Source organism: Colius striatus, chromosome 3, assembly GCF_028858725.1.
Source record: "Colius striatus isolate bColStr4 chromosome 3, bColStr4.1.hap1, whole genome shotgun sequence".
Lineage (NCBI taxonomy): Eukaryota > Metazoa > Chordata > Aves > Coliiformes > Coliidae > Colius > Colius striatus.
This window is the reverse complement of record NC_084761.1, coordinates 33021083-33138596: the sequence shown is the minus strand read 5'-3', so window position 1 is coordinate 33138596 and position 117514 is coordinate 33021083. Positions and strand designations below refer to the sequence as shown.

Genomic DNA, 117514 nt, shown 5'->3' with positions numbered 1-117514 from the left:
GCATCAAGGCAGTCTTTTTTATGACTGATAAGTGTCGTGTCTCTGGATTTCATATCCAAAGATTAGAAGACCTTTTAGAGGTTGACAACAAGACCTAATATAAACAGAGAGTACTTGGTTGTTTAAATAAGTTAAATGCCGTTCCACAGGAACTTTTGATCCAAACTGGATTAGTTTCCACCTTGGATTAAAAAAAACAAAAACACAAACCAAACCAAAAAAACATGACACACCACTAAGGAGCATGAAACAGCACTTTTAATGTCTACCTTTTAATTTCCTATACACCACTTCCATGCTTTGTTGCAACAGAGGGTTTTACTTTTTTAATGTTGATATGGGAAAAAGAAGTGAGCATTTCATATGAGTGGAAAGTAGCAGCTGTTGGCACATTTTTTGTCTGAATTCAGTTGGTTTACTTAGCTATAAAATGCTGATAAGAGTTAGTTAAAAAAAGTGAAGCACCCAGTTTATATTTATGTATTCATGGGCATAGTTAATGGAGATCAGCAGGGAAGATGTGCTCCCACACTTTTTAAAAATCAACAGGAAAGCAGCACACACAATACAATTCCCTTTTGCATTAAACTTATTAAGTCAAATCAGTTCTTACGAGCACATAGTCCAGAGCTCTGGCACTTAATTCCTTTTGATCTTCCACTTACTAAATTCCGTTTCCCACTGCGCTACCACGCAGTTTATTTTTAATGGATAACTTCTTTAGACGTCATTACAAAGAAAATACTGCAGTTTCTAGCAGTATGAAAGCACTAAAATACCTGTCCAGTTATTAACTGCCTGCATACACACACAGAGAAATAATCATGTGCACAAAGGGGAATTTTAGGGTTCTGTCCAAGAGCATAAAGTAGAGCCCATACCTGATAGCTACTTGTGGAAAGCCATCAACACAGGCAACTCTCACTGATTTCTGTACTTGAAGAAAAGCTTTTGTGACTGAGTCGATAGATTTGTACTGAAATTACAATGATGCTAACTCAAAACTATCCTTTACTATGATTAGTGATCTGAGAGGCACATTTCCTAATTATGGTTTCTTTTTCCAATTGGCTACTACTTAGCATTGGAATGGAGTGTCTTCTGTTTGAACAATGCACAGCTTTGGGACTAGGGTTTTCATGCTGCTTACGTATTTGTGTGATGAGAATTGTGAGGTGTTTTAAAGATTTCACTTATTGAGCATGTTGTGATTATAGATATTTTTTATAGAAAACTAGTAGCTGGATGCTGTTTAGTGCTGGACCTATGAACAGATCTTGGTTCTCATAGGTGTGTTCCACTTGCAGAAGCCAGATCCACATTGGGATCCTTGCATCGGTTTGAGCACCATGGGTTTAAATACCCGCCGAGGCTGATGGGTTGCATAAGGCCCTTGAGCTACTGTTGTCATGGAACTTCAGTAATTGCAATAAACAAGATCATGTGCTCAAACACAGATTAAATAATTGCCCTGCATTCCTCATTTAGAGAGATGTGTCTGTGAGAAGGCTGGGCCTGAAATTGTGCGGATCCAACATTCTTTGAGTATTTTCACAGTTCCGGATTGCGTCTCCATGGATTATAAAAGCTGTCATAATCCTTTGGTCTGCTAAATATCCTGACCTTTTTGTCTTACTCTCTTGGCTTCTTTTCATTAATGATAAATGATCTACTTAAGCAGATATGAGTCCATGTTCTCAGAAAGCATGGTACAAAACATAACCAGATACATGAGAAGTGTCACCTTTGAATAGATGGTGAGTCTGAATCATCTATCTTTCAATAAAACCCAGAACTCTCAGAACTATGGAGATAAGATGCCACCTAAATCTTCTTGTACCTAATCTTCCACTGCCGAAAATTTTATCCTTAGCCTCCTGCTTTTTTTTTTGCTTCTTTGTGTAATAATGCAGGAACCTGAATGGAGAACTGGGTTAGGAGAACTGTTGCAGAAGCTTTGCCCTTGCAAAAGCACTTGCAGAACGGCTCAATAGAGCTCTCTTTAAAAATTAAGTCAGCATGGACTCAGTAAATGTTATGTACACATCATGCTACAAGATGACACCTCCAAAGCAGGGATCAGGTTCACCAGGAGAAAATACTGTGTGACAGCTTTGCTTTTGATATGCCAAAGACAATTACAAATATATGGGAATTCAGTAAACTGCAGGGTCTTTGAATCAGTTCAGTTTATTGCACAGAAGTGATAATATGGCAGATTAGCCTTTTCAAATATAGCCTATGTTAAGTAGAACACCTGCTTCTCCAAAGGCCTGAAAAATGTACGTTTTAAAATGAGTTTTCATGAAATTTTGTTAAGAAGGCAAAGTTATGATGTGAATTCCAGCAAAATAACCAAAGCCAGGAACCTGTAACAAAATTATTCTAAACATGAGCCAAAAAGATGAGATACTACCCACCTAATCTTCTGCAGGATAATCAAATGCAGCTCAGGAAGTATCAGGTATGATTGCCACTTACCTTCTTCAAAATGCGCATTTGTTTTCTCTGTCTGGTATAGAGCACGTTTTGTTCTGACTTCTGTTCCGTTTCTTTAACTCGAGCTTATGTCTTGCATCCAAGGCAGGATGGACGTAGATAAACCACACATTTGTGGATGCACACTTCAGTTACCCCTTAGTGGAAGGTTGTGCTTATGGAACATAAATGGAACAGTACATATGACAACAGGAAAACAAAATACTTTGTAAATAACATTCTTACAATGTTATTTGTAATGCAACACAGCGCGGGATTTTGGTGGAATATTTATGTAAATTTTAAAACCAGTTAATCAGGCAAATAATTGATTACTTGGAACACAAGGTATGTCAGTCTTCAGGATCCTGTTTTGGTCCTAGATTTCATTTTGGGAGGTATGGTTTGGGGTTTGTTTTTTTGGGGGAATGGGTGTTTCTGGTGGGGGATGACTGTTACAGTTTTTCTGGTAGACTTCTTATTTTCAATTTGTGATACAGCCATAGGTCGGTGGAGAATTTCTAGCTAATGTACTTCTTATTTGGAGAAAATACAAAACAAAACACTTCTCATTCCATTTGAAGTGAGATAGTACAAAATGTTAAAAAGTTAGGAAAATTGACCAAATCTATCAGAAAAACTTTAAGTATCCTGGGTGTCGGCATTTTTGATCAGCATGCTTAAAACTTAAAAACTAGAATAGCAAGCTCAGCCCTCTTGCATAATAGTAAAGACTTTTTTTTTCCACTTCAACAGTTTCCTCAATCATTTTCTTCCAGTGCACTGCTCAATACATGACTATGTCTGACAATGAGATGTGTCATAATATCTGCCATTAATGTAATATATTATTGGAACACCAAAGTGAAGATGAATAGCAATTAAGGCAACTTAAATTCTAGTTCAGCGGGCAAGACAGATGGAAGTATGTTCTATCTGTTCCTTTTTTAAGCAGCTAGATGTTGGAACTTACACACCTTTGCTTTCCTAAAGCAATCTATGTCACAGGAACTTGGCCTTGGAATGGCAGTGGTATGTTAAACTTCTCTATTACTTTGTCTGGTATTAGCTTCAGTTTTTATTGTCTGATAATTTTCATCCTCTTTCACTATCTAAAGGACATAAAGAAAAAGGGCAAAAAGTATAAGTGGATCAGTGTAGTGCACAGTAATACATCTTTTTCTTCATAATTATGTGTATATATATATATTGTGCACCAGTGGAAATACAGAGACATGACACATTTTTCTGTGTGCCTTATTCTGCAGCAAATTACTGTCATTGCAATGATACATTCTTGAGGTTGAGACATAGACTTCTGCAGTGAAAATACTACTGATCAGAGTTTTCCAGGGTGCTATCTGTATTGAAATTTTGCAAATTATGCAAGATCTGATATATTGCAATCACAGTTCTGAGACAGCAATCTAAATCTAATGTTACTTTTGATTTGATTAGATGACTGAATTATGATTAATTCCACACATCAATATACATTTTCCAAAAGAATATTAGATGTTTGCTTTTCTTTCAATGATAAATTAGTTATCAAATTTTTTAATTATGTGGTTTCTTTCAGATGGATCTTTTCTTTATTGTACTTTCAAATTTTGTTAGGTTTTTTTTTAGATAGTTGTTAGCTCATTGTCTTTTCCATGCAGACAGTTTTATAACAGGTTATTTATCTCTGTACTTATCACAACAAGGAGAACAAGACAAACAAGTCTTAAGTTGTGCATTTGTTCTATGTCATGGCAGATCCTCTCACAACTCATAGAAGAACATAAATTGAAAGCAAAGGATGTAATTTTACGTGTGTATCTAGATACCTTAGACAAAACTAACAGTTTCCTATTGTGTCTGTAAGTGCGGAAAGTCAAAGTAAGTACTTATATTCCAACTATACCTGTCTGGAAGGAGACGATTGTTATAAAGCAATGGTAAAATCAAGAAAGCATATTTGGTAAGGTATTCTACTGTTATAATTACACTAAATTGAAAACAGTACCAAACCACTTGCTGGATGGAAGTGAAATCATAAAATTATTTGAATCATTGACTTAATGATAATCTCCCTAAATGCTAAAGAATTGGATTCCTTTGAGTACAAAATCCCACTCAAGAGAATCAGCTTTATTGTATATAGTTTCCTAGAGACTGAGGCCAGAAAAGATGATTAACTCCTCTGTGTTTTATACTATAAGAGGTACTCGTACTTTAAGCCTAAATATTTTAGTTGGACTAAAGGATTTTTCATAAATATAAAAATAATTGCTTGTAAAACCCAGTGGTTATAATAACTGCCTTGGTCTCTTCTTGTGGTATGCAGTGGATCAGGTAAAATATGCCCAGAGAATCCCACATAGCTGAGAGGAACTAAAATCCCAAGGCTATTTTCCCAGATGGAAATTTCCGTCTGATTATAAATAAGATCACACACACGTGTAAAGCCTCATTAGCGTGATATGTAAGAAGCACCTATGAGCTTTTTCAGAGCACTGTTTTTCAGCAGCCACGGTTATTTTATTCAGTGTTGACTGCTGAATCCAAACCATTTAGGATGAGAAACACAAGTTGAAGCTTGACCATCTGTGGGTAAAGGAAAGAGCACTGTGCAACTTAGCTCAGATCAGGTTCATGTGAGGTAATCCTTAGTTTTAAGACAGGCAATTCAAAACCAGAAAGTTGAACAGCACAGTCAGAGTTTTTTCATTGGAGACTAAGGCATGGATTTATGTCACCTAACTTTTGTTGATAATTCTAGCCTAGTTGTCATTCACATTCCAAGGAGAGAAATGGCCACAGCCAGAAACATCTTAAATACAACGATTTGAGGAATGTGTGAATTGTCCTCTAGAGACACTGATCTCTCTCTAATTAGTAAGGAACTAGATATCGAGTTCTGAAAAATAGTTTAGACTAGACACCTACAAAATGAGGGTTTCTGAATCATAGTCACAGCAGCTGCCAGCTGTCAGTACTGTTAAGCTATGGGAAAAAAAAAAAACCACCTAACTTGTTAAAAAAAGCAAGGAGGAGCCTAAGACATATTAGAATAGGTATTTTCAAGAATCCTCAAGGTATGGAAAAGCAAGATAAAGAACAAGGGGTTGTCTGGGTAACTCTGCATTATGTGGCCAGTGTGCAAAAATTCAGTACCAAGAATCCTTTTTAATAATCATGAAACACTTCTTGTGTTCAGCCAGCAACAACATTCACTCTGGAGTGACATTAAAAAAGAAGTAATTTATGACTGTAGTCTTTAATCCATTTGCAGACAAGACAGTAATATTGAAACTTGGCTATTGGTCAAACGGCTTATCTACTTTAAATTTTTACATGGTGAAAGGAAGTTTCAAAATGAAAGGTAAATGAAATATGCACTTTTCAATTTCATGTTGGCTCCTTTTCCACGTGCTAATTCAATAGTAAAGTGTGTGCCGAGATGTAATGCCAAGCTTTTTAAACTTGTAAATATTAAAAATCATTGTTATTGAAAGCTACCTGTACAGCACAGTAGGTGTGGCCATCAGTGAGACGCTTGCCAACCCCATGACCCCAAGCAGCAGTGGGAGGGAGAGCAACACCACCATTTTAAAAGAACAAACAGCCACATTGCTTTAAACACCCAGATTGTGAGATTAAACTGTCAAATAAAGCAGTAGCGTGAATACATATAACTGAATTCCTGTCCTCAAGGACCAGCTTTTCTTGAGTCTCAGGGAAGTGTAAGAAGTTGCCTAGGCTTGCATTGAACTTAAAGAATATTTACAGCAGTGCTGATGAATTTGCTGGCAGTTTTCACACCTGCATGCCCATAAATGCAATGGCATTGAAATATACAGCAGTAGGTTGACTACCCCAATTCTCCCCTGGCCTGCACCCTGCCAAAATGTCTTCCTTTTGTGTTGAAGGAAGAAAGATAAATGAGGAGATTCACTCTTCAGAGGTTGTAGCCTGTCAGTGAAATAGTGAATATTCAGCACTTCTGAGAAGCCTCTTTTAATGACCTCTACTTCTCAGTCATTTAAATGCCAAGAACTGGAACAGCAATGGAACAGCTATTTAAACAGAGGGTTTTAGCAACCATCCCAAACAAAACCACTTCCCCCTAGGAATATTAAACATCTTGGGATTGAATACATAAGGGTTGTTTTCTGTGGGGGTGGATTTTGGTTTTTCTTAGTTTCTCAGCCCTTCAAGATGTATTTCAAATACAATCACCCATGAAAGCAGCCTTGAGTTCAATCCCTCTGACGGCAAGTGGAGCAGAGCACGTTGGATCCAGTGCCAGAGGAAGCAGCGCAGCAGAGGAAAACCATCAGTCCAGGTGCTTTCCTGAGTGCCTCAGAGATCTGTTTCATCATAGTATCTAGGCAGGAAGGAACATTGTTGTTCTCTAGAGATGATGTCTTTTGGGTATATATTGATTAATTAATAAATTAATTAATCTGTAACTTGAGAGGTATTCAGTTACACAGAAACAAAAAGCTCCCAGTGAGAGCAAACACGTCACCTTCCTCTGTGCTGCCACCACCCAGCACGTAGCTGCCATCACATAGGGAGCTCTATGACCCACCTTCCTCAGAGACATACTCTCTGTGGGACTGACTGCGAGGGTTTTCCAGAGCTCAGGCTTACTATGCTAAGGCTGAAATGGAGGGGAGGGCACAGATATCTGTAACCCTCTTGCCAAAGCTCCTCAGCACTGTTTCACTGCAGGGGTGGGATAATGTTCTAGAAGGTGTGGTGGGACAAGCAGAAGCTTTGAGAAGCTCTGTGGTGCCTGTGTGTGTGGCAGCTCCTCCAACTGAGGTCAGAGACAGGGTGGCTGCGGGAGGCTCTGAGGTCATGACAGAACCAAGGCCTCTCCCTTGGGTTGAGGAGGCCTGTGTGGATTCCCACCCAGGAAACCGCTGCCTGTAGTGAGTTGAGAACAGCCCTGAGGGAAGAAAGGCTCCATCTGTCTTGTCAGGATGGGCTCCAGAGGAAGAGAAGATCCATTTTTAACATTGTTTTCTTCTTTTGCCTTAAGAATCAGAGCTCCAGATACTCTCTGCTTGAAAAAAATAACCAAAAAAACCCCAAAAAACCCTCAAAACCATATTTTTCTAGCGATACTTACAGCACAAAGTCTTTCTGCTACCCCTGTGGTGTGTTTGTTTTGAGGGAAGGTGGAGGAGGCCCCCTTCAGAGCCATTGTGGGGTTGCTGTACCCCATGGAGTAGCTGCTCTCCCTGAGGGAATCACATCTTCCTCATGAGGGCAGAGGATGGGCTACCTGAGCGGGGAGTTAACATTGCCAAGGGGGACTGCATCAAACCTGCGTCATGGATGGCAACACTGCAAGGAAAACTGAGGAACTTCACAACTTCACAGCCCTGCATTTTGTAACCTAACGGCACAAAGTGAGAAGTGAGTACCTTTAATTCCATTTTCTTTTTTTTAAAAAATCCTCTTATAGAATGAAAAAGAACAATTGAGAACAATCTGCTTGTGATAGACTCAAGGAGATATATATGGAGATAAATATATATATATATATGGATTGTGGTTTTGGCTGCAAGCTCAGCAGCATTTAACTTCCTTGAGTTGCTGAAATACTACCCTTGCAGTCACAGGCTTTGCTGGCTCTTGCAGCATAACCTGTCACCTTGTTCTTCCAGGGTCAAATACGCTGCATCAGGAAGTAAAAACTGAAAATTATGTGTCCTTGGCATTGTCTGCATGCTTTTTTCCAAACATTTGTATTACACAAAATGGCAAGGGAAATTTGTTAAGAATTCATGAGTGCTTGAAAATCTATAAATTTATAACTTTTTTTCCACCCTGATTTCTTACTCCTATTCACAGAAGCACTTGAGGGTGAATCATTTTTTGTATGAGTGTGATGGTGGGGATTCACTTAGCATTTACACATCAAGGCAACAAAAAGTTAACATCATGCAAAGACTTTTTTGGATCAGACTGTTGTGTATTTTCTTGTTATTTTTAGCAAGGGTTCTGTAGCTTCATACTTCAGCAAGCACTGTAGAGGACATGTTACCTTATTGTCACTTTCCTGATACCTCTTCATCAGAAACCAAATCAAGGCTCTTTGGTGTGTGGGATATAAATAGCTCTGTCTGTCTCTTCAGGCAATGGTAGTCCTCAGATTTCAGTTCCTTCTAAGTCTGGTTATGGAATTAATGATGCCTGACAAGGTATGTGGATTTTGAACATTATTATGCTGATTTTTTCACATTTACTGGACATACTGCCTCAGATGAATACACGTGACATATCAAATGTAAACCTTATACAAAATGTTTGTTCAGGCACTAGAATTCGGTAAATGTTTACCTTCCTTGTAGCAATGTCTTTTCTTTTGTATGTACAATTTATTAAATAACTATATGACATACAAGCTGTAACGACCTGACATATACGGGATCTAAAACAAATGCTTAAGGCTTAATTTTTGATTTCTTGAAAGAAGATGAACTTTCACCAGGGCTGAAGGCCAGAGTTTGCATTCTAGTACACAATATAGCAATGCATTGATAGTTTCTTATACTGGTTATTGATTCTTGTTATTCACAAACCATGAGTCATGACTGCATAAGAGCAAATAATTCCCTGCTGTTAGACAGCAGTTACCATATGAGTTAGGCACCCTCACAAGTTAAGGTTCTTGTTCTTTCAAGTCACTGTTGGGCTATGTGATAAAAATAATTTTGCAATGTGATAGTATATTCAACAGAATGATGCTATTTTTCTGTATGTGCTAATAGCTGTAAACCCAGGCTGATCTGGATGCAATCTTGTCTTAATTTTGTTCCAAGGACTTTGATGTAATGAAGACTTTAGGTGTTCCTTTGTGGTAGCAGCTGAGTAATTTGAGGTCACAGAAAAGGACAAAAGTGCTTGAAAATCTTCTATTCTGCAGTTAGCTAGGATCAGTTGATCTGTGGCATTTCATTTGGGCCAGGATTCGAAGATGGCTTTTAGTTGTATGGACTACTGAGGCTCTGGCAGTATCACCGGAGAATGAGACGATTCTTTCAGTGTTCTGGGCATGATGATTCTGTATAACACCGTGATTTTTCATGGGAAAGAAATAGTTCCATGATGCCACCAGACTTAAAATGCTGAAGTTAAGGCGTTTTAGAGTTAACATTTATCAATGGTTTTCTCTGTCTGACCATGCTGGGACATGTTTAGCCTGCCTGCCAGATAAAGCAATACTCTTACATAGGTGGCATGAACACGGTATGTGCTGAAAGCATGTGACTTGCCACGTGTGCCTGTGCTTACATGGTGAAGGTGAGCTGTAGGCATGCTGAGCTGTACACATGCTGTTGTCTAAAGCTCTTGATCCAACATTAATAGACAAATGCATAGTCACTGTACAGCACTGACACTGTAGCATCAGGATGTTTGATTGAGGATAGTCTCAGGTTCAGAGATGCAAACCAAACACAAAAATTTACGAAGGAAAATATTTTCAAATGGAAATACAGTCATGTTTTTGGAAAAGGGGAAGTGCATAGTAACATTGTGCACTGAATTCCGGAAGTGGCCTCTGTAACATTGCTTCCACCAAATGAAGTGTACATGTTGCTGCAACCTGGTTTTTCTGCACTCCCCACGCTCCACATGCAGGATAACTCGGAACTACACAGCTAGAGATTCATGGAGCCTGTGCAGAGATCTGTTAAAACATTCTATTGAGTCTAGCAGTGTAAGAATATTTTCTAAAGCTACAATGTGTCCCAAGGGGCCACTTTGACTGTTTTTCTCATTGCCTTTAAATGTCTTTTCTGCTTTTCTCCAAAGACTTCTCACTTCTACTTATCTGTACATACAAAGCAAAATTTACTCTCATTTAATTCAATTATGGATCAATACGTGTTGCTGTGCTTAACAGATAATAGTGTGGAGATGTTTGTTTCAATTATCAAGGATAAGTAATGAAGAATTTGCTCTTAGCCATGGAGGAGAGAGAAATTAAGAAGCATTCACCTGAGCTTTGAAAATTAACTATTATGTTGTATAAAAAGGCAGTGAAAACCAAGGAAAAATGCAGTGTAAGCACAGACAGGTCTGTTTGCTGAGGAAAACAACTGGAAAAAAAATTGTTTACAACTCTTTAAAAGCTGTATATAGTGATACATATGGGAAAAATTAAGGAAATAATTGACATACAGTTGTAGTCTGGTATTGACTGTTCCTCCTTAGAGTGAACTATTATTAAGGCAGTGATTTCCATACCTTCAGGTTCACTTACAGAGGTGGACATGTTGTTTGCCAGTTAGGATCATTATAATTTTTGCTCCCACTAGCTTGAAGTTTTCTACCATGTGGTGCTATGGAGCTTACATCGTTGATCACTGTGTATGAGAGACAATTAGTTTTGGCTAGAACTTCCACTTTCTCCTTTGTTCCATGGTTGCAGTCTAGCAGCTAATTTCACACCAAGGACCTAATTACTTTTCCTGGCATTTCTCCTCTGCTTGGAGCATTCATTACAGTGTAAATGTTTGTGAAATCCTCATTAAAGTTCAGAAAAACTTGCCTGGCAATGAAATACGGTAAGAAATAAATGTGAATGCGTGTGTATTTTGAATGCTGTTGAGCTCTTAGCCTAGCAAAATTGTACAGTGCTATTTTAAAACAGAAAGAAACTGTTGCCAGGGCTCTGTCATACACTTCTCTACTGCTGAAGCAGAAGCAGGCATAAATAATGACAGACAAATAGCAAGCTCCACAGACCTGTCTCTCTCTTAGCTGAAATTTCTTTATATTGGAAAAAAAAATATGGAATTTTTAACTTATTTCTATCTTTTGTATATTCCAGTGCCTTTCCAACTGCGTCACAGAATGGTTTTGGTTGGAAGGGACCTTAAAGATCATCTCTATCCATCCCCCATGCCATGGGCAGGGACACCTTCCAGTAGACCAGGTCACTCAAAGCCCCATCCAACCTGACTTTGAAAGCTTTCAGGAATGGCATAGCCACAACCTCTCCGAACAACTTGTTCCAGTGCCTCACCAATCTCACAGGGAAGAACTTCTTCCTAATATCTAATGTAAATCTACCCTTTTTCAGTTTGAAGCCAGTACTTCTTTTCCTGTCACTACATACCCTTGTAAAAAGTTGCTTTCCAACTTCTTGGTAGGCTTCCTTTAGCTACTGGAAGGCTGCAATAAGGTCTTGCTGGAGCTTTCTCCAGGCTGAGCAACCCAACTCTCTCACCCTGTCTTCCTACCAGAGGTGCTCCAGCCTTTAATCACCTTCACGACTCTCCTCTGGACTTGTTCCAATAGGTTCATGTCCTTCTTATGCTGGAGGCCCCAGAGCTGAAACTGTACTTTGGGCAAGATCCGTGAGAATGGAAGAAAGGGATAGAATCATCTCCCCCAAACCTGCTGGCCACAGTTGTTTTGACACAACCCAGGATGTTGTTAGCTTTCTGTGCATGTTGCCAGGTTATGTTGAGCTTCTTGTCAACCAGCACCCTGAAGTCCCTCTCAGCAGGGCTACTCTCAGTCCATTCTACATCTAGCCTGTGTTTGTGCTTGGGATTGTCTGGACCCATGTGCAGGACCATGCACTTGGCCTTGTTGAACTTGGTAATGTGAACATGGGTCTGTCAAGGTGCTGTTCTGCTGACCTGTGACCCTTCTCCAGGCTGTGGACATCTACTGCTTGCCCTGGCATCAGACTGGTAGGAGTGGCATGGATTGAAGTTCCCTCAGGAACTTGAAAGCCCTCTTCAACAGCAAGCCCATAACCAAAGATGTTCTTCACCTTCTCTAACAGATGGATTCTATCAACTCATCAATTTCAGCCATGAACAAAAGTCTGGAGTCCCCTGAAGTCTGAATTTGGCATCCTTAACTTCAGTAGAGTCAGGATTTTCATGTCTATTGCCTGTCTTCCCTGTGTTGATAAACATTCCAGTGTTATATAAACTAAGAAAATTCCTTCTAGAAAGCTATTGGAGTATGGCAACATTTATATTCTGCCACTACATAAAGTGCTGCAGGTCTAAATTTCTCAGCAATATGCAGTGGCACTCACTACCAGGACATGCATGTCTTGTCCCTACTGTTCACTGCTTTTCTCTTCTCTGCCTCTTCTTTGACTGCTTCGTTCTCAGAGGAGGGCAATGCTGCTTGTGTGTCTTCTCTACTTCAACACAGGATTCATAAGGGGAATTCTGTTAGATTGTGGTCTGTCTTCACACTTCTGCCATCTGAAAGTCTGTGCTAGATGATCTTTTGAGGTTCCTTCCAACCTTTAAGATTCCGTGATTCTCTGAAGTTTCAAATGGAACTGCTCAGCACAGGACTGCAAATGTGCATTCAAGTGTAATACAAACTCGGTAAAGTTTAATTTAAGTGTTAAAATATTATTTAAAGCTTCCAAAAAATGGAAGAGAATGCATTCCTATATAATTTTTCCCCCTTCTATTCATAATCAGATCTCAGCTAGTGTGGCATACCCATAATGAGTCAAAATCTTCCATCTTTCAGTTCCAAATGATTCCATAGCAAAAGGTAAATAAGAATCTGTTTCGAGTAAACCCACAATCTAAAACTTGTCAAAGTATCTCACTTTGTCACACTTTTATAATTTTGTCACCTGAAAAAATTACACCACTTCTTGATAGATTTTTGCAGGTACAGTGGCTAAATTAAGCAGGTTCCTATGCTTCTCTGTCTTTTACAGTTGCACATAATGTGAAGAAAAAAAATCTTTTCACTCAGATTTTAGATGCACTCCCTCCCTTCAAAACCAAGTTTCAGTTACCAATCTGACTATGTCATAGTGGAATATTTCTTCATCCAACATAAAAGGAAGACAGGAGTGAGAAGAGAAATCAGATCATCTCCAACAAGAGATGTCTGTTAATGCCAAAATACACTGACAGTGAATTTTCAGAACAGTTCCAGCCTTACTCACTTACTGTTAATAGGAACCCGACTTGCTGGTTTTGTTTTGGCATTAAAGTGATGATTTCTGTACAACTCAAAATTCAGCACTGAATGCTGGGTTGATATCATCTGAGACATGGCTGATTTGGAATGTCAGATGCTTTCTGATGAGGATGGATTTTACCTGAAACCGTGATCTGATCTGTCTCCAAATATTATAAAGTTAAAATCCCGAAACTTTGACTCTCTCTCAAAACAGGTGCTGCAAAAGTACATTCATTATTTATCTTTCACTTACCAACTTTAGGTTGCTAATGGAAAATACACAAAGTAGACTCATGATTAACGTACTTGCAGTTAGACTATGTTGCCTCATAGGTGCCTTTATTTTTACTTAAAGAAAATTCAGCTTATGGATATTCAGGATATTCTGAACCTATACTTTTGTTTAAAAATCTGCTTTCCCTTGCAGTCAGTTTTTACATTTAGTGTTCTAACATCAGCACTGAAATATTTGGAACCTGCTGTTTTGCTGATTGCCAATAATTCTTTGTTAAAAACTATAACAGTGAGATAATTAAAGTTAATTCTTCTCTTAGTGATAGCACTTAGAATTAGTTTTGTCCTCCTCAACAGTTTTCCTTACAGTGAAGGCTGACTTTAAAGAAGCTTATTTTGCACTGGTTTTCTGCATTCTGGTGTATGCTAACCAGCTGATTTTCCAAGTATAGTGGCTGAGATATAAAAAGATTTTTTGTTTAATTATTTCGGCTTTATGAATAAACCAGCATAAATTTTATGGCCTTGTAAGAACAACATCCTCATCATCCTTGACTGTATTTCATGGTTCACTGGAATAACTAAGCTTCGGACAGAGTTTGCAAACAGCAACTTGTTGATCTCGCACTGAATTCACCCCATGCAGATTTCCAACTCTCATGTACTTTGAGCATCTTTTCACATTGTAATGTCAGAAATCCAGAAAGAATGGATCTTGCCCAGTTCCAGATGTGAATTTTACCGTTTTTGCTGTTGCTTTAAGTTGCTTGGACTGAAGGCAACTGTGGGCCACTAGGTACAGCACAGTTTATCTACCCACCTTCAGCCACTTTGTCCAGCAATGTTCAGATGTTCTGGTTGAGGTTGCCTTGGAGCCCACCAATGTGAGTGCACAACATTATACTTCTCAAAGATGTTAGAGAAGAAGCTTCTTGAAAGACATGCCATTATACAGATTGTGTTTTCCTGCATCTAAATTACCATTTTGTGCATTTAGTGAGGAAAGAGGCAGAAGTATCATAATAAAATTTCTGCCTCTATTGGATCAGGTTTCACTTGGGGAGCCTATGACAGGCTGATTAAGACATGTCTGTACTCATTTTTTTGCCAAAGAAGGTGATTTATGGGTTTCCCCACATAGAGGAGATCTGTCCAGCATTTTCCCTGACACACAGCTCCCGTATGAAGAGATTATATAGCACATTAGGAAAAACATCTTTTGTAGTCTCTTAAAAGAATATTCCTGGAAAGGTGAGGGAGAACCCAGTACTTCTAAAGTTGTATTTAAAGCCTCTGCCAACATGATCAACTTAAAAATAAGGTATGGGTTTACTTAGTCATTCTGCATCCAGTGGTGCTGAGTTTCCTAAGCAAGAAGTTGATAATAAACCAAATCAGAAATGGGTTCATGCTTGCAGGCAAATGCCCATGGTGCAGATATACAAACAAAGTATAGCAAATCTCCTTCAACTGCATGCTGGACTCTCTGGAAAGACAAGCTACAGGATCCTGGCAAGAGGACTACTTAGAGCTAAAAAGCTTAGTTTTGGGCACAGACTTTCCTGAAGTGGACAACAGTGACGTGTCTGAGCAAGAGCCCTTAAGTGTAGAGGGGCTGATGAGAGCACAGCATCTGGCTGTCTGCCTTCTCTGTGGCCTGAGCTCCTTGTGACCAGGCTCGCTTAATTTTGGATGGTGCTGCTGAACCTCTGCAGTTAGCAGCTCAAAGTATGTAAAATTGCAGTAATATTAGGCTACTTCAACATACTTAATTAAACTTGGCCATACCATAGACACAGTAGTCTTGTAGAAAAAAAAGCACAAAGGAAAGGGTGAGCCAGGGTTTAATACTCCTTTGCTGTGAGTCAACATTTCTCACGTCAGCAGTATTTGAGATTTCCTTTTAACTTCAACAGAGATCAGATGCTTTTTTTTTTTTTTCTGCTTCATCTTTTTCTTAATCCCAAGTTGCCAGCAGCTGTTGTAGAAATAAAAAATTCCGTCTGGTTCTGCAGATGAATGCCTGACTTTTAATTAACCCAGTGAACACGTATAGATCAAATTTGCTGTATCCAGTCTTCTGTACTTAAATTAAGAAAAGGAATATGTTCAGTGCTGTAATGTAGGAAAGTTTATTTTTAATTAACCTGATTTGCACTTGTAAGTTAAAGCTAATTAGTACAGCTCATTCATCGTTTGTATCTAGGGCCACTGGGAACAGTTTGATTTTCTACCTACTTGGTTCTAGGCCATAAAAATATGTCCCATTACCTGCAATTTTCAGGTTTTTTCATTGAATTAATACCAGTATTTGTGGGACTTAATGTTGTGTAACAATGAAGTTTTCTTAGGGCCGAGTCCATGAATCCAGACTTCTGAATCTTTGTCCACTTTAGCTTTTGCTGTATGTAAATTATGAATCTGAGTTTTGCGGATAAGGCTTATTTTTATTCTTCCTAAGCAGCTGTGAATCGTCCTTGAATAACTTCTGCTTTTGATGAGAGAGCATATTGAATCACAGAAAACTGGGTCTTGCAAAGCCTGTCTCCTTCCCTGTTTCTCTCCTGGACAGTGATGTTTAACTTGTTGACATATCACTGAGAATCCAGAAGGAAGGAAAAGCACTACACTCTCCGTCTTCACTCCTCTCCTCCAAAAATCCAGGTTAAGTTATTCCAGTGACTTTCTATCTTTATTCTTGGAAAGATTTTCCTGATGTCGACCTGTCTTTTTCTTGGATGCAGCAGATAGTGAATCTTTCAGGAAGCAAATGAGCTGTAGCAGAAGCGGCCTGGGAAGGATATTTGGAGGAAAAAAATGTAGCACAGGTGGTTGTATTCCATGTTGCTACCTAGCTACCACAAGCTAAGTAGCTAGCTAAATGAAGTATTCTGCAAGAAAGTTCATTCTACTTTCAGAGCTGTTAAAAGAAGAGAAGACTGGGAGAAAAGGTATTCTGAGCTCACTGATCCCCATAAAGGAATAAATAATGGCAACAAAAATGTCCCCAGTATTCTGTAGCTGCCATCAACTGGAGCTGGTTAGAAAGCACTTGCTAATAGTGTATATAGGTAAGTATTTGCTTTCCTGACAGCTTTTCCTGAATAAAACATTTAAGTTGGAGTTCATTGCACTAACTGATCAACTCCAAATGTGGTCCAACTTTATTCTGTATATACTTTTATTACTCTTGTACATTCATTCCTGCACAGATTCTATTGCCTAACATTGCCAACAATACAGATAAGCTTTCATAAAAGTCTGTGTGGACTCTCTCATTTAACAAATATTTTGGTTTTGGATCAGTAGGTAAAAACAGGTAGGGGCAAAATTAGAACAATTTTCAATGAAGCAGGAGTTTCGATACAGCGATTCAGCTGGTTTATTTAGTTCTTGCATCAGATTTTCTCTTCTGTGCTAATGCATGGGTATCTTTATTGAATAGTCTGAATAAAAATTTACTAAGGACATCAGAATTTTATCTTTTAGAGCTTAGATTTAAATTCATCATGGCTTTTAATGAGTTATCTTGCAAGGACATAAAGATTAGACCAGCAGAAATAGAACCACATGATAAGCTATTAAACATTATTTTTAGTTAAGAACAAACACTATCTTTGAAGATTCTCTGTGCTTTGACAATCAAGAGGTTTAATGGTCTGTAGGAGATGGATAGCATTAGTAAAGACTTTGTGGAGAACTGTAAGCAGGCAGCCTTTAGAAATAGAATGCACTGTATTTGACAAAGTAGAACTATTGTATACTTTTGTTGCAGTGCTGCAATTATTGGAACAAAGAGAAACTTTCTTTTATATAAATATTCTCCAAGGATAAAAAAGGAAAGGTAAGAACACACAGGACTAATGTATTCTCTCAACTGTTTTATTCCTGCCTCCCCACCCCCCTGATGATTTAGCAGAGTTCTACTAAGGGGGGAGGGTCAGGGAAAGACTGAAGGAAAAAAAAAAGACTAGGAAAGAAAGCTGTCCTTATGAGATGCTGAGGTATTCTTGAGGAAGTCACGCATCAAGAGAGAAAGTTATTCACTTCAGCAACTACTGTCTCTGTGCAGTGAAGCTGCTGTGTTTTGACAGTATGTAGTGTCAGTGCTATCTTTGAATCCATTTCCTCTGCTTTGTTTCCCAGAGTCTCTAGTATTCTGTATCAACCGCTGCTTCCCTTCAGGGCAGCATTTTCTGATAGTCTATTCTTAACTGTAAAACCTGTCTGTTTTTCTGGGAGTAGGATTTTTATTTTACAGTATGGTATAATTTCTCAGGAGTCAAATATGTAAATTCATAATTCCCAGAACCTGTGGGCATAGAGGTTCTGCTAATATAATCCATAGCCATATAAAACCTCTACAGCTGCATGGATGTTAAACTGGCCACATGAGGCCCAGATAAGTCTGGCATAAGTGTCTGTTGAATCCACATGAAGGGACTATAAAAAAACACCTCTATTTGTAGCCACATCCAAGCACTATCCAGTTGAAAATTCTTTGGTTCTGAGTTTCAGATGTGCCATCATTTAATAAAACATAGCTAAATCATTAAATGACCTCCAGAAGAGTAAGTTACCATTCTTTCCCCAGGATAATTCATCTGCTTTTATTTGTATTGTGTTAGCTCCTACCGATCCTGCTTAGAAATTAAGGTGGTTGTTTGCCTACCACTTTAAACTTAAGTATAATGAAAAGAGAGCCCCTGTACCAAAGAGCTTCTAGAAATTATGCTAAAACAAACTGTATTTTAAGGCCAGGTTCTAAGTGACTTGTCTAGTCATAGTGTCCAATAATGAGATGAAATCTTCCCCTTGTTCAGTCTGTGTTGATGTTTTGTGACAGAAGGAAATATTGTGGTTCTTTCAAAGAAAAAACAGGTTCTTGCCTGTGGTTTTGTCAAAGCATTTATTTTGAAACCCATACATAACAATTTAAACCTCTAAAAACTATTTATCTAGATCTGAGTTATTGAAGGCATTGGCTTTTATAACCATAAACTTGCCAATGAATAATACAAAGACCCATCATCCAGCCTGTGTATGACTTTTTGTTTAGCCACAAACCAAACTAAGTAGCAGACATCAGACAGGCACTTGTCTGATATGATGGTCCTCTCCATATCTTTTTAAAGTATTGATGGGATAGATTTCCACATGGAAGAGATTGATGAGGTGCAATGAAATCCCAGAAGGAGTGTAAATAAAAAAATAAGATTGATTAATTCCTTGCCCCCTCTTCCCCCCTCCTTCCCCCCCCAAAAAAAGTCAGAGAAAGCTGAAGGGAACATCTTACCTAGAAGTGGTGTGACACAAGTACTGAATTCAAGACTTTTCTGTAAAGTGCTGTGATGACCTCAGAGAGAAGAATGTTTGTAGGATGACTTGGGACTGTCTTCATCAAAGAGCATGAAACTGCGTAGAACAGGTACAGTCTGTGGGCAGTTGAGCACAGCTTTGCTAATCCATATTTCCTTCTATATTTAAGATGATGCTTTTTGTTTCAGTTTTTTTTTTTTTTTCAAGACCAAGCAGAATGAGTTCTGGCAATTTAGCATGAATTATATTGTAGTTAGTGCTTTTCTGTTAAGCTCTGATTCCTTAATTCCTCAGCCCTCAAGAAATCAACTTTGTGTTCACTTCCTCTCAAATTGTATTGTGATAGTAGAAAGGAATCACCCTATGCCATGAAACAGAGTGAATACAAAGTTTTGGAATAGGGCATTCAAAGTTTACGTAGAAGAATTAACATGTAAAATATGTGCTAACATTGATATACTCATTTAAAAGTTAGGGGAATGAGGGGTGGAAAGTTCATATAGCTGTAGGCTTTTACAAAATGGCTTGTAGTATTGTCCAGAAGCTTGTATGAGAATTTATAGTTTCTATGTGGACTATTAATTAATAAATACACATTGTGCTAAATATGCAAACCTTGGAATACTTTTTCAGTACTTGAGTGTAAGGGCACATGAGAGTGATGTTTGAGTTTTATGGATAGGGAGGTTTTTTCCTCAAAGTTCTCTCTGAGTTTTAACAGGAAAGGAAGAGAATAACTTTAAATTGCATGAAATGAATCAATGTTTTATGAACTTTGGATTCATAAGCCCATTTTCTCATCTCATGCTACTTGACCATGTTTCACAGCCAGGTCCTGTTCCTAGAGGTGGAAGGAAGAAATGTGATTGCATTCCTCCAGTTCCTCTGCCAGTAAATCCATAGCTGTCAGGTATAAGTTGCACCAACTGTAGTACACAGAGAGAGAGTTGTACTTAGAAATTAGCCCTGCATTTAATGGTTTTTCTGGTGTTAATGTATATTGGAAAGTCTAGAAAAGAGTCTCAGAATTTAATTATTGTTAGTATTATACTGGTTTATATTCTGACATTGAACCAAATTTGTATCATGTGCCCCCAATAGTATATGGATTTGCTGTTATTGTACTTCTTGTTTATTGTGGTGTTCTCTGGACTTTTGAGATGGAGACTTAATAAAACTTATTAAAGGTATCTGTCCATAGCAACAACAGTAGTAAAAAAGAATCTGGCTAATCCACAAACAGAATACTGAAAAGGAACATTATCTAAGGAGTAATCACAGTATTAATACTAATACCAGATTAATCTTCTTGAAACAATAAGCTTACTCAAACCCCAGCACTGGGCCTGAAAACTCAGTGCCAGAGTGCAGCTTGAGACCTTTTTTGAGATGACAGACACATGCAGAGGTTATAGGCTTTGAGAATGTCAGAGGGCAGATTTCACGGAGCTGGACATTGCGCCATGTCTAGCTGAGAGTTACTGCTATCGGAGCTGGCCTATGCTTGAGCAACCCTGCCCTTACATGGAGGTTATGGAATAATGACTGTTTTTCCTCTGAGTGAATGATGCCACAGGTAAGAACTAAGTGGTTTATCAAAATACCATGCTTAACTTCTAGCTCAGGATATTTCTACATTTGAAACAGGTTCAAAGGTGAATGTGCACTTAAGAATCTTATAAAACAGCTGAATGCTTGCATAGGACTTCTCAATTGACCCCTCTCAATTGCTTTATGGAGTCAATTGTACTTTAAAAGGTAGGAGGATTGAAAGACCTTTCCAAAGATTACCTGCAAGACATAATGTGTGAGAGACAGAGCAATGAATGAATCTATGCTAAACTGTTGCAAATTGGGAGCTGTTTCCTTGAGTTGAGCTCGTAGATTGAGCATTAACTGAAAAGAAAGAAAAAAGTCATGCCTCTGATGCTGGACCATGGAAATCTGGTGCTTTCAGAATGATAATGCTGGGGCTGCATTTTACGATTTGGAATTTTCCCCTTATTTTGTATGCTGTTCTCCCCCATTGGAAGCTGCTGCATAATGCATAGCTCTACCATTTCACCTTTTGCTTTTGTGGCATTTAAAAAATATATTCCAAAAAGCTGCTCAGGGAAATGAAGATTCCTGAGTTGAGGTGTTCCATCTTGAACAAAGTGGCACTGGCTTTAGATTAATTGCTGTAAGCAGTGGCATTTTTTTACCCAGTCATGGAGCTGTGAAAGCAACAGTTGTATCTTCTTTACAGCACTGGAAAAATGCAATAGTCAACCTTCTTTCCAGCAGAGGAAGTTATTTTTCTAATGAGTTAAATGGGCAGAAGGCTTTCAAGGACTTACTCTGCATCTTGGAAACTCTTCAGTACCATAATGCTGTGAGGGTGACAGAGCACTGGAACAGGCTGCCCAGATGAGTTGTGGAGTCTCCTTCTCTGGAGACATTCAAAACCCACCTGGACAAGTTCCTGTGTAACCTACTCTAGGTGGTCCTGCTCTGGTAGGGGGGTTGAACTAGATGATTTTTCAAGGTCCCTTCCAACCCTTGGAATTCTATGATTCTGCCTCTTAACAAGAACCATCTGAGCAGCTTTCTCCTTGAAAAGCTACATAACCAACTTGAAAGCTCACCTGTGAGACTCCTCATGTAGTTTCCTCCAATCTCTACCCAGCCTATCAAAACTGAAAGGGAAGTAGAGCTTCAAGGTGTATGAATAGAAAAAGGTGGATTTTTCCCTATGAAAAATGTAGCTCTTTGGAATTGCTAACTGGCACCTCTGCATAAAATAATAAGCCAAGGGTAATATTTTGAGCAAGTGTTTTCTCTATATGAGAGATTCAATGTTGATCAGGCTGTATTTAACTCTAGATATTTTATATTCTTTTTGACTTTCTGATGATGTCATTCCCTCAGGCAAACTGATTTTGTTGGTGGTGTCCACTCAGCAACTCATCTTTTTTACAGCTGGTAGCTGGTTCATAGGAAAGCCCTTGTTCCGTGTTGGACCCTTATTATGTGAAACAACATAACAGCAAGTACAATTATTTCTGTTTTCCTTTACTTGGTTTGATGAAAACTCTGTGGAGAGAGTTATTGGGAAGAAGGCTGTAACCTCTGAGAAGCAGATGTCCATTGCAGGTAATTAATGCATGGAACTCGCATACCCGAGAGTTTTATAAGAGATCTGACATATCAGGATACAGCTGCCTGCTTTCTCTGCAGCTTCTTTTCTGTCAAGCATATTTACCTTTTGACGTATCTGTAACTACCACTGGGTACAGAGGTCTCAAATCGGGAGTCAGAAAACTCTTTCCTTGATTTATGGAGAGAGGGATGAGAAAAGATGTAATGCTTTTCAGGTGAACAGTTTGCCTTTTCCTCCCATTTATACCTGAGAGTGGATTGATCCAAATGGCATTCCCAAAATAAGCAGGAATCTTTCAGATCTCAGTCACTATTAAATTTCTTATAGAATTCACAACAGATTAATCAGGATATTTGCAAGTATCCCAGGAGTCAGCAATAGTGTTTGTGCTTGTAGTAGACTTCCTATACAGCAACTGTTGGAGAAACTCTTATGCCATTTTCTCACTGGAATAACACTTCTGTAGCTTAAATGTAAACTGGGAAATCCCTTGCCAATTCTGCAAATTGATGTGTCATCAGAGTAGCTAATAAGTGCATTTTTCAATGGTCTGAGATTCAAGATCAGTGTTTTTCTGAGCTTTTGCGAATGCCAGTCCTTCCTTTCCACAGTGTATAGTCTAGAACTTCTTGGGAGCTGCCTGTATCACCAGCATGCGTATCTGAGTTGCTTAATGTTTGAAACTGTACTTTGAATTAAGAATTTCACAAATTCTATGAATGATTTTACCGAATGAGTTTTGAGGCCCATCTACCAGACCATCTGAACACTGGAAAAAACAGCCCTTCTCAATGCAGACTGAAGAACTTGGGCATATGACATCATTGGTCATTGCTCCTTTTTTCTTTTTTTTTTTCTTTTCCTGATCCTACTGCTTTGGTACCCATTTTTGAAAGTAATCTGCTGTCAAATTGTCTAACATAAGCTGATCTTTCTCAGTGGTTGCCTATCAATTTACAACTCTATTTAATATAGTCGACTGTAGTTTTTGATCTTGGAAATCTACCCTGGAATACAACCAGACAACTTAATGACTTTTGGATTTATTGGAATTCCTCAGGCTGACCAACTGAAAACTAGCTGTGCTTTTCCAGTCTGCAGCACAAACACATGTGGACAGAAATAACAGGATCTATTTTGTATTTTCTGTTGTGTATGCTACTTCTGCCTACTAAGTCTTTGCTCATAAATTATCAAGTTTTGTCAAGTGCTGCGTGAGAACATTTGATTTCTTAACATTACAAAATTCGAGTTGGTTTGGACTCATTTTCAGGGTTTTCTTTGGGAAACAGGTGTTCAACAGATAACCTCATACTTTTAAGACGTTTTTGCCTTTTTTAACATAATAGTTTTTAATTAAAGGAAACAATTGCTTAGTAAATATGACAGGCTAATTACTTCTCCATTTTGCATTACTGAGAGGCAAGACTTCAGTATAATTCATTTCTAGTAGAATTATCATTTCTAGTATAAACTATGTCTAATGCTTTCAGGAAGGGATTGTACTAACAGGGTGTATTCTACAAGGGTCAAAATGACTTTAAGAACCTACCTTTTCAGATGCACTTTTGTGATGTTTTTCTTGTCTGGGGATGTAGGGTATTCAGAGTGTCCTGACTCCACACCCTCTACCCTCCTTTCTCTTTTAGAGGATAGCATGCTAAGAGATCTTTCTCTGCCTCCTTGTCAGAACTTGCTAATGTGTTCACTGATGCTGATAAGGAGTGCTGTACTGGAAGATTTGGCAGCTGAGGGTAATTGGCCCATGGTTGCTTTAACTTCACACAATTTAACAATGCCATTCAGTCTCCCCTGGGTAATCCAGTATAGCTGGCAAGTGCTGTGGTTTGTCAGAGCAAGCAGGCAGCTAGCAGCCAGGAAGTTCCAAATTCTCGTTCTTCTTCTGCCATCCACTCTGTATAGGGTCTGTCTCATCACTTTGTAGCCAGAGTTCAACACCTGCATCGCCTCCCTTAACAGTGAGGGTAGTGCCTGTTTACTCATCAGCATCGCACATCCTTTCGGAGTACTAATCTGTTAAACATCTTCAATGCACACATTGTTATAAGAACATGCAGTCCAAAGTAAAATATAGCACACAAATAATGAGAAAAGAGCATTCCTAAGAAAGTGAAAATTTTCCAAACGTTATAGAAAGCTGCAAAGGAATGAAAAGATTTGCTCCACCAAAGGTAGGAAGCTGATGCTCAACAGAGTAGAGGAGACAGAAAAGAAATCAAGATCTTAAAACATTATTTAAAAAGTTGGACTGTATGCAAACATATTAGTGATGAAAATGGTTAAGAAAGACTTTCTATGAATACTAAAGGAGTTTAAATTTTTACAAAATCAAGATTTTTTTCTAAGGTAAAGGAGAATTATTGCTGTGTAGCTATATGAATAGAGCAATCTGTGCACAGAACAGCTGCTCATACTTCTCCACCATTAGAAGGAAGAATAGAGAGAGCAGAAGAGAAATTAAAAATGGGGTAAGAATACAATATCTGATTTGTTAAAAGCCAGTTAGATAAACATTAGCAATGCTCTGAATCATTGTACTTGCTTGTATATTTTCTTTTAATCCTTCTCCACAAAACCCACTGTTTTCTGTGATGAAAGCAGAAGTCCAAAATATCTCTTCCTGATGGAGATTGATTAATCTTTTCATTCAGGAATGGATCCTCACTACTAGATAACAGGGAGCATAACAATTTTGAAAAAACAGTGTAAAGGATTCAGGGTGAAAAAGGTAAAGATCAGGAAGTAGCAGTAGGTGGCTAGATAAAGGCAATATTTATACTAGCCATGTGGAAAGTTTCTACTGATACAAATTATACATTCATCTATCTTTATGGTTCAGTATTAATATTGTTTAAAAGTTATGACGGTTATTATCAAGGGGTTACAATTTGTTTTACAAAGGAGGCAGGTGTAGAAACAATGCAGCATCATGATTTGAATGGGATTACAAATGAGAATTAAGATTAAGGTGTTTGCTATCTTTACTGTTTTTCTGGGTGCACTTCAAGCCAAAAAGGGTGTGTTATAGAAATAACAAAGTATTAGAATCTTTTCTGCTTAAGATCACTACTGATATAAGAAACTATACTACAGAACTAACTGCAGGGGCACTAGAACCACCAAGAATATAATCAATTAACAGCTAAAATGTTTGGTGTGAAAAAGTGTTATCTGATGTGATATTAGGACCTGAATTTTCACTGTACTCTTGAAGTACATAGAGAGAAATGGGGACAAGATGCACCAAGAATGTGGTACATATAGATGATTGTGATAATTCTTAGAAAACTGGATCCAGCTTGGACGGTAAATCCATGTAGTTGAATTACTATATGGATTGTAAGTTTCAAGAAGATCAATTGGTTGCATCTAGGTAAAAATATAGAATATTCAAATGTGTTAGCCAAGAAAATGACAGAATAAGACAAACCCATGGAGGTATCTAAGGCACTTTATAAGATCTGGTGGTTCAGCCAACACTGAGATTAAAAAAAGATCCCTCTTGTTAGCTGCTACAGAGAAATTGACAAAATTACAGTATAATAAAACATTGCATTTGATATCAAAGTAAAACTTTATCCAGACAGTGCACTAATAATATTAGTCTGGAGTGGAAGGTGATGCATTGTAGTGGTTTCATCTGGGACAGGTTTTTATAGTGGGGAGGGCTACAGGGGTGGCTTCTTTAAACAAGGACCTGCCAGAAGCTCCCTGTAGCTGATAGGGCCATTGACAGTAAATTCTAAGATGGGCCCACTCCTGACCCAGGTCTGGCCAGTTAATGACTGAGGTAACGCTTCTGTGAGTAACGTCTTTGAGAAGGGGAAGAAGTTCCTGTGCAGTTGCTAAACTGTAGCAGCAACAGGGAGTAAGAATGTGAGAATATCTCCTTAGACACCAAGGTCAGTGGAGAAGGAGAGGGAGGAGGGAGCTTAGGCCCTGAAAGAAAGATTCCTCCATGACCTGTGGTGAAGACCATGGTGAGGCAGCTGTGCCCCTGCAGTCCATGGAGGACCATCAGGAAGCAGAGATGCACTCATAGTCCATGGAGGACCTCATGCTGGAGCGGGTGGATGCCTGAAGGAGGCTGTAACTCCTTCAGCTCACCCTGGAGCAAGTTCCTGGCAGGACCTGGTAGTCTGTAGGGAGAGAGGAGACCACACCAGAGCAGGTTTGCTGTCAAAAGTTGTGATCCTGTGAGGGACCCAGGCTGGAGCAGTCGGTACCTGAAGGGCTGTTCTCCCCATGGATGACCCATGCTGGGGCAATGTGTGAGGAGCTGCCCCTGTGGGAAGGCCCCATGCCAAAACAGTTCATGAAAAACTGTAGCACATGGGAAGGACCCACACTGCACAAGTTTGTGGATGACTGTCTCCTGTGGGAGAGACCTCATAGTGTAGCAGTGAGAAGTGAGGAGGCCTTCCCCTGAGAAGAAATAGCAGCAAAGTCCATCTGTAATTATGGACTGATCACAACCCCCATCTCCCCGTGCCACTGAGGGAGGAGGAAGGAGAATCCCAGGAAAGAAGGGTAGAGGGAGATGTTTTTAAGATTCAGTTTTGTTTCTCATTTTCCCTGCTCTGTTCTGATTGTTCATAAATAAATGAAACCATTTCTCCCCAAGTTGAGTGTTTTGCCTATGACGCTAATTGTTCAGTGATCTCTGGGTCTTTATCTTGACTTGCGAACATCTGCTTATATTTCTCTCTGCCCTGTCCAGTTTAGGAGGGGTAGTGATAGAGCAACTCGGTGGGCATCTGGCACCCAGCCAGGGCTAAACCACCATATGCATAAAATAAAACAGACATCAGAAGGCTGTAGGCAGCTCAGGTGAGAATTTTTCAGAAGATTGCAAGTGTCAAGTGGAACTTTTTAAAATCATATGTGGGTGTTAGAAAAAAATTAAAAGTCTGAAAACATGGGACAGGAATAGCTACAGAGAAATTATGAAGAGGCCTAGGAAAAGTTAAGCACAGGCCAGTCCCAGAGTAATCACTGACATGAGTAGGAGAAACATGTCCATGTAGTAAGCCCTATCCAAGCACAAATTGATACCCTCTACTGACAGACCAAGACCAAGACAAAAAATGTTGAGAGATCACCACAGTAAGCTTCCCAAGTGACAACCCTCATAGCATTAGTCAACTGAGTGCAAGAAGACATTCCTCTGACTTTGAGTCCCTTAACCTGTGCTTCACAAGTCATGGCAGTGACTCTGAGTACTTACCTGGCTCAGACTTCTTTTTGCTAGGAAGAAAGTGAAAGAAGTTGGCTTTAATGTCCTCTAAAATATAAGGCATCAGATAGAACAAGTGTATACAAAAGTTATGAATACCCATTATAACTATTCCTTTTACATTCTAGTACTTGTCATTTAATAATATGCTGTCAAACTGAGATGTCACAAAAGATATGCAACAAATAGTTTGGTATCAAACTGAATTTGCATCACTTACATCTGACAAAGAAGGGAATGAGCAATGTATTTTTGGCAGGCAAGTAATTGGTGAAAAGGGGTTTAATGAAAGGATTTTACAGCTCAGACAAACTAATGTTCAGCCCCAACTGAGCTGAAAGGAATGATATTTTCCCACATCTTGCCTCTTAAGCTATAAGAAATCTGCAGCAGAACAATATTATCCTCCATACTCAACTCCTCAGCTCACACACCTGGAGTGCTGCTGTACAGACTGTGCCTTGATTTTCTTGTTTTCTTGCTTCTGTTAATGTGTCCTGCCATTGTGCTCTTACCTTGTGTGCTAGGTTCTCATTTGCAAGCTTATGCTAGGTAGCCTTTTCTGTGCCAGTATTCCCATTAGCATGACTCTTTTGTTACTCTCAGAGGGATTTTAAGATGAAAGCTTTTTGGGTGAGGCAACTCTCAGACACTGAAATGGTGAATGGCATATAAGTAGTTGAGATAGATTCTAAATCAGAGGAATGCAAGTTAAGAAAATATTACAAACTTTTCAGGTATAAAGATGAAACAACGCATTTTCTCCTTTTAACACTAAGTACCAGCAAAAAATATTTGTCTTTTCCATTCATTTCATTTCAATACATTGTCTTCTTGAAAGCAGGCATCCTAGATATAGACAGATTTCAGAATAACACATAGCAGAATAAAGTTCAGGTGGACTTAACTTTGGTAAGTGCTGGAAAGATACTGGTATTCCATTACTAAAAATCAGGTGTGTTGGCTTGGAGGGGCACCTGGTGATAATGACCGGACTGATGCTGGCAGACATGCTTTGTGCAGGTTTCTGCTTTGCTTCAGTTTGTTATTTGTTCATTGTGATCTGTGTTGTTCTGAAGACACAGACTTGAGAGAAGGTCTTGTCTAAACAAGTATGTGCTGCGTTAATTACTTAAATAGCTTATAAACCTGCAGTGTTAAACTGTGCAAAAGGCTGCATGGAAACACTTGTTTTGGTGTTGGATTTTGCTGTGATTTTTTTCTCTAATACATTGTAGGTAATCATCTCAACACTTACTTTCAGTGCAATGCTCTGGGAACAGACCTGACTAAACACATTGCTCTCCTGGAATAAACATGTAAGAATTTTTTAGGTAGAAACAATGGAAGTGCATTGCCTACATTCACAGCATAATCTTACTGCCAAAAGATGGTTGCTCAGTTCTGGTGTTTGTGTAAAATGGAAATTAATAGAAAGGAGGGTTCAAACAATCTAGTTTTGGCCTCCAATAAGCTCAGAAGTTTTTGGCTAATTTTAGTGAAATAACAGGAAAATCCTAGTGTCAGAGATATTAAGCTTCTTTGGGTTTTGGGCAACTGACTTAACACAGTGGCAGAAGTTGCATTTGCTAGTGAGAATTTTCTCTGTGGTGGGCATTGGGGCAGACGCCAAGGAATCCATTCAAGAAATACATATCTCTCAAAATCCATAGTCATGATCCATGGAGGTACTTATCTGTGCTTGGCTTTTTAAATGATATCTTTTCTGGGATTATCTCAGTATATCTCAAGTATATTGCTAACCTCTCAGGGCTTTCAATTCTCATCTTTCCTGTTAAGGACTAACATTCTTGCTTTAACTGGAAGATTTAGACACATTACAGATCATTTCTGTAATGTGTAGTTCACTGAAATGCGAAGGGGTCAAGTCTAATAGTCCGGTATTGTCCTCAGCCTTTATTTAACTTAAAAGTTTTCTATACAGTTTACCTGGGCTCTGCACCATTGGTTATACAATGGTAATTTCCATTCAATGATCCTGAAGTATAATAAATGTTAAAATCTATTTTCTCATTTAAAAAAACAAAAAGAGGTCTGTTTTTTATAAGGATTTTTTTTTAATGGAATTTCCTCTCTCATGTCTCAAAGGTTGCATTGCTTGAAAGATGAATGTGCTATATTCTAGAAAGGTTTGGATCTATCAAGGCAAATTTCCTAATGGTAGCTAAAAACATCCCTTAATACCATGCCTGCAACTGAGAGGACAAAATAATTGTGTTTGCTGCTTTTGATAATAAAATTAAAAATAATCTGCTCAAGAGCTACGATCTTTTATGTGCAAAACCAAAGTAAAACAAAGATTCATATAAAGTCTGTCCTACTCACTGACTGTGAGCGTTTCACTATCATTTTAGTCCAGTTTTAACATTTAGTCCCTGAACCTGTTTTATTTAAAACATATAAAGTTTACTCGTTTATCATTTCTCTGCAGTAAACTGATGGCAATTTTGGTTATTTGGGTGTCTATTTTAAAAAATATGTATTGTGTTAATTGCTCTGTGAATGCTAGAATTAATTTTTCTGAACAAAATTAATCCATTTGGTTATTATGACTTATTAGACTGATAATTGTCATATCTTCTGCTAAGCTGGTAGACAACACCTAATTTTCACTGTTTAGAAAATATTCTAAATATTTTTAGAAAGTAATATGAGTGAGAAAATGTCAGTAAGTATGTTCCAGAAAGTCATCACCTAATATGCTACATCAAATCTTCTCTGGATCCTAGTAAGACTAGTAAGTAGTTCAGCTTTGATTCACTGACAAAACAAATCATTGTTTGTTCATTTACACATTATCTTCAAAATTAGTGCAGTGAAATGTCATACCAAACTTACCATATACAGTCTCAGGATGAAATCAGTATAACACATGAGCTACAAAAGCTACTAATGGAATAGAAAAAAAGCATGTGATTCTGTCACTACAGAAAACTGAGTAACATTTTTAATGACAAATATCTGAAAAACACTGTAATTTTTCTTACTAATTAATAAAGACTCAAAGCGCAATAGCATTCAGAAAAAAAAAGCGTTTTCATCTGTCCTGTGCTTGCTAGCTCTGAGACTCCATTTTTATATTAATTCTGTGCAACTAAATTTGTGTGATTCTCTGATATCTACTGATTTTTAGTAAGGATACTATGTAGTAAAAATACATCTTCATTTACCTATGGTAATACATAAAAGATTTTTAATTTTGAGGTAACCTCTTTTCCCTGCATGATTTTACAAAAGTTTTCCAAGAGTAGTTATGACTGACCAGTGCACAAAAATTTCCGCTGGTGGACCCACAGGGTAAAATGAGAACTGTCTAAACTAGGTTAATAGATTGAGTTTGGCATCAAGAAAAGAATAACAAAGAAAGCCTTCTCCTTTCAATTTATAGTATGTGTTTCAGGGTTTAGTGTGTGTTTTCAGGGTTTGAGGTTTTTCAGTTTTGTGTGACATTTTTGTGTCAAAACTAGGATTACAAAGAAAAGGAATATTTCAGTACAAACAACTTGTTGAGGGCACTGATAAATAGTTTTGGATTTTTCCCAAGTCCATTTAATATTCTAAAAATAAATACATGTTCTTGAAAAACGTTAAAACAGAAAGGGCTGCCTATATCCCACAGCCCATGCTCTCTCTATATATGGTACTGCCTCTGACACACGAGAAACCGACAACTGGAAAAGTAGCGTCACACAAATAACTACATCTGAGAAGAGTAGCCTGCACTAGCATTCCTTTCAAGTTGTGTGCCTGTCAAAAAGCGAGAAGAAAACGTTCACTGAAGATTCATTTTAGTTTTTTGTAACTGTCAACAGAGGTCTGCACTACACTATGATCTTAAGTATACCTGATTCTGAAAAGGGATGGCCAAACGAGGTCTTTCCCTGTATTCTTTCTCTGTGTAGGTGTCAGCAGGTCATCAAGCAAGGATTTTCATCTAAGGTAAGCACAGGTGAATACTTCTTCACCACAGAAATTGTTCCCAGTTCAGCATGATGTGTACACCTTTGCTCCCACAAAACACTAACTCCATGTGAAATGGTAACATCAAGAATTGCTTTACAAAAACTGACAGAAGCATCTCAAAGCATTCAGCTGTGCCATTGTGCTGGCTCTGCAGGTTTCTATGTAGGTCACCATGTAACGTTTTACTGGCTCCACAGACCTCTTTATGTCAGAAAGTGACAATGACTGCTCCAGTTAGAATTTTAAATGGGAAGATGGGAAGCTCGAAGTGGCAACCACCCAAGAGGAGAGACTTGCCCCAAAAGATAGGAAAATGGTAGTAGGCTTTTAGCTATGTGTTGGATGTAAAGTTTTTCTTAGAATAGTCCAACAGGATGGGACAAGATGTTTCAGATTGCATGTTGCAGCTCTATTAGTGTCTGCTTAATTTGTAAATAAAGTGGAAAAAAACTCATAAAGCTTGGTCCTTCCTGGAAACCTAACACAGCCAGCTGTAATATAAATTAATTAGCTGGTAATTCCTACTGAGCTGGTTTTTTAATGAAAAAAATGTCACAGTGCCAATATCTGTTCTATATGACTAGGGCTTCTGATACATGACAGATAACTGCTTTATTCATAGATCCCTCTGCCATCTAAGTAGGAAAGCAATCCCACAGTGCTTCCAGCAGGGTCTCCAGGAGAGTTGAATTACAGCTCATGGCGTTGTAATTAAGACTTGGAGTTGGGATTTTGCCTTTTACTTGATTCTGCCTTTAGCTGGCAGATTAAGCTGTTGTTAAATTTCTTCCCTAAGTTTTAGGAGAATTTTCTTCTGGATTCCTGTTAAGAACTATAACATAATTTCCTTATGATGAGAAAAAAAACCTGATCAACATAAAAAATATTTCTTTTGTCATGGCTTCATATAGGAGATTTGTGAATCACATGTTAAAGTCTAAAAGAAAAATCACGTTAGATCACATTTATAATACCTATATGTTTATTATGTTAGGAAAGGATCTGACTGGAATAGATTAAATTTGAGCTTCTTTAAAGAATGACTTGAAGCAGAACTTACGCCGTTCTGCTTGAGGGCTTCTGGGAGTGAAACTCCCAGAGTTTTCATGTCCTCAGGGTATCCTGGTTTTTACTTTTCTGAAAATAAATGAAAAGATAACTTGGAAGTCATTAGATCAGGTTTCTCAAGGGCAGTTCTTGTACGGTATCTGTCATGCTGAGATCTATATACTTGTTATCCTGATTCTATTAATTAATCTCTGAAATATGCTTATCTATTTGAAGCAAATGCTGTGACATGGAATTTAGTGGAAAATATAAAATATAGAAATATAAAATAGAATATAAAACACAGCAGGACCCTGAAACTCACAGGAAGGAGTAATCCTGAGAAGAGGGAATGGAGAGGGAAGTGTAAGAATCTCAAAACCCGCATTAAGACGGTAAAAAGATTATTAAGATTATTCCAGAACATAACACAATACCCTTTTAACTTCCTTTTTAAAGACCTCCTTCACTTTTATGACAATAGTCTTTTCTACAAGACAAATTAAACTTTCATCATTATATAACTTTTCTGTAATATACTACAGAAATAATGTTCAAAGCTAGTAGCATCAGAGGGCGTTATGTAAAACTGAAATTAAGGGAAACTGATGTTATTAAAAAAAAAATCTGTATTTCCCTCAATTATATTTGATGCGTATTAATTTTCAGAAGACAGCTCCAGGAGAATTATTTTTGTAAAAATAAAATCTGTGCCTCAAAAAAATATGTTAAACAGCGAAATAATAAAGAAAATTATAGCTAGTTTAGACCGACAATGTTGTCTAAATAGGCAGAATGAAGTGATCTTTTTAGACACGATGTTGAGCTAGATCCTTGCAGGATATAAACAAATGTAATCTTTTTCTTATTTATGAGATCAAGTCAGTAATTTTATTTTTAAAGGCAGTTAAAAGAGACAGAACTTCAGATTTTCAGAAGCGCAGAAGATCAATGTAAGCAGGATCGAGTGTCTGAGGCTGGATAGGTCACAGTCCTACTATCTTTATCTTGAAAAGTTGCAAAGGATAAAACTGATCTGCAAATAATTCTGATCATCTTAATTGTTCTAGGGCCTCTGAGGGCTTTAGTCATTCATTCAGGGACCACAAAAGTGCGTTATTTCACAAATGTCATCACTCTTCTACTTGAAAGGTAGCACAGAATCGACACAGTCATTATTAGAAGCAGGGAATATATTTACAGTCATTTTATGACCTGTGATAGTCTGCTGGACAACATCAAACTTCTCTGTGATATACTTTCCAGTCTCTGGACAAGGAAAAGGATTCACTGAGTTTGAGAGCCTTAACCTAGAACACATTATGATCTTCAAGACACAGCATAAAGAACAGCAGTTTCTGGACAGTCTAGAGTGTCTCTAGACTCTATATTCTGCTTTCCCCTTACTCAAAGAGAGCAAGCATTTCAATGAAGACTGTTAAGAGTAAGATGTTTGCATGAATATTAACCATCTGTCTGAAGACAGATTTCCTGCTGTCAGGGTAAAAAAGTAAGACTTGTTTGCTGGAAACCTTCTTGATCCTCACTTGTACAGAGTTCATATAGCTTGCACCAGGCTTTAAAGGACTGTCTTCAAGTGATTTTGTGTGGTCTGTGTAAATTTCTTTCTCTGAATACAGACTTGACTGAACTGACTGTACTTCTTCCATAGAATATATTCATGAAAACATATCACCCTTGAAAATACAGCTAGGGCAACGTGTTTACAGAGGGTAGGAACACAGAGCAGTAATATTGTTCACAGAGTGTCACTTGCCAAGATGTATCTGTACAAGATTGTGTGTCAACTCACATCATTAGTGTCAATCTGCTAGTGCTCAGGAGCAACACGATGTAGACCTTAAGTATAGTTACAGATTCATCACAAAAACTTGCAGTATTCACATCCATGAGAAGGTCCCTTCTGGATAGTTTTCAGCTGTTAGATGTTAGGAAGCTGTTTGCTACTGCTTGTCGGCTCCTAGATATTGCTTCCTGAAAGAAAACAGTTGTCTGAAGGTCTTCATACCTAAGGTTACTGTAAGAGGGACAGTATCACTCATATTCAACTAATCTCTTTGGTTTTGCTCTAAAGGGAGCTATAACATCATTGTCCATCATAATGGAAGAGTAGTTTAACTGTGCCTCAAGAGAGAGTTACTGTTTCTCCTCTCAGATTTGATACTAGATTGAAAATAGGATTGGATTTAGCTTTCACTAACCTCTCAGATGTGGGTGCAAAACTCATGTTTTTTTCAGGCACCAAGTGAATGAACTTGATCAACACCTCAGTCAGAGAGGCAGGTAGGCCCAAAGTCTAGAGACACTTCAGAGATCAGATAGCCAGTCTGTTTCCAGCAGCATTTGGCAGTATCTCAGAGAAGTAATTGCTGTATTCTATAAGAATGGATGGTAAATGAATAGTTTTTCTTACTGTTTCTTTCATTTCAATAAAAATAAGAGGAAAGGATTAATGTAGCTTACAGCTTATTTTTTCAGAGTACAGATACAGTGACACAGCTGCAGCCAGGTAAGTACCATTAATACAAGAGAAACAACAGTTAATTCGGTGCTCATATATTTGGATGGGGGGTGGGGGAGGTGCTTTTTTTTAAGCACCAGTGAAAGTGAGATTTGTTCTAGAGGCAGAGGAATTTGAATAATTCTAAACAATTAGAAAAAAAGATCAAATTTGTGTTATAAAAATATTGTGGGTTGTCTTCATAGTGTATAAATGCAATGCAAAAATTTATATTATGGTTTTATAAATATCAGTAAGAATGAATCAATGTGTAATTGTACCTACAAGGGCTCTATTTCTAAATTGTACAATGTATAAAGGATTCTATTCAATCAAAGAGCAACTGAAATTAGCCTATAGTTTGAGTTGCCTACGGCAGAAAATTGATTCATCCTTCCATTTTGAGAAAGAAAAATTTCAGATTTTTTATGTTTGAGCAAGTAAAACATCTCATAATTCTACAGTATATGAGATCTACTAGAAATTTCATTGAAAGTTTGGAACACATCCACGACTCTGTCCCATTAAAGATCTGAGTAATCAAAAAATTGTTTTGAATGGAGTTGTATGACAAAATACTAAATACCAATCTTATGTATAAATCTAATCTTATTGATCTTCATTTAATAAATTCCAGTGATGTATGGTCCTGACAAATGTGTGTTTTCTGGTTTTCACTTTGAAGTTCACTTGCATAATGTGATCCCGTGCATTGCAAGATTGTAAAAAACAACCCACAAAAACATTTTCTATGAAAGTTTGCTTGATAATTTGAGCCAGATGAAAAGTTTCAAATGTCAGCTTAAAAATTCTCTATCTGATATTGGTCTGTGAGCCTTCAGTTTGTTCTTGCTCAATTTATGAAAAAAAAAAACTAAAAGAAACCAAGGGATGCAAATATGTCTTTACACATGCTTCTTTGTGATCATGTTTTTAATATTCTAAACCATGAGCAGTGTCTATAACCTATTTGCTATTTCTGCTACAAATAGCTACAGTAGCCTCTGCTCAGAGTCATGTTCTAGGCACTGAAGAAAGAAGGAACAGCTGTACTGGAAGCAGAAACTTTGTTTATGTTGTCTCATCAGCTTGAGATCCTAAACATTTGGAAGACAGGACAAAGACAACTTCTGAACATGTGCCTTCTGCTTATGTACTATAGCTGGATTCGTTAAATTCTCTAGGAAAGTTGGAATTGATTTAAATTACTTCCTGCACGCTTAATCTCTGACTTCCCACTTGCTTACTTGATCAACTTAACAACCCAATATTTAATCCGAGTGGGTTTTTGGCATGATAAAATGTAATGGCAAAATTCCCAAGAAGATAGTCTCCTGGTCCTTCAACTTTATTCAAGGATTGCTTTTACCAATAAAATACTTTGCCTCTTACCCCAATGAACAGGGCGTGGAAGAAAAGGGCCTTTACATATATTGCTGAGTAAAAATATCCTTTTACCTCCAATATGAGCTTTTTCACTTTCACAATTAGATCCATCCCACATGAATAGTTTTTTGCTCCTGGTTTGTACCTCCACTTTAGGGGCAGGACTCCAAGAAAAGCAAAGGTAAATTTATGGTCCAGAAGAAGCTTCCAGGATAACTTCAGAGCTGACCTGACACAGACTGTCTAGTTATGTGTGAATGTGAGTCTCAAAGGGGCTTTTGCCATGGTTAAAGATGCTATTAAGACTGAGATTAGTGTTGACACTAGTAGCTACTGTTAGACACTGACTGGAGACAGAAAGAGGCTAGAAGAATCAACAGTTTCTGCCTAAACCTAGTGGTGTTAAAATACACTTGTCCAAATCTGATAAAACCCTCTACACAGATAGATTAAAGTTATGCCCTGTAAAGGTCAGTGAGCTAAATTTATGGTAATTAGAAATATTTTTTGCTAGATTAAGTGGGTTAGGGGTTGCTAAGAATAGTTTTTTCACATTGGTTCAGTGACTTAAGCTTTCCAAAAATAATAGTGGCGTGCTAACTATGCTTTTTTAGAGCACATCATTATTTTTTTTAAGTATTTTAGGTATGTTCTTAGGACTTTGAGTTTTTTGGGAACATTTGAAGAAATAGGAGTCATAATGGAATAAGTATTCTAGTTAAGCAATCCATATGCAGGTCTTTTCTTATAATTTAAACTTTTGTCTGATTTTTTGTGTTTTTAGAAGAAACATTGAGACTTGATGTCCAATACTTTAAAACACTGCATGGATTAACTTGTTCTGATCTCCACACTGTTAAATATACAGACAGACTACTATATATTACAGTGTGCATGTTTTTATGCAAATTAGAATATCTATGTAGCAATACACAGGCACATACAATTAATATACTTTATAGACCATTTTTTAAAGCTGCATTCTTTACAAACTACTAACAAGAACCCAAACAATTACATGACATAGGAATTCATTTCTCTGAAAACATACATCTGTTTTTTCTGTATTACAGAAACGATTTAAGTATGTTCTTTCACACATGCAAGAATTTAGCAGTGGGCAGATGAAAAGCAAAGCAATGCAGCCTATTTGCCATTTTGAATTTGATGTCTTTGATATAATGATGATTTGATATCAGTAAAATAGTCAAACCCTGGCTGAGGTTAAGCCATGACAGTAGGTTACGGAATCAAATAATTCAGAGGAAGAGAACATTATTCCTCTGTAAAACTTTGACCATGTGAGGTAAAACAACATCTGTAGAAAATTAAATTTGTCAGTACTTTCTTTAGGTTTCTACAGTAACTACTAAGTTTATCTGGTCATTATTCAGTTTAAGAAGTGAGAAGAGGAATAACCAAATGGGAGGATATCACCACCAGCAGAAAACTCAGAGAGTAAGTTTGTCATTATGAATGCTGACTTAGGAACTGAGGAAAATCAGTGTTTCAGGGTTGTACAGTATTTAAGGAGATACCAGCAGATCCAGTGGTGAGGAGTGAAAAGCATCAGAAATGATGTCTGCATTGGATTTATTCCTGCTGGGCTCACTAATGTCAGTGTCACATTTCCCACTGACCATAAAGTCACGCTGGTTTTTATTCATGAGGAAAACGCTGGGAGATGAAACAGGAGAGGAAGAGTTTCATTAGGATAACCGTGATCTTCAAGATGTCTAACAACATTGCAATCTGACTGCAGCTGCAGTATTAACCATTTTCCTTTACACATGAGACATTGATTAAACTCTGCACTAAAAATATCTGACATTTCTCTGTAGTTCAAACAGAACATGGCCTTTTTTGTACTAACAGGTAATACTAGGAGTAACAGAAAACTTTTTACAGGTGTAAGCGGGTTGCTGTGACTAGCAGCATTCCTTTTGGCTTGATTTTATCTCTCTTTAGGATGAGGAATGGGTTATGACCTTTTTCATGTTGGCCACTTCTACTCTGCTAAACATAGAAAGCATGAAATGTAACTGATGGCATCAACCAAGTTATTTTAGGCACAACTCATAGGTATTCACCACTGAATAGAAGCTGGAAGATACAATAATTGTTCTGAATCAGAACCAGCATTTTTCCCAATAGATGTTGACTGAGGCTTGAAGTTTAGGATTTGTAAGTTTACCAAAAATTCCTTCATTTGTATAAGTGGTTTGAAGTGTTTCTTAGTCAATTAAAATTAATAAGTTAAGGAAGACATAAAATCACTCTGTATCGACAAATCCAGAAGGAGAATCATAGTACTCAATAGCAATTATTCTATAATCTTTCCAAATTACTGAGGCTCCAATCTCTTCAGGGCAGTCACTGTTTACTAGGTTGCACTTGTACAATGTATAGCTTAATGTGCCTCTACTTTTGGTTGTCTTCCCAGTGCTATCTCAATACAAAGTAAATAATATCATTATGATTCCATCATTTTTCCTTCCTGTAATCTGTTTTGTGACAGTTAACAAAATATCACCAAGGCTCAGAATGATCATGGCCTTAGCCGTAGTATGAGAACTAACAGCAACAAGAAGCATTACTCTTTCTTCCAAAAGGGAGTCCCCTGATAAAAGTAAAATTGAAGATTTTGAAAGGCCATTTACTATTTATAATTGATATAGCTCTGTGGCAGGTAATGCAGTCTTAAAATAGAGAAGAGTAGTGTCTGACATTTATATCACTTAAGTGAGTAAAATGAGTTATGGGCATTAACAGACCAGGTAATGAACCACAAGTTCTACTGATATTGAAGTTTAGAAGATTATTGTGGAAGCTTGGATATAAATATGTTAAAAATAAGCCTGCTTGCTCAAAATAGATATACCGTCACAATAAATTGTCAATTCTAAATTCATTAACATGCCTGCATAATTATAGCAGTAAGAGCAGCAATAATAACAATAAATAATGTGTAATTATTATTAAATAGCTGTACATTTCCCTATTCAAGTTGTCTTTTTTTGTAGTGTGGTGAGGGAGCTCACAGGAGACTGAGATGAAATCTAGACGCAGACTGTGGTTTAAGGACATTCAGGATTTGGGTCCCGAGTTTTTAAGGTTAGTCTGCAAACTACTTTTCCATTATTTGTTCTTGTGCCTGTGTTTTTTTAATCAACCTCATAAATCCATAAGGTATATAAAATTTAAAATATTTGAAGTACTGTTAGTCACTACTGTTAATTAAGTTTCTTTTATTCATTCCCCCACCACCCTACACACCACTTCTGGCCAAAGAACTATTTATTCCATGCTGTCTTTTTTTCCTCTTCAGTGAAGTTTTATAAATTGAGAATTTTCAGGGACTCCCAAGTTAGATACCTGAATAACTCCTGCTTCAAATTTAATGAGATCTTTCTCTTCCTGTCCTGAAACTGTGCTTGGGCAAACTGGAGAATAACATGTTAGGAAGCAGAGCTGTGTGTCCATTTCTGGGCTCCTCAGCTCAAGAGGGACAGAGAACTTCTGGAGTGAGTCCAGCGCAGGGCCACCAAGATGATCAGGGGACTGGAAGATCTTTCATACGAGGAAAAGCTGCGGGAACTGGGGCTGTTTAGTCTAGAAAAGAGAAGACTGAGGGGGGATATTATTAACATTTATAAGTATCTAAATGGTGGGTGTCAGGAGGTTGGGGCATTCCTTTTTTCTATTGCAGCTAGCAACAGGACAAGGGGTAATGGGATGAAGTTGGAACACAAAAAGAAAAAACTATTTTATTGTGAGGATGATGGAGCAGTAGCATAGGCTGCCCAGAGGGGTGTTGGAGTCTCCTTCCTTGGATGTCTTCAAGATCTGCCTAGACATGTTCCTATGCGACCTGATCTAGGTTGACCTGCTTCTGCAGGGGGGTTGGACTAGATGATCTCTAAAGATCCCTTCCAACCCCTAACATTCTATGATTCCATGATTCTATGAAATGCTGGAGACAGGAGAGCAAGACTCACATCTGAACAGATGAGAAACAAGGTTTAAGAGAATTAAGAGCAAAAGTGATAAATCTTCACACCCTCCTGAAACACAACTTCGTCAACTTCTCTGTTAACTGTCTTGCTATGTTGCAGTAATCTTTATCCTAATTAAATAGCAAACAAAAAAAAAAAATCTTGAAATTGCCCTAATGGGAGTCATGCTTTCTTCACATCTAGCAGCCACTAGAGAGTGTTTTCAAAATACTAAGAAAGAAATTTGATTTTCTTAAGTGATTGAGAATGAGATAATAAAACATCCAAACTTGGCTTTGGAAAGCCTGTTCAGTACAATACAGAAACATCCTTGCTGAAGTGAATGATGTAGCTCCGTCTTTCAGTCACTAGAGAAAAATAAAGGGCAGTGATATGCTTTGCAGGGAAGGAACTTGATAATGAGACGTTTCATCTACTGCCATGTATACTGGTGTCTGGGCTCACAGCCTCTTTGCCATTTCTGCTACTTATATGTTAGCCCCATCTCTAGCTCTAATTTGATTCCCTAGGTAGGAAGACTTAGGAACAGGGCAAAAACTGACTCAGAGACTGGATTCACATGGAGCTCTTTGCAACTCTACTTCAAGCTCAGGCACACACCCAGCTATTAAATATACAGGAAAATCCAGGGCAGAGATTTTTGGAAACTAAGACAAAGTGACTAATATAGATTGGACTTGAAGGCTTAAGAATCTTTGTTTGCCAATGTTGTGGTTTAGGCCCATCAGGGAACAAAAGACCATGATTAGCCTCAAGTACCAAAGACCTGAGAATTTCCAAAGGGCAAGGAGGGCCTAATTGCCGCCTATGGTCCAAGACAAAACAGACCAGGCATGGTCACCTCCATCTTGTATCGCTCTTACACCTCCTCTCAAGCACTTCAAATTCCTGTCCTTAAATAGGGATCACAGAGGTGCCAGATTGGCCCAGCCGAGCTGGAGGTGGATCTGAGCCCAAGAGCTGGGGGAGAGTCCGAGAACTCTTTACCAGGTCTGCACTGCAACCCGCTCCCCCTGTTACTAAGCAAAAGCGACTCCTCGCTACACTATGACAGCCAAGGATACTTATCATGAGCATATACTATTGTCCATGATTGGTAATTGTTTTTGATGTTTGAATTGTTTTTGAAGCAAGTATGACATCTGTCGGTATCTGTCTTAGGTGAACTCTCTATGATAATACACTCTAATAATAACAGCACTTGTATCCATGCTTGCCTTCAAGGCCTGAAATGTGATCCAGCTGATATCAAGTTTCCATGCACTACTGCTTGTCAACAGTCAGCTTCTTTCAAGAAAAAATTAGAGCAGGTAACAGTATTTCAGGAAGCAAACAGCGTCTTGTATAGAAGTACAGCCTGCCCAAGCAAGGATATATCGTAATTTTTCTACAATGTGAGTCTGTCGGGTGCTGGAAACTGTGTTTATCTTGTGCCTCAGGTGGAAAAGATAAACTGCTATAGTCTGAACAGTCCATCTTTACCCCACCTGCTGTTGCTTAGAGAGGGTGAGCTTATGTGAGGATGAGGAAGAGAATGGCAGACCGTGTAAGTAGTCCCAATTGAAAGCAGACATTATCCCTGCTACCACCATATCTGCCTGAGGCCTGAGAGGAAATCTTCACTCCCTGGAATCTCCAGATCCTTTGGATTCTGCTAGTGGTCCTGTCTTGTCTTCAACCCATATCTTCAAGAGTCTGTCTTTGCCCTTCCTTTGTTAGAGAAGCTGCTGGGAAGGAAAACTAGTTCATCTGAAGTAGGGAAAGAGAGGTGGATGTTAAGATAAGAAGATGCCTTTGGAGGCCGAGTGGAGAGTGGAGCTCTGTGTCTTGGATGGGGTTGAGGTGTATGGAATGTGGCAGAGTAGAGAGAGAACGTGCGAGAAGATGAGCAGGCTGAAGAGGGGAAAAGGAAAGATACCTGTGCCTCTCTGCACCTTTTGAATTGTCTCTCAGGCACAAGACTTCAGCCTCCATTTTTCCATTTAATCTTTCCCCACATCTGACTGCTTGCTCCTAGACATACACAGTTAAGTTTGTTTTCCATCGTAATACTCATCTGACTTCTCCCAGCCTTTTCTGTCCCCTAGCTGCCCATGACACCTCTTCTATCCCTGAAACATACAACCCTTCTGCTGCTGCAGAACAGCAACATTGAATTTTGCTTTCATAGCTCTGTAGCTTTGAGTCTTCTCTGCTCTAAAGTAGTCCAATAGTGAAGAATCATCATGTTGATAATTCATATGATAATTAAATCAGCCCACCAACTTCTTTCCTGCTGTGGGAAACATTTTGATAGGAGAAAAGGAGTTACAAACTGACTTCAAGCTAGAAAGTAATCACAGTGGAAGTATCTATTTTACTTTCCTTTAAAGCTGAAATTCTAAAGAGTGATCTTAAAAAAATAATGCTGCACAGAGCTGCCCATTGCATCAACAGTCTTTAAATCAGAGTTCAAAAGAACAGGGTGCTAGCGAAGGGTAAGGACTTTTCTTGTTTGCTCAGTGATTGTTTGCTGAACAAGAAATATTTTTGTTTCTTAGGATGTGAATGGAAAATAATCTTATGATGAAATGTGCTCAAGTATTTTTAAGTACAACTTGTTTAAAGGAAATGGAGCGGTCTTCAGTGTGATCTCAACAGAAACTCTCCAGTGCCTAACTAGAAGATCATACACTAAGGTGAAATATTTCATTATCAGATATAAAGTATCAACTGTTCGTTGGTTACATTCTAGTAATAAAACATATTGATGTTATAGATTAATCTGTCTGATTCCTACAGTGTTTTAATGCACAGTGAACTATTTTCTCTGTACTGTTCCATTTTGCTTAATTGTCCATATTGTTGCTAAGTACCTAAGAGAGTCAAGGGGTTTTGGCTGAATCTGGAAAGAGCACACTAAGTTATTAGATGGGGAATTTCTAATCTACCTGTACATGTCTGTGTTGCAGTCTTCTAACAAAATATTAATCCAGGTGTGACCATTAAAATCTGAAATTCTTTATAGCAGCTTTTATTGACCATCAAGCAGATGTGCAATCTAGTGTGCATAGAATATTAAAAAAATGCATAGGGAAAAAGCTTCTCTTTAAAACCAATCCTTGAGATTGAGAACACATTTATACACAAACACACACACACACACACACACATACACACACACACACACTCAATCATGACTGCAGTCATAAGAATGTTGGCATATCATTTAGTGGGCTAATTTAAAACACTACAATTGATCAGAATGCTGTTTCCAGAATGTTCTAGGTATCAGGACAAATTTTACACAAGGTGTAACTGTGACTATTTAGTTTTCTGTCCTTCATGAATAGAATAAGTTCTTGGTCATCACTACAGAAAAATGTGCTAGCAGCTCTAATTACTTCTTAGCTGTGGTTAAAGAAAACTGATATTGAAAAGCCAATTGGACATGGTTATGGCCAGCTTCCTCTAGATGACTCTGCTTGAGCAGCAGGGCTGGACCAGATGATCTCTAGAGGTCCCTTCAACCTCAGCCATTCTGTGATTCCTAATTCAGAGTTTGTGAAGATAAAGCCTTTACCTAAATGGAATTCAAATAAAAACATTTGTTTTACTTAAAGGCTAACAGCCAAATATTTTGTGGCTTCCCTGTGCAATCCCATGACAGTTATCTGCTCCCTTTGCATACTTTATTAGGTGGATTGTTAACTGGCTGAAGGGAAGAAGTCAGAGAGTTGTGATCAATGGGGCAGGTTCTAGTTGGAGGCCTGTATCTAGTTGAATCCCTCAGGGGTTAGTGCTGGGACTGGTACTGTTCAACGTATTTATTGACCTTGATGAGGGAACAGAGGGCACTGTCAGCAAGTTTGCTCATGATGCTAAACTGAGGGGAGTGGCTGACACAGCAGAAGGCTGTGCTGCCATTCAGCGAGACCTGGACAGACTGGAGAGTTAGGCAGGGAGAAATGTAATGAAATTCAACAAGGGCAAGTGTAGTCTTGCATCTGGGAAAGAATAACCCCATGTACCAGTAAGGGCTGGAGAATGAACTGTTAGAGAGTAGCGTAGGGGAAAGGGACTTGAGGGTCCTGGTGTACAGTAGGATGAGCATGAGCCAGCAATGTGCCCTCATGGCCAAAAAGGCCAATGGCATCCTGGAATGTATTAGAAGGACTGTGGGCAGTAGGTTGAGAGAGATTCCCCTCTACTCTGCCCTCTTGAGACCACATCTGGAATATTGTGTCCAGTTCTGGGCTCCTCAGCTCAAATACAGGGAGCTGCTGGAGAGTTCAGCACAAGGCCACCAAGATGATGAAGGGAGTGGAGCATCTCCCTTATGATGAAAGGTTGATGGAATTGGGGCTCTTCAGCTTGGAGGAGACTGAGGGGTGACCTCATTAATGTTTACAAATTTGTAAAGGGTGGATGTGAGGAGGATGGAGCCAGGCTCTTCTCAATGATGGCCAAGGGGCAATGAGTATAAGCTGGAACATAAGAGGTTCCAAAGAAATAGGAGGAAGAGTTTCACGGTGAGAGTGACAGAGCACTGGAACAGACTCCCCAGATGGGTTGTTGAGTCTCCTTCTCTGGAGACATTCAAAACGCACCTGGAGGAGCCCCTGAGTGACCTACTGTAGGTAGTCCTGCTTTGGCAGGGGGATTGGACTAGATGATCTTTCGAGGTCCCTTCCAACCCTGAAGATTCTGTGATTCTGTGATGTACAATATCTTTATATGCTTCTCTACAGACAAAAAAAAAGTCTGAACACCAGGGTGTACTAAGAACTGTGTAACTATAAGGCTTGTAAGTTACTAAAGAACTATTGCTACTAAATTGCCCAATACAGCTGAAAAAAAAAAATCTGTATTTTTCTTAACTTTAATTAAACTTTGCACTAAAAAATATATGTATAAAGTTCTTTATTATCTTAATTGAATTTTCTTTAGAACTTTAATCCAGGAGAAATCCAGTCTAGTAGTTAAACTTCTTAAGTATACTTCTTCTGCTAACTACAGCACTACATACACCTTTGGGAATTCATCACCCATCACAGAGTACCTGAAGCATATGCTAAAAATGAGATAGTAGGAAAGTACAAAATGTGAAAGCATTGAAACATGGGTTATTTTCAGTTTTTGACTTATAGATGTGAGTTCAAGGAGAATTTTGATCACTTTGTTGAAATACAAAGCAAGTGCTGAGACAATTTACTCATAAGGCACATTCTGTGGGTAGATGAAGACAAAGTTCTGCTTGAGAAAGTGGCAATTCCTCCTTGGGATTCCTATCTTAGGTCTAGATGTTGAAAAAAGTTTAGTCACATAAGCTTTAAGAGACAGAGCAGATGATTTTAAGATAATTTTTTTATGCAACTTTGTGCTGGAAAAGCTCTGTCTTTTTGTTTGCTAAGTAATTGAATTATTGCTGTATGTAAGTTAAATGGGTTTTCAAGCATGTAGTTATGCAACTACCAATGCCCTCTCTGCTATGAGAGAGACCTGTTGGTGATGAATGTGCTGTTGTTTCCCACTTCTCTTTTCAAAAATTTCTTTAGAGACATACATATCTTACCTGTGGTAGTGTGATTTGCGGAACATCTGCATCATCAGAAAGTCAAACTGTGCTGTGAAAAATATAGCCTGAGGATAATTTCATTATCAAAATCTCTTATTCTAGAATTATTCACAAACTTCTGTACTAAGTCTGTAGCCAAATGCAACAGGAGAAATTAACACTCTGTTGTGTACTTCTAAATAGATGATTGGGCAATAAACAGGACTATGGTTATAAATCATGTAGATCTCATGAGGCAGCAAAGCAGAGAATTTAAAAGAAAATTAGCTATTACTGCTGACTGATAATTTATCATTTGGTCTAATTTTCTATGAGCAAATATATACCAACACCTCTGAAAATGGCTTACTACAATATTTGGTGCTTACCACTCTCACACAAATTCTAAGTATTACTTCAGCACTTAATTTCAGTTATACTGTAGTACCACTTGTACTTAATAATGTGTTCTTCTGCAGTGCCTACCCTGCAGGTTTCCCATCTGTGGGAAGCTAGAGCCCGTAAAGATCCCAATCTCATATCATTTTCCAAGAAAAACTTAATGCTGAAGAGACAGTGTCCTAACCCACAATTCAAAGCAGAAAAGCTGTTTGTGACGAAAGCACAAACACTCCTCAGCCCAAACAAGGTGTTTAGTTTGATGGGGTTTTTTTAAAAAGGTTTTTATTTGTCTTGACATGAGTCATAGGCTGAGTCAAGTTAAGGAACTGAACTGAAAAAGGAAAAAAAGGTTTTTTAGTTTTTAGTTTTATAAGAGAGTGGCAAATGCAGCAATGCTGCAATTTTCATTGAACATCTTTCACCTGTCACAGTCATGTTGATACCTGAAGCATAGGAAAACATGAAACTCTGATTTTAACCCCAAAATCTCTTTTAGAAGATAAGCAGGTAGTAGCTGCTTCTCTTTTACACACCTATTTTGCATATTTACAACAACTGAGGATTTCAGACTGAGGGAGTTGGGACAAGGAGAGTGCTTTTCATTTGGTGACTGCTGATTTCTCTGGTTGGTCTCTTTCCCAGAAGAGAAGTCTAACAAATTCCTCTGTTTAGTTTAAGCTTAGAATATGAAGTTAACCTAAACACATGGGTTGTGAGCACTTTCATCTCTATCCTATGATCTGGTAAAAATGTTTGTTTTCTCTGACTTATTAAACTCTCTCTTTTGATGAATTTGTTGATATACCATGGGTGCAGCTTTTACTAGTAGGACTATTTTTTTTATATAGTTTGCTACACATCCAGGAGACAGAAGAAAGTAGAGAAGTTTCATAATTTTGAAGTACCCTATATTTAAATGTAAATTTGAGGTGGGTCATTTGTGAAAGACACTAAGCACATTGGATAAAAATGATGCACCTTCCAGCTGTTTTTTTCCCATGTGTTAAAGTAGATCTGACATTAAACATCTATTTGTTTGATAGGCACTGGCATTGATTTTAAATTGTAAATAAATTTTCATATAATATTCTATTCAACCTAAAATGAGTCTTTACACTTGACTGATAGGTCACAGCTGAAATTTGGTCTTGGCTATGTTGGTGTAAATGCCTATACACTAATACAGAATTTGACCCTTTTACATGGGAGAGGGGACTTGGTAGATCTGCATATGAAGAGTTCTTATTGTAAAATATGGTATTCCAGAAAAGTAGTCACGGGCTAATATTGTCCCTGTTACATATGTGGTTAAAATTTATCCCTAATAATTTTTTTTTAAGACTTTCCAATCCTCAGAAATAATTTTCCAATACAAACACAGTGTTAATACAAATTTTGTGTTTGTCTTCTGTCACTGTAATTTAGATATTTTGATTGTGGATGCTTCATAGTCTTGACATGTAGAATGTCATTTTTCATTTCCCATTAGTATCTGTACTCATGCAAGAATCTATTTTCATATATAGGTGTGGCACATGCCCTGATATTCAAAAAGGATGTTTTAAGGACTAAGGACTATTATTGGAATTTTTTTTTCTATTTACTTATTTAGTTTTTTATTCCATTTATTGCTACCATTAATTTGTCCTATCCCCTTTGATATCCTAGAACTTATTTGGGAGATCCTATAGGATGTTAAGGGCCAGAATGTGGCACAGTATTTCACTGTTAGTTTTTTTTCACTGTTCTTGTAAAATATTGAACTCTAATGTGCAACTTAAGCCTCAAATACTGTTGAGAGCTAGAATAGACTAATCCTTCAGAGTAGGATTTTTTGCAATAGGGAGCATTCACAGTCATAACTCATTTGTGTTTTCTTCTGTGGTAGTACAGTGGTTCTTTAAGGAGGAATGGTCTGCACATGTTTTTTTGTTAATGCTGGTTCTCTGGCTATGGTAAGAAATTCTCTTTGTGACTGCATAGACATAGAAACAGAGGCAAGAGGGGATCCATATTCAGTTTGTTAACCTACTACTTATGGAGCTTACAGATTACCTCTGGCCATGTAGTTCGGATAGCTGTTTGAACGCATGCTTTGTCTACATGCAACTGCAGCATTGCTTAACTGGTATTTTCCCCTTCGTTACTTGGTTGAAAAGTTCAATTTGTTACAGATAGTTTTTAATCCATACCAACTCCCAAGTATTTTTAGTGCACTGAATATGCTGAGTAGTACATTGAGGATGGAATAACAAATCAAAAGGTCATTTGTTTTCAATGAAGTATGATTAGGGGTGTCTGTAATTTGCATGCCTTGTGAGCTCAGATACCTGTTGGCAACAGTTCTATACTGAAAGTGCATAGCATGGATATGAAGGGTTAACCTCAGCTAAGAGACAAACTTCTCTCGCAATCTTCTCATTCATCTTCCCTCCTCAGCAGGACAGGGATAAATGATAAGATGGGAAAGCTCATGGGTCAAGATGAAGACAGGCCGATCCCTTACCAATTATTGTGGAGAACAAAACAGACTCAAACTGAAGAAAACTAATTAATTTATTGTCAATTAAAACAGATTTGTGTATTAGAACAAAACACAAATTTTAAAACTCCTTTCCTCTCCCCTTTGCTGAGCTCAACTTCATTCCATCACTCTGGACTCCACTACATCCACACCTGAGTAACAGCAAGGAGGTGTCAAGGGGATAGGACTGTTAGTACAGTTAGTAAAAGTTGGGATTCTTACAGTGAAATTACAGGAATTCTGACCTGATATTTACAGTAATGTCCTCTGTTAGAATATTTGCTGAGAGAGATTTGAGTATTTTTAAATGAAGTTTAAAATGAGGTTAAAAACTCCCTTGATTCTAAAATCACTTGAATATGTTTCAGACAAGTCATTTCTCTAACTTTAATAAGTATAAAACCACTTCCATGTCTTTGAGGAAATATACAAGCAACCTAAGCATAAACTGGGTTTACCATTATATTTGAGTTTGTACAATTCGTTGGCAAAGGTACATATCAGATAATATTTAAGCAATCTTGGAAACAACTACACAGAAACACTACCTTGTCTTGAGAAGAGTTTGTACTTTTACCTTTACACAAAGAATGTCTTTTGGAAAATTCTTAATCACTTTAAGTATAGCCAAGATTTTTACTGGTGAGCTGATTTTGCTGGATTGACTAAGAGCCATTTCAGACTAAGTTTATGTTGGCTCTTTTTTTTAGACAATGAAAGTTGAAAATTCCAGTAATTGTTTTTTGAATACAGAATAAAAAACACTGTGAATTTCCCTCAAGCCCTGAGAAAGTTTGAGAACGTCATTTTTATGCTCATGTACTAGGATCCCACATAGTGTTATCCTAGGACATGACAAAAATATAAAATAAACTACTTCAATACAGCTTTTTTACATGCATTTGTTATCCTCTTTCCACAAGGACAGCAATAGTGTTATAATAAAGTTGTAATTTACAAAGCTATTTAAAAGACCATTTCTGAAGATGTAATAAGTTTCCCTGATAGAAAATGTTTTTCAAGTAAAAAAAAGTAGTTTGCAACTCTGCTTATAACCAGCAAATAGCCAATAATAATCTTTAGCATGAATAGTTTTCTGAGTTCTCTTGATATTCTTTTGTTGTAGCAACAGCTGTGAGTAAATATCATTTGAAGTAAATATCTTTTCCTTGAAGAAATGTGATCCAGCTGTACTGTACAAATTACAACATATGTCCCAGCATCCTAACTGTTGCACAAAACTGGTTTGCAAAACTTTCTGTCAGTATCTGAAGAGTTAAACCAACTTTTTGAGTGAGTGTTGTTTTGCCTTTTCAGGTTATAAAAGACATTTCTAAGGCTTTCTGTTTTGTTCTGCTAATTAATTCTATTTGCTCTGAGTGTAGTTGTAACTGAGCTGTTTGATATATTGTAATTTATTAACAAGAAACTTCGATACAAACTTAAGAGTTGACTGGAGATATAATCATGTTCTTCTGGAATGGTTTGTTCAATAAAATTTGCTCTGCTGACCAAGAGTGCACAGACAACCTTAAGCGCTATAATTTCATAACTGAAGGAGATTTTGCTTACTCTGAAGCTATATTCATTGTCTTAAGGAGAGCTACTGTGAATATTGGAGGACTTAATTAAAGCAGTTTGGCAGTGAGAGAATAATGCAGTCTGGAAGGACTTCACTATGATGGAGTTGAGTGAAACTTTTTTTCTTGCATAGAGATGCACATGAAAGGAAGAAAGAAGCAGATATACATCTCAAGAGATTTCCTATGTCTCTTGTTCAGTACTGCTTCAGCTGTAGAACCTAGGGTGATCTTCCTATTGACAGCAATTAAGTTAGAGATGAGTATCTCCTTAATGAGAGGAAAATAATAGTGTCACACTCTTAAGGAGAAGAGGGCTATAAAATGAAGCACATACAACATTTTTCACTGTGAAGCAAGAAAGTGTTTCAGTGTGGGAAGGTTAAGGCAGTTTTATACTGTTCATAAACAAAAGTATTCAGGGCATGAGTTGCTATTAAGAACAGTGTCAATGCAAATGCTACTTCTTATTCCTTTAGTTCTCAGAACCTTGAGTTTTGCTAGTCTTGGCATTCACAGCCGTGATATTCAGCCAAAGAAAGAACTGGTTTGCACTTGAAGTGCTCTTTGTGCTAGACTGGGAGAAAAGAGGCTCAGATTTCAACACACAGTACACAGTTGAGTTGCTCATGATTTGGAGGCTTGGAAGACATAGCTAACAGTTTAGTGGGAGAAGTCCTAGATATGGGTGTGTCTAAATTCCAAATTTTATCAGTTTTAGTATTTAATGGTTACAGTAACTTGAAGGACCAGAGTAAAAAAAAAGTGCTTTTTGTGCCTTCATCCTTTCCTTTTGACTCCTTGTAGCATATTTATCAGCAGTGCTATCATTTTTGTCCTGTCACTTTATGTCACTGCAACTTAAAAATATTCCTTGCTTTCTGGCACTAACTGCAGATTCATTCATTCTTGTGGTCACCCTTGAATAAGCTGTGCTGTGCCACTTGGCCTTGGCACCAAAGAATAATTCCTCACCCCTTCTTTTTATTTGTATAGGCACAGAGTCCTTTAATAAGTCATGAGAACAGGACTTTGGAACTGTTTTAAGGCAGCTTGATTAGAAGAAAATTAACTGTATAAACCTTATGTTCTATGACAGCCTGATAGCTATCAGCAGCATCCTACTCAGGTGCTAATAGGACTCCTAGAAGCTCTACAGCAGACAGTCAGAAATTATGACTTCCAAAGAACTACTTCAGGAGCTGTTGGCTGTTGTTGACTGTGACCTTTTCCTGTGCATTGAGGACAACAAGGTGTCATTTCCATAGCTTGGTCTTACTGTCAGTCACCAGACAATGGAGATCCTATAAAAACACATTATCTTGAAAGGCTTATGCCCCATCTGCTGACACAATTGATGCATGTTTTGTGGAAATTTATCTACTTGAGACTCCTTCACCAAAGCCGAAACAAAAAATAGACTATCCAGAGTTATCAATGCTTTCAGAAGATCCCAGAAGATCATGAGGGGTAAAAAGAGGACATTAAACTGACAAAAAAACCCCTTTAGGTCTTTAAGACAATAGTTAACATCTGCACCTTATATGTTGTAGTGGGAGAACATAAAACTCACAAACAACTTCAGAAATTCAGTTCATTCTAAATTCTTCCAGGTAGATATTCATAATTTATCAGTGATATAAAATACAAGAGGATGAGATCTTAAAAAGGAATTATGTCAAGTGATAAAAATACAGCACAGCCAAGGGATTTTGGATTTTGATTAAGTTTCCTTATTCAAATGCCTGATATTTACTGCTAGGAAGGTTTTATAGGGTAAAGTGAAGTTCACACGCAGGAGACAGTGTAAGAGAGAGAAAAGGTGTCTGAATTCATCACTAAAAAAAAATTCAAATATTGAATGATGCATGAAAGCAGAAAGCTTGTTACAGGAAAAAAAAGTTGCAGAAATTATTCATAATTCTCATTTTGTTTGAATTGGTTATGGCCATCTTGCCAAGGGAGCAACCGAAGGAAAGAGAAATTAATCTTTTATTTGTTAACTTGTGACTAAAAGAAGAAAAGAAAGATTCTTAGAAAATATGATGTAAAAAGTCACAACTAAGTTTGATGAGGAAAAGAATTCCCAGCTCTCATAATTGATGATGGTGAACGCCTGCCATTCAGTAATGCTGCCTTAGAGGACTGGGCAGTTCCATGTAATACAAACTGGATAAATATGAAGTGACTGGAATGCTTCGAGATTGGCCAAGGCATGTTTTAACTCTTCCCTACTTCACTAAAAAACAGACTCCATCAGTTCTAAGAAATATATGTAATTTTTCTGGTGGCAGAGAAAATTTTAGCTTATTGGGAAACTGATGGCTCAAAAGATCTCAAACTAGGATTACTAATAAGTCCTTGTCATGATTTATCCTCAGATGAGAACTAAGCACCACACAGCTGCTTGCTTACTCCCTCCTCAGTGGGATGGTGGAGAGAATCCAAAAAATAAAAGTGACTAAAACTTGTAGGTTGAGATAAAAATAGTTTAATAGGTAAAGTAAAAGTTATGCACACAAGCAAAGCAAAACCAAGGAATTAATTCACCTGTTTCCATGAGCAGGCACGTACTCAGCCATCCCCAGGACAGCAGGGCTCCATAATGCATAACAATCACTTGGGAAGACAAGCACCATCACTCAGAACATTTCCTGCTTCCTTCTTGCCCCAGCTCTATCAGATGAACATGATACTATACAATATGGAATATCCTTCAGGTCAGTTGAAGGCTGCCCTGGCTGTGTGCCCTCCGAACTTCTGTGCACCACCAGTCCACTCACCAGCAAAGTGGGATGAGAAGCAGAAAAGGCCCTGACTCTGAGTAAGCACTGATCAGAAATAACAGAAACATTCCCGTATTATCAAAAGTTTTCAGCACAAATCCAAAACATAGCCTCGTGCCCGCTTCTACAAAGAAGAGAAACTATCCCAGCCAAAACCAGCACAGTCCTGTATTATTGCAAGACTATAGTTTTCAAGCTAACTGCAGGAAGTATGTGAGTCTTAGAAGAATGGGGAAAGCTAACTTTTAAATAGAATAGTTCCTCAGATGGCACAGATAACACCCTGCTATATAATACCACGTAATCATTGTTTGTGCCATATTATAAATGTTCTAATGAGGTAAGTATTTTTAAAATTTCTCTTAAACTCTCTTTTATCACTTTAATGAGATCTGTCATTTGTGGTATAACAGCCATTAAGGCTATGTAGTGATTACTGACATGCAGTATTTCATTTTGAAAAGTTAGTACAGTTGCTTCCGAAAAGACATTGAATAACAAAGCTGCAAGCTGATGGCTTCAATTCATTTCACAATAGAAATACTGGTTTTGGGTCTAATGCTTGTTCCTTCGAGAAAACCGGTTGATATATTAAAAATTAGTTGCACTTCTTTGTTTTCCTCAGCTATAACTTGGGAGAAAAAAGCTGCACTAGAAATCATTCTGAGAGTACTTAAAATGTTTTTTACTTTTACTGGAGGCAGTACTTAGAACTATGGATTTTTCAGGCTTTTTTATTCTGATGACCAGTTAATATTTTCTATTGAACAGTAGGATTGCTTTTCTTCATTACTTTCTGCTTAGGTGCCCTGTGGACCACAAACTGAAAATCCCTTGATTCAGGCATATGATAGTCGACCTCCTATACACAGATAAAATAAACAATAGTGTGTGAATAATCTCGCTTATTTGATGTAGGAAAGTGGTTAAGCTCTGAGCTGTTCCGATTAGAAGTAGATAAATTCTGATTACTCCTGAAGACTCCAATGAATATAACATATATAATAATGCCCCTGCCTTGAAATACTTGGAATGAGTAGGTAAATCCAACAAATTTACAAGATGCAAATGGATATGTTTGAGCCTGTAGATGTCTACTATTAAATCTACATGTTTGAGAAGTCTAGAATGCTCTGTATATAGTTTGCAATGGTTTGAAAACCAAACCATCTTTTCATTTTCATTGTTTAACTTTTCCTGATCAGTCCTTGATCCCTAAAACAATTTTTTTTATTAAAAACAATATGGGAATGAATGCATAAAGCACTATGATTATATTGTATTACAGCAAGATTTTTTTAATAATATGTCATTAAAATATGGTTATGTATTATAAAAATTATTGTTATTGTATTTTTATATTGTACTATAACCACAGTACTCATTATTTAACATATTCTGTCAGACAGCATATCTCATACTAGAGTTCGACCAGTGTCTATTCAAAAGAAACACTATTAATGTATCATCATAAGAGGTAGCTGCACATATTTGTTCATGAATATGACTTAGATAACATTAACAACAACAAAAAATTCTTTTTACTAAAAAAAAATCAGGTTAGATAATGGTAAATTTACCATCTGGATAGAGCAAACAAAATGCAAGAAAACACAAACTCATAGGAAGATGGAATAAACAAATCATAAAATAATGTATATATATATTCTTCTAAATATATAAAAAATATATTTGTATTTAGATATAAGTGTGTTGCATGTTGATCCCTTGAGCATTAAATAATTTTCCATATTGTGTATTACAGACATTTATTTAATTTCAAAAACACAACCACTTACAGATATAGACAGTTTTGTCACTGAGCAAACTCTGGCTAGTTCTCAGTTCTGTTTCAGCAGGTTTTGTATAATCAGTGTTTTGTATAAAACAATAATCACAATGTAGAAAATCGGAATTACCGAACTTCTTTTTATGCTCAAGAAGCTAATGGCACAGGGAGAAGTAATACAAGGTAGAAGGGTTTCAGTCAGCTGCAGACTTTGTTAAAGACCGTAACTTTGACAAATACTCCTCTGCTCAACAGAAAGCACAGATAATCCTTTTTATGCTGTAAAAGTGGTTGATGTGAGACATATGAAATGCAAGAGAAGTTGCTGGAGGATACATTAAGCCACATATCAGTTAGGTTTATCTGGGTAACTAGAGAAGAGTTTCTGTAATTGTATGTGGAGATTGAACTCTGACCTGTATATAATGAAATAGAAGGGTATTGAGTCTGACTAGGAAAAGAAACAAAGGGGCAAAGTTTGTGTGGTTCAGGATTTTGTAGAATTACAGTCTGGAGGTGAAACCATGCTGCTGTTTTTATTTTCCTAGGGAATCTGAATACTATGAGAGACTGACTGTATTGTGAAATAAATCTTAAGTAAATAGCTGGCTTTAGAAGCTTGTAAGAACTGTAGAGACATCCCATTGGAATGTAAACACATTTATGTTCCCCAGGAAAGCTAGAGTTTGAAGGAATAGGATGAAAGATTCAATCATTTTCTTGGATGACAGGTTTGATTCACAGTTGATAGGATATCCGTCATGATCCATTTCTATTGGACATATGTTTTTACAAATGGACTCTAATATAAATTACTTGTGGGTGAAGGTATTTATATCAATTTGTTTCTTTTGTCCAGGAGGACACGTTCTAAAGATTATGCCTCACACCTTAGACAACTTGTGACATTTCTTTAACTGCTTCCATCACTAGTCACCATCTGGCTGATACTTTAAAGCTTTTACCTAATAGTTAAACACCATCCATTTCTGAAAAATCTGATTCAGACTCAGAAGAAAGAGAACCAGGATAAGATGTGAATTTGTATGCTTTAGTTAAAATAAGCTCCTTTAGCCTTATGTATTTCTCAAAAAATTTCCCAGAAACACCTCTGACTTCTGTTTATGTTCTAACTTGATTATTTTTCCCCTATATGTTATATATTGGTACAGATAAGTCAGTCATTGAAATAGATGTTTCGTTCTTTATTGTATTTGCCCATCTTTTCCCCCATTTTTACAAATCCATTTGACTTCTGATCAGATTGACTTAAGGAAGATAAGTATTCAGAAGAGGATGAGGTTTTGGAAGGTTTTTATTTCTTTATGTCTGTATTTATGGTGTGGATTATTGGCCTAATTAAGTGTTTTTATAGGGAGATGAGAATTCTCCAACATTTCCAGGTTTTGGAGGAAAATAATTGGAAGGAAACAGTTTAGAACTGCTGATTTGATCTTATTATGGCAAGATACATAACCTACTCATTTGTGGCTTTTGTTTTCCTCCTTAAGTGCATGTGAGTAATATTCCATAGACAGCAGAGTAGCAAAGTTTAATTGTTTCTTCTCTGCCTCTAGAAAAGGTATGGCTCTCTACACACTACAGGATAGTTCCCTTTAAAGTATGACTCAGTGTCACATTGATAGGTCTCATGATGTATGGACATTCCGATAAAAAATGTTCCTGTTGCCTGCAAGGTACACCTTAGTATGGATGGACTGCAGGTCAAGGCCATTTTGGATAAAAAATTAATACTATTTCTGTTCTCAAGAACACTGATACTGACATAAGGATGTAAGTTTATGTCTCCTGCTTTGCCTTCATCCATTTGTTCTGAGCAGCTAATTAATTCTCACATTCTTAATCCTCCTGCCAAGACATCTCATCATGACCTTGTCTCAGCGACTCAATGGGAATTTCTGAAGTCTTCCAAAAGCCCCCTTTTCTGTCTGTTAGGGGAAAGACATGAATGATTTCACTATAGGTGTGGGAAATACCCTTTGAAATTTACTGTTTAACATCAAAAGTGCAAGCATTTCCTTATTTCCATCCAGCTCCTTGCCTAACTGTGATACTCAGAAAGAACTGAGGTAGTAGATTCACAGTCAGTTGGAATAATTTTGCTTTCACTGTTATTGTTTAAGGTAGCTCTCAATTCCTTTCATTCCTCCTGTTTGCTTTTATTCCTGTAGTGGATGTTTTCATTTTTCCTGTCTTTCCAATACGAGTGCATCACTGCTACTATTGGCAACTTAGTTGCCTTTGAGTATATCTGTGAGAAAAGCAAATCTTATGATATTGGAATTATTGATAATTACAGCTAGTCTAATTTCTGATGATTTATTATGATGTCATTCCTATAGATTTCATCCATGTTTTTCCTATGAGAAATGCAACACAGTATTAATAACTCCATCCTGTTGTGGTGTTGCACACATTGAACTACGAAAGGATGGCATGCAGAGAGATTCACAAAAATGACGGGGCACTTAGTTTGAATTTAGTGGACGGTAGAATCACAATATCTGTAATGCAGCTGTCTGGACAAATGGTTTGGATAACTGTAGTACATGTAATTTATGTACTTGGAATGAGTAGTAATGTGATTACCTAGTACTATATGTTGTAAGAGAGCTGATTTGAAACATGATTCTGTCCCAGTCAGTTTACCTGGAGGCCAAAACCTAGTGAGTAGTAATTTTCTGTGTAAATGTGAAAGTCCTTTACCTTACAAAATCAATGATACTTTTAGAAATTGGTCCTCTGGTGTGGTAGGAGGTTAATATTGTTGGTACAGTGCAGCCACTGGAATCCCTATGATCTGCACCTGCATGTTTAGTATTCCCACTTAGAAGCAGAAGTACTGAAAAATGGATCCATTCTTTGGTACTCAAATATGTAACCGGCAAAAAAAATGCAGGTGATGGTAATTCAGTGATATTTTCTGTTAAAGCATGCAACAATATCACTATTTTTCAGGTACTGAACTAGACTTAGAAAAAAACAAACCTGACTATTGAAATCTCTGTTGGACCTGTTCAGAAAGCTGCAGCAGGAAAAACAAAGGGTGAGCAGGCTGTTGCTTTCAGGAGGTTAAAACAACATACACTGTATTGGCTTCTACAGTGGCTACCTTCTTTGGCTTCTATTAAACTCTGAACTCTTGGTTGAAGGGTTAAAGCAGTTGAAACACTGTTGTAGCTATAGAGAATGTCTGTTGATACATGTAGTAGGAACACTGTTTGCCCTCTTTTGTAAGTGTTACCACCAAGTATGAGGCTGACTGACTCAAGTGTTTATTGCCCCTTTGAGCTTTTGACGTACAAAGCTGGAATACATCCTAAACTACGCTTCTAACTATTATTTTCCTCACACAGCCCTATGAATAAGATGAATAATCTGAAATTGCTGCTGAGCCCCCAGCTAATTCACTGTGAGCAAAACATTCCCTTTTTAAATATTTTCACCAAAACAGTGACGCTCCCAGCAAGAGAGGTAACTGCAGTTCAGACTTTGCCTTTTTCCACTACTGTTAATGATTCTGGCTTTTTCCAAGTTCTCATTTCCAAGTGAGCTAGCACTTATATCAATCCCTTAGAAGGGAATTTAAATAGAGAAAAAGATGAAAGCACTCATACCATCACTCAAGACAAATGAGGAGTCACCTGTTTCTGCCTGGGCAAAACTATATCAGCTGTAGACCTGCAGTACTCCATTGGCCTTTGCTTGCTCTTAAGGTTCCTCTGGCTGCTCATTTCTCACTGAAGGCATCTCTAAAACAGCACCTCTTTGGTTAAAGAAGGGGCAAATGTTCCACTACCTCAGGGCAGTGATTCCTTATTACAGACTTAAGCATCTGCATAGGCAAATGCCTAAGAAGGGCCACACAGGATTGTGGCTTGGAAACATATTCAATGCATATCCCTGTTTTAAGGAAAAAAACAAGTTATAATACTAGTTTACTTAATCCAAACTATGTAATAAGCATTTCTTTTGTTGGTGTTTTGCAGTGGCAAATTATTTTCTGTGATACCTATCTGTGTGCTTATAAATTTACCAGTCAATTAGTCTACAAGTCACCTGGAAGATGACATCCACCGTGCTCACATTTGTGTTCTTTCTCTTGTAGTTTACTGGTGATTCAGCTCCTCAGAGTGGTGAAGATTAACAGTTGGGAGTAACTCAAAATTAAGTGAGTACCAGGCAGTGATAACACTTTGTTGCCATAATGAGATTGAGACTTGCTTCCTGATAAGTGGACAGCTGAATGACTCAGCCGTTTATCAAATGAAGATGGAGAAATAGAGGTACATGAAGGAAAGAATTGTTTATTATGGTTAGAGGTTGGTATGACACGGTTATGAATCATGAAGAAAACAGTTACTTTAGAAAGTACTGAAAGAAAAATATCCAAAATTTCAGATCTACCAGAGGACCAGAGATTGCACTGAGTCTTGGAAATGTAGTTTAGATTTCCAATCAGAAACATGGTCAGAAGCGATTCCTGCCTTCAAAGGTCTTACCCCAAAAGGAGACCAAATTTATAAAGTTATAAACTCTACTACATACAAAAGATTTCTACCACTTTTTTTTTTAAGTGTATGTGAGACTTTGTTGCATCTTTAGTCAGAGAATTAAATTTACACTACTTTAATTGAAAATTAACAAATCTGTAGCAACTGTAGTAATTACCATAATGAGTAAGGTAGTGTCTTTGTCAGAAGTAACAAATCAAGTAACAAAGCATGTTCTGTTGTTGGACCGTGGAACAAAGGACATCTTCTGTTGAGATGACAAGATAGTTTTTAGTACCCTTATGCAAAGGGAAAAGGGAAAAAAGGCAAGAAAGAATCTTTAAAGAAATATTCTCAGTTTTTACTTGGAATTTTTAGATTAAAAAATCATTGGATTTATCTGAAAACCATACTAGAAATAAATATATTAAGAGATAGACAATAAACTTTTAAGACAAATAGGCCTCAGCTTTTGTTTTGACACTAGTTTGTTGAAGGAATGTTAGTGAGAAAACAACAGCAAGGAAAACTGTCAGACATGACTAACAACAGAAGTGAGAGATGAACTAGGATCTTCTAGGAGCACAGATGGTAAAGGAATATATTTCAAAAGGGATAGATAACAAAAATAGCTATAGTCAAATACTTAACATGGTATGGTAATTTCATATTAATACTAATAAACTAAGAGCTTTTCTCCAAAACTTCGTTCAGTTAGCCCTGAATTTATGTTCGTGAGGAGGTTCCTGATGCAGATACCCTGAGACTATCTTAGCCAATTTTCTGGAAAGGTTGATAAATTAGGCAGGATTTCTTTTCCAGAGGACTTAGCAAGAAATAAATACACTTAAGTCAAGAAAAAGCTTTATTCCCTTCATTTATATTTCAGAAGTAATAGAATTTGTGTGCATTCGGTTATGAATACATTGTGAATTACAGGGATTTTATTATTCTTTATGTATGATGCTATGTAAGTAGGATTCTAAATTATGTTCTTTACAGTTTATTGTTGGTAATAATCTAATTCTCTGAGAATGTTCGTGGCAGAATCTTAGTTCCCAGCTTGTATATTTTGGTCAGTGTTTGCATTCCTTCTGTATAACCTTTACAAAACTCTGTATAAATTCAGTAAAATTTTTTTCTTCGTACTCTTCACATTCCTTGCATTTTGCTGTTGTGGTGGAGTTGAACTGAAAAATAAAACACAATAGTAAAGCAGGGTACTGGTCTATTTTTCCTGATAAAGAAATAACTCTTGTTTGTCTTGGTTTTATTAATAACTCCAAAGCAGTCAATGACTATAGAAATCATTGCTGAAGGCTTCCATGGTACTTACAGTCTGTGCAGCTCCTGGATAAGCTTTCAAAGATATAGACTTGAATGAGAGGTGCAAGTGACTGTCTCTTTGAAAATTAGGATACCTTACTGTATAGGTCTGAACATACTGACTTTAGATGCTGAAGATAGAAACTGTTATTGACACATACACATTCCAACACTCTGACATATGTACACATGCACAGCCAAAGCTATTTGCTTTTATGGGAATCCTGAAAGTATTTTTCTAAAAAAAACCACTAAATTCTGTTTTTCATTGTTGTATGTGTAATTTTTTCACTGTTATACATACAAATTACTGGATCCTATTTGCTTTTATCTGTACCATCCCAGCTTTTTTAATAACAAAGGGGGAATTTTTGCTAGTGAAGAAACACTTCTGATTTTTCTATTTTTTTTCCCACACTGTTGGTGTTACTTACCTTGTTCTTTTCTAAGCTTGCATTTCCCCTTTTCCATATGTTCAGTACATCCTGTCTTTTACTACAATTTGTGATAAGACATTCTTGAAGAATCACTTTTGTCTCTAAGAAAAAACATCTCATTACTGGTCCTTGGCATTCTTTCTGAAAAAAATAATTGTTATAGTTTTATGAATAAAAAGAAACAAGTGAATATAAGACATAATATACCACAAAGTGGCTGATTTTTATTTGCTGGTTACCTCTTCTTACTATTAAAATACTTTTAAATATCTACAAAGATTGGCTATGAGAGCTAACACCATAAAGGCCAGCCAGTTTGCTAAGATAAGGAGAAATGTAGTGTCTTGGTGAGGAAGATAGGAAAATAATTAATTGGGATAGGAATTTGGGATATAATTAAACACAGTTAAAGAAAAAGAAGCAGAGGTACTAATTTCTCCCTCAAGTCAACAGTAAAGCAAAGAGTAAGTCCCAGGTTGCCTGATTTTCCTATCAGACTGTTTCACTTCAGAAAATCTTTCTGACATTAAGGTATTTAAGTTATTAAATCAGCAATTACAATGAATTAACTTCTCTGTCCCTCTGTCCTTGTGTGAATGTTTATGTTGTTGGGAAAACAATGTCTCAGAAGAAGGCTGCTACCACAGAAATGAATCCAGCCAATTCTACTAGCACTATAACAAAGGTGTCTGCTGGTATTGCAGTATTGGCTGCATTCATTTTCTTAGCGAGTTGCATGTGTCCCATGGAGTGCAGACTAAGCTCCACAGCAACAGATTATTGAAAAGTCTCTTCAGAAATGAGTTTACAGAAACTTCACTTAAGATTAGCATACTTTATATAAGCTTCAGTGGTTGTATTAAGAATTCTATTGAAAAATTAACATAATTCATCCTTTGCAGGATAAATTATAATCTGCAGCTGTTAGAAATCTAAATCCTTGAGAACACCTTGGTATTTGCTGCTAAGCTAAGGAGTGGCAAAACAGAGAAATGCACAGATAGATGCTGACAGTTACTCTCCATATTCCTCTTCTTTGGTATTTTATTCCATCAAATTGTGCATGGTGCTAAATAATCATCTTTGGAAGCATTTCTCAATGACGAAGGGAAAACCCTTCCTCAAATGGAAAATGAATACCCACATTATTTTAGCAGTGTTTGTTTTGATAAGATCATTTTGGATAATTTCTTTTAATTCTTCAATTTTAAGAGCGAGTGACTCAATAAAAATAATTAATATCTCCTTACGTAATTCATCCTAAGTACTTTAACTAACAGAACTGTTCCTTCCAAGGCAAATTATTCGATATTTGGAACTTTTTTCAAAGTAGACTAAGGCTGCATTAAGAGAAAGTTGCTTGTCAAGAAAAGGCTGCCGTATTATACCAGTTCTGGTCAAATTTTAAGTTTACTTACATCTTCATCTGTATTTGCAGTATATAAACTGACATCAATGTCCTAAAAGAAAACACGGGTTAGAATTGTGAGCCTTAACTAACAGATTTAGAGATAATACAGCTGACTCTGCAGGACATGGATTAATTCCAAGTCCAAAGGCCCAATCCATCTAGATACTGGCATCCAGCAAGTCAGAGGATCTTAAAGTTACCTCATAATATGCAGGATGGGCTTCACTGAGAGAACTCATCAGAATCTAATCCCACAATATTTTCTTTGAAGGACTTAACTTCCTGGCCTGCTGCCCCTTTTCTTCAGAAAAGGAAGAAAGTAATGTTTATTTCTAGATTTTGCAGTATTTAGTCAACTCCAATTCCCTTTAGCTTTCTGTTCTTCTGCCTCCGCCCATGAAATGGTATTATATAAACACCATCCCTTTTCCTGCTTCCTGTCACTTCTTAGGTGAGTACAATGCTAAATATTTAATGATGTCTGTTCCTATGTTTGTATAAAATGCTAACTTTTTTATTAACTTACTTTGGATGTCTTTATCTGCTCCAAATCCATCAGGACTTCTGCCCACTTGCAATGACCTGCTGCTGCCTTGGGTACATAAGCACTAGAACAGAAGAAAAACGGTGACCATTTGTCTAAACAGTTAGTGTACACAACATTTATGATGAAAAAAAAAGTCAGAGATTATTAAGATATTATAGATACATTGTTTGCATATATATACATATGTTAAATGTATGGGGCAAGTATATTTGGTATATCATAAAATATAGATACAGAAAAACTATATTTCTGTCACATACTATATAAACAGTTAATGTGGGGTTTTTTTAAAAAAGTCCAGTTTTATGGAACATAATGCAACAGAAAGTTTCAATTGCTTAATGTAAAATACCTATTTTTTTATTAAAGTATACCAAAAAAATCATACATTTCAAAGTCTCTTGTACTGAAAATTTCCCCCCTACTATTATGGAATTTGTAGCTTAAGTTCTGTAGAAAAATTGTCATTTTAGATGTTTGGGGTTTTTTTTTTCCTCTACAGTAAAAGCTTCCTTCTGCTATGGATAAGATTTTGCTCAAAATGAACTACTAAAGGGTGGAAGGAAGATTTACTTCTGCTTGAAAGATTTTTGGAATATGAATTTTAGTTTTACAACATCCCCATTTGGATCCATAGTTTGGATGCCTTTCAGTACTGCTGTACTACTACATGACAATGCCAGATCAGTTGTTTTGGGAAGCTGGTTTAAAACAAGCAGTTGATTAAAATTTAGGCCTTAAAAAGGGCTCAAAATTACAAGATGTTTTGGGAAAGGAACAAAGAGGGGGGTTATAACAGGAATCACTTACCATGTTTTCCCTGGGGCAAGAGAGAAAGAAATGTCAGACCTTAGCAAAGAAATTTGACCAAAGGGGCACAAGGAGAAAACAAGGGAGGCATGTAGGCCCTAGAAGCAATGCCAGTTTTCTAAGAAAGGAAACTGGACTGAGAATAGAAGGAAGTGTCTCATACCTAATTCTGCACACATGTTTATAAATGCTCCCATATGGTGGTTTTTTAATTGCAGAGACATATGGCAATTAATGGAGATTGCCTCTGTGTCCAGCAAGATCATGGAGCAGGTCCTCCTGGAAACTGTACTAAGGCACATGGAAAATATGGACATGACTGGTGACAGTCCACATGGCTACACTAAGTTGTCAAATCATGCCTGATGAATGCCTTCTACAATAGGGCTACAGTGTTGATGGGTGAGGCAACTAATGTTGTCTACCTTGACTTGAGCAATGCATTTGACATGGTCCTATACAACATCCTTATTGCAGCACTGGAGGCACGTGGATTTGACAGACAGACTACTCAGTGGATATGGAATTGGCTGGATAGTCAAGCTCAAAGAGTTGCGGTCAATAGCTAAATGTCCAAGTGGAGAGCAGTGACCAGTAGCGTTCCCCAGGGGCTGGTATTGAGACTGGCACAGTTTAACATCTCTGTCAGTGACGACAGCGGGATGGAGTGCACCCTTGCCAAGTCTACCAACAGCATAAAACTGTGGTACAGTCAACATGCTGGAGAGAAGGGAAGCCATCCAGAGGGAGAGCCTTTACAGGCTTAAGAGGTGTGTGAATATCATCGAGTTTCACAAGGTCGAGTGCAAGGTCCTGAACATACATGGGTTGGAGGATTCCCAAGCATAAAGACAGGCTGGATGGAGAATGGACTGGGAGCAATCCTATTGAGAAGGACTTGACAAGAAGCTCAACATCACCTGGTAACATGCACTTGCAGCCCAGAAAACCAACTATATCCTGAGCTATATGAAAAGAAGTGTGGCCAGCAGATCCAGGGAGATGATTTTGCCCCTCTGCTTCATTCTTGTGAGACCCTACCTGGAGTACTGTCTTCAGCTCTGGGGTCTCAACAAAAGAAGGACATGGACCTATTGGAGCAAGTCGAAGGGAGGACCATGAAGATGATCAGAGGGCTGGAACACCTCTGATATGAAGATAGGTTGAGAGTTGGAGTTATTCAGCCTGGAGAAGGGAAAGCTCCAGGGAGACCATATTGCAGCCTTCCAATACCTAAAGACCTACCAGAAAGCTGGACAGGGAATTTTTACAAGGGTATGTAGTGATAGGACAAGGGGTACTGGCTTCAGACAGAAAGAGGGTAGATTTAGATTGGACGTTAGGAAGTTCTTCATTGTGAGGGTGTTGAGACATTGGACCAAGTTGTGACTGTCGCACCCCTGAAAGTTTCTAAGTCCAGGTTAGATGGGACTTTGAGCAACCTGGTATAGTGGAAAGTGTCTCTACCCATGGCAGGAGGGTCAAAGGTCCCTTCCAATCCAAACCATTGTATGATTTTATGATTCTATAAAATGCAACAATTCAAGCAATTTGAGGATTATGAGAAAGGTTAGAGCCAAGATGCATTTTTTACCAGACTGGTCCTAGTCAAAGAAATAATAAAGTAGGGAACTGAGGCCTATGAAGCTGTGGGGACTGCATATTGTGACAGGAGAGAGTCCACTCACTAAAATGACTGGAGGCAAGGAACAGCTTTAATAATGAAAATAAATAATTTGTATTTACTGTCTAATTGACTTTGTAGTTACCATAGGAAGATGATTACTCCCATCTCATTCTTTATAAGGCAAAAGAAATGTCTGTTCAGAAGAAGAAGATACAGCAGATATTGCAGACAAAGACTTTTCAGGTGTGTTTTCTGAAAGACACAACCAAGACGACAGCTTGTCACAATCTGATTTTGCAGAATTTTGCTTTAGTAATGACTTAATTAACCAATTTGATGAGGCATGCAATCAAGACAAGACTACCTGTTGTGTGTAGATTGAAAGACCAACTGATTTCTAGCTTGCAGAAATATATCATTTCTTTCCAATTGGTAGAAAATCACGTGCTGAGGACACACTGCAATAATTTGAACTCATCGTGGACCCCCTATTTATTTGTCTGTTCATACTGCAGACTATGCTTTAATGCAGTATTGAATGATTGAATATTGAAGAACTTTTGTTTTGCATCCTGGAGATCTTTCCCTTTGCCACCAAAATTCTGTGAATTACCTACAACAATAACATTACCTAGGATATTGTGATTGCACATACATAAAACAGTGTATCTCATGAGGTACACTCATATATATATACACACACACATACAAATCAAATGGTATAGTTATGTGCATAGATCTTAAATATATTATTTAGAGATAGTATATATTTCCTTACATTGTGTATGTACATCTAATACTGGGAAGTGATGCATTTCATAATTCTGTCAGCAAACTCTGGCAACTGGAAATAAGGAGGTGCAAGTTATGCCTTGACTGTCAGCAAACGTTTCACTGGGAATCTTTGTTCTAAAGTCACAAACTCTTTGATTTAAGCTAGTTACCTACAACTGTGCTTTTGATCCAAGGTTTTGTTTTTATTATATGTGAAACACTTTCATATTAACTGAGTCAACCAATGTTTCCTTAGCAGTAGTTAATTTGCATGCTAACTTGCAAATGATAGATACCTTATTAAAGCATCTACTGGCAAGGCCAGGAGACTAATACTTACATGTGTCACAGGAGACTTTTGAAGCATATTTGAAATAAATATTTCTTACTCTCTTAAACAGGAAAAGTTTTAAATGCACTGCAATTACTTTGTTTTCAAAACTCATGGGTGTATTGAAAATAATATAATAACCTAGTCACTACATTTCCACGCTCAATTATGGAAAGCGGTGCCAGACCCTTTCATCACCTATGTTTGTCCAAAACCTGTTAAATAAGAAGTATGTAAATTAGTTACAAATAGATAATCTAAATGACAGTAAGGACAAAGCAAGTAATAACTCATCTGTCTTCTAAACTATTTCAGTATGGAACATGCTGTGTTATTGTTACCTGAAGTATTTCTGAAAGCAAGGTTCAATCTGTTACTGTTTCCACAAGAAATAAAAATTGAAAATGTGTGAGTATTAAAACCAAAATACTAAGTATATATAACTGCATATAGATATAGATATATAAAATAAGTATAGATAAATATGTATTTTTCTAGTCATACAAGAATGTAATGACTAGGGTCAAAAGAGCTAAATCCTTTAGTTATAGTGTGACAGCATTTAATATTGTTTGATCTAATATTTGTCACGGTGTTGGTTTTGATGTTTTGGTTTTGTTTTTTTAAATCTGCATACTAACTGTTTTGATTTGATTTGCCAATCTTAAAAAATGTCCTGTTTTGAGTTTGAGCTTTTTTAAAATAAATTTAATTGAAGTTCAAAAGAAGCCTTATAGGGAAACTCACAGCACATTTTAAAAAAAATAAAAACTGATTTTTTGGATAAAGATGAAGAAAATGTGTTTTAATCCCATGTTTAAATTTTTTAAAAACGTGTTTTAACAAAATTATTTAAAATTTACTAGAAATATTTTACAATAGGTGAACACTTTGATCATTTGAAAAGCCATTTTTTATCAAATGAGATGAGCTGACTACAAATGAAAATATGGAAGATTTATGTCCATAAGTACTTATCAGCTTTGTTTTTCATAATCAGTATTATGGGGCCTTAAAAAGCTATTTTGAGAGGGTGTTCCAGTCCAAATGCACTGTCAAGTTTACGCTGTAAACGAATTGTTCAAGGAATGGAAAATAATATGTTATAGTACCTAATGGATAATGGGCCAAGATTGTGATTAGTTTGATATTTGTTTCCTTTTTTCTATAATTCTTCACTGTGATGACAATGGAACACCATGTTCTTAATGATTAATGTAGTCATCTTCATCTTTAATTTTCCTAAATATGGTAGTAACTATTTTATTGTAATGAAATAATAATTTCTAATTTGAAATAAAAGCTTAGTTTTCAGAACTAATAGAGATTTTGTGGTGATTGTAAAATATGTTAAAAATATACTACACTACTCTAAATGTTTATTGAGGAAGGTTCTTAACATCCAGTAGGTCACCTAACACATTCCTTTCAACAATTCAGGGCTATGGATTCATCGAAACTATTATTCAACAACATAAGAAATGTTACCTCACTTATATGCTTGGAGAAATTATTTTCCTGCCTTAAACATGCATTATTGTAACATTGTTGGTTTGCCGGTTTCTTTTTTTGGCTAGTATCAGTTTTCATTTCTAACTCTGTTTAATCATTAACCAATTCCTTTTTGTCTTTGTCTTCATTATATCTCTGCCATTCTTGTTTTATGGAAACTTGAACTTTGTACAAGGGAGCAGCTCATATATAAATACTTTTTTTTTTTTAATCTATAGCTTGTGTCCTGATAACTTGCAACTCTAGGTTAAAAATTAAAGCCTTTGTAAGTGAATATATGTTATTCCAAAATACAGTTGATAGTTATATATACAACGATCTGATTGGAAAAGGAATACTATTTTTTAATGATGAAGTTAAAAGGAATACCTTAAGAGCACTTACCACTGAGTGAAATCTAAGCTGCAATAGCACTGGTTTCTCTTTTAAAGAAGCAAATGTATAAGCAAATGACAAAATTTCTCTTTAAGAAGGCAGAAACAGTTGCTGATTTTGCTTTTGTGGCTGTCTCAGAAAATATAATCAAAGTTGGTCAAAATAAAATATTTATAGCTCAATCCTTAATTACATGTGAAGGAAAATACTGAAAGGTAAAATTACATATTTACCTATATACCATATATCGAAATTTCTTTGTTAAGATTTGCTTATGAATTTCTCAGTAAATCTTGAGATGTGATATTCATACCTAAGCTTATGTGTGCATATGCTTTCAATACCATTCTTCAGTCAAAACCAAATCTTTCCTTCATTGAGATCCCTCTCTGATAAGTACATAGACAGCAGTCTTTTCTCAGCCTCCATTTTTCTAGACTGTTTGTTCTATTAGGTCTGGTCAGAATGGAGTTCATTTTCTTCATAGTAGCTGGTATGATGTTATGGTTTAGACTTGTGACCAAAACAGTGTTGATAATTCACCAATGTTTTAGCTATTCCTGAATAGTGGCAAGACCTTCTCTTTTTCTCATTCTGCTCTTCCCAACCATCCCCAGTGAGTGAGATGGGGGTGCACAAGAGCCTGAGAGGCAACATGGCCAGGGCAGCTGATCCAGACTGAGCCATATAATCATATAACATCCATATAAACAAACCATAGTAACTTTATACTCAGCATTAAAAGAAGGGCGAGGTTAAAAGTTAACTGTTGCTCAGGGATGGGCAGTGCATTGGTTTGCAGGTGGGAGGTGGGAGATGATTGCTTTTACATTACTTGAAATGGTTTTTTCCATTTTTTTTCCCTTTACTTATTAAACGGTCTTAATCTCAGTTCATGAGTTTTTCTTGCTTTTACCCTTCCACTTTCCTCTTCTGTCTTGCTGGGGTGGAGAGTGAGCAAGTGACTGAGTGGCAGTTTATCTGCCAGCAGGGTCAACCCACTACAACTATACAATGAAATCTCTTGAAGACACCTTGCCTCCATTTCTATCTTCCTAGCAATCCTCATCTTCTTCTTGTTCTTGAAAATAAGAGATCAGAAGCTTATAATATGATCTCATGAATGATTTAGAGATTGGTGCTAATATTTTCACCTTTCATGGGAAATAGGGAACTGGCTAGCACCAGTGTTTTCTTCATGACTATATCACACTGGTGACTCATACTTCAATAATATGGTCCTCTGCCATAAGCTAATGTCCATTTTTTTCATAGTCCTGGAATGTCTGAAGAGTCTTTCGCTGTTTGCAAAACACTCACCTCCACCAAACAAACAAGCAAAGAAGCCCCAACCAAAATAACCCAAAGTCTAACCTGCTTAATTTTTGGCTTCTCTCAATTTTCTTCTACCCTCTTGATCTCTAGCATGATCTCTTTCTGGCTGGTCTTGATGGTACTGATGAGCATCACTAGCCCTTCCAATCCTTACTCCTGTAAGCAAATAATTCTCTGCCATGCAATGTTTTGTTTCTTCCCATATCTCCTCTTCATTCTCCAGAGCAATAGACCTCTTCTTGTACATTATTTATCCAATTTTGGTCAGTCTCTACTTCTGCTCTGTTCTACAGATATGTCTCAACACTTTAACTTCTTATGCAATTAAAGACTCTAATCATTCTCTTTTTTTTTTTTTTTTCTCTGTTACTGCTGCAAATTTCCCTCTAAAATCATACCATCATGTCTAGCTCTCTCTAGTCTTTGGACGTTTTACTGAAAACATCTCAGCCATAAAGTGTTTTTTTCAGATCCATATTCAAATACTATCTACATCGTGCAGAGTTGAGCTCTACACACGTTAATTTGCATTCTTTTCTCCAATTCTTCTCATTCAGTGTCTCCTTTGCCACAATAATTACAGCCTCTTTTAGAGAACTTTGTCTCCCTCCCAACTAAATTTAATCCTGTGGCTCTTGTTCTGCTGTTCTGTTCATTTACTCCACTAATTAATTGTTCTATCATCTTGTGCTAGGGAAAAAGCATCAAGTAGCTGCACAACTAGAGTGCTGCATCTATTTAAGGTTGTGTATTGTGCATAATATTATAGCTCCTTTTCTATACTCAGCAGCATAGGGACCATTTTTATTGTCAGAATCTGTAAGATTGGGAAGAAAATCTGATGGTTTTCCCATTTGTATCCTAGTCTTGTCAAAAAATAAAGTTGTGGTTTGTGAGGTTTTTTTCAGGAGAGAAGCCCCACAGAAAGTAAAGACAATAAACTAATGGAAGTGACTAAAAAAGGAATGGAGCCCATAAAGAAGACAATACTTCTGAACTAGATAAATGTTTCAGTATTAAGCTCTTAAATAAGTAATTTTGAAATCAAATTTTCATGGATGATGAGTAAGTTTTAGAGGAAAGACGTGTTCTTAATGCCTTGTTAAGGAGTAAAATGCTGGAAAACACTGGAAGTCAAAGGTGTAGACTCACTGAAGGTTCTCTCTGCTCTTTCGTTCCAAAGTTCCTCTAGACATTGTAAAGGGAATAACCAAAGGGAAACAAATGAAGAAAGAAAAACCTGAATATTAATTAGTGTCAGAATGCCTTTATTCTGATGGGTCAGAATTCAGACATAAAAATGGAGAATTACATTAAAGTACTCTGAAACTCTATAGGAAATGGTACCTCTAGGTGCAGCCCTCTAAACACATCTTGAGATTAATTTTGTTTGTGTGTTACCAACACTATCAGAAAGTAGCATTTTCCTATGAAGGGATCTCATACCTAGGCCTTAATTCCTTTCCCAATTTCTACAGACTGGTCTTGTCTATCAAAGAAACATCTTATACCTCTGGTAAGTTCTGTTCTGAGTACCATTTGATGTGGCAGCAATTAAAAAGTTGCTTCTTTGCTATTGTGGTGCCTGAATCCTTTATGGTTCCACAGCCATGTTAATACCTCTTCCTTCCCACCCATTTTTTGCATTGAAGCCTGGGAAATCACCCCTTAGCCTTCACCAGGTGTAACCAGCATCTCCTCTCCTCAAGGTCTGAAGGAAAAGAGTGAGCTTTCCAGGTTTCTGTCTAGCTTGTACTTACTGATCCAGAAAGGAAGTCAGTGGAATTACTGACTGTTAAACTGAATCACATGCTTGAATGCGTGTCTGGGTGAGAGCCAAAACTTGCCTTAGATGTTGCTTTTTCGAGCCGCTATTTCACAAAGCTAAAGTGCTTTCTTAGAAGCTTTGCAGTTAGCCAGGCTAAAGCATTTTTGCAGCTGCCATTTTAAAATTGGTCATTCTTTAAATATTATTCCTATTTGATTATTTCTTTTTTCACTCCCTCTTCCCCCAAGAACTATAGCTTTCCTTGTTTTTATTTTATAGCAGCAACTCTCCCGTGGAGTACTATCTGACCTTGTTTCTATGTGAGTAGTGTTGACCTTAGAAAAAAAGTATTTTCTATATTCAGGATGGCAGGAAACTCTTTTAGTTTAATCACTTATGCATTTATGTGTTCTTGGTTTGCTTAAATACATATTGATTTGCTTTTGACTGTCATTCACTAGGACTTCCTTCTCCAATATGCTCTTGTTAATTGGCATTTATTCCAGAAAGTAAAGTTTGCAATACTTGTTTAAATATTTTTCCAAAAAGTCACAGTCATTTCTATTCCACTCAATACCTTAAACATCAGAATTTGAAATGTAAGAATACGTTTTTTTACCTTTTTTTTTTACAAAACGTGCTTGAGACCTGTGGCTTATACAACATTGCCTTATCAAGATGTGTCCTGTATGTGAATATAAGCCTGAGAGGAAGTTTGTCCTTTGTGCAAAGAATGATTTTATACCTTTTGGAAGAACCTTACAGTCACAGTAGCAACAGAAACCCAACAGGAGTGCTGCAGTATCTTAGGAATAAATATTACTAGTTGAATATAAGTGCGGATTGGATGAATTTGGAGCTTTCCTTTCTGCTTTCACTAGTTTGTCAGTCAGTGTCTCAGAAAAATTCATACCACCCCATAACCACAGACCTCTTCCATTACAAGTTCTGCTTAAAATAGGAGTGTCAGGTCCCTATTTACAGGATTCAGAGACCGGAATATCAAATGTATTGCTTACCCAATAGGTTAGACTTACCCTTTGCCTGTCAATTCAGGGATTAAGCATTTTTTGCCAACTGGCAAAATCTAGCCAGCAAATGCTTCACATGCTTCTCTCTTTTTACATCCTGCCATTTAATGTCAGTTTTTTCAAGTTATCACTTATTAAATTATGAAAGATCAACTTGATGTTGTTCTGATGCAAGCATATGACTTTATCGCTAGGTTTGCTTGACAAACACTGTGACTAATAAATAGAGAGCCCCAAGTTTGGTAGTGTCAAAATTAATGAGTTAAAGGCATAGTCAGTAAAGAGGAAGTATACAGCAAAAACCTAATTTGTAGGGCACAGATGGTTAGCTTTGATCATTTCTCCCCAGACAATCCCCTCAAGATGCAATATGCAATAATTAGTGAAAAGGCCTTTCACAGTATACTCTCTTGGATTAGTAAGCAATCGAATCATGGGAGATTTGAAATGTAATGGACATGAATAGAATAGACAAAAAAAAGAACCAGTGCTGAAATTTGTTTAGCAAAATTTATCCTGATGTATATATGCTGCTAGGCACTCCCTGTAAATATTTTTTGTGATATTTTGCCGTAGCAACAAATATCCAATAGGGAATGAAAACATAATTAGGGATAAAATTTTTATGCATTTAGGGTTAAGATCTAAAACAGTTCCAAACACAGAAACCTAAACAGCAAAAATAATAAAGGATGTCATACTGATGCATTAAAGTTGGAAAGCCTGAGACCATAAAATAGTTATCTCAGGAGCTACTGCTGGACAATAATACCTCAGTCTTAGCAAAATTATTGAACAAACCTAACAATAAAGTCTTATATGCTTGCATCAGAAGAACATCAAAAGAACAGAAAAATAACCAGCTTAGAGACTGTGAATAATACTATATCTAGTAGAGGTGTGTAACACACTTGTAATAGGCTAAAAATAGCAAATGTGGCTCTCAAAATGGTGAAGGCACTATTTCAAAGCTTTTTTAAGAAAGGAAAATTATCATTTATTACTTTCTCTTACCGCAATATCATTACTAGATCCTGAAGTAAGCAGACAGGGTGTAGTTTGCAATACTCTACTTTTTTTGGGGCTTTTATTCTTCTTTAAAGAGCGGAAAAAAAATCCTAATGTATGTCAATTGCTATAGCCTTACTGAAAACAATGAAGTTGTTTCGATTTTCAGAGTTGCTAAGAATTTGACCAAAATGTTAACCTGGGAAAAAAAGATTCATCGAAGAACCAGTGAAAGCAGCACACAATCTTCCAAAAGAAATATTGTAAACAAATCAATAGACAGGGAAAAAAATAGTACCAGGATTCAAATAAAAAAGAACAAAGTATCTACTATAGATTTGTTTTCATATTTCTGCATAGGAGAGGCAAACAAATTTGGAAAGGAAATTATGTCAGCTTTATATTACTCTAAGTCACTTATAAACAACAACACAGTAAGACTTAGAGCAACTGAATAACCATCCTTAGTTTCTTGTCTTATAATATGGGAAAATTAATTATTGGAACTGCTCTAGTGTAAGCTACAGAAGCCTTCCTCTCATGTAAATTTTGAATATATTCTTGTGGACAGTAACAAATTATGAGATTGCACTTTGCCTTTATGTATGCACATGATGAGTGCAATACAGTAGTTGCCATTATTTGAGGTTGCTTCAATTTGTATAGGTGATCATTTTCCTTCATCTCTTGGCAGCCAAACCCAGAATGTATAGAGGCTATGTGTGTGCAAACAAGTGAGAGCTGAAGCAATGCTGAATTATATTAAGCTTGTTTCTGTATGGTACCTCTTAAAAAAGAATAAATGGTAGTCATTGTGCTTAACAGCATATCACAGCACTCATCCAGGAATCTTCAAACTTTCTTTCAGACAGTGTATGACTCTACCAGCAAGTATATTCAATTAGACAAAAGCATTTATAAAAGGACCAGGGAGAAGTACTTCACAGCGATGTTAAAAATAGTTACATATAAAATAACCAATAAAAGCACAAATAAATCTCTGGGTGACTTTATGTTAAAAAGCTGTGTGGAACAATATTATTGGGAAGGCATAAACTTGTGGATAAAATTACAGGTCTGCACTGTAGCATTGCATATTCCATTGATTTAACATACAAGATTTTATAGCAAAAGCAACTCATTTTGTTGATAGTAATTAAGTGATAATGTTTCCAATATGCTCCTACAAGATGCAAAATAAATTGTAGAGTTGAGATATACATTTTAAGTTTAAACTATGACCACAATGCAGAAAGTCAATCACTTCTATTAAGTTAATATATGCATGCATATATATATATTATATATGTATATATATATATACATATATATACACATATGTGTATATATATATATATATACATATGTATATGTATATATATACATATGTATATATACATATGTATACATATATATATATTATATATTATATATATATTGTGTTTAGTCTTATTAGTAAAAGAAATATTTGGGGGCATAATGTAGCCTGACAGAAAAATTAATAGTTATGAACTATAAAGTGCACATTTTCAGATCAACGTCTATTAATTAAAAAGAGAAAGTCTTATTTTCAGAATCACAGAATCTCAGAGGTTGGAAGGGACCTCAAAAGATCATCTAGTCCAACCTCCCTGCCAAAATGGACTGCTTTCAGCAGCTCCTGCTGAAATAAATGACTGATGCAGCTGTAGGTAACAGGTTTCGCAAATGTGCCACATTCAACTTGTGGAAAGACATAAGAGGAGAAGCTAGAGATAATAGTTCCTCATAGTTTTATTTTCAAGCAAGATTTTTCACCACTTTCAAATGGTGAAGCTAGAAATTAGTTCTATGTCTAACAATGAAAACAATGCTTTATCTGCCTCTCAATCATAATCTGTCTTTTAAAGAAAAAAATTTAAATGAAGAAATTAATAACCGTGTGTCATACTTTTTGCCTGAAAAATACTCAGTTTGCTGATATAGCCTGCTGTCTTATAAAGGCTTTTGTTTTCTCTCCCATCAAGACTGCTCACTGCTTACTTGCCACCAAAGGAAAGTATCTGTTTGTTTTGAATGGAACAAAACATTGCAAATTCTTTTATTTTGTTCTGTTTTTAAGAACATGTAACAGATTTGGTTTTGAAAGATATTCACTCAAAATCCATGTAAGGTCCACATGGTTGGTAAAGCTACAATCAAATTTAGAAGTCATCACAAATATGGCCAATCATATACAGCCTGGCACCTTCTGGTCTCAAAGCCAAAATAGGCATCATCCATATTGTACATAGAGATACGTGGCAGAATGCAACTGAAATTAAATCAGTATGAAAAACTCACACAGATTATCACAGATGAGGCCCAAACTGCCACCTGGCTTCTGAAATGTCCCTGAAGAAATGTTTGAAGACATTAAGACTTAGCTTTATAATTAAATGTTATAATTGACTCATGTTATTGATAATAAATCTCTAGGTATTTCAAAAATTACAGCAACTCCCAAACCAAACCCAGACTCTTCCTCATGAGAACATGCACCTAGAAGCTTTCAACATTTCTGCAAGAATAGGTGCAGCACCATTTCATTTCTTTCAAAATGTTACATTTGTTTTTCCAAGGTGAATTAGTCATTTAGGTCACTCTACAGTACTCCTACCGTATGCCCTCTCTGAAAGTCTTCCTTGCAAATTAATTAGGCTGCATTTAATACTATTATGTGTTTTACACTTGGATATCGAACCTCCAAATTGCTGTCTCCACTTTTTCTTTTGCTTTTGGACATTACTGATCCTTGAATTCGACTTGTATAGGCAGCCAATAACACTTTTGCATCAAAGTAGCCAGGCAGGAGTCACCTTGTTCAAAACCTGGTTTATATTAAAGCTTCTTTGCATGCTCAAAGGCCTGCATAAAATCCTACTATAAGAAGGGTATCACACACAAAGACTCTTCGTTAGCCCCTGGCAGGGGGCTACCTGGTACATATGGGGTAGTATGCACCTTATAGGTAAGTTGTAATAGGCAGACAAGAAAGAGTTATGGTCCTTAATAGGTTTAAAAGTTAGGTACATGTCCCTGATACAAATCAAAGCAACAAATCAAATTTAGGAATAGCAGAGCTGACTGTAAGCACAAGTCCTCTAGACCTGATGTCTCCAACTGCAACTAGTTGTGAATGCCAAGGGATAAGCGTAGTGATACCTCCTTGATATATTCTCCAATCTCCAGCAAAGAAAAATGCAGATAAAGGTTGTCAGATTTGTTTTTAAGTTTATAACACTAGCCTTTTTTTTCCTGCTGTTTATCAGCATAGATAAATATTTGCTTATTGGAGATTATTTTTTAGGATTTTATGTAGAAGTCTCTTCTATGTAGCTTACATTTAGAATTTTGACAGGCAATGTTAAATTCTAAACTTAAAATATGACGGTAAGTGACTTAAAAATGCAAAATGTGACGTTAATTAGGTCTCTGCAACATAGTGTTCTAAAGAGTACTGCTTTTACAAGTATGTGTAACCCAAAGGAACTAATCTAGAAGTTACAATGTCACTACTTGAGTAAACACACATTTTCTTTTCAGATGTTACAATGGAAGGAATGCTGGTATTTACACTTTTTCCAAAAACAAGTATTACATTTCTTTGTGGTTTCAATCTATTTAGTTTTGTTTCAGTTCACTAGGTACTATGAGTACATTTTCATCATTTGCAATTGCTATTATTTCAAAACTGAGCAACCTAGTTGAAAAAGACAAAGCAAACTTTTTTTTTTCTTAGTTGCAAACTATGAATTAAGAAAAAATGCATAGAAGGGCTGTCATTTACTAATTCTAAATACCTGGGACGATGTACTATACTTTCAAGATTACTTTTGTCACCAAGGTAGATACATATAGAATTCTTCAGAGCATATGGCAAAGTTGCATCATATACACACAAACTTCTAGTCAGGTGAAGGGATGATAAATATCAGTTTACTCCGTTGGTTTTGGCAACAGGAAGGCATTTCTGCTCCTCAAATGCCTAGCATACTTTTTCCAAAGGTGCTTGCCTGTCCTCCAGAAAATGTGATACTGAGCACAAAGAATAACCTATTACTTTGAGAATACTCCTTTTTTCTATATATCAGAAATAGCTTAGCTATTCATATTTAACTCATACAAGACAAGATTCAAATTATTTATTGAATTATGTTACTTCCATTCCCATTTCTTTGGAATGAAGACTGCAAGTAAATTACAAAACAAACTAGCAAGCAAAAAATTAACATTCACAATCTTATAGGACAAAAACTTTATAACAGCTAAGAATCTGAGTGTATAATTTGCAAAATTCCTTAAGAAATAGAGCATGCATATTTTTTTCTGGTTAGAAAACTAAGCAGTACATGTAAGTAAAGGTTTCTTTCATTTGCAAAAACATATTAGTGGTTATGTGAACTAGAGAAAATTACTCTTTGTTTAGAAAAATAATTGAAGAAATCAAAATTATGATCCATGATTTAAGTTAAGGGGTTTTTGCTTGCTGATACTTTAGTCAACACAGAATATGTCTTTTAAATTTCTCTGAGATAAATCGGTCTGTCCTAGGTCTTGGGTGCTACCATATAAGCACTGAGCTTTAGGAAAGGTACTGTAAAAAAACTTCATATCTTAGAAAGCACAGAGGATTGCTACTAGCTGTCCATCTTCTTGGATCACCCAACTGTTGAAAAGTCACTTATACTAAGCGGAAAGAGCTGTCATTCTTGACATTTATACATCAGTTCTCTTTCAGTGCTGTACCTTACTCAGAGTGGTAGTCACGTTATCTATTAGTTGCTTGTTAAAAATTGTCACATATACATAGCACAAAAATGTGCATTATTGTCAAGTCCTTTGTCTTTAGCTGGATGAAAACTACTAGAAAACTACTTTGTCCTCACTATGACCCATGTGTCTTGAAATTACACACAGTTTGAAATGAAACCTGAAATATTAATGTGTCATTTAAATTATGTAAAATCGTCTACAGACATCCATAAAATCTTATGAATCTGAGAGATATTTTCAGCTACATGAAGGCAGATGATAGGGAGTTTTGTCCTTCAAAAAAACTAAAAGAAGACAGAAAAAAAGAAGCAATTGTTTCAAAAGTCAAACATGAGACAAATTTCACAAAGATTGCTTGGGAAAAAAGTCTCATAGATACTTGAGGGGTGAGAATATCAGTAGTGTAGATGTTCTAAACATTTCTATTATATCACTGTACATTTATAGTATGTTCAGATATGACTAGATAACCCCCTACCCAAGATAATAAACATTAGTAGCATAAGTTTCTTTGAGAACAATTCACAAGTCCCATGCTTTTGAGCATGGAATAACAGGATAGAGTAAGAAAGGCAGTAAAGCGGTCCAGATTATAAGTATGCAGCTGTTGAAAATCATTTTCTCAAAGCTCAAGATAAATTTGAATACTACAAATAAGAGTGTTCTGGTTGGCTAGAGAGAATACAAATGGTAACAGCAGATACCCATAGCAGAATTTTCAATTGAGTTTATCCCCATGGAAAATTCAGAGATAGCTCTTCATTGGGGTATCCTTATATCCTCTCTAGCTCCCAGCTCCTTGCTTCCTTCCTTCCGGGTATAGTAAAGGAACGAAAGCAAACAGATTGCTTTTAAACTACTGGGTCCTACAGAGAGAAATGCTGGCGTCAGCCAAGATATGTATGTAAAATCAATGTCTGTAGTGAATCTTAGAACCATAGAATGGTAGGGGTTGGAAGGGACCTTTAGAGACCATGTAGTCCAACCCCCCTGCAGAAGCTGGTTCACCTAGGTCAGGTCGCATAGGAACATGTCCAGGCGCATCTTGAAGACCTCCAGAGAAGGAGACTCCACAATCCCTCTGGGCAGCCTGTGCCAGGGCTCCCTCACCCTCACGGTGAAATAGTTTTTTCTTATGTTTAAGTGGAACTTTTTGTGTTCCAGTTTCATCCCCATTACCCCTTTTCCTGTTGCTATCTACTATAGAAAAAAGGGATGTCCCAACCTCCTGAAACCCACCCTTTCAATATTTGTAAATGTGCTGGTGTTAATAAGATGAGGTTGTTCCTTCCCAGATGCAGGATGATAAAACTGTTTTAAATTCCCGAAACATTTTGGTTTAATCAAGGTAGGCAGCCATTCTGTTCCAGAATAGATGTGGTAGAAATCACATTAACACCAGAACACAGGGTAGGTTCAGCCTACACAGACCAACTTGGAGCTCCTCGTGCTATTTTCACATTTTCCATCAACACTGAAGTCATGGGGCTGAACAAATCCTTTAGAAGGACACCTTCATCCTCAAGCTGTTCATCAGAATTATTCTATGCTAAGTTACATCATAATAAGTTACAGAGACAAAATAGATTTCAAGAGTCCACTTGAGAGACAAAATCGTGTAAATACAGCAATTTTGCATATGGTTTCCTTCAAAAATAACAACCTTCTATCCTGATCCAAGATACCTTGTCCCACAGCTGGACTCTGAGGCATATTCTTGCACAGAGCTCACTATTCAGAATAGTCCTCAACTCTTCTCTTTGTCCCTTCTGTCTTCAACACCTTTCAACAGGTGTTGAAAATCAATGGAAAACATACCAGGAAGCTTCAGCAGTTTTACAGAAGCTGTGTTTGTTTACTTTAATTGTAATGATCTCCTAATAGTATGAATTCCTCAATTCATAGCTTATTCGTATTCTTTTTGTTTTACAATTGTAGAGGTTCAGCATTCAGAGGATGAGCTCAATCAAAGGATATTTGTTCAGTAATTTCCACTACAGTTAAAATTTCACTAACAAAATCTCACTAATACATAGACAAATCTGTGTGTCTGATTCTTATATTTTTTAAAGTGGAGAAAATAATAGGAATCCATTTCAGTAATTTTATATGCTACTTAGTTACTTGAATTTCAGCATGATTACTATCAGAAAAAGATAATAGTTTTACTGCAACTAACCGATTGTATTTGCCTTCATTTGAGATTAAAAAGCAGAGTTATCAGCATTTTCAAAAGACTGAACTCATACTTTATATTAATGCTATACAACTTTTTGTTTAATGGTGGCAACTGAAAACATCTTCTAAGATAGAACCCAGAGTGTTATGCTCTAATCTATGTAGACCTGTAATTAAGACTAATGCTTTTCAAAAGACATTATAAAGCACCTCAACAAGTCATCCAAAATGCAATAAAGAAGGAGTCGTGACGTCATTTTTACTGCTGGGCAACTGAGACACAATAATGTTGCTTTAATGGCCCCTGGTCTCATGTAGAATTTGTAGAGATCTTAGAAAATTAACTGAATGCTTTTGAATGCCAGTGTGGATTTCCAGGTGAACAAGCATCCTACTGCTTAAAAATTACATTGACTTCTCCTCTAGGCTCACACACTGGAATTGTGCTTGAGAGATTGACTACAAAACCAAACACCTTGAAGTTAAAGGCTCAGTGACACATAGGCCAAGTTACAATGGTCTTGTGACACTGCATTGGTTTGTTACGCAGTGTCACAGTACTGATTTCGCAGACTAGAAAAGGCTTCTGAGAGTCTCATTACTAGTTATTTTAGGGTGAACTTGGGAGCTCTCTGCCTAGAACATTTCTAGAGAAGATTCATAAATTCTTCTACAATCTTAGGCAGCTATTTGTCTCATAACACCTATAACAACTACATATCACAACTCAACATCTTGTAGTAACAGCATGTGGACTCTTGCTTCTTAAAATGGAAAAGGATATGAAAAAAAAGAGATGAAAATCTTTCAAGGACATCTAACTGTTGCCTGTTGCCAGCATATAGAACCTCTGAAAGGGAAGCTGCTGGGCAGAATAGGTAAGTAAAAGATACCACTGAATTTTGATTTTCCTGGCTTTGCTACTCCCTAAATCATTTGTTTTCTGCTCACTAAACAAAAATGTAGTCCTAATTTATTTGACTCTTTGAGGATATACTCTTTTTTTTTTAGATTTTTTTGAGAATATACTTTTTTCTCCTGTTTTTTTCTTTGTCTGTCATTGCTGCAGACATCTGCAATTTCCAGACCTGACTGGTTGTTTCACTTGATGTTACCAGGTGTCTGTGTGAGTGGGATTTGAAAAGCAGAGGAAAAAAGTGTTGGGGCTCACTAAATATGAGAAATATTATGTAGTATTTGCTTATATGAGATACAGGATTTGAGGCTGACAAATAGGCTGCCCTATGTGGTAGGATCATCTGTTTACTATTCTAAGGAGTGGACATAATATTGAGAATAAATCATATCTTGAGCTTTGTGAATAAAAACTGAGATAAAGAGTCAGTGGATATCTAAAATGAAAAAAACCTTGCATCCCAGATCTTTGTGTTTGAAAAAAATGATGTTACCTGGGAAGGGGAATTAGATGATATTAAATGAAGTGAAAGGTAAATTCTGCCCTAAGGCAAACAAAGACAGGAAGGACTTAAGTCTAAAATGACACAACATACCTCTCAAATTCCATTGACAAATATATCTGCAAAACAATAGCAGATGATATGGGAAGTATTGTGAATCATTAATATTGTTTAGGATTTTAATTTTGACATATTATTTAGTCACGTCTCCTTTGCATTAGTATCATGATGGAAAATGAAATTGACATCATTTATTACAGAGAACTAAAAATCTAACTGCTTTAGTAGCACACAGAGTTGTATTTTAGAAGGACTAAACCCACCAAACAAATTATGGCACAACATTTCAGCATTTCTGAATAGAAGCAAGGGAGCAGGACAATGGGGCAATTCTCTAACTTTGTAGAACAGGATAAAGAGGTAAGAAGTATGTCTTTTGTATGAAACAAAATAAGCAAAACTGCAGGCTCAAAGCTGTAGTCCATTAAATAATATTGTGTTTATCTGGACATGTTAATAAAAAATATAAAAATGTAAAAGGTTAAATAATGTAGTTATGCAGATAGCTTCTATTGAAGCTTCTGTAGAAAATTGGAAGTCACAGGAGTCATCTCACTATTTTTATGTAGCCAGCTATTTCCAGAGCACACAAAAAAATGGTTAAATAAGCAAAATTTCAGAGCAATTAAAGACATTAGAGTGTACAAAGCATACAGTAAATCAAGATTCTGTGTCTTGCCTGAAAAGTTTGCTTGAAGCAGTGAAGAGGAAACATGAAGGAAAACACACTTTGGATTTGATAGGGAAAATGATTAGTCATGTAAGAATGTAACAAAGGCATAAAAGTTACCATTTCTACTTTGGCAAAGAGTATCAAGAGATATAATTGATCTGTCGCCTATGTTGCAGTAGAAACAATTACTTTCAGAGCAGCCTGTGCTTTATGAGTTTAGTTAGAAATTGTCTGATTGCATAGAAAAGAGAACTGACTGCTAATGGCCACATGGCAAATATCTTTATAATATATATCTGTGCTTCTTCTTTTTTTATATAATTAATGAAATTAATTTTAAATAACTGTTATTTCCATAGCTGTTTTTCTTTAAGTCACTATATACAAATGGTACTGTGAGGTTCTCCCTTCTCACATCCCAAATTCATCCACACTTGGAAAACACTGGAGTTCTGTGTTTGTAGTCAATTCAATAAATGCCCTGTTCCCTCAAAAAGGACTTAATGGATCATCTGCCTTCATCTGAAGGAAAACTTCTAGATTGTATTTAGGGAGTGAGCTTTATTTTCTTCAAAAAAGCTTCTACTTGAGGCTGCTTTCATTTGAAAGTAAGTTGCCATGCTGACATTTGCTGTCTTTCCTCCAACAAAAAAAAAGCTGTGAGTAAACTTTTCTTGGAGCATCTTCATTCAAGACTGCATTATTTCTTGGCTCAGGAAACTACCAGTGAAAGTTGGGAAAGAACAGTCATTCACAGCAAGGCTGTGAATATAGTGATATAACAGTGATATAACTGATAGTGATATAACAGTGAAATGACTACATGGCATGGAACATGATGATCTGAAAGATCCTAAGGGAACCACTTCTGTGATTCTGTGATTTTCCCAGCAACCTTGGTAGGCTTTACAGTACAGCAGAATAAATATAATTTACAACTGGCTAGATGATTACAAAAGTGTAACAAAATACTGCATATGAAACTTCATTCAAACATGATAATAAAATAAATTTCGTATGCATATATGAAAAAAGCATTGAAATGGTGTTCTAGTTGGAGACCTAAAGGGGATTGTGTTTAAAAAAAAAATAAGTGCTTCATGTATTGATGAGGGAAAGAGACATAGAATAGTGGAAACTGAAAAGGCTGCACTCTCAATGGCATTGTGTTGTCCTTCACAGAACACCAGCAGTCAAGAATTGTGTGCAGTGAGATATATTCCTTCAGTGGATAAATAATCCTAACATTTACCTTTAACTGGCACAGTTTGATTGACTCAGCTGAGTAAGGAACAGATATTTTAACATCTTTCAGAGAAAAGAAATAAACAATCAAGATCGGGGCAAATTTATTTTGTTTTTATTAGTGAATGGATTAATTATATGTACTAGTGGCATTCCAGTGATCTTTTCAAAAGTAAATTTTGGAATAATTAGAACACAAAGAAAACCTGAAGTAAATGCTTGTGTAATTATGCAGCCATACCTGACAATACAATGACTAAACCACTTCCTTTTCTCTGAAAGACATAGAAAATTTTCATATATTACATTTTCTTCAGATTCCCTGATGTGAGGGACTGAAGGATCTTATATTAGAAATAATTAATCAAGTAACTTATAGTTTAATCTAAATTCATAGTTTCAGATCATATGGTAAACTGCTGTAGAACCTTTTGAGATAATAAAAAATTCTGCCTATACTAGTAGCTGTTAGAATCACTGGAACAAGACACTGAGTAAAATGTACGTCTTCCCACTGTATTTACTTTCTTTTCATTTTTATATTAATGTAACTATTTAGATTAAAGATTAATGTAAGGAATAAACTCCTGTTCAGTAATCTCCTTAACACTTGAGAGCATCACAGAGACTACAGGCTAGCACTGAACAGGAGCTAGTTCAGTGCATGCAGAAGCACCCTCGGGTACAATAAGAATAAGTAATCATTTGTGAGCCAGTAGATTAGCATCTTCTTTGATTGCTGCCCTAACAAGTTCCCAAGGACCAGCTACTCTATTATAACTCTTTGTTTATGGCATCTTTTCTTCTAGCACATAGAGCTAAGTGGCCAATACACAGAGATTTCAACAGTGGAAGGCTCATCTGATTTCTAGAAAATAGACTGGGAACCTTGGTTCCTATGTTTCTAGTAATGTAACTACCTTTCTGTTCTGTAGTGATACCCCTTTGAGATGAATCTCTGGAAACCGTTCTAAAACTTTTAATATTATCATAACATTCTTAGCATTTGTTCAAATAAGTTGTGTTAAAAATAAGCAAGAAGGTAACTCAACAACAAAAATATCATCCAGTTCAAACTTTTATTGATCACTAATGTTTTAAAGGAAAAGATCTTTACAAAACTATTACAGAGTGCACAGTAATATATTTTAATGGATGGAATCCAACTCAGCTTTTTTCCTCACAGTAATCTATTCACAGAATCACAGAATCACAGAACATAGAATGGTAGGGTTGGAAAGGAGACCTCTAGAGATCATCTAGTCCAACCCCCCTGCCACAGCAGGACCACCTAGAGTATGTCACTAGGTGCACCTAGTTCAGGTCACACAGGAACGTGTTCAGGCAGGTTTTGAAAACCTCCAGAGAAAGAGACTCCCCACCCTCCTTGGGCAGTCTGTGCCAGGGCTCCCTCACCTGAAGAGTAAAAATGTTTTTCCTTAAGTAGAACCTTTTGTGTTGCAGCTTTTGTTCATTACCCCTACTCCTGTCACTGGACACTAGAGAAAAAAGTGTTGCCCCATCCTTTTGGTATGCACCTTTCAAACACTTTAAAGTATTAATGAGGTCTCTCTCAGTCTCTTCTTCTCCAGGCTGAACAGCCCCAGATCCTACAGCCTTTCCTCATAAGAAAGATGCTCCAGTTCCTTGATCATCTTGGTAGTCCTGCACTGGACTCTCTCCAGAAGTTCTCTGTTCCTCTTGAGCTGGGGATCCCAGAACTGGAACAGTACTACAGATGAGGCCTCACCAGGGCACAGCAGAGAAGGAGGAGAACATCCCTCGACCTGCTGGCCATACTCTTCTTAATGCACCCCAGGATGCCATTGGCCTTCTTGGCCACGAGGACACATTGCTGGCTCATGGTTAGTTTATGATCAACCAGGACTCCCAGGTTGCTGCTCGCAGAGCTGCTCTCCAGCAGGTCAATCCCCAGCCTGTCCTGGTGCATGGGGTTGTTCCTTCCCAGGTGCAAGACTGCACTTGCCCTTGTTGAACCTCATGAGGTTCCTCTCTGCCCAACTCTCAAGCCCATCGAGATCCCACTGAATGGCAGCACAGCCTTCTGGGGAATCAGCCAGTCCTCCCAGTTTGGTGTCATCGGCCAACTTGCTGAGAGTACACTCTGTCCCCTCATCCAGATCATTGATGAAGATGTTGAACAAGAGCGGCCACAAAACTGATTGCTGTGGATCTCCACTGGCCACAGCCCTCCAACTCAGCTCTATTGATCACCATCCTCTGAGTTCTGTCATTCAGCCAGTTCTCGATCCACCTCACCATCTACCATCCAACCTACACTGCCTGAGCTTTCTGATGAGGATGTTATTGGAGACAATGTCAAAAGCCTTGCTGAAGTCAAGGTAGATGACATCCACCACTTTCCCTTCATCTAGCCAGCCAGTTATACTCTCATAGAAGGCTATCAGGTTGGTCACGCAGGATTTCCCCTTGGTGAATCTGTGTTGAGTCCCCTGATAATCATCTTTTCCTTTATGTGTTTAGAGATGGCATCCAGGATGAGCTGTTCCATCACCTTTCCAGGTATGGAGGTGAGTCTGACCAGCCTGTATTTTCCTGGGTCCTTCTTCCTGCCTTTAAGATCAGAGTGACGTTGGCCTTCCTCCAGTCCCCAAGCACCTCGCCTGTCCTCCACAATCTCTATTCTACCATGATTTACTTTTTTCAGCTTATCTGCACTTTTTTTTTCCCTTTTAACAGGCACAACATAGATATTAATGGCTATATGATACATCTGTTTCTAGATACTAAGCGCTATTGGGAAGGATATTGTCTTTTTGTTCATGCTTTCTTAGCTACACCATTTACTGCATATAAACATGAGAGAGAGCATAAAATTGTTAATTTAAGAGATGATAACATAACAGTCTAAATGCCAGATGACACACATAGCTTTAAAAGGGGTAGTGGTACAGTTGTATTTTAAAATGTCCGCTGGCTTTGGAAGCAAACAGAATCACATTCAGAAGACATGATATTTCTTCTGAGTTATCATGAGTGATAAAGGAGATTAAATACATAGGTTATAACAGAGGCAACATTAGTATGACCAAAGGGCAAAATAAGCTTGCTTACTGAGAATTACACAATCCTGTGTCTGCATCTTGCTACAAGAGTAATGACTTTTTATAATTCTTTAAGAGCAGCAGCAGCAATACTATAGTCAAAATACACTATCTTGATTAGTATTTGAAATGCTTAGCTGTTGCATTAATGGGTAAAGTAGTTTGGCAGAAAATAAACCCCTTACATTCCAGCTTATCCTCAAGCATCAGGGGGACTGGGGGGCAGCTACATTTAGATTCTCAGTGATACCCAATTGAGCACTATTAGTCCAATCACATTGAACCTCTATGAACTGTCATGATTACAGATGCCCTAACAGTGTCCTGTACAATCAGCTCAGTCACACTCCATGGGCTCACACAGCTAGGTTTAGATAGCATGGCAGCACCCAACGAGAAAAATTTGCACCCAACTTAACAAATAGGGCAGTTTGTTGAAGCAATAGGTTATGCCAGTCCTTCTGGATTGCCTGTGATGATCTATGGTCTGTAAAAAGCATATGCAAATATTGAGAATATGAATAATACAGCATATCAAGTTAGAAAATAAGGACTCTCTATTTCTAAGTTCTCTCACTATGCACTCAAAAACTCCAGATCTTACCCAAAGATGTCCCTGTGAGAGGGGAAAGAGGGGTTCAGCTGATCAACTGATCCCAGGACTCAGAGGTAGTCTGTGATGAAGTCTTCCCTGACTTATTTACAATGGTATCTTCCCTTATCAGGATGTCATCAATATCCTGATATACTGTGTTATCAGATTGAACAGCTAAGACTTTAGCCAAAGCATTGTGAGCAATCATGAAGGAATGTCTATATATTTGTGGAAATCTCTTAAGGGTATAATGGGTCCACTTTCATGTGAAAGTGAGCTGTGTTTTATCTTGTTTGAGGAGAGAGATCACAAAAAACATATCTTTAGCATCCAAGGCAGCCATCCAGGAATGAGCAGCTTCACATATCAATGACACTATTTCAGAACTGCGGCAGGCAGTATTGGCTTTTAACTGTGCATAATCTACTGTAAAACACCATTGTCTGATTGGTTTCTTTACTGGCCATGCTGGTGAATTATAAGGTGAATGAATCCTTCTAATAATGCCTTTTTTTTCCAGTTCTGTTACCACCCTGCCAATCCCTGTGAGTGCTGCTGCAGGCAACAGATATTGCCAAACAAAGTGACTTTCAAGGAGAGTAAAGGTATAGATGTTTCTAATAGGCTCATTCTCATTGTGTCTGATTTTGTTTCATTTCCTGAAAAATTCCATACAGTTCCATCAGGGAGTTTTCACATTTGACCACACAGTATATCAATTCCTTGAAGATTAGTATGTGCAGCACCAACCAATCCTGCAGCCCTGGTTACTTTTCATTACTCTGGTAACCAGAGGGCAACTTTAGCAGTGGGGTACTGCTTTCCAACACCATCAATCCCTGTAAAATTAAATTTGCTTTGGCCAGGTTTTATGCCTAGAGTTTGTATGGTTTCATTAGTGATTACAAACATTTGTGCCCCAGTACCAGTGAGAAATTCTACCAATATTTTTCAGTGTCCAACAGGAATATTAATGACAGGTTCAGAGGATTCATCAGAGAGCCACTGAAATGCTAATACCTGCCAGGCAGGGTGGCTCACTGCCCTCCGAAGGATAGAAGGTTTTTTGTGGAGTTTCTTCTAAGTCAAAGAGGTTGTATTCTGGTGCAGAGGACAAACTTTCTTTACGGACTGGAGACATTCTAGTGAGACCTTTTTCACCAGATGTGTTATTCCTTTCAGATAAAGACTGGATCAATGTGTGGAGATCCTCTGTAGAGGCACTCCACGGAAATTACCGAGGTAATCTCAGATCCAAGGCTTTATGCCACTGTTCACTCCATTCTGTGTTACATCTGAATCTCCTATAGGCTGACGTTTTTGGATATGGACTTGGCAAACCCACCAGGCATGATCTGGGAGTTTTCCACCAGATTAATTGACCTGGTGCTTTTGACACTCGTACTTACCTATGTCCTCTATAAATTTAGTCCAAGTGGGTATGTGGTGGTGCTAACATTGGCCACCTTTTTCTGTATTTTGATTATGATCAGCACTTTCATGAGTGGCTTTTATACAATCTTGAGCGTTTGCCACAAATATATTGAGACAGTCAGGGACAATGCAAATGAGATGAGTTAGTCATGCTGGATCAATAGGAACCAGCATCGGACACTTCCTTAGTTCATTCCTCTCATACATGGCTTGTATACAGGCAGCTTTCTGCACCATTGCATACAGATCAGAATAGCCTGAGACTTTAATCTCTAGAGGTTCCCCTCTCTCCTGAAGATCAATATCACCAGCCCAATATGCCAGCTGGGTGGTTAAGGAATGATTAAGACCTCCTGTTCCAGTGGTTAAGATTACCCTGGGGCCCCAACAGCCTTCTGCTTTTTCCTCATTTGACATAATTTGGTCTACCTCCTCAAGACATACTCGCCACACACACTCAACCTCTGACTCTCCTGGCTGCCTTGAATATTTTTCTTGTATTTTCATCAATTCTGCTGTTGACCACAGAATGTTAGGCACAACAATGTGTATCTCATCCTCATCGTTAGCAGCAGTTTCATCTTCATTTAAAGGTTGGAAACGAATCAACTGAAGCTCAATATCAGGGGTCCCTTTGACCTCATCATCATCGCCTTAGGAAAAAATTTCTGCAGTCTGAGTTTCAAAGTTCAAATTGCACATTAATCTATGGATCTGTTTGACTGGGACAGAAGGTGTTATCTAATGTTATCTAATAACCAATTCACTTTTCCCAAAAGTTGTTTAAGCTGGCTATTTTCACACACATTTACTATTTTCAAACATAACCTTCTCAGTTCAAGTTCCTAGTGGTCCTGCTCTGGCAGGGGGGTTGCACTAGATGATCTTTCGAGATCCCAACCCTTAAAATTCTGTGATTCTTCTCAAAGGCCAGTGATGACTTTAATACCTCATTTTTTGGATTTCAGAGTTGTGTATTCTACAGCAGAAATACAACTGAGCAGCAGTTTCTTTACCTTCTTGTTATGCACAGGATAAAGAGGCCCCCTAAGACCATACAAAGTGAACTTTTACCTTTTCCTGTTCTGTTCTTTTGAACAGCCAGACACTGCTCAATGTGCCCAATCACTTTCTCTTCGTCTTTCCAGAATTTTTGGGCCTACTCCTCCTCGGTCTGGGAAGGGGTACAATTATGTTTTTGCAGCAGTTTATCCATGGCAATACTGTCTGTGGCATCAATTTTCTGTTGCGTTAAAGGGTAAAGTAATTTGGCAGAAAATAAACCCCCTTTGCATTCCAACTTATCCAGAATGACTGTGGTCCCAAATGTATATTTAACACAGAACGTCAAGGAAAAATTGAGAATCTAAATTTTGGAATCAAAACTCTGAATCTAAACCTATCTGGCCCCAGGCCCTCTGATATCTGAGGATAAGCTTGAATGGAATGTGGTTTATTTTCTGCCAAATTACTTTACCTGTTAATGCAAAATCAGCATAAACAGGAACAGTGATATATTTGATTTTTTTACAGGCTTAGAAGAGTAAATCAACTTAACTTGACTCACATATGCTACAGAAGATCATTGTGGAAGAACTTGTGCAGTAACTTGTACCTGCTCAAAACAGTGGCTTATGAACTGCTGCCATTATTATATATATATCATCAGCTCCATTTGAGAAGTGCCAGATCCCTTTCTTTTTATATGAGAACATGGGCAGAGGACTGAAAATGTAGGGACAAATGCTCAGGGTGTTATAGTCAGGTGTGGAGAGATGAAATAGCAGATAGCAGAAGCGTAGAAGAAGATGTAGAAGTGAGAGCACCCTAAAAAGGAGTCTTGAAAGGCCTGTGATATATAGGTTCATGCAGTAGTCTAGATTACTGTAGCAGTGGACACCTGAAGCCAGCCAACAAGTGGAAGATACCATCCTCTCCTAATAGCGATCTTTTCCCTTTTATCCCAGTCTCCCAAGAGAATATTGTGCTGGGTTTGCATGGAGTTCTTTTTTTCTTTTGGGGGGAAGGAGTTGCAGTGCTGTCCCTATAAACAGTTCTAGAAACTTTCCCAGCTCTAAGTCAGACCCACCTCTAGCTCAGATGGACCAATCTGGTGCCTCTGCCATCACTGTTTAACAGGGGAGATCAGTAGTGGGAGGAGGTGGAAGGAATGGGACAAGATGGAGGCGACCATATGGACCCTGAAGTCAGCAAGGGAGGAGGTGTACCAGACCAGACACACCCCATGCAGCCTGTGGTGACATAGGAGCTGTTCCGTGCACTCATGGAAGGCACTGGTGAGACTGAAAGTTGCCAGCAGGTCAGGAAGGACTCCACAGTTGAGGGGTGACCATGTCCAGGGGGGCTGAGGCTGTGTGGGGAGGTGGCCATGGAGCAGTACAGGCAAGGCCAAGGGCCAGCCACAGAGGATACTCACACAGGACCAGTTGGTGAAGGGCTGCAGCCTTGGGATAGACCCATGGATGACTGCCCTTCATGGGACCTCGCATTGGAATGCTGAGGAGTCCTCCTCCCCTGAGGAGAAACGAGCGGCAGGAGCCATTGGAACAGGTCTGACTGCACCCCCGTTCCCTGCCCCCTGCACCTCTTTGGGAGGAGGAGATAAAGACACCAGGATGAGATCCCTGAGCCTGGGAAAAGCGGAGAGGTAAGGGTAAGGTGGTCTGAAAGGACTGATTGTACTCTTCGTTATTATCCAACTCTGTGTTGTTTTCTGTTCATCAAGCAGATTAGACTAATTTTGTTTTTGTTCCTTCCACGAATGGAGTAGTCTTTTTCTGGTTTGCCCATGGTGTGTGAGCCCTCCTTGTCTTTGGGGAACAACATGAGGCCCCTCAGTACCTCAGGTGGGACAGGATTGTGGAGCTATCATGAAGGCACTGTGGTGGCAGGACTGTATGCACAGTGCCTGCCTTAGAGCCCAGCTACAGCCCTCGTGTGAGTGAGAGCTCACAGGTTGGGTACTACATTTTTTTCTCCATTGCAAGGTACTATGCAGGCAGCTCTCTGCTCTGTTTCTTGCCATGGGACAATCAGATGTTTTAAAGTGGGAGAATCCCACCTCAGGCTGCCAAGTCATAGAATCATAGAATCATTTCAGCTCAAAGAGACCTTTAAGATCATCGAGTCCAGCCTTTGTCCTAGCCCTATCAACCACGAGACCACTTCCCTAAGTGCAACAAAGTCTCTCAGCAATAGGCCCCAGTGCTCAGGAAAGGTGCCTATCTGGAGGAAGGGAAGGATTATCATGCCAGAGCAGAGCTGCCTGCAAGCATTGGAGGCACTGGGTGCCATCTGCTAATGCCTTTTGTGTTATAATGAGGTCACAGGGCATACTGGAAATGCAATTGATACAGAATCATCTAGAAAGGATGTTGAGGAGTTTTGAAGGGTGCTGCAAAGGCTAGGCACTTACAAGGACTTCCTTCCTGTATTGAACACCCTTTAGAAGATATGGGGTAATGTCCTCCTGTGTTGCAAAAAGTCAGCTAGACATAGGCATTAAGTCCAAGCAGGAGGGAAATTCTACTAAAACTTGCCGTGGTACAAATAAACCTCGAGAACACAAATGTGAAAAAAAACAGACCTACTCACTATGTAATTCTGGTACAATTGAAAAACAAGAACTGGAAAAACCAACGCAGAAAATTAAAGGATGCTAGTGATTTCTACTAAAATATTGATAATGTTTGCAATCCTTAAATATGCTGTATTACCTATTTTTCTTGTTTGATGCAGAATAACATTTAAAGTTTTTCTGAGATTTCCTAAAATGTCATGTTGTTGAAGTGAAACTTACCTGACGCTCTAGACTGCTCAATGCTCCAGTGGAGTTTTGTGTTGGCCACACCTTCCCCAGCATCCTGTCTGCTGGAACATTATTCATAACCGAAACACAGAATCTCGATCAGAAAAGTACATTGTAGGACCTAGACATGAAAAAAATAAGTATATATAATGTTGCAATAGACTGCTAAGTGGCTCTCAGCCCATCTAGTAAGAGCATTTGAAGCAGGAAGTCACTGAAATTTCGCAAGTATCTTTTGCAAGTCCTCTTTACATCTTCTAAATTAAAACATACGACACAGACTTTTTAGGAGTGTTATTTTTTGTCTAGATAATAGAGATTCATCTTTGAATGCTGCAAGACAAGGCACTCCCTGGAAAACATACATTGTCATCAAAGGATAACTTTTTGTGACTTTTGATAACAATCAGAAGACAGGCTGTAGCCCAGATAGCTGATAAAGTCATTAACATCAGTATAATTCTACTTTTTATAAAGGGCTGGAAGAGTTTCCCTAATTACAACATAGCACGACAACTGCTTTTAATAGTTGGGTTTTATGTAGCACAGTCCAGTCCAGCTATGTTGTTTTACTTTTGTTCTCCACCATTTTATAAAATAAATTAGAAGAGAATAAATGAGGCAAACCACATGGAACCAAGGTCATGTCAGCAGCAATCCACTATACCACCTCAATTTAAGTAGTGTTTTCATAGTAAGGATCATGACAACTGTCTAACCGGCTCATTCCCCACTGTTTGTTACCTTTTTAGAGATGGCACAATAAAATCTAATTTGAATGTTTCCCTTCTCTTTTAGAAGCTTCTTATTTTCCTGGATTCACTTTTCAAATCTTGTAAGTGTTGGAGTTGGGGAAACAAACAAATTTTTGTTCAAACTGATTTTTTTATTCATAGCAAGACCTTGAAGAGATACAAAGAAAATTGTGAAGACATTGACAGAACAGTTTAATTGGATATTAATATTAGTATTTTTTATAGAAAAAGTCCCAACTCAACCTGCAAGAAAATAAGTGTGTGCAGAGGGCTGCCTACAGAAGTTGTGGAGTCTCCATCCTCAGAGGTATTAAAAAATCTGCAAAGCCTGGAGCAATGTGCTCTAATGTTGAAGTCAGCTATGCTTTAGGTGGAAGGCTGGGAGAGGTGATCTGTAGATGACTCTTGCAGTGTAAGTTTTTCAATGAAAGTAGATCTTGAATTAAAAAATGTGATGGAGAAGGGAGGCAGAAACACACAAACACACACAGATATGTGATTACATAAGCATTATTTACTTAGAAAGTTAAAATAAACACTGATAATGTCAAAGAAATGGGATGGAAACACATCTATACTACTTCCATATATGTAAAGGGGCTGTTGTTTAGTATTTTGTTAGGGACTTCTGCAGGTGGGTCTCAAACAATAGAACTCAGTTTCCGTTGCTTTTAGTTTGGTTAAGCTGGAATTGTTAGAGTTGAAATTTCCTACATTGAATTACTTATTCAGGCAAGTGATTTTCTTTTAAATTCCATCAGGAGTAGTTCAGTCATTTCCAAAAACAAATTAGCAGAAATATGCATTTATTTCATATAGAGACAATGTTTATAACCATTTAATTAAGGCTGTGCTATTTAGTAATGTGTTCAAGTTTGACAGCCTAGAAAACACCCATAAACTTGGCCAAGTCACTTTACATAGTAGTTTACATAATTGCAGAACTGATTTGTTGTTACTGATCTCCAACAGTCAACAGTGAATACACTCCATCTCAGATCTTCAGAGGCAAACAGAACTCTGTATATAAAAACAAGGCTTCCTGCAGGAACAGTGTGGTGAAGCTTGAAGAGCAGAAATTAGTGATCCTGCTGGTACACAATAGTGGAATTTTAGTAGGGAGCACAGCAAAGAATTCAGACAGAGTGAAGATGAAAGGAAGGAGGAAATGTTGGGTGTACCAGAAATGCAAGAATTTCTGAACACTAAAGCATATTCTTCTTGGGAATTTGAAACCCAATCCCTTGCTCACTGCCTTCCCATAAATTCATAATTTTAAAAAGATATTAAAACTTTAATCACAGTATGATGTAAAGATTTCCTTTTTCTTGACAGGATTTGTGAACAAAATGGACTTTGATCACTGAGTGGGCCAAATTTCTGGGGGAAAAAAAAAAAGTATAAATGTCCTTATGTTTCTAAAATGTCCTTGAAAACGGAATATATGTAGAAAAGAGGTAAATTACAACTTACTGAAAGAAAAGCATGGGTTCAAGGACAAAGTCAGTTGAATACAGTCCTGAGAAACGTCATCCTGTTGCTGCCTTAATCTCATCATTTTCCTGTGTTTTGGGCAAATTCCTTAACCTAGATTTTTCAAAAATGACAATAATTTTCTGAGTTTCCTCCTACAAGAAATCTTGACTTAAAATTGCCCTTAGAATGAAATGCTTCATCCTCCCCAAGCATATATTTCTAGTTGTTACAGTCAGCTAGCTGAGGTGCAGGTTTCTCCAGTGCAGATGATAGTTCGAAGAAATGACTGTCCTCTAAAGAGCTTAGTTCAAAAAAGTATTGAGTTCTCAGAGCTGTCTGTGTTCACATATAGCACCCAGAACAAACTGCATGCTATATGTGAAAACAGACAATCCTAGTGAATGCTAAACAGTCTCTTAAAATACACATCCATCTCCAGGTACATCTTCATGTTCAAGAAGAAATTGGATACTATACTGATAAGTGCCATAAAGGGAGGGAAAAAAAACCCATAAAATCAATTATTCTGCATTTACAACATGATGTGCAGCAAATCAGACATGGGGCCATACAAACAAATCTTTCATCAAATACAGAATACCTGTTTCTCCTGGTTTTTATTTTATTTTTACATATATATATATTCTAACAAGTGTAAAACCATGTTTCTTGTGCTCATGTAACCAATTACTATAAGACTGAGTGTAACTAAGGCTGTAGACCTTTTTGTAAATAGAAGAGTTTAAAATTAAATAAAATGACTGAAAGCAAGCTGTAAGCAGCAAGGCAGCATGTAAACCTGATCTGATTATTTATGTCATTGCCAGCACCTGGTCTTGATCATAGTGAGGCAGGTTGACACCTGGAATCCCCAGGCTGACAACAGGGACCAGTGGAATTCCAAGTGAGCTCCCAGTGCCACCCTCTTTCCCATTCCCTCTGCTGCTTGGCAGTGACATATACTGCATGTGGCAGCCTTGAATACAACTGATCATGTTAACTCTTGTCTCAGAACTAATCAGGATTGTGAAACGCTATTTGATCTATTTACTCTGCCAAGAAGTAGCACAAAGAAAACCTCCACCTAACAACTGTACTATTAACAATATACATTAGCAGGGAAACAAACCATACTTTTTGGGTTTCTGCCACAGGCTAAAATAAATGAGCCTGCAAGAGTGACTGTGACTCCCATTCCTGTGTTCTTAAAAGCACATTACATGCACTCAATTTTAACAGGTATGCAGACGTCTATTTAACAGCATTGAAACTGAGACTACATGACTCATGAGAGAGCCAGTATGGCTTATACAAACAGATATAACTAGTTAGTGCTTCTAGTTAGTGCTTCTGTTGATAACTTTTACAAGCAGATTGATGGCAGTAACCAGCTGCACCTTTCAGATGTCAGGCATGTAGATTTCCATGTTTCTGCAACACCTCTCCTTAGTCCTGAAAGGGCAGGATAGATTCTTACTTCCCCTTGCAGGAAGAGACAGTGACACTGTCATATACTGGAGTTACGTGCAGACACCACTGGTACAAGTACTGTAAGTCTTAAATTGGCAAATGCAGCATTGAAAGAGGCCACAGAGTTCATGCCTAATTTTTCATCACGTTGGTTACAGCATTTTTATTATGTTAATAATAGTTAACAACATATTAACAGTTAATATGGTATTTATATATGTGGAGTGAAACATTGACAGTGTTGTTATTCCTTTATATAAAGTAGGTCTTCTACTGAACGAGTTGTTCACAAGATCATTCACTTAACTGACAATAAACTTCTCCACACTGTCTTTATTTATAGCTTAAACTCTAAGAAAGACAATTACTAAATACTTGACATTCACAGCTTTCTGGTAGAGATTGCAGCCAGGGAAAAGTGCATTTGGGCTAGTAGTTTAGGATATGGCAGTGCCTCTAAAAGACAGCCAGTAAATTTACTTTGCTTGTATTTTTATTTACAAAAAATCATCAAACTTCTAGTTATAGCTAGAATGATTTAACTACTTTGGTAAACGATTTTTTTTAACTGTCACAGATTGCAACCCTTCTAGTCTACAAGTATTTTTATAAAGCAGGCTTTTAAAAACAACTCCTCAATGGGCAAAAAAAATCAGCTGGATTTTTGGTAAAGAAATTTTAAGTGTTGGCACTAAAGGTAATTGATAAGCTATTAAACTGTTAAGTTGTAATTTATAGCAGCTATAAGGACAACAAGGTCTGAGTGATCACCCTATGCTGCCACTAAAGACATACCTCATCTGTTATACCATGAAACACTGTAAGACGGTTTGTAATAATGTATATCTCTTGTTAGCTGCTGATAATAACCTGTCAGCAAGGACAACAGTTTAATTATATAGTACATCTCTCACTGGCTTCCAAATACTTCTACTGTTCTTCACTGGGTTTTTTTTAGCTAAAAAAGAATCCATCCCCTTATTTTGCACTAGTACATTAATTTATGAATAGGGAACAGGAAGTTTTTATAAGCTGCTGAGGAGCCTGAACTCTTTGTGTTGTCATCATGATATAAAAATCTAGTCCCAGCTGCCCATAAATCCTTACAGTGGAGAAAAACAGGCCCTAGAGCAACTAAAGGATGTGGAGGAAATCCCAGACTAGATCCCTCACAGAGACATGCAGAATATTATCTCAAAGGTGGCACTCAGCCCTGGCCAAGTGGGATCTGCTTGCACTGTTACAGTACAGTGCTGTCCTTCTGTTATAGTCCTTCCTTCAGGTTCCTTCTGCACGTGGGATCTCAGCACTGGTCTTGGGAATGGCACTGGCCCAGCAAGAGCAGAGGAGTCTTCAGTATGCAGGAACCTTTGAGGTGGGTACCAGTGGCTAAGATTCAGTGTTTGGCACAGAAGCAGTGAGAAGGTAAATTGATCTGGGATTAAATTATATGAAATCGGAATTCCTTTTGTCTATCAAATAATAATCTGTGTGTCTAGCTAATGGGGACTCCAACATTGTCCTACCGCTTTGAACTCCTGCTCAAAAAGGAGTTTTGAGCATACATTCCCGGGAGGACCTATTAATAGTGTTTTCTACCAGAGCTTGGTTTTTGCAGAGAAATATATCAGCTTCTTTGTTTCTATGTCAGCATTTGTTCCTGAACTCCTGTCCTATCGAAGCTTGTAAAATGGGAATCACAAATCTGGGTTGAGTGAGAAGAACATCTATAAATTTTGAAACTACTTAAAAAACCTAAGTTTTTGCTGAGTAACAAATAGCTGATAATAAATAGTAGGGATAGAAGGATAGTAGGGATTTTCACCCCTCCATTTCTAAGCAATTGCTTTTTAAATACTTTTGAAAATTAGAAATCTTTTAGCATGTATGCACAGAAAATGGACATTTTTAGGATGCTTTTGCTTTGCCAAGCTCACTATAATTTGATGTAGAGAACTGGAAATGTATTATAATAATAAAAATCAGCAGTGCATTAGAGTCCTATAGTTAAGATAACCTTTAAACTCACTATCTACCATTATGAGTTTTTAAGTTCACAGAAAGACCTCATGAAAAACTTGAATTCAAGGATATTTACTCTCCAGGTTTTTAGCACCTACTCATGGTGCAGTGAGGAAACAGAGCATATGGCAACAAGACTGTGTCATGTAAAAAAAAAAAAAACAAGAGGAATAAATTATGTACCTCTGTGCAGACTAACAAGTTTGTTCCAAACACTGAGGTTGGGCTGCTGTGCTTTACTAATCCCTGCAAGCAATAACACTCTCCTGGCCTGCAGAACAGTGGTCTATTTTCCACCACAAACCACATTATTTTGACAGAACAACATGTCTCACAGAGGGGCTGTTCCAGATTGTCCTTTTCCCTGCTGTGCTGGCAGCAGCAAGCTGAACTCACTGAGCAGAGAAGACGGAAACACTTGGTTAACAGAACCGTGCACCTGACATTGGAGGGTTTGTGTCAAACCTGGGCAGCCTGTTCCAATGCTTGACAACCCTTTGTGTGAAGAATTTTTTCCTGGTCCTCAATCTAAACGTCCTCTGGCACAACCTGAGGCTGTTTCCTCTTGCTTTATCACTTGTCACTTGGGAAAAAGAGACTGACATCCACCTGGCTACAATCCCTCTTTCAAGTCATTGCAGAGACCAATGTTATTGTAGAGAGCAATAAAGTCTCTCCTCAGCCTCCTCTTCTGCAGACTGAACAGTCCAGCAAAGAAGTTCCCCATCATCTCAGATTCATGTCTGAAAAAAGTATCTTAAATGACTGTCTGTGCCTTGTCCTTACTTACCAAACCAACTGGGATGCCCTGCTTTAGGTGAGAGGCTGGAAGAGGCGACCCATAAGTGCATCTTCTGATATAAATCATTCAGCGAAATTAGCCCTTAACTTTTAAGTGTGTGGTGGATGCAGATCTTAGAGAGGCCATGTCTTTCTGCTGGGTGGATACCAATGCTCCCTGGTCGAGTTGGCAGAGCTTCTGTTCCCTTCCTTCACGCCCTGCCACGCCAGCTGCTGTGCTGTGCCCTTGCTGACACAACACATCCTGACTATGGCACTCCTGCTCAGTAGTGCTCCCCAGGGCTTCTTCTATACGTGAAGGGGAGCTTGCCTACTGTTGCTCCTGGCCCCATCCAGATCTAGTCAGCCACTGTCCCACAAGTTGCAGGCTCCTGGAGCCCTCTCAGCTCCTCTGAGGTTTCCCCCGGTTTGGGAAACCCCCTGTGCACTACAATAGAGTGCTCCAGCACCGGAGCTGCTCCCTTCAGGATGATATTATACTTTAAAGAGCTGACAAAGCTGACCTTTACCATTTGACTTCACAGAGATAAATTTATTGTGACAAGCTATAAATTCATTCTACGTACTTTTAGAGTTTAGAACTGCCCAACAGGCTCACAAAGAATCAATTTGATGACTCTATTGATCTGTAAAGATAATTTGTTTATACTGAGTTGATCTATAATTATGTGCTTCCAAGACAAAATAACAGATCGATACCTCCCCATTAGCAAACAAGTTGGTAACAGTAAATAGATATAAACATATTCATAACATGCAAAGGGAGTGCTGTGGTTTTGACTATTTGGAAAGTTCATAATTTGATCTGGATTATTAGACTCTTTTAAAAGTAACCAGCACAAACATACCTCCTGTATGCAGAAGGAATCACAAGGTAGTGGTGGTGCGAAGTAAGAAGAATTTGCTATTACTGCCTTTTACAGAGGTAATTTTGCAGGTTTTAACAATACAGCCTTTCACAAGTTTCTATCTCACAAATCTTTTTCGTCCTACTTTTTGGTTTCATCAAATGGAAGGTGGTGTTTTTAACAACAGATTCACAAATGTATTTGCTTACAGTATCTCTATATCTCTGTTTTCAGTAGGATTTCCACTTGACTGCAGATTTTCAGTTCCCTGCACACATTTAATCCTCTTTGAAGTGTATACACTAAGATGGCAAATAAATTTTCTTCCAGCTTGTTATCTCTTTCCTTGTTATGTTAAGTAGGCTCACAGCAGTGTCTTTGTTTTCTCCTCATTTTTACTGTGTGAATTTGCTACAAAACAATGACAAACTTTCCAGCAGAAACAGAGAAATCAGTGCTAGGTACAAGGGTAAATACAAGTTAAACTATGTCTTTTGCTTCTATAACAAGTCTTATGAGGCAATTTTAAAAATCATTCAGTAATTGGAAAGTAAGCAGTATGAGTTCCCTTATCTTTTCAATATAAGAAAGAAAGAAAGAAAGAAAGAAAGACAGACAAACAAGAGGATTTTAAAAGTGGTAAAATACTCACAAGTCTTGGAAAAGCTGTGCAGCAAGTTGTTACAGAAGTTAAGATAAAGTTTACAATGGTGACAGCGGCCAATGCTCCACCCCCTCCTCCGTTCTGTTTTACTTTCAGTTGTTATATAATAATATAGGACTGTGTTTGTACCTAATACGATGTGGAAATTATTCTCACCACAAATAGCTGAAAGGGATTTCCTGCTGTCATATCTGAACAATTTTCAAACTTGGAAAAATCCACAACTTAACAAAAATCCCCCACAAAAAGAACGTGGGGAAAGACATGCGTCTGTGACTTGGAAGGCAGGCAAGTGACTGACAAATGAAAGGCAGCTGCTCTCTGACCCAAGCAGCACAGTTTGTGCCCTTGTCTCTGCACATTCCCTTCCCCCTTTGTAGATTAGTATATCCTCACAATCAGAGCTCTGAAGTTGCTTACCTTGGAAACAAACATGGTAGCTTTATGCTGTAACTCCTGCTCCTCTCTGCAGCCCGAACAGTCTTTTACTGGAGGTAGCCACAACTAGAGGGAAAGAAAAGTTGCTTATCAGGACAACACCAAGAAAGAGGAGCACAACCATGGAAGTGAGGTGCCAGAACAGAAAATGAATTCTCCAAAAGGTACAGCATCTGTTTTGCTGTGGGATGACAGGGTCCAGGTAACATCATAAGAGGATCTTTGTAAAGAAGCTGAAAAAATACTCTACAAACTGCACTGGTCTCAAAAGTTGTGGATTTTAACTGCTAAGAAAAGTGGGGGTGTGGTGCTTATAATAATCACAGGGCATGGGAGCTGTAATCCTGGAGTTCTTAGACACTTCAAAATGAGAAATCTTTCTATCTTGAGCTAAACTTTAATGTTCTGAAGAAGAGGCTTACAACACCCTAGGAGTACTCTCAGGTTTCCAGGAACAATCACTTACTTGGATCGTGCACTCCAGGGGCATCAGTGAAAGTGGTACTTCCTCTGTGCAATCTTCTTCTTGTCCTCTTCTGTATTATTCTCCATGCTGGTTGTTATTCTGTGCATGTCACACTCTCTGAGACGGTAAAAGTATTCTGCAGCTAAATGAGAGGTTTTTAGAAACGGCTCTGCCACCTTACTGAAGAAGAGATAAGTTTAAAGAATTGGGCATTTCCTTCCTGTTTCTCTGTGAAATTCCGTTTTTTTTCAGGAACACTATTTATAAAAGCTGGTGAACAATAGCAGTTAGTTCCCTGTTCTGAGATATACTAATACAGACAGATTTGGTAAATCTACTTTTAGGGACCTAAATAAGACTTGAACAGCTGTCATACAGGAGAAAACAGCTGTCATACAAGAGAGAGAAGCAAAAACTGGAACCGTTTCCGGAGAGTAGGTCTTAATGGACGCATGACAAATTCATTAGGTGAAGCAGCTTGTTGCCATTTCTCGGCACCCCTGTGCATTGTATCCTGTGATCCAACACTTGAGTCCAGCATCTCTTCTGCAGAGAAGACACCAAGGTGAAATGCAGACACACTGATTAGCTCCTGTACAGGATCTGGTTTGCAGTCACTGCCACTGCAAAGAACCTCCCAGCAATTTAACACAAGATGAAAAAGCAGAACTCACAGTTTCATGCTCTCCAGGGACTCTTGGATTTATCACATAACACTGTATTCATGTCTCCACAAAAGTACCTACTTATGCTCCTTATATCTGCCTCATATTTTAAGAAATTGTGAAGAAGTGAGATATCTGCCTCTACTGGCAGCTGTTAGAATCCCGGACGGGATTCGAAAGAGAAAGTAAGAGCACAGTGTTAGATGGAATTCTTGTTGTCACAGAGTACAAAAATGCAAATGAAAAAGAGGTATCAGCATTGCAGGAAAAAGCATGAGCCTAGATAAATATTCAAACCAAATAAATATATTCATTTATTAACTTTCTCATGATAAGGGTACTTCTTTTAAGTCAAAAGTGCTCATAAACACCTCTGTTTCTTCAGCTTACTCTAGCTCAAAGACTGAGAGTTAATGTTTTCAAGTATATACATGAGCATATGTGTTTGGACTTGGGATCCCAAAGTCTCTCATAGGTGTCACTGTTTAAAGCTGAAAGAAAACAAATTGATTTCCATTTGGTTTTTATATTTGATGCAATACACATACACAAAATCCCACAGAAAGTAGGGGTTGAAAGGGACTTCCAGAGATCATCTAGTCCAGCTCCCTGCTAAAGAAAATTCACCTCAATCAGATAGCACAGGAACTCATCCAGGCAGGTTTTGAATGTCTCCAGAGAAGGAGACTCCACATCCTCCCTGGGCAGCCTGTGCCAGGGCACCCTCATCCTCAAAGTAAAGAAGTTTTACCTCATGTTCAAGTGGAACCTCCTGTGTTTCAGCTTGTGTCTGTTACCCTTTCTTCTGTCACTGGGCACCGTAGAAAAAAAGGCTCAATTCTTCCTCTCAACATACAAAGTTTAGTTATTTATAATTGTTGATAAGATTCCCCCTTCTCCAGCCTAAACACGCGCAGGTCCTTGAGTCTTTCCTTGTAAGAGACATGCTCCAGTATCCTGATCATCTTGATAGCCCTCCACTGGACTCTGTCCAGAAGATACCTATCTCTCTTGAGCTGAGAAGCCCAGAAATGCAGAGAGTACTACAGATGAGGCCTCACCAGGGCAGAATAGAGGGGGAGGAAAACCTCTGTAGAGGGGGAAAAGAACCTGCTGTCCATACTCTTCTTAATGCATCTTAGGATGCCATTGGCCCTTTTGGCCATGAAGGCAGACTGCTGGCTCATGCTTAGTTTGTTAGCAATCATATCTCCCAGGTCTCTCTCTGCAGAGCTGCTCTCCAGCAGGTCTACCCCCAGCCTGTACTGCTGCATGGGATTGTTCCTCCCCAGATGCAGGACTCTGCACTTGCCCTTGTTGAACCTCGGGAGGTTTCTCTCTGCCCAACTCTCAAGCTGGCTGAGATCCCATTGAATGGCAGCACAGCCTTCTGGGGAATCAGCCAGTCCTCCCAGTTTGGTGTCATCCACCAACTTGCTAAGAGTACACTCTGTTCCCTCATCCAGGTCGTTGATGAGGATGTTGAACAAGAGTGGCTCCACTGGCCACAGGCCTTCAACTCGATTCCCTGCCATTGATCACCACCCTCTGGGCTCTGTCATTCAGACAGTTCTCGATCCACCTCTTCATCTACCATCCAACTCACACTGCCTGAGCTTTCTGATGAGGATATTATGGGACACAGTGTCAAAAGTCTTGCTGAAGTCAAGGTAGATGACATCCACTGCTCTCCCTTCATCTAGCCAGCCAGTTATACTCTCACAGAAGGCTACCAGATTGGTCAAGCAGAGTTTCCCCTTGGTGAATCTGTGTTGAGTCCCTTGATAACCATCTTTTCCTTTATGTGTTTAGAAATGGCATCCAGGATGAGTTGTTCCATCACCTTTCCAGGGATGAGTGTGAGACTGGTTTGTAGTTTCCAGGGTCTTTTGCTATAGTATAATTTGCCAGAATTATCTCTACTAAAAAAAAATTATTCTGTGGAAAAAGGAGAATAATCACTCAAAGTTATTTTTAATTTACTTTCCAAAGATTATCCTTTGAACACTACAAAATGGAAACACTATATATAGGGTGCTTGTTTGGTTGGTTTTTTTTAACTACCTCTCTGGGTTTGTTCTTTTTTTAAGAATTATTTTTTACTGTCATTTCTAAGTTTAAATATATCAAATTCTAGCTTAATATAAAAATTGTTCCTAAAAATTGCAGTAGTTGTATATAAAAATAATGCAGTGTCAATATGTATTATATCACAATAGGGTGGCAATGCCACCTGCATTCACTCAAAATTTAGTTCTAGTTCATTTTCTTAATTACACAAAAATGTGCTTCCTGATCTCACAAGAGGTGTTTTATAGCCATGCAAACACTAGTAGCCACAGTAAGGTGCTTATTTATAGCATAATTTATTTTCATATTCTCTTACAAGAAAAATACCTCTTTCTAATTTATGCAAGTTTCATTTATAGTGGACACAGTCTATTTGGCAAGATATTGGCAATTATTCTCTTTAATGAGCTACTAAATTGTAATTTAGTATTGTAAGTGCAGAGACAAAGAATGTGAATAAGTTCCATCACGCAAACAGGAAAGTTAAAACAGATACAGGAATGTCATTTTGAAACTAAAATATCACTGAAGACTCAAACACAATATGAAGCCTCATTTCCTAAACATTTTGTGTAGCAGCATGGCAACTCAATGGCAAGTTTGGGGCTGTTGTACTCTAAGTTTGTCCGTATTCCCACAAAATTCCTTCCTTTGGAACTGCTGCTGAACACCAGGAGAGGAAGTATTACTACAGGAGCCAGAGTGAAGAAGTGGGAGGGAAAAAGGCTTTTCCAGAGCACTGTATGATATGGGTGGTTATATGAAAATACTGTATTTTTCTGAAGGTAGTCTGGAAAAAAATGGTTCTTGCAGAGCCAGTTCCCTTCAGGATGGCCCCTCAACTGACCCTCAACTTTGCTAAATTTCTCAATGCTTAAAGATGGGACTGCACTACACTCTTCTCACCTTCACTTTCAGAAGCAGTTCTTTAAAAACAAAACAAAGTCTTGAAATGGAAGCCTTTCTGATAAAACATTATGTTCTGATAAACATAATGGGGTTTTTTAACGTATTACAAATTCTGCATAAGAAAACAAAGAAGAGGGCTTTTTTCTTCCTCTAGGTGACAGGTTGGATGTAAAGAGTTGACAAAGTAAAATTTTGGCTCCCCTCACTCTCACTGTAGCAGCCAGTGGAGCTAACTCTGGAGGAAACAGCCTTCTGCCTCTGAGGAGTAATATCGCGTTCATCCCATCAGCACTCAGCATTACTGCATGTTGTTTCAACTAAGGTGAACCCCAATTCTCCTGATAGTGGCCAGCAGCAGAATGCAGTACTCCTGAGCAGAAGAGGACAAAGGGGTATTTTTATCATGAAGGAGTGAGGTAAATCTTTGATGGATGCTAGGAAGGTGCATTTCTGGAAATTATCATTTCATACACATAATCAAATTTGCAAAACACCCCCCACCAGTGCTGTAACAACACATAAATCAATATTCAAGTCTGAAATAATTCTATGGTGGAATTATTGCCACAGTAGAACATGTACTAAACATGTTGCTAAGTGAGAACGTGTGCCTTCAGAAAATCTAGACAAATGCTGCTTCATGACTGGTATAGGACTATAGATAATCTGTCTTCTTTTTTTTTTTCAAACTAAATGATAATATATATCCTAAATTATAGACTCTGCAGATTGGTTATTAAAACTCCTGGCATCTCACAATTGCTGTTTAATTTCTAGACACATCTGGAGAGACATTATTTTCTGCCTTTCAGAAGCATGCACAATATTTCTGGCATGTTATAATTTATCAACTATGGTGACTAAGCGTGAGCTGTTCTAATTTAAAGAGATAGTGTTTCAAAGCAAAACCATATCAATTGCTAAGTTAGCAGAAACAAAACAGAGGGAAAGACATTTAATGCTTAAAATGATTAGGAATACATTTCTGAATTTCTGAAAAAAGCTAATGCAGAGAGATGTGCAGCTCTTAGTTAGCATTATATGTGGAGTCTATAATGTTGTGTTTTGTTTAGTGCTTTGTGAACAAGCACCATACTATTTAGACAGAATATTTGCAGTATTGCAGCCTAAAAGCTATCCTAAAAGAGTTGTTCCTTAAATTGCATGGTAGATACAGAGAATTCTACACAATATAAAATAAATAGGTGCATAAAAAGCTGGCTCGTATCCCAAAAGAGATGTCTTCACTATAGTGGTTCTCTGAAGTTATACTTGTGTTGTTTCTCTCTGTGTTAATCAACCCTGAGTTGATCAACTCTTGCAGTCCATGCTGTCTCTGATATATAGAGCTACATGTCATTCCACTACTCTGTTAGCGAATCTAATCCTTATTTAAGTTCCCACCTACTTCCCATGGGAATAATTCTCTAATCAAATACTTTTTTGAAATTAGGTGCACTGCCACTTGACTTTAAATGAATAGACACTTCTTGAACCGGGTAGCTGGAGCCCAGTGCAGTGCCTTAGGAGTCAGACACATTTAGCTGTCAGGTTTCACATGCTGAACAGGACACTATCTAAATAAGCCAATTAGCAGGGCTAAGAAAAGCCTTTTGAGGATTTAAGTGCCCTTGGCTGCACTGGCCATGCCACCAACCAGGACCTTTACCTCAAGATCCTCCCTTGAAAGCAGTGCCTTTTTTCAGTTTGAAGTACAACTTCCAAAACAAGCATTTTATAAGTGTTTCTCAACAGAAATTCTAGAACAATGATTCAAATAATCAAAATGTTACGTTAAAATAATGGAATTGAATCACTTGGGGTAGGGAGAGCAGATGCTTTTTCTCAGAGCTAAGTATTTGTCAAAACAATTTGTTAAGATATCTCAGTCTTAGTTCATGTACACATCTTCTCTGAGGTTAACCACCTGCTTTGTGGCTCACTGCGACTTGTAGTTGGGAGTTTTAGGAATACAGAAGAATTAAATCCTAACCCATATGACAATGTAAGTAAGTCCTACTAAAAAGAAATAACATACAAAAGAGAGGGCTGAAAGGGGAAAGAATGCAACTGAGTAATGATGTGCATTCCATCAAGGTTTTTAATACTTTTTAGTACTAAAATACAATAGCTATTATATATATGTAGCATACTTCTCAGTTAATACTGGTTTACAGTTTCATTGTACTGTAATATAGCTTGTCTCTGCTACTCAGAGCTTTTGTGACAAAGGTAGAAATCACTCAGTGTAATTTCTGTATAAATAGGGAAAATAAAATATTTTGTTACCATGTGGATGGAATGTGTTCTAAACACTTCAAATTTAAGAGACTGCACAATATACTGTATTTAGCCAAAAAGGAGGAAAGCTCTTTCTCCAAATTGTTTAACTTTAAATTAGGAGTCATTTAAAATTCAAGGTTCTCTTTAGTTTTGTCTCATTGCTCTCAGGTTACTAGGGTATATAAAGAGCCTTTTCGTATGTAATGACACACGTGTGCAATATTAAACTCCTACATCACTGCACAATATGTTGCTTATCTCTTTACATAAAAAAAAAAAAAAGAAAAATATGTGATTTTTGTAGGGGATCTTAACATGTGCCATACCATGTCCAGAAAAGGTCAGTGCATTGGGAGTTATCAAAACTTTTATTAGTTGATGAAAAGATAGTGTTTTGAAATTTGCTATCAATATTGGTCGTTTGTCATTTTAGTCTTGGGATTTTTTGATAGCTTATTATCCTCAGACCAGCATTTTTTCCCCATCTGTTATTCCTTATTTTTCCCTAAAGCACTTGTTTCTCAGAAGTGGCAGCTTCTTCTGAATGGCATGCGATTGCTTTTGCTCGCACCACATGGGACACAGAAATCTTCAGTATGCGTTAGCACAGAGATCCTCCACTTCTGACTTCCACTACTCTGAATTCTTCTGTCCTCTGTCTCATGACTGTCTAGCCTAAGTCACTAAAATTCAGTGTAGGAAATCATACAACAGCATACAGTAGCAGAAGTGTACAGAGAGTTTCCAGTCCTCTCCATTTCCCTGATTATTTGTGTGCCCTTCATATACTCTGAAAACAGCTAAAGATAAGATGTTTATCAACATGTTTGCTCATATCAGGCTACTGAATTCTATTTGCTGCAACTGCTCTCACAGAGCAATTGCCAACATCCATGTGTATAGAGGTAAAGTATTGGCTATTTTCTGTATTCAGCAGTGTCTAAAGCTAGCTGGATGGCTTTCAGCTCTGCAAACTGACTCAATTCACCCTCCTTCCTTCTGCAGCTTCTGCAACTTGTCATAGGGAAATCCAAACAGCCACCTTCCAGCTCTGATGCTTTCCCTCAATGAGACAGGACCCATCATGAACAGGACGTACTGCTTCTCATTTTTTTCCTTTCCACAGTCAAGAGTTTGATTTTTGTTGATTTTTTTTAAAGAAAGGGGAAGCAATGAGCTCTCTGAGGGGCTACTCCTCAGGGAGCATAGGGTGTTGTTAGGCATCCGACTCCTGCTCCTCCTCTTGGGCAGCATGCTGGCAGTGCCACTAACACCAGGAGCAGCTGCACTGTGTCAGCCCAATGTTCCAGAGGTGGCTAGCCAGAGTGGGCAGGCACTGCCTCAGGACCCCCATCATGGCCTTCTCCATCCAGGTGCTCTGGGCATCCTCATGCTCACTCTTCATCTGGATGCAGGTCTGGAACTGGCTGTATCTATGCTTGATGTGGGCCAGTTGCTTTGGCAGCACTCGCTTGGCAGGTTACTCATCTGCAAGAAAGCTCAGGAAGGGTTGGAGGGTGACTTTGGGGATGCTGGCGATGCCAGCCTGGATGCAGAGCTCAGGAAAGCTGGGTAGGCCCAGGCTGGCTTTAGTGAGATTAATGCACACATCCCCACAAGTCAGCACTCATTGGCATGTATAAGTTTTCATAGAATCAAAGAGTTGTTTGGGTTGGATAAGACCTTTAAGATCATCAAGTCTACCCACTAATGTAATTACTGCCAAGCCCACTGTTAAAATGTGTCATCCAGCTCCTCATCTACATAGCTTTTAAAGATCTCCAGCACCTCTCTGAGAAGACTGTTCCGGTGTCTAACAACCCTCTCAGCAAAAAAGTTCTTCCTAATGTCCAATCTAAACCTCCTCTGGTGCAACCTGAGGTCATTTCCTCTAGTCCTATCACTTGTTACCTGGGAGAAGGTATTAAGCCCACCTCCTTTCTCGTAGTTGTAGAGAGTAATCATGTCTCCCATCAGCCTGCTCTTCTCCAGACTAAACAATCCCAGTTCCTTCAGTCTCTCCTCATATGACTTGTGCTCCAGATCCACACACTCTAGTCAGATCTGTCCTTATCTGAATCCTTGGAGCCCCATGTTGGGTGCCAAAAAGGTCTGTTGTGGTTTAAGCCAAGGCAGCAACAACCAAACCATTCAGCTCCGCACTCACTCCTCCGCATCTCAGCAGGATGGGGAAGAGAATCAGAAGGTAAAAATCTGTGGGTTGAGGTAAGGACAATTTAATAGAACAATCCAAGGAGAGAAGAAACAGTCGTAACAATAAAGGAAAGTACAAAGCAATTGATGCACAACGTAATTGCTCGTACATGTAATTGGGCATACTTTTGTTAGTGTCATTGGATCTGAGTTTCTATGCATTAAAATAAAAGATGAAAGGAGCTCCAAAGATTATGGTATTTTCTTCAGAGTTGAAAATATGGGAGAAAAAAAATCCATCTTTTTGTTAAAAAAGCATTCTTGAATAGATGAGACTCAAATCACCCACTGTTGCTACCTTTGTCTAATTTTTTGTGTCTCTAGAAGCTACTTGTACAGCACTTCTCAAATATAACCAAACAGTAACATCCAAAAATATCTGAAATATAAACAATCATCATATATATTAAATTTTAATCACTATAGGTAAAGATGTTTTGTCACTGGAACAAAGGTGAGACTTTACAGCCATAAAAGGGAGTTAGATAAACTATAGAGGACATCCCAATTAAGAATGCAAGTACTAATATGTGGCCATTGGGCTTCATGTATGTATTTATTAACCAAATCAAGCTTAAACTCGGGAAAACACATTGGCTCAAAAAGATTTCAGTTTGTGAGAGTGCAACTACATGGAAATCCTATGTAATGAAGACATTAAATTGTGAACTTGCAAGACATGGACAAGTAGTCAGCGTAGGCATACTCCAACAGCAGACTTGATGTCACCTGACAAAGTCTAAGAAAATCTCTCCAAAATCTTAGCTATGGAAAACTATGACATTTCTTGTAACTTCCCGGGTACCTAAATTACTGGCAGTATCTTATCATTTGCTTTTTTTTTTTTAACCACAGGATTCTTTCTGAAGTGACTCCCACTGAATTTATTAAAGAGCACCTATTTTTGTGCAACTCCCAATGTAACTATTTTTCTGTCTTCAAAATGAATGTTGTGTGGTTTAGGGGAGGAATAAAATTGAGTTCCTGCTGAGATAACACTTTCTTGCAAACCGTTCCATGTCTTTACACCAGTGGAGACTACGATTTCCTAGATTTACATTACATGCAGCTGATACACGAAATTACATGCTTTACTTGTTTCATTCCTGGGTGACTGTATGAAATCAATTTTAATCTACTCTGATACACCTATCAATAGAAGCTTAGACCTAAGAAACTGATAAACCTAGTAAAAAAAGAGATTCATTTAATCTTTGGCAAGGAAGAAGGGCTAAGTCTTTGCACTGAATGTGTGTAAGGGTGATTTTGAATTTTGATGATGGTGTGGGTTCATAATAAGCTAAACCACAAGGTCTCAGGATCCTTTTTCATTGCAAGTCACTCCAATTAGCCATAGCTATATTAAGCAACTTTTAATAAAATCCTGTGTGTTCTACTTTGGCTGAAATAAGAGACTTAGCTAAAAAATGATGGGCTTTGCTAATTTGTACATTTCTCAGAAGCAGGGTGAATATATGAAACTGGTGACCTTCTCAAGGCTTCCAAGGGAACATAAATGGACAATGTGTGATTACTGAGGGACAGGCAGTGTAACTTAAGTGTTTAAAAGTTCTAGAAATATTGTTTAATTGTCTAGTAGTTTAACTACCTCTTCACCCAAGGAGAAGAACTGATATCCTGTGGTCGTTCACATTGAGATTTCTGTTTGTTTGGGAGATTCTTTTTTCCCATCCCAGTGTTTTTTGAAGGCTCACATTAAATAGGAAGCTCCACTCTTGTAGCACTAGTCTCCACCTATCTTTTTTCCCTCCCATAGCAAAATCTAGATTTCATGATCACGTTGATCCATACTACTCCCTTTGAAGATGAGCACTGCTACCATAAGGAGGCAGCTTCACTCCTCATAAACATTGGACAAGAGCAGAAAGCTTCCTGTGCCATGAAAATACTAATTCAAGAGGTAATGATGGATATTCACATATCCGCTGTCTAAAAGTGTTTGTCAGGATCTGAGCTCTTATCAAAGACTTGGCACTGGCACTGAGTTAATTTGAATGTGTGGGTATTTATTTGCCTTGGGTATTTTTATGAGCTGTTTGGAATATCTTGATGCTGTTTATGTTTTGCTGGCTGTTCTGTGGCCTCTGACTGAGCAGCAAATTTTTCTTCCTGATCTTGTGTGTAGGCTACCCTTGGTCTCTTCCCCCTCTCCCCCCCTTTTTTTTTCCCTTTGCATACCTCTGCCAGCAAATGGTTGATTGTGACTTGACTGTCTTCTCCAGAAAGTGTGCCATGCCATTTGCAAGCAGTTGACTATTCAGACTTTGCACTCAGTGTTGGTGTATGGCAATTGGACCACTTCTCCAGTTTTTCAAGATTATTTTGCAATCTATCCTTCCCTTCCGAAACATTTCATTCCTCCTGTTTAGTACTGTCTGAGATTTTGTCAGCAGAGCTCTTATTTAATAGTCACATTGCAAGTCAAGTTCTTGAATAATACTGGATAACCTACCTGTATTACTTTCTTGCAATTACATGAGTTCCTCTGTGAGCAGCACTCCTTAATCTACTTTTCCAACAGGTTATGCCCCCTCATGCTGGCAGATTCCTGACTTGCTTATATTAATTTCACACGACAGCATGGCAGAAGTCTTAGTGAAGTCAAGACGATGTGACAGCTACTGCTTCTCCTCTATCATTTACACTTGTTATCCTGTCACAAAAGGAAGAATAATTTGTCAACAGTTCATCCATAACAAAATATATGGGCTTCTACCTCTTCCAATTCCCATTTTCTGTAAGCATTTCTTCTGGTAGGTTTTCAAGCATGGGACACTGTCTGGACTGTAGTGCCCTCACTCTTTCTGTCTTCATCTTGAGGACAGTCACTCTGGGCCTATTTTCTACCAGCTTGGACCCCAGTGCATCAATCAAAGTTTCTGAAAGGGAAGGAAATAGGAAGCCCATACTGAGTCAAATCAAAGGTGTGTTAACCCAGAATGCAACCTGCCTGCTATCTGATGGTCAGAAGCACATGGGTAGCGTGAGAGCAGAGCAACAGCCCAGAGACACTTTTCCAGTGATACCCTTGTGTCCTCCATAGATCTCTCAGATAGCTTGTCTCTTTCAGGCAGCAAAAAACTCTGCAAGTCATTCACGTCAGATCTTAATTAGCGATCCTGTTCACAGTTGGTCCTATTTGTTCACTATTTCTCCTCACTTTTCTTGCTAATGAAAATGTACCTTTTTAATAATAAGGAATGGTGATTGTCCTTTTGTTGCACTTTGGAACATTTTTTTTTTTTGTAAATATATTTATAGGAACATTTTTAATTGTCTTTTTGTGGCAATAGCCAAATTAAGTTCTACTTCGGCTTTGGCCCTTCTAATTTTCTCCCTATATAGCATCATGACACCCTTGTAGTCATGAGTTTTCTGCCCCTTCTAACAAAAGTCATAAACTCTTTTTTTCCCTCTGCATTCCAATTAAAGCTCTCTGTTTAGACAATCTCATTTTCTTCCCCATTGCCTCATCTTTCAGCACATGAGGACAGCCTGCTCCTCTGCTTTTAAGGTTTCCTTTTTGAAGAATGTCCAACCTTCCTGGACTCCTTTGCCCTTCAAGACAGCCTCCCAAGGGACTCTGTTCAATCAGGCTCCTAAACAGACCAAAGTCTGTCCTCTGGAAGTCCAAGGCAGCAGTTCTGCTGACAGCTCTCCTTACTTCTCCAGGAACAGAAAACTTTATAGCTTCATGATTGCTATGCCTCCAACCATCACATCACCCATGAGTTCTCAGTTCACAAAAAACAGTCTCAGTGGGACACCTTCCCTAGTTGGCTCCCTCACCAGCTGTGCCAGGAAGTCATCTTCCACACACTTCAGGAACCTCCTGGACTGTTTCCTCTCCACTGTATTATATTTCCATCAGACATCTGTTGAAGTCTCCCACGAGAACAAAGTCTAATGATCGTGAGACTTCTCCCAACTGCTTATAGAATTATTTCATCTGTCTGTCCATCTTGGTTGGGTGGTCTCTAACAGTCTTACATCATGATATTTGCCTTGTTGGACTTCCCCCTGATTTATACCCATAAACACTCACCCCTAATGGCACTGTCATTAAGCAATAGGCAATCAAAGCATTCCCTAACTTTCAGAGCTTCCTCACTACCTCTCCTTACTTGTCTGTCCCCTCTGAAGAGTTTATAGCCATCCATTGCAGCACTCCAGTTGTGCAAGTCATCCCACCATGTTTCCATGGTGGCAATTATATCATTTTCCCACTGCATAATGGCTTCCAGCTCCTCTTGGGCTATTGATTTCACCATCTTTTTGTGGGGAGAAGCCCTAATCCTTATTAGGGCTTCTAATTCTCAGGCACTTCTAGGGTTTCTAACACATCAATAACCCTTCTGTCTTTGCTGCCGTATAGATCTACATCCCCTGCCTCTGCTGAAGTAGCAAACTGAAGGACACTTCAGTTCATGCTCAAATATTAGCATGTCACCACCAGATTTATCTTATTTGTACACTAATCTGAGTGTGTACTGAATGCTGTTAAGCGGTAACTAACAGCAACTTCAGAAGATGATTATTTTAATTAAGCTTTAAAAAAAATTCCATACACTTTTATTCTTCAGCACTTAAGCATTATTACATGACTTATCACTGTGTAATAACTCTTAACTTTACAGTGCAAAATATCCCACAAAAATATTTGAAAAGATCTGGGAAAAAAAAAAAAAACTAATTTACTTTGCTGCAATCTTTCCTTCTTAATGTGTTGTTCCAGCAAATTGACAACCTTCAGAGATGAAGACAGATTTGAACTACATGTCAAGTAAGATAACATCATCTGCTATAAATTGGTGTAGCCAGCTGTTTTGCTGCTAGATGACTATTGTCTACCAGTTGAGAGGATTTTTAAATTTTCACTTCTAGGGAAACTACATTTCCACCCAAAACAACATATTATATGATTTTGTTCACTGTTGTTACAAAGGCTCATGGTGTTATAACAAAAACTAGCAATAGGATGCTAGCTGGCATGTATGTAATAGATACTGATAGGAAAGGGTAGTTTTCTAATATAGCTTTTTATTTGAAAAGAGTTTGCTTTTGTGCTGCTCTCATGTAGAAAGATGAAGATACTTCTCAAGTGTGGATGTCAAGATTAAAGATTATGATCCTGTGAAACAATTAACACAGATTTCTTGAGAAGGATTTATGGAAGATCATCACATCTAAGAATCACAAGGACAGGAGAAAGCATTGGCTTTAAAGAAAAGACAACTCCATATGATAGATCAGCAGGAGGAGTTAGCAGATATGCAGATAATATCTCTGAAGCTTTAAAAAGATTTGTGTTCTGAAAGCCACAACCAACAAAATTGGTTTTCTAGAACCTTTGACTCTGTTCAGGGTGGGACAGTGTGAAATAATAGACTATTCTAGTAAAATATATGAGCATTATTGCAAAAAGGAAGAAAGGTCAAAAAGACAAGTTGGAAGGAAATGGAAACATTTTTTCCAAGTTGAAAAGGGGGTAAATCTTGAGAGGAGCATACTAATTTAACGTTTCAGCATAGTTCACTAAATTTGTAAGTTTTTAGACAAGCTCTATTCCAGTAAAAGTATCTTAACCTTTCTTAGCCAGATAGCCCAGTGAACAGATTAAATGGATTTTCAGGAGAGATGTTGGTTAGGATTTTTAGCAATTTAGATAGCTGATTCTTTTTCCCATCCTTTTTTCTTTTTTTCCTCGCCCAACTTAGAAGATAAGCAGATACTGAGTAACTCGAGTTTCTTAACCTTTTGAGCAAAAAATTAATTTACAATTGCCACAGAAGATCTGAACAAAATTCAAGATCTTTTGAGATTTGTGAACAAATCTTAACTTTGTTAAATAACTTTATTTTATATATTTGGAATTAGTACTGCAAATTCAAGTGTTAGCTTTTCTTCATGTGGAACTGAAAAGTACTATAAAAAACTAGGAATTACTATTTATTTACTACATACTATTCATAGCGAGTAGTATGTGAAACTATGTGGCAACGTCTCCTCTTTCTTTGCATGAACTGACCTTTATAAGCTGCTGCTTCTTCACAGAATCATAGAATGGTAGGATTGGAAAGGACCTTTAGAGATCATAGTCCAACTCCCCAGCAGAAGCAAGTTCACCTAGATCAGATCGCATAGGAAGATGTCCAGGTGGGTCTTGAAGACCTCCAAGGAAGGAGACTCCACAACCCCTCTGGGCAGCCTGTGCCACTGCTCCCTCATCCTCACAGTGAAATAGTTTTTTCTTATATTGAAGTGGAACTTTCTGTGTTCCAGCTTCATCCCGTTACCCCTTGTCCTGTTGCTAGCTACTATAGAAAAAAAGGGATGTCCCAGCCTCCTGACACTCACCCTTTCGATATTTGTAAATATTAATAAGATCTCCCCTCAGTCTCCTCTTCTCCAGACTAAACAGCCCCAGCTCCCACAGCTTTTCCTCATATGAAAGATGTTCCAGTCCCCTGATCATCTTGGTGGCCCTGTGCTGGATTCTCTCCAGAAGTTCTCTGTTCCTCTTGAGCTGAGGAGCCCAGAACTGGGCCTAGGACTCCAGATGAGGCCTCACCAGGGCAGAGTAGATGGGGAGAAGAATCTCCCTTGACCTGCTGGCCACACTCTTCTTGATGCATCCCAGGATGCCATTGGCTGCCTTGGCCACGAGGGCACATTGCTGGCTCATGTTTAATTTATTAGCAATCAGGACTCCCAGGTCTCTCTCTGCAGAGCTGCTCTTCAGCAGTTCGACCCCCATCCAGTACTGGTGCGTGGGTTTTTTCCTTCCCAGATGCAAGACTTCATGACTAAATAGATCACACAGTTTAGTTTTCCCTTGCATATGTCTAAATGAAACCATTGTTGAATGAGGGATATTAATGGATACTAAACCTAAAAGATGTCTAGTTGAAGAATTCACCATGGATTTTTTCTGCTTTCAATTGAGATTTGTTCTACAGAATTTAAGAGGTTTTTTCCCCAAGGTTTCATAGCCAAAAGAGTCATGAGAAGGACTTTCCATAAATTAATTTAGTATAATGATGGGATATTTTCTAGGAAGTGTTTTGAACAATAAGGAAAATAATTGCACCATCTATATTTTTTTGTCACTAGTTTTTCAAGCCAGTCAACAGTATGAATGAAATGTGAATGTTACTATTGTAGTGGTGGCTCCAGTAGAGAGAACTAGCTGTTGTGTCTATCTGTTGGCAACTACTAGGGAAAAGCTTCCAGCTGGGGAACATAGTCATAGACCCTTCTCCATCTCCTCTTGGCCGTTACCACCATGCTTAAAAACTTAGGACTCTACACACATAAGAGGGGTG

At 37.8% G+C, this 117514-nt stretch overlaps 1 protein-coding gene across 6 annotated transcripts; it reads right to left on the bottom strand.

Annotated features, from left to right (window-relative positions):
* Positions 1–60330: 60330 nt before the first annotated feature.
* Positions 60331–102374, bottom strand: IL15 (interleukin 15). Of its 6 annotated transcripts, none has more exons than XM_061992105.1 (8): positions 102028–102374; positions 101544–101627; positions 93079–93208; positions 65784–65893; positions 63184–63265; positions 62665–62706; positions 61244–61387; positions 60331–60673 (listed from the first exon to the last, which is right to left on the bottom strand). In XM_061992105.1, exons 3-8 carry the CDS (start codon positions 93163–93165, stop codon positions 60560–60562), a joined length of 579 nt encoding a protein of 192 aa, XP_061848089.1. In that variant the 5' UTR covers positions 93166–93208; positions 101544–101627; positions 102028–102374; the 3' UTR covers positions 60331–60559. The 6 variants fall into 6 exon arrangements, with proteins under 6 accessions (XP_061848089.1, XP_061848091.1, XP_061848090.1 ...); XM_061992107.1 differs by lacking the exons at positions 101544–101627; positions 102028–102374 and adding exons at positions 101112–101125; positions 101253–101395; XM_061992106.1 differs by lacking the exons at positions 101544–101627; positions 102028–102374 and adding an exon at positions 101253–101395.
* Between the last annotated feature and the right edge of the window lie 15140 nt (positions 102375–117514).

What these genes read in the sequence shown, in the direction of transcription:
- IL15 (XM_061992105.1), bottom strand. Translation starts at nt 93,165, where the DNA reads ATGAATAATGTTCCAGCAGACAGGATGCTGGGGAAGGTGTGGCCAACA. An exon ending in GGAGTAATCATCTTCCTATG is followed by an intron (nt 63,266 to 65,783) that starts GTAACTACAAAG and finishes CTTCTGTTCTAG; the next exon opens with TGCTTATGTACCCAAGGCAG. An exon ending in CTGCAAATACAGATGAAGAT is followed by an intron (nt 61,388 to 62,664) that starts GTAAGTAAACTT and finishes TATTTTTTTCAG; the next exon opens with AAAGAATGCCAAGGACCAGT.